General features: G+C 35.3%; 4 protein-coding genes across 4 annotated transcripts; 1 reads left to right on the top strand and 3 right to left on the bottom strand.

The window, feature by feature from the left end:
* Nucleotides 1-15,016: 15,016 nt before the first annotated feature.
* On the bottom strand, nt 15,017-20,658 carry LOC126965946 (basic juvenile hormone-suppressible protein 2-like). Its single transcript, XM_050809761.1, has 5 exons — nt 20,510-20,658; nt 18,798-18,931; nt 17,087-17,920; nt 16,393-16,565; nt 15,017-16,095 (listed from the first exon to the last, which is right to left on the bottom strand). Exons 1-5 carry the CDS (start codon nt 20,583-20,585, stop codon nt 15,099-15,101), a joined length of 2,214 nt encoding a protein of 737 aa, XP_050665718.1. The 5' UTR covers nt 20,586-20,658; the 3' UTR covers nt 15,017-15,098.
* A 7,890-nt stretch (nt 20,659-28,548) lies between these two features.
* LOC126966079 (uncharacterized) lies at nt 28,549-33,038 on the bottom strand. The gene is made up of 3 exons (XM_050809955.1): nt 32,204-33,038; nt 30,431-32,090; nt 28,549-29,932 (listed from the first exon to the last, which is right to left on the bottom strand). Exons 1-3 carry the CDS (start codon nt 33,036-33,038, stop codon nt 29,080-29,082), a joined length of 3,348 nt encoding a protein of 1,115 aa, XP_050665912.1. The 3' UTR covers nt 28,549-29,079.
* Nucleotides 33,039-34,046: 1,008 nt separating this feature from the next.
* On the bottom strand, nt 34,047-39,546 carry LOC126965943 (basic juvenile hormone-suppressible protein 2-like). The gene is made up of 5 exons (XM_050809757.1): nt 39,413-39,546; nt 38,103-38,236; nt 36,194-37,030; nt 35,585-35,760; nt 34,047-35,204 (listed from the first exon to the last, which is right to left on the bottom strand). Exons 1-5 carry the CDS (start codon nt 39,486-39,488, stop codon nt 34,184-34,186), a joined length of 2,244 nt encoding a protein of 747 aa, XP_050665714.1. The 5' UTR covers nt 39,489-39,546; the 3' UTR covers nt 34,047-34,183.
* Nucleotides 39,547-71,264: 31,718 nt separating this feature from the next.
* Nucleotides 71,265-143,082, top strand: LOC126965966 (synaptotagmin-15-like). Its single transcript, XM_050809811.1, has 12 exons — nt 71,265-71,414; nt 102,507-102,674; nt 106,481-106,669; nt 111,021-111,183; nt 111,858-111,994; nt 121,729-121,817; nt 125,131-125,255; nt 130,018-130,111; nt 133,324-133,491; nt 134,988-135,095; nt 136,760-136,973; nt 140,873-143,082. Exons 2-12 carry the CDS (start codon nt 102,527-102,529, stop codon nt 140,998-141,000), a joined length of 1,563 nt encoding a protein of 520 aa, XP_050665768.1. The 5' UTR covers nt 71,265-71,414; nt 102,507-102,526; the 3' UTR covers nt 141,001-143,082.
* The last annotated feature ends 1,097 nt before the right edge of the window (nt 143,083-144,179 follow it).

The raw sequence follows: 144,179 nt of genomic DNA, 5'->3' as shown, positions 1-144,179 counted from the left end.
ATGAATTCGAAATCCGAAAGTATTGAACCGGAACCACCCTAGTAAGAGTCTACAGTTCCAGCTATTGCGCTAGCATCGCTTGTGTCTAATGCTTTGAGTTTGAAATATTATATTTCTTTTATTTCCTAAAAGAGTTTCCATTCAATGTTAGTGTTACTTATACCGTCACTTTAGTAGTTATATCAATTCGATCGATCGAATCGAGAATATATAAATAATACAAGCTGATACCCGCGACTTCGTCCGCGTACACACATGACTAAGCACGTATTACTTATAAAATCTTTAATTCTTAAAACTTTATTAACTTTTAACTTTATTAACTATCTGATAGATAGTTATCAACTGTAAGTAATCTACCAACTATAGTTAGCTAAAATTAAGTTTATTTTTTACCTCCTGAGAAAGTTAGAAAGATTAAAAAATTCTAATCAGTTATTCATTTTAAGCTATTCTTTCAATTTGATTTCTGAACGACGGGGGATACATCAAAGGAAAAATGAAATTGTTGTTTTAATTTAATTCCCAGCATTTTCATATTTATTCACCTTTTAAACCTTCTCTCTCCAAATCGGTCCAATTGAGAACTTTTTAACCGACTTCAAAAAAGGAGGAGGTTCTCAATTCGTCGGTATGTTTTTTTTATGTTTGTTACCTCAGAACTTTCGACTGGGTCAACAGATTTTGATAATTCTCTGTTTATTTGAAAGCTGTGCGGTCCAATAAAGTTAAAATAAACAATAATAGTAACAGTTAATTAGATTAATGCAAGTATTTTTATACTTTTGAAGTCGGTTGTTTTTCTTTTTATTTTTTTTTTCTTCAAAACAGAAGTAAACTCTCAATTAGTTTATTAGGGTTTCAAACCTGAAGGGTAACCAACGGACACCTCTGCAGTCTGTCCGTCCCACTATCTGTCAGCGGACTGTATCTCATTATCCCCAATACTTAATCTAATATATAAAATTCTCATGTCGCGGTGTTTGTAGTTGAACTCCTTCGAAACGGCTTGACCGATTCTCATGCAAATTTGAGTGCATATTTGGTAGGTCTGCCTAGAATCAGACAACATCTATTTTTCATCCCCCTAAATGTTAAGGTTGGTCCAAATTTTTTTTTAATTTTTTTGACATTTTTTTTTTAAATTTGTTTGATTATGAGTCAGCATTAAAAATACATACAACTTCAAATTTTAACCAATCAACGATCAAGATTTGCTTTTGTATCGCGATTTTAATATCGGCAATACAACGTTTGCTGGGTCAGCTAGTAAACAATATTATTAAGACTTATGTAAAGTGATTAACATAATTAGTATTTTAAGTTTAGTTATTAATAAGTAATTGCCAACGCAACCCTAAATTTAATCTAGTAAATTAGCATCTAATTAATTTTTATAATGAGAGGTCATGTAAAGGTAATTTGACTATTATTGTTTGATTTTTATTACGTGTCAGAGTTTATCAGTGCCTTCTAAGAAAACAATGATCATACATACTATCAGTAAAGTTGAAGTGTATATAAAATAACAGCTTAGCAACATAACTAAATACATCTAAATATGTGCTCGATAGTCGGGCGAGAAAAGTAAAATTTACGTTTGGCTCAGTGGAAGGAGCGCTCGCACGGAACTCGAGAGGTCGCGGGTTCGAGCCCCGCACCATTCAAAAATTTTGTTTTTATGTTTAATTTGTGTAATTGATTCCAAAAAAATAATATTTGTAGATTTGCATATCCTAAGTCGATTTCCTAATATGTAAATCCAATATTTGGTTGAGCAGGTAAACAACTGTAAAGTAGATCCTGTAGATGAATATCAAGGTTTATCAATGATACGTCACTCGAACGGTTGGATCAGTGGCAAGAGGGCTCGCACGGTCGTGAGAGGTGGTTTGAGTCCCACATCGTTCATAAATTTTGATTTCCAATATTTGGTTGAGCAGGTAATCAACTGTAAAGTATATACTGTAGATGAATATCAAGATTTATCAATGATACGTCACTCGAACGGTTGGCTCAGTGGAAAGAGCGCTCGCACGTTCGTGAGAGGTCGCGGGTTTGAGTCCCGCATCGTTCGTAAATTTTAATTTGTGTAAATTTTACAATTTTACTTTCAATGATAAATAGCTTGTGTTCAGAGAATAACCGAAACTTGTTTGAAAATTGTTTTGAAATTTGTTTTAGCAGTGAGGTAGATATTTAATCTCAGACTAAATAATGATCTATGAATCACGAGGATATATATTTTATGTATTTTTTTTATGGAAAAAGAGGAAAAACGAGCGTACGGGTCACCTGGAGTTATGTGATCACCGCCGCCCATTCTCTTGCAACACCAGAGGAATTACAGGAGCGTTGCCGGCCTTTGAGGAAGTCGTAGGTACGCGCTTTTTTTTAAGGTACCCATGACGTATCATTCCGGAAACACCGCACAAGGAAGCTCATTCCACAGCTTTATAGTACGTGGAAGAATGCTCCTTGAGAACCGTTCACAAAGTTTTTTAGTTTTGTGCTATTTTGTTGATTTCGGGATAGCGGCCTTACGAGGTATTATGGTGTGGTGAGCTTAATATTCATTTATTAGAAAAATCGATTCCCAGCAGTCTATGTCAACTTCATATAATCAATTCAATATATTTCTGAACTTACTTGTCAGAGTAACCAGAACATCTAATAGCTGTATTGGTAATTAACAATTACAAATCTATTTGGCACTACAACTGCGCTCGGCACCTTGAGACATAAGATGTTAAGTCTCATTTGCCTAGTAATCTCACTAGCTACGGCACCCTTCACACCGAAACACAGTAATGCTTACACATTACTGCTTCATGGCAGAAATAGGCGCCGTTGTAAGTTTGGTTAATTGTGCTATTTTGTATTTAAATAAATTAAAACCTAGTTTGCAAACAGTTACTATGCAACCGCTGGGTATTCATTGGAGAAAACAACGCCTTTAGCAACTTTATAGTGAGAGATCATTATATAAAATAATTATATATGTTCCTCGTGTACCTATGTGAAAAAAAATCCAAATAAACAACCGTATTCAAAAATACTAATCCAAAACCACTGATACAATATGCACTAAGTATATCTATTGTTTTGGAATAGTTATTTTTGAAGTCGGTTATTATTTTCTTTACTTTTACTATTATTATTTTTAGTGAATCTAATGTACACCAACTAATTTATCTGAATATGTAAAGGAGTAAACTAAATTTTGAAATGCAGCAATGAACGTAAGCACATTGCAATTTGATTACAGACAGTTTGAAATTCTGCCGCACCCTTATGCACCATATTTCAAACAAGAAAAGAATCATCTAAATCGGCTTACCCAGTTGAAAATTCTGAGGTAACAAACATGAAAAAATACCGTTGAATTGAGAACCTCCTCCTTTTTTGAAGTCGGTTCCAATACGTTGAATAATACAAAATATCTGTTGCAAGGTCAACTTGAAATGTTATAATCTGGGAATCCGGAATAGTAAAAGACTGCAACTTTGATTATAATTATAAAGAATCCATTCTGAACAGGAAGTTGCTTGAGACTTTTTTCTGACATTCCATTTCCAATCACAAAAAATCGTGTCTCTTCTATAGCGTTAATGAGTCACTTCTTTTATAAAATGTTAAAGAATGAAAACAAAATTTTTATTTTTATATCGCGTTAGCCCTATAAATATTAACAACTGCTGATATTATATGGGACTTTTCTATAATTATACTTACCTTGATAATTGGTGTCATTGCACCATATCTTGCAATATTTTTTAAAGGTATTACGCATGGCGTGCTTCCTGACCGCTTGAAATATAGTAAAATTACCTACACTAATATTAAATTCGAGAAGCACTTCTTGTGTGAAAAATTATAGTATTATAGTTCGGTATTATCAATCCATATAATAAAAATAATTAAAAACTTTCATCAGGAGCTGTAATGCGGAGAAGCGTACTTCAGGGATCAATCCTAGGACCGTTGTCATACCTCTTCTATATTGAAGATTTACCATTTGTAACCTCGAAAATTTTGAGATTATTCATTTCGCTGACGACACTTCATTTAAATATGGTAAACGCTAGTTGGTATTACAAAATAAACTCCTTTTCATAAAACTGGCACTTTTGATTAATTATTCGAGAACTTTTAGTATTAACAGTTTTAAAAGGGATTTGATACAAAAAAATAAAATCAATATTATTTACTGATGTAAGAACACTTTTGTTTGGTAATTAAGTCAATTTTAATTTGTTTTATTTTGTTTTCTAGGAAATTACTCATTTTGACAAAAAAAGGTATCTTCAATTGACTTTCTCCTTTATTTATTAAAAATTACAAACTATTACATAAAAATTAATATTGAGTGTAGGTATCATCCACTGGCTGAAATATAACTGCTGCAATTCTTCGTGGCATATTATGGACGAGGTTTTTTTTGAGTTCTTGAGTAATTAAAAAAGTATTAGCAGATTTTAGATCTTGAATGTTCTGTGGGGCTGAGGTCGGTACTTCGTGCTGGCCAATCTAAATGTGAGATCCCGTCGTCACTTGAGGAAGCGTATTCGTCGCCCGCACGGTATGCTCGAGCATTATCGTCCATAAGCACAGCAACACTTTTTGTAACAACTAACGAATTGTTATGCTTTGAGCCACAATCTACAAAAACGAACCTAGTACTATTATCAGAAGTTATGCCAGCTCAAAAAATGTCAGAGCCCTCACCGTACGGCGTTATTTCTGCAAAATATACCTATGCATAACGCCTGGTCTTCATCAGACTATACAACCTTGCTCTATTCTACATCTGTCCACGTCGCACAAATTTGGTTAAATCTTAACCTTGCAATACGGTGCCCATAGGGTAATTTAGGATCCCTAGCTTGTGTACGACTCTGTATATCGACTTCTAGAAGTCTCCTCCTGCCAGTTCATACGCTAACACTCACATTTCTAACATCTTCAAGATTGTTTTTGATGTTATTTTAGGTAGACTTCTGTTTTCGTAAAGCTTGACTTACAATATATCGATCGATCCGAGCTCAGTGGATCGTTTTCTTTCTGATCCCACTCTTCTTTTCAAAGAATCGGTTTCTTGAAACCTAGCCCTGGCCCTCGGAACGACTTACACCAAACATTGACAAACGTTCCGACACAATATAACATTGAGTACAGCCACTTTGAAGAAGACTATCAGCGATAATTGTCTTCTCTGAAATAATATTACCGGTTGCAATTTGTCACAAAAAACCATTTTTTTAAATCAACATCAATTTATTAAAATCACAGAAAAACATATACATATATTATAGCACAATATACAGAAAACTGCGAGCAAACGCTCGGATCGAATACAATATATTTATGTAATTTTTAAATGTGGAATATTTTATTTTACTTTCCAGTACTTTTTTCATACGTAGACAATTGTTTCTAATTAATTGAATGCATAAAAAATCTGTTTTGTTTGAGATTTCCATACTTGTACTGAAAAGTTTAGGATGCTCGTGTTTTTTGCAAATGTGTTTATATGAAATTCTCCCTACCAAATGTAAAATAAAGGTTCAAGGAGTATCTTTTAAAACGGGGAACTATTAAAATTTGTATATTCTACTTCGTTTCTTGGAATGGCATTAGATGAAAACCTACAATGGGGTGTTCATATTGAGGCAATCTCATATAAAATGAGTGCTTCTACTTTCGCTATTAGAACAAGTATAAATCTTACTGATGTAAGCACTGTGAAATCGATCTATTTCTGTTATTTACATAGCATTATATCATATTGTGAAATCCTTACAAAATCCATTAGAAATCACTTTAAACACATACGGATTTTAACAGTAGCATCTTAATTCACTTATAATAATTTACTGGTATTTTATAAAAGGATGAACAGAATACATTTAAAATAATGATACACACTAAGAATACGAGAAATAAAACTAAAACCATTATTCCACAAACAAGACAATTATTTAATAAAATTCTAAATAATAATTACATGTCTAACTCCTTCTTAATTCAAATAATATATAAAGAATTGTCTTATTAAAAAAGTCTACTATACGATTAAAGAATATAATAGAGGACAAAGATGTATGTAAAATAGATGTTCCTGGTCCACCTCATAATAATTCTTGAAACGATGTTTCTAAAGCGCTTAGCTTAAGCCTTTTAGAATAAATTTTATTTGACAATGTCGATATATGTGAAAGTCAATGTGAATGGCAGGTGATCTTCTGGACCTCCTCTCAGTATCACGGGTACCACAGAGGTCTATTCTAGAACCGGTGCTCTTCCTTGTTTACATTAATGATCTAATTTACCTTGTCGAAAAAAGGAGTAGTATTGCTTGCAGAGGATACTTCACTCAAATTCAAAGTGAAAAGAAGCCTAGTTAGGTAAAACGAAGTAGTGTTCAGTGTTCTATCTAACATCGTGTTTCAGTGTGTGTGGTGTGTGGGCTTAGCGCCAACATTAGTTACGAATAGTTAGAAAAATTACCAGAGTATTTTTCACACAATCATGATTGCAAATAATACAAGTTCATAAACGGGTATGGAACAAAAATTTGTTAAAAATAACTGACTACCTAAGAACAATAAGGTTACATTCGTCAAAAAAAATTTGATTTACCCTAAAGTTACGCCTAAAGAAATCTTACTATAATAATTATATTTGTAAATTTTATTATAGTAGTATCTAAATCTTAATTTTTTTGTTTTCGATGGTCAGATATCCCTTTCGCAAGCTTATGGTTAGCGCGACCTCTGGCGTTCTAAAGCTAAAGTACGTTCTAGTTGCCATATTACGTGTTATTGCTATGAGCCGCTAGGATGCGCCACTTTCGCTTAGCATCAAAGTTTTGGTGCGAATCTACGGCTACACTACTTTACCGTCTACCGCCCTGATAAACCATTATTATTTATAGGGGAATGCCCGTTTTGGGCTATCAAATGCCCAGTAATTACTTTTATTTAAAAAAAATCATATTTATTCTTCTAAGTATTATAAAAATATTATCAAAAAAGATTGCTACACTTTTACACATAACATGAGTAACGCAACGATATCTATATATATAAAAATGAATTGCTTTTCGTTAGTCTCGCTAAAACTCGAGAACGGCTGGACCGATTTGGCTAATTTTGGTCTTGAATTATTTGTGGAAGTCCAGTGAAGGTTTAAAAGGTGAATAAATAGGAAAATGCTGCTAACTTAAATAAAAACAACAAACTTGTTTTTCCTTTGATGTGTCAATACATAATTTCTATGAGAGAATTTAATGACGCACGGTTTGACAGTTGTGCTGTGAAACAATTTCATTACTACAGCAGGGTGCATATTTTACGAAGTAATTTTTGATGTTATTGACAAATTCATATTAAAACATTATTTTATTTATTATATACAGAACAACGTCTGTCGGATCAGCTAGTTTTACAATATCAACTACAATTAGACGACATAATATTATTTGAATGCTACGAATCAGTGCTGCCAAGAAGTGATTTACTTGGTTTTACCCATTTTAATCCTATGATGCTTAATATGTGCGCTTTTTTCAGCCGTGAAGCAGTAATGTGAAAACATTACTGCGTTTCGGTCTGAAGGGTGCCGTAGCTAGTGAAATTACTGGGCAAATGAGACTTGACATCTAATGTCTCAAGGTGACGAGCGCAGTTGTAGTGCCGCTCAGAATTTTGGAGTTTTTCAAGAATCCTGAGCGGCACTGCACTCTAATGGGTAGGGCGTATAATTAGCTGAACGCCCTGCTCGTCTCGTCCCTTATTTTCATAAAAAAATATATTATATTAAAAATGAATGAAATAGATTAATTAAAATCGATATTTATTTATTCCATTTCTTTATCTTTTATTTGGCAACATATTTGTCAATATGTTATGTTTTTAAAGGGATAACCTTAACTTCTAGGTTTAATACACAAATAAAATTTGGAAAACAAAATTGTACGAACGATGCGGGACTCGAACCCACGACCTCCGGCGTTCCATGCCGCTTCTCTAACCAACTGAGCCAACCGTTCGAATAACGTGTCGCTATTAAATCTTGTATGCTTTGTTCAACTCTCAGGTTGTGGCTTCATCTACCTACAGGATCTACTTTACAGTTGATAACCTGCTCAACCCCAATATTAGGAAATTGACTTGAGATGTCGCTCTTGCTCATCTAAACAATATGTTATGTTTTTAAAGTGATAACCCTCACTTTTAGGATTAATACACAAATAAAATTTGCTGAGCTCACTCAGTTGGTTAGAGCACTGGCATGGAATGCCGTAGGTCGTGGGTTCGAGTCCCGCATTTTTCAAATTTTGTTTTTCAATTTTTATTTGTGTAACATCTTTGTCATTATAAAATGTCAACATACAAATAAACTTCGGTTTGTATTTTCGTGTGCGTTTTCAATTAGTTTATCTCTGTTAATGCTTTTTTTTACCCTTTTTTATTTTGTTATTTTTTTGTAGCCCTTAGATTCAATTCCTGGACGATGTGCTTATAATGTATGACCCCCAAAATAATGCGTAAGATAAGAAAAATGTATTTGCAATTCGATAAGTCATGTTATGAAAAGAAAAAATATTTTTTTCCTAAAAACCCATTCTTTTATAAAGCCAATTTCCTAACTATTTTCTTATTTATAGTTAATATTCTATTCCCCGTATACTTTTCTGTGTGTGCACTCGTAGCCGAAGTTAGTATGGCCGATGGGCATCCTCCTTTCCTCGGGAACTGTGGTTTCACTAGAGTTTTGATGTGCAAATGAAGAGGAGGTCAAAACCAAATTGGCTTCGACGAAGCTGGGCGTCATAAATAGAGCACGGCAATACTTCAAGCTGGCCCACATTCTAGCGCTCTACAAAGCGCAGGTCCGGCCACATAGCATAGGAGTTTAGCTCCATCTCTGGACTGGCGCACCCCAGTATCAGCTCGGTTCATTTGACCGCGTGCAATGCAGAGCAGCTCGAACTGTAAGGAATCCAGTGCCCTGTGAACGGCTGTATCACTTGGAGACGTCGTTTCATTGTGCGTCTTCAACCGCATTTATCACGAGGAGTGCTCCTACGAGCTGTTTTATCTGATCCCTGCCGCCGAATTCCACCTTCGCACGACACACCACAAGTTAGGATATCATCACCACCATCTGGATCTGTGGCTGTCCTCTACTGTGCGTTTTTCAAGGAGCTTTCTTCCACGTACTACAAAGCTGTGGGATGAGCTTCCTTGTGCGGTGTTTTCGGGACGATACGACATGCGTACCTTCAAAAAGAGTGCGTACGTTAAAGGCCGGAAACACTCCTGTGATTCCTCTGGTGTTGCAAGAGAATGTGGGCGGCGGTGATCACTTAACACCCGCACGGTCGTGTGTCCTCCTTTTTCCATAAAAAAAAACTGACGCTGAAGATTGCTTTCCGCCCTATGTTGTGCATTGGTAAATAACTGCCATAGATCGTGGGTAAACCTAGATAAAACCCCAGAGTAGGGATGGATACTTAAGTACTTTAATTAATAACCATTGCCATTTCGCGGTAGTGTGAACGTAGCATTACCTTCTACCGCCCTTTACTGCAACAAGCAAAGGCATTCATGATTTTTTTTATGGAATAGGAGGACAAACGAGCGTACGGGTCACCTGTTGTTAAGTGATCACCGCCACCCACATTCTCTTGCAACACCAGAGGAATCACAGGAGCGTTGCCGGCCTTTAATGAAGGTGTACGCACTTTTTTTGAAGGTACCCATGTCGAATCGTCCCGGAAACACCGCACAAGGAAGTTCATTCCAAAGCTTTGTAGAACATGGAAGAAAGCTCCTTGAAAACCGCACTGTGGAGGACCGCCACACATCCAGGTGGTGGGGATGATATTCTTACTTGTGACCTGTCGTGCAAAGGTGGAATTCGGCGGCAGGAATCAGGTTAAACAGCTCTTCAGAACACTCCCTGTGATAAATGCGGTAGAAGACACACAATGAAGCGACATCTCTACGCAACGCCAAGTGATCCAGCCGTTCACAGAGCACTGGGTCCCCGACAATTCGAGCTGATCTACGTTGCACGCGGTCAAATGGATCGAGCTGATATGATTTTATTTATGCTTCTATTAACGCGGGAAGTGATCAGCTACACTAGAGTTTAAGGAGACTTAGCAATAAACTAGGTGATAAAACAGATTTTTATGGCATGAAATGGCGTCATGCAACCCCAAGTAAATAAATTGTTTTTGATTAGTTAAACTTAATAATCAAAAATGAAGTGTGGAAATGAAAAATCTAATCTTGTTGCACAAATATTTATTGTGTTAAAACTACGAATAAGTATCAGTGTTAATTACAAAAGTTATGCACACCGCTCATTATCTTTCTAAAAAAATGAAAACGTCGCTTCATTGTGTGTCTTCTACCGCATTTATCACGGGGAGTGTTCTGAAGAGCTGTTTAACCTGATTCCTGCCCCCGAATTCCACCTTTGCACGACACGTCACAAGTTAGAATATCATCCCCACCACCTGGATGTGTGGCGGTCCTCCACAGTGCGGTTTTTAAAAAACTTTCTTCCACGTACTACAAAGCTGTGGAATGAATTGTGCGGTGTTTCCGGGACGATACGAAATGGGTACCTTCATAAAAAAAGTAAACCTCCTTAATGTCTATCAACGCTTCTGTAATTCCTCTGGTGTTGCAAGAGAATATGGGCGGCGGTAATTACTTAACGCCAGGTGACCTGTACGCTCATTTGTCCTCCTTTTTTATAAATAAACTTTAAGTGCGAATTCACCGGTCGAGTGTCACAGACAAAAATATAGGGTCGAGTTAGAGTTGTCTTTTTACAATTGCTACTTTCGTGGCTTTGTACACTTCATATTATTAGCATAGGTAAGCCACAAGAGTATTTCTATTTTCAATATGGAATGAAGCGCAATAATTATATATTATGAATATCATATTGATAAATAATATAATATCATATACATATTTTTACATTTCAAATAAAAAGAAGATGGTAATTGTATTCCCTTTTTTTTTGCGTGTTTTATATATTTCATACAACATTGTAATAGGGCCGAAACACATAACCGCGTTGCGGCACCGCGCCCCTGAAATCGGCAGTTTGCATTGCGGCGTTGCGGCATCGTGGAAAAGAGCGTTTTACTATCGTATGGTGGGGTAACCAGTTCTTCGTGATTTTTTATTATGAATGGATGTGTCTCTGGCATGGATCGTCGGAAAAAACTTATTGCTTGTTTGTTATTAAGAAGACATTACTCTGTTTTAAATATACGACACAGAAGATACTGATAAGGCTGAGCACTTCAACCAAAGATTTTGAAGTGTTATAGATATTTGATTGACTTGAAATTAAGTTGAGACATTATTTAAGATGTTTTCAAGAGATTTGCGAAATAATAGTTCTTTTGAAAGAATCATTGACTACCATTATAAGCAAGAAATTGAAAATGATACCATTTGAAACTCTTGCAGAATTTAAACTTCAACTTCATATTAATAATGTACTTGTGCATTATAAATATGGTTAATTTAATGACTTTCAAAAAACGAGGTAAACTAATTGTATCATAATATATGGCAACATTCATAATTAATAAGGAAGAACTGTGGATTTTGTAGGTGTACCTGTAGGCATGCTGCCCTGTACTTTTCCCGGGGCGTAAAAAGAATAGGGGAGTCCCAGGCCCATGGGTGTCGTAAGAGGCGACTAAGGGCTTTTTAGAAGTGGGAGAGTCACGCTGCCGTCTTTTGACGTCAGCAAAATCGGGCCAGACTCGTCCGGGTTAATTACCACACTCGCAAAGAATACCGGCGTGAAGTAGCGGCCTAATGCCGCTATGTTTCGCATAGGTTAGTGTCGAGGACCGGTGGCCATTCCCCCCCCCCCCGCCCTCCACCCGAATATGACAGCGGTACTAAAAAAGATTTTACCCCAGGAGGGTACCAGCTCTACCAGAGTTGGAGAATCCCTCCCAGGGCACTCAAGCTCGGGCTGCCCTTCGTATTCTGGGGAGGGCACAGAACCGCGCATGACCAAGGACAAACGAGGCAGTATCACCACGGCACCCCGCTCCACACTCAACGTGGACTTTTGCAATATCAGGGGAATTCACTCCAATTTAAACGCCGTCCACCACCACCTTGAGACGGCGCAGCCGGCCTTGTGTTTCCTTACTGAGACGCAGATATCTCGACCTAGCGATACGTCATATTTAACGTACCCCGGGTACAAAATTGAGCACAATTTTTTGCCTCATGCCGGGGTATGTGTGTACTTTAGGGAGGATATCTGCTGTCGCCGTCTCGGCAATTTTGAGGGAAGGGACCTGTCCACTCTCTGGCTCCGCGTAGATTTAGAGGACCGCGTCCGCATCTATGCGTGTGTCTACAGGTCCCATAGTGGTAACGCAGAAACCGATCATCTCATGGGCTGCGTTCAAGCGGCAATTGACGACGTACTTGCACAGATCCCCTCCGCTGAAATTGTAGTCTTGGGTGATTTCAACGGGCACAATGCCGAATGGCTTGGATCACGTACCACAGACTACGCAGGGCGATCTGTGCATAATTTTGCATTGGCGTATGGTCTGTCCCAATTGGTTGAGTCGCCAACGCGGCTCCCGGATGTGGATAGCCACATGCCGTCCTTAGTGCATCTTCTGCTGACTACACATCCCGATGGTTACCAGGTCTTTGTTGACGCCCCTCTCGGAACGTCCGACCATTGCCTGGTCAGGAGTGTAGTGCCTATCCGACGCCAACGTCGCAGACCACCAGCGACCCGCCGCGTTTGGCACTACAAGTCAGCAGATTGGGATAGGATGCGTTCCTTTTTTGCATCCTACCCTTGGGGCAGGGTTTGTTTCCCTTCGGATGATCCCAGTGCCTGCGCCGTTGCAGTAGCCGATGTGATATTACAGGGTATGGATATTTTTATACCAAACTCTCGATGCGTCATCAGCATCTGACTGCAAAAAACAGGCGTATCGAGCTTGGGTTGCGCGCAAAAAGGATCCGAACTGCATAGTTCTTTAGAGGAAATACAACCGTGCCTCCAGATTTTTTAAGTGGCAAATCGCCCGTGCAAAATCAAAACACGTCGTCAAAATCGGCGAGCAGCTTTCCAGTTACCCGACCGGAACACGCAAGTTCTGGTCGTTGTCGAAAGCTGCTCTTGGTAACTTCAGCCAGCCGTCCATGCCGCCGTTGCACATGAGGAATGACACCCTGGCCCATACGGCAAAAGAGAAAGCCGATCTCTTGTGCACTCTTTTCACCTCTAACTCGACTCTTGACGACAACGGAAAAACACCGCCGACCATCCCGCGGTGTCAGAGCTCTATGCCTGAAGTACAGTTCAGACAGAAAACTGTTAGGCGAGCTCTGTTTTCGTTGGACGTCAGGAAGTCGAGCGGGCCGGATGGCATTTCTCCAATCGTGCTTAGAACGTGTGCCCCTGAGTTGACGCCGGTGCTAACGCGTTTATTCCGGCACTCTTATTCTAAAGGCGTAGTCCCTGACTTATGGAAGTCTGCCCTTGTCCATCCGATCCAAAAAAAAGGAGACAGTTCGGATCCGGCAAACTACAGGCCTATTGCTATTACCTCCCTGCTCTCCAAAATCATGGACAGCATAATTAGCCGTCAGCTCTTGGTATACCTAGAGGGTCACCAGTTGATCAACGACCGACAATACGGGTTTGGCCATGGTCGGTCGGCAGGTGATCTTCTGGCACATATACCTGACACATAGATGGGCTGCGACTATTGAAAGCAAGGGGGAAGGCCTGGCAGTTAGCCTGGATATAGCGAAGGCCTTTGATCGTGTATGGTAATCCCGAAAGCTTGTGCAAGTGGACCTCCAGCTTCCTCACTGGGCGTTGTCGACGGATATTGCTCGAACCCGACACCCGTGAATGCTGGAGTGCCCCAAGGCAGTGTGCTGTCTCCCACGCTGTTTCTTCTGCATATCAATGATATGTTGGATACCTCCAACATTCATTGCTATGCAGACGACAGCACTGGTGATGCCATATACACGGGCCATGCAGGTCTCTCTCGGGAAATCGTCGACCAGTGCCGGGAGAAACTTGTGTCTTCTATCGAGTCCTCTCTTGAGAAGGTCGCGGAATGGGAAAATTGAACCTTGTCCAATTTAACCCCCAGAAGACTCAAGTTTGCGCGTTTACCACTAAAAAAACCCCATTTGTTGTATCACCGCTCTTCGACAACACTTCCCTCAAAGCCTCGCCTAGTATCAGAATAGTGGGTCTCGAAATCTCGAGCGATTGCCAATTTCGTGGTCATCTGGAAGGCAAAGCCAAATTGGCTTCAAAGAAACTGGGCGTCATTAATAGAGCACGGCAATACTTCAAGTCGGCCCACATACTAGCGCTCTACAAAGCGCAGGTCCGGCCACACATGGAGTATTGCTGTCATCTCTGGTCTGGCGCACCCCAGTATCAGCTCGATCTATTTGACCGCGTGCAACGCAGAGCAGCTCGAATTGTCGGGGACCCAGTGCTCTGTGAACGGCTGGATCACTTGGCGTTGCGTAGAGACGTCACTTCATTGTGTGTCTTCTACCGCATTTATCACGGGGAGTGTTCCGAAGAGCTGTTTAACCTGATTCCTGCCGCCGAATTCCACCTTCGCACGACACGCCACAAGTTAGGATATCATCCTCACCATCTGGATGTGTGGCGGTCCTCCACAGTGCGGTTTTCAAGGAGCTTTCTTCCACGTACTACAAAGCTGTGGAATGAGCTTCCTTGTGCGGTGTTTCAGGGACGATACGACATTCCTTCCGACCTTCAAAAAAAGCGCGTACACCTTCCTTAAAGGCCGGCAACGCCCCTGTGATTCCTCTGGTGTTGCAAGAGATTGTGGGCGGCGGTGATCACTTAACAACAGGTGACCCTTACGCTCGTTTGTCCTCCTATTCCAAAAAAAAAAAAAAAGGCATGAAATGAAAAGAAGGTGTTTGATAGCATTTTTTATTTCTAAGCTACAACTTATAATCTGTCAGCCATATAACATTATGATCATTTTTCGATATTTTCATTTAAACAGTGGTGTTGATGTCTACATCTCTTAAGTTGTAATTATCAATGGTCTGTGTCCTAGATGTTAAATCATAATTTTTAAGGACATAGCTGTCCCATCGCATTTTCATGTCGCAAACTTGAGCCTTGTGGAAGACTGTCACATCAACAAACTTCATGTTTGGTGTAAAGAACTTGGCTTCATCAATTGTACGATCGAAGGGGAAACCTAACGGCATCTTGTCAACCAGAGTTGATCTAAGTTCTACAAAACGATCACGTCTGTTTACATCAAAAATGGATACATCGACATTGTCAACTACTCTAAGAGGGGTGACAATTACGTACAAGAGCATGTTCATTCCACCAACACGACCCTTAGGAAGCAACAGCCTTGTAGGGAATCCTGTGTGGTAGTTAACGAGATCTTTGTACAAGTCTTTGACATCAGAGACTGTGGTAAGTTTGGTCCATAAATCTCTTGTCATCATACGATCTCTTACAAAGTTGTGCATGTCTTGTGAATTCCTGATGATTGTGTTCCTTCCGTTGTTTAGTTTGTAGTAGAATGTATCGAGTTCAACGAAGTTGACTCGGTTGAGGTTTAAGTCGATGAGACGACCAAGATGGTCTTCCTTGGGTCCCAAGAATACTCGAACAATACAATCGACGGTTTTGTCAGACATTATGTCAAAGCTAACTTTGAAAGGTTGGTGGTTAAGACGACGTTTGCGGACCAAGAAAGTCATGTCTGATTTGGACTTCTTAAATTCATCGTTGTTAAGGATAACAGCATTAGTCATATCCATTAAGTAATCATCAAAGTATGTTACAAGCTTGTCTACAACGACGTTGTCGATCTTGACTCCAGGGAAGTAAAGTTCTTCGCGAGTGTAGCTTGGCAGACGCAACTTGAAGAGGATGAACAAATAAGACAAACGCTTTTGCAGTTGGTAGAATACTGGGTCACGAAGAGCAGTCTGGTAGCTATCCAGTACGCTTGGCACCACGAAATAGCTGAAACAGAATACGTAGATACAAGAAAAGCATACCGAAATTGCAAAAAATAATTAAGTAGCTATGCAATCAAATAATTCGTTGAGTCGATTTCCTGAGTCTCGTTTCACAAAAAAATTTTACGTCGAGTGAATATTGCGACCAATGGTTGGCAGATAAATTTTAAAATCGAAGAGCAGATTCTGCGAAACAAATCATCATTTTTACTGTTGTAAGTACCACCAAATCATAAAGTATTGTCTCACATTTCCGGTAATATAATAACAAAAATTATTTAAAAGATGTGTGTCCACTTACTTTCCTGAGAATGCTGTGTTCAGGCCAACAACTGATTTTATCAAGATGAGCATGTAACGGTATGCTTCTACATTTTGCTTGCTGATATCGAGCCTATCGACGGTTCCGTAAATAAGTTTACCAAGGTGTTCAATATCTTCAGGCTTGACGAGATCGAAACGCTTGCCGTTGATCTGTAAAATATTATTAAATGTCGTAAAAAGTCACAAAACAAAGCCATTACAGTGGATTGAACATTAACTTGGCTCTCAACTTTGACCACATAGAATTCCCTTACATGGCAATTTGTCAGTTAAATTATTTCATAATTATGCATAGTTTAATTTTTTGCATCATACGCCAGATTTTTCTAAAATAATAATAATAAGTCAAAATATTAAAATCAGTCCATTCAAAGAAAGATTCGTCGGAACAAAATAACATAATGTTTTTTTTTATATAGAAACAGATTGGAATGAAGCAGATATTAAAAATAATTAGGAGAGTGCCTCAACATATAAGTAAAATACCACATTCAAACAGTGCTTTAGATTATTGTCCACAAACACACAAGCAAACAGATGAAAACTCAGTGTTATTGCGTCTGTGACATTAGTTTAACGTGAATTTTTGGTTTTATCATTGGTTTTTTTTTTAAATTGTTGTCTTAATTATTTATGACAAGACACGAAATGCTAACGATATTAGTCCTCACCTCAACGAAACCCTTGACGATGGCCTCATTTATGATCTTTTCATAGTTCTCCGCCAAATTGACCAAGTTCACGTCATTGTCGCGAGCAACCACGTAGTTGTTTAACCTCACGGGTAACTGTACACCATTGTGTAGGGTTAACCAAGGCCAGTATCCTTTCCTGATAGGCTTGTTCCATGAGAACGTGGTAATTTCACCCAAACCGTTTGACAAACGTTCTAAATAGTAACGGGCAAGAATCTGCTGATAGACGTATAAAGTATATTCCCATCTTCTGTTTGTGTTCTTGTTGATAATATCATCTCTCATCCAGAATGGAAAATCTACGTGGAAGTAATAGTAGTATGTATTTAAATCGATGTCCTCAGTGAAGTATCTGAGTCTGTCCTCGTCGTTTAAGTAAACTCTGGTATCGAAGACGTTCTCGTCGATGATATAGACGTCCTTGTCGGTTTTTCTGATGCCGTAGAAGTGTCCAACTTTTTCGTCAAGAAGGCCATTCCTCATCTTTAACATATATGCTCGTTGGATAACATCTGATCGTACGAAATAGTAAGGGTAAATTTCGTAGGGTGGTGGCAGAACAATACCCTTGCAATCATCACGGTGACGAACAGCTACGGTTAAGGCGTAAACGAACATTCCTTCGTTAACATTAAGCCGCATCCAGCATGCAGTCTTGACAAATGCGTCGAAGTCTTTGGCGAAATACAGCATATGGAAGAATGTGAGCACCTCCTTCATTTGGCGGTCTACATGGAGCGTGAAAACTTCACCTCGAGGTAGGAAACCAAACTTAATTTGGTTGAAGAATGTCTTGACTACATCTTGCTTCTAAAAATAAACAGACATTACATATTAATAAACTGATATTATGATTATTAAGAGATTTCATGAAATTTTATTAAAAGCTTAATTATTCTATTCACGAAGGTTCAGTATGAACACTATTGTTTATATTAATTAATAATTTTTAGTCTTAAGACTATGATAATGTCGTTGTAACGAATTATCAATGTATTAACACCAGTCATTGTCTTTGGCACAAAGTAACTAGCCACATAAAAAATTGCTTGCTGTAAGAAAAATGGGACAGACTAGACATCAGTCCTTGTCAGTGTGCTAAGTTTCAAATTAATCAGACGTTTTGAAGGGGTCGAAAATCACGTTCAAAGATTCGGTTACACATTACTTAGATTCAGTTCATGCTAAAGCGTTTTATAAGAATGAAATAGAGATATATCTTAAAAAAAAATCCAGTGTTCTGATGTTTGTTTCTAGTGAACTCCTAATCGAATGAACGGGTTTTAATGGGGATTATTTCATGTGTGCAGTTTAGTCCAACTTAAGAGATAGGATAGTTTTAATTTCGATTTCAGACCCATACTTATTTTTATTACTAATATTTGTCTTGTATGGACATATTTTCCATGAGAGAATTTAATGACGCACGGTTTGACAGTTCTGCTGTAAAATAATTTCATTATAACACTAGGGAGCATATTTTAGGAAATAATTATTGATGTTATGAAATATTATTGACAAATTCAAAAAGAACATTATTTTTTATGTATGTACAGAACAACGTTTGTCGGGTCAACCAGTAGATAGGGGTATATATCCTTTACTCTGATATATCAGAGTTTAAGGAAAATAACAGTCTTCTGCAATAGACTGCCGTCTGCTAGAAAAGAAACAATAATTAACTTACAGTATACAAATCGATGTTATCTTCAATTTTAAAGTTCCTGCCAATGTCTTCAATTTCCTTGTAAGTTACAGGTTCCAAAACATGGTTCAGTAGTTTGAGAATAAAGAACTGACGCTGTTTTAAGTCAGAAAAATCTGAAAGGTATATAATATAGTTACAATTTCATATTTTTAAAGTGATATTATTCACTTCTATGATAAATTAAATTTGTTACCAAAATTTATGACCGACACTGGACTAAAACGCGACCTCTCGTGTAAGGTCCGAGCGCTCTTACACTGAGCCAACCGTTCGAGTGGCGTATCGTTCGGAAATCTTGGTATGTCTTGTTCAACTCTCGGGTTGTGCAATACAATTTTAAAACATTATTATGACATGAGCCATATTATCATGCCTATTTTTTTATTTTTTTTTATTAAAAGAAACACAGTATTCATCATCACCATCATCAGCCGGAAGACGTCCACTGCTGGACTAAGGCCTCCCCCAAAGATTTCCACGACGATCGGTCCTGCGCTGCCCTCATCCAACGTATTCCGGCGACCTTGACCAGATCAGATCGTCGGTTCACCTTGTGGGGTTCACCAACACTGCGTCTATCCGTACGTGGTTGCCATTCGAGGACATTACTGCCCCAATAGCCTATCCGTCGAACTATATGCCTTGCCCACTGCCACTTCAGTTTCGCAATCATGTGGACTATGCGGTAACTATGGTTCTTCTACGGATCTCCTCACTTCCGATTCGATCTCGCAGGGAAACTCCGAGCATAGCCCAAACACAGTATTACCCTAAAGCAACTAAAAAAAACAGTGAAAGCGGATCCAAATTAGTAAAGCTATATCAGAAAAAATAGCAGGCACAAATCCACAGAGATACAAACAATAAATCCTTACGGCCTTACATATAAATTGGCATAAAGTTATAACTAAGCATAAACAAAGAAAAAATGTTTACAATTGACATTTTGCTGACGATTTACGACATACTCGTGTAACGTTTCCCGCGTTTATTTGCATGGCAGCTTGTCATTCGGAAAACTTTAGAATATCATTGTATTGACAGTGTTGTCAACGATATTGTAAACAATTGTTTGCATATTCTTTGTTTATCATCAGTTATAACTTTATACCAAGTTTATTTGTAAGGCAGTTAAAGTTATTAAGCATAGGTAGGTATGGATTGCTGGTCAAATCAGATTTTTTTTATTCATTCTGCAATTATTACCAGTATGTAAATTATTGAAGAAACAAAGAAACGAAGCCATTAATGAGACTCACAGAAATTATAATACAGTTTACAGATACAATTGAATTAATAGATATATACCTATTTAAACCAAACTAAATTTAACTAATTGCTAAATATGAATATAGACTGTTAGATTCTAATTAGAATAATAATAGTTCAGGTTGACGTGAATTAAATTTATGCCGTCGATGAATGCCATTCGTTATTTACTAAAGTGTGTAAGCATTACTGTGCTTCGGTCTTTAGGGCGCCGTAGCTAGTGAAATTACTGGGCAAATGAGACTTAACATGTTATGTCTCAAAGTAACGAGCGAAGTTGTAGTGCCGCTCAGAATTTTTGGGTCTTTCAGGAATCTTGAGCGGCACTGCATTGTAATGGGCATGGCTTATCAATTACCATCAGCTGAATGTCCATATCGTCAATTTTTTATAAAATATATACTAGATTAAAAATATCTTACTCAGTTTTAAGTCATCGGTCTCTGGCCGAGCGGAGGCCAGGGCGAGCCCTAACGCCAAACACACCAGAACCTTCATCTCGTCGGCTGGTGATACACTGCTGTCTCCCTGTCGCTATTATTTCAATATATACCCAAAGACTATGGAATGGGAGTGACCTAAACTTATTTGTTTTTATTTCGATAAGAAAAGGCACCTTCAACAACAATAAGTGCAATGCCTTTACGCTTATCTTTAATTTTGTTTTTTTATTGCAATAAACTTTCTTGATAGTGCATTTAATTATGCTGCTGTTGGCTTGGAGTCAGAGATACTGATAGAGCTTATCACTTTGATTTATTTGTAATAAGTAATGTCACAACGGTATCAAAGCTAGAGCAATCATTAATTTAAAATTTTTATAAATATTTGACGAAAATCCATCGGCCCTTCGCATTATTTGACGGCAACGTCTATTAAGCAATTTGTGCAAAACTTCATCTGAGTGTTCGATGCACACGTACACTGTGTTTTAGTGTTACTTCTCCTCTCAAATTTTTTTTGAGGTCTAAATTGCATTATCTTTTCTTATTGAAAAATGGATCTGCGTCGGGAATATGTTCATGCGATAATTTTTTATGACTTCAAATGTGGCCTTAAACCAGATGAGTCTTTTGATCCACTTCAAATGGCGTTTATAAATAAAGGAACCATCTACTGTCGTGGGATGAAGAAAGAAATGGTCGTTTTCTGACCGCTGTTAACGAGGAAAATGTGGCAGTAAAAAGATCAAAACAAATTTTATACAAAGAAATTAAGCACATATTGCAGATTGGATCGGGAAGCATTCACAAGATTCCATACAAGCACCTTCACGTGAAAAGGATAGTTTAGCGCTGGATGCCGCACAACCTAATCGAAGCTCAGAAACTGGCCCGTGTGGTATGGTGCCGTGAAATGTTCAATAACTTTAAAGCAGGCTAATAAAAAAGGCTAAAGCAATTTTGTCTCGACGCGTTTATGACATCGTAACAGGTGACGAATCCTGGATTTATCAATACGATCCCGCAACAAAGCGTCAGTTGACAATGTGAATGTTTCGAAATGAACGTGAAGTTAAGAGGAAAGTGAAAAAAGAAGAAATGAAGAAGAAGACGCCTACGAAAGTTAAGCGATCGAGAAGTAAAGTTAAAATTTTGATCGCTACTTTCTTCATTGTAACGGGCTATTTAGTGTCAATTCCATAACTAAATCAAAGCTACATTGTGTCTGAATGGAATACTACAGAATGCCTGCCAGAAGTTTTACTGACACGAGCGACTGGCGACTGAATACCGGAGTACGCGGGCTATTTATTATGAATTTCGGTTCGTCTGTTCGCCTGTCGAAAATCCGTTCTTCTCAGGTCTGAGGCAGTCTATTTTGAATGGGTGGTAGTTTTTGACGTTCAATACGTGATTCTGAATACAAATATTTGAATTTGAATTGCTTCACCACGACAACGTGCCGGTGCACTCAGCGCTCAAAATAAGAGAGATTTAAATAAAATTATTTTTAATCATGTAAAAAGTAGCGTAAGTTAAATTTATGTTAACTAATAATATAAAGAGGAAACATTTATATTTTTGTATATATGTTTGTTATGGTTTCACACAAAAACTACTGGACTATATTCAAAAATTCACCATCAAAAAACTGTATCTTCACTGAGTGATTATACAGTTTTTTGATGGTGAATTTTTTTTATTATTACATTTAAAAAAAATAGGGATCCCAAATAATAATTCAATAATAAAACCCAAGGTGAATAAATTCGTCGTAAGAAATCTGTCTTCGCGCACGCTGCGAAAACTATTGATGATAGAACAAAAAAATGTTCTACGGTACTATAGAACGTATCAATATCTGCAAAAAAGTCCACGATACTATATCTCCATCTACTGTAGTTATGCCACTATAGCTACTTCTTAAAATTTTTCAAAGTTGATATAAGTGCCGACAATAATCTAACCAAATATGGTTAATACTTTATACCGCTGTATTTATCCTTATCCCACTAAATGATATTTTATTAATAACCATTATAATAAAACCCTGAAAAATACTTTTTAAATTATTAAAATCGGACATTCGTTTCAAAAGATATAACCAATTTAAAAATGTCAATCTAAATAAAATAATGCAATAATAAAATAATAACTAAGTGGAATTAAACTTTTATGTTAACAAAAATAAATCCATAGTCCGACTTAGTAGACTTTCCACTACCACAAGATCGGTATCTAAGCGAGTGAAACTGCGGGGCATTGCTAGTACTTGATAAAGTTATCACTTTCCAATATATTCTTCTTACATCATACTACTTACATCATAAAATCAATAAACAAATTAATATTTTTATAATTATGTCAATTGGCAAAACAATGACAGCTTAGATAAATTTTTGACCATCTATTACTTCATAATTGTTTCAATTACCAAAACTTACTTTACAAATATAGAAATAAAGAATCTTATACCAAAACAGTAAAGCGAAGTGATTATTTATTTTTATTGTATATTCATTATTTTTAATAAAACATTAGTGTAATCAACTAATTTTTATCAGCGTTAGCTGTAGTAATAGTTGTAGTTATACAACTATTCACTAGTAGTGTCTACAATATATTTAGACTCTTAATCACAACGCAAGAGCCGAGTGAAGCGAGCCGCGGCAGCGGCTGGCTTGATAGCAATACAATCAGTTAACATCATTTTTTAAATGACAATAAGGGACGAGACGAGCAGGCCTTTTAGCTGAGGGTAATTGATGCGCCCTGCCCATTACAATGCAGTGCCGCTCAGGATTCTTGAAAAGCCCAAAAACTCTGAATGCCGCTGCAATTGCGCTCGTCACCTTGAGACATAAGATGTTAAGTCACATTTGTCCAGTAAATTCACTAGCTACGTTGCCCTTCAGATCGAAAGAAATAATGGTTACACATTACTGCTTCACGACAGAAATAGGCACCGTTGTGGTACCCATACTCTAGGATGCCGCTGTGCAAAGGAGTTTCCCATTGGTAAGATGCTTGATTACCATCCCATCAAAGAACTCTTCCAAGTTAGTTAAATAGACTAGTATTGGAGTAAGATAGAGCCACACTGTACTTGTTCTTCTTTTTGATAAGAGTGAGTACTAATGTGAGTACTTGCACATATGACATTCAATCTTAAGTTTCTTTCCCATGGTTTGAGACATAATAAGCAATGATGCCGCTTACCATCGGGTAGGTCATCTGCTAGTTCGTTACCTATCATATAAAAAAACATTCACAGCCGTTTCTTCTGGATCTACGCACTTAGTAAGTCTTGAGGTAGTCTATTTTGAATGGGTGGAAGTTTTTGACGTTAAATAAGTGATTTTAAATCCAATTTTGAACAAAAATTCGAATTTGAATTTGTAGTTCCAATTAGAATGGGAGGCTGCTTAGCACAGGATGCCGGCTAGATTATGAGTACAACAAAGGCGACTATTTCGTACCGTGAAGCAGAAATGTGTAAGCATTACTATGTTTCGGTCTGAAGGGCGCCGTAGCTAGTGAAATTACTGGAGAAATGAAACTAACATCTTCTGTCTCAAGGTGACGATCGCAATTGTAGTGCCGCTCTGAATTTTTGGGCTTTACAAGAATCCTGAGCGGCACTGCATTGTAATGGGTAGGGCGTATGAATTACCATCAGCTGAACGTCCTGCTCGTCTCGTCCCTTATTCATATTTTTTTATTCATTCATAAAAAAGACATTTCTTTGGTCTTAATCTTATAAATTCAATCTAATCAATAACAGAATACAGCTTATTTTGTAGTTATTTCCTATAACAACAAGTTTTGCAAGTGTGAATAAAGCGGCTTTCATTAAATATAAAAACCATGATATCTCATAAACCCCGCTAGCTAGCAAAGTCAAATAAAAACTGTAAATATACTAACGGCCATTTTCAATAACCTATCTATCCTTAGTTTTACTTACTAACAACGTAAAACAAATCTATCCTTTTACGCTTACTTACATTTCAATAACCTATGGACATAAAGCATTAGACTATAACTATACTGGACATCACTATGGATAGATAAGATCTTGTCATTATCGGCCGTTTTCAATAACGTATCTATCCTTTGTTTAACTTACTAGAGGTAGACAAAGCTATCTTTTTACGCTTATTTACATTTCAATAACCTATGGACATAAAGCGGTGGACTATAGCTATATTGGACATAACTATGAATAGATAAGATCTTGTCATTAAACGGTGACAGCAATTTACCCGTAACTAGAGTTATTGAAAACTTGTTGAAAACGGCCGTAAAACATTAAGGTTTAAAATGGCATATGTTTTATTAATGTACAACGAACTTTTTTTCAATAGCAACGCCCCATACAAAGTGGTTATTCTCCTTTGTAATATACAATTACAAATTCAATTCACTACTTAAAACACAGTCAAACTCAGTGGGGTCCACATATTGCCCAACTAGCAGATAGACTCAGCTCTGCGTCATATGCTGTTAGAAAGATTAGAGAATACACGAATGTTGCGACCGCTAGATTAGAGTACTTCAGTTATTTTCACAGCATCATGACGTACGGTATTTTACTATGGGGTCATGCTGCTGACATTGATATAGTGTTTGCTCTGCAAAAGAGAGCTTGGTTATAGACAGTTTCTCAAAGAAAACTTTAAAGAAATAAACATTATGACTGTTGTCAGTAAATTTATCATTTATTCATAAAAATCGTCACCTTTTTGCTCTTAATAGTGATTTTCATTATTATAACACTAGAAATAAGAGATTGATTTAAGGGTAAATTTATACACTTTTATAATAAAGTCCCAGCCACTGTTCAGGCATTATCTATAAATAAATTTAAATGTTTTACAAAAAAATGTCTTTGTTGTGAATCCTATTACTCAACAGCTGAATATCTAAGTGGCCGGACAGCCTCCGACTAGATTATGATTATTTTGTAGCGATAGAAATGACTGTACAATATTGTATATTTTTATTTTAAAGAGCGCAAAAAAAGAATGCTGGGAGAGTTTCTTGCGTCGCTTCTTCTCTCTCAGAGTGCCATTTGTTTCCGAAGCGGCAGTAGTATCTATTATATTAGAAATGACATCAAAGAGAGTTCTAAAGAATCAATTTTGTGAAAATAAATGCTTTTTATGCCTTTTAAAAGCCTATTTTCTCCTGGCTCGGGCCTTTTATTAATTAATAGCAAGATTTTACTTTAAACAAATTCTAATTGAGATAACTTTCATACATTTAGAAAGTTGGAAACGCCAAAAACGATCCAAGGAAAGATTAATTACATCTAAAGTTATAATTACGTTTAAAGAACTCATCAGGCCTAGCAAAACACTAGATTAAAGGATAATTTTTATTTTTATTTTCAGTCATAAAGTTAATTTAAGTATTATGACTGTTATCTTTTTATTGAGCAAAATTTTAATGAAAGAGGAGGACAAACAAGCGCACTTGGCACCTGAAAGTGAGTCTGTAAAGTGATCCCTTTCTCTCGTAACACCAGAGGAATCACAGGAGGAGGATTTTTGAAGGTACCTATAACTTATCGTCCTGGAAACACCGCACAAGGAAGCTCATTCCACTGTACCTGAAAGACAGTTCCTTGGACACCGCACTGTGGAAGAATGTCATAAATCCAGATGGTGGGGACTATATCCTGACTGTTAGCGAGACGTGCGAAGGTGGAATCAATCACGCCAAATAGCTCTTCGGAACACTCCCCGCGATAAATGCGGTAGAAGACACACAATGTAGCGACGTCTCTACGCAACGCCAAGTGATCTTGAAAGCTGAAAGTATTGCCGTGCTGTATTTACGATGCCCAGTTTCTTCGAACTCAATTTAGCTTTGCCGTCCAGATGATCGCGGAATTGGCAATCGGTCGAGATTTTGAGATCCTGTATTCTGATACTAGGCGTGCTAGGAGTGTGTGTGTTGACAAATGGATTCTTTTTGTGATAAACGTGCAAATTTCAGTCTTCTGGAGATTAAATTAGAATCCCGCGATTTTGTTCCATATAGGACTCGATAGATTTCTTCCGGCATTGGTCGATGATTTCCCCAGAGACCTGCATGTGTGCACTCGCTTCTACGGCATCATCAGTGCTGTCATCCGCATATAAATGCACGTTGAAGGTGTCCAACATATAATTGATATGCAAAAGAAACAGTGTACGAAATAGAACACAGCCTTGGGTCAGCTTTCAGCGTTCACGGGCTTTGGGTTTCGAGCTATAAACGTCAACTATGACCTGTATGCTGCGCGCAGTGTGGAAGCTGGTGGTCAATATAAATGCTTGGCTCTAGAATATTGATCTGAAAAGATATTAGATGTTTGGCGAAATCTGTCTAATCATATGTGATGCAAGAACTTTGTACACTTAAAGCACTGCCTGCACGGAGTAGTCTGAGATTTGTCACTATCAAAGTTTATATAGAGAAGAAGCACAGAAAAATCCAATTACATTGTAACAGGTAGAGCAAAATTAAAAAAACCACCATTTATGTTGATCTTAGCAATGTCATTTCTGAGTCCGGATTTCAGACAAATGTCGGACATGATGAAATTCAGTAGGAACTAAATCAAAACCTCTATTTCAGATATAGACTCTGAGGAGAAAAATTAAACCAAACTTATTTTTTTGGATAGTAAAATAAAATTATAAACTAATTACATATGTTAAAAGTGATGTATATCTAGGGCGTATACAAGGGCAGTTTAAATATAAGGTGACTAAAGTTGGTTCGGATGTAACACTTATGTTAAAATAATAATTCTTTAGTAGAAAAATCCATTGATGTGTTCTTCAGTGCGATTACCGAATCGATTAATAAAATTCAGTGTCTATGTTTGTGTCAAAATATTTTTTATTTTCTTTTGAATATAAATTTAGGTTCATCCACAGAGCAGAAGAAACAGCTACAACAAAAAAAATATTGGGTGACTTCCCAGTACTGTAATACAGTCTAGCTACTACCGACATAAGTGATAATTCTTAGCGTTAAAATAAGAAGCGTTTTTTTAGATTTTCAAACTAATACTAATAAATCATTGTATTTGTTGGATGCAATTACTAATAACGACAGTAATCACGTTCATCATGTTCACAAATATTGAATTCAAACTGTAAAGTTTGATACATCCAATATACGTTAATTTATATTTATACAGTTAATTATTTATAACTTTTTATGAATTAATTTATATTCTTTAAACACGACTGATATACTGAATGAAGCACGTTAAAAACTAATTTGCTATGTATATTACAGCCATTGTAAAATACTCTATTTGATTGAAAAGAAGGCCGTTGAGTTTCTTGTACGTTCTTCTCAAGAGCTCAACTTTTTCCGAACATAATGTGATGGTAGATTCAGTAATTTAAAAGAAATATTTATAGTGGCTATTCAAAAGCGCTTAATTTAAGCCTAATTTAATAAAGTTTATTTGACTTTGAAACATATTAAGATGGCGATTATTTGTAATTTAAAACTAATAATAATAGTTTTTATATTTACATCATTTCAGGCAGTTAGGAAGCGTAGCACAAAATTTAACCGCAGCTTACTTCATAAAATAATTACATTTTATATATCTCGGCATTGTATTAGCACAGGTAATTGAATTTCCTTTTTGTGAAGTAAGGAAGGAAGTGAAGGAAGGAGGTAATTGAAAAACAGTATTCTTAAAGTACAGTACTGACTAAATGACATAAGAAATGCAATCGTGGTACAATGTAGCATACACATTACAACATTTTTGAAGTGAGAACTTCTTTAGCGGCGTTGAGCACTTTTCTTGGGATGGGTATAATATGTTAAACTCGCGTCAGTAAACGTGAGCTGTAAGAAATTCGTAAGACAGTCGATTTTTCCGAGAGATAAACTTTCTCATATAAAATAATTGTAATAATTCTGAAGAGTTTATTTTCTATTGAATATAAATTGTCATTATTGTGTACGATAGCGCAATAAATGAATAGTGTAAATGTTAGTACTTTTGTAGCACGTATTCTACTCCTACGACTTCTCGATGACTACCCCTGGCTGAGCTAGGGATGCTATGATATTTGTTTGAAGCGAAGTAAGAATGAAAGATTGAGTCAAAGATGAAAGGTTGAATTTACTACTAATTAAAAGAAATACTTTACAAAATGTAGAATGAAATGAGCGTCTATACAAAGCAAAAATAAAGCAAGCGGAAAGCTGTGAGCGCGAGGTAAATAAATGTGCAGAATGCGTGGCGCGGGCGATCGCCTCTGGTATTTATGCGACGCGCGGGGCGCGGGCGCGGGAGGCCTAGCTGTGGCGGCGGGCGCAGGGCCCGCGGTGTGCGGCGGGAGCGCGGGCGCGGGGACGCGCACGCGATGCAGCCGGTTCGCAGCTCGCACCACCCGTGACGTAGGCTGTCGTCATAGATCGTACGATGTGGCGTGATGTCGTGTGGTCCAAGAACATAAGCGGCGGTGCGGAAGTAAGTAGCGGATTTGGCCGCTACAAGTACTCCCCCACTGAGACCGTGACTACGGGTGATAGTAGTCGGGAAACTTGACTCTTCGTCCACTTCTTGTAGTTCTGATGTGTTCTTCTTCCGTAGTTTCCTTTTGTGTAGGTACAGTCTGTGTTTGTGTGTCTTTTCCTGATAAGTTGTCATCTGCGATATATGCTGGTTTGAGACGGTCGATCGTTACTGTTGACGTCTTACCCTGGACTTCTATGTCAAATGACTTGGAGCCCCGACGTAGTACCTTGTAGGGTCCGGTGTACGGGGCTTGTAGCGGCCGTTTTACAGGACCCTGGCGCAGGAACACGTGAGTGGAGTGCTGTAGGTCTTTGGGCACGTAGAATGTACGTTGTCCGTGCCATGACGTAGATGTTGGTGACAGCTTAGTGATGTGCTGTTTCAGTCTGCTGGCGAAGTCGGTAACGTCGATGTGGTCGTCCCGTATGGGCTGAAGGAACTGTCCAGGTAAGCGGAGTGGCTCGCCGTAGACTAATTCCGCGGTAGACGCCTGCAGGTCATCTTTGCACGCGCTGCGTATGCCCAGCAGCACGAGAGGTAATGCCTCCGTCCATTGAGCACTGGTGTGGCAGGTTATAGCGGCCTTGAGCTGACGGTGTAGCCTCTCTACGAGGCCATTTGCTGCGGGATGATAAGCTGTTGTGGTGCGGTGGTCGGCGCCTACCAGCGCGGCGACCCTCTTGAACAGCTGGCTGTCAAACTGGCGGCCGCGGTCGGTTATGATGCTCTCGGGGCAACCGAACCGCGCAATCCACCCAGTTACGAAGGCGGCAGCGCAGGATTCTGCAGTGATGTCCTGCAAGGGCATGGCCTCCGGCCATCGAGTGAAGCGGTCGATCATGGTGAGGCAGTACCTGTGACCAACAGAAGAAGGTAAGGGACCTATTATGTCCATATGGACCTGACGGAAGCGAGCTGAAGGCATTGTGAACTTTGCTAATGGAGCTGATGTGTGGCGAGATATTTTACTGCGCTGACATTGTTGACACTCTTTGGCCCATTGTCGACAGTCCTTCTTAATACCCGGCCAAACGAAGCGTTGTGCTACCAATTGCGCTGTGGCTTTTGCTCCGGGATGACTTAGACTATGTAACGTGTTGAATACCTGACGTCGGAAAGCTGAAGTAACAAAAGGTCTGGTGTATTGAGTAGAAGTGTCGCAGAATACCTGAATATCAGAGTTCTCTAGCATGACCTTTTCTAATTTTAGGCCTGACCCACTTACGAGTAAGTTTTGAAGTTCAGCATCAGAATCCTGGGCACGGGCGAGGGACTGGTAATCTAGGGGCGTTGTCATCTCTTCAACCCGAGACATGCTGTCAGCTACTGTGTTGTCCCTCCCAGGGATATACCTGATATCAGTGCTGAATTGACTGATGAAGTCCAAGTACCGGAACTGACGAGGTGAGCAGCTGTCACGTTGAGTGCTGAATGCAAACGTAATGGGCTTGTGGTCAGTGTAGATGGTGAATGTCCTCGCTTCAACCATGTATCTGAAATAACGAATCGCTTCATAAATCGCCAATAATTCCCTGTCGTAAGGGCTGTACTTTTTTTGGGAAGGGCTGAGTTTTCTGGAGAAAAAAGCGAGGGGTTGCCAGGTGTTTCCCTTACTTTGCTGCAGTACAGCTCCAATAGCGTGGTCCGAAGCGTCAGTCTGTATCGCCAGCTCTGCTGTGGTATCTGGATGTGCTAGGAGTGTGGCATGGGAAAGACTAGACTTACATCTTTTAAATGCTTCTAGCAGCTCTAGAGTCATGTTGACTGGGTGTGATCCTTTGGTTTTCGGTCCAGCTAGTAAGGCATTAAGCGGTGCTTGTATTGCTGCTGCTCCAGGAATGAATCTTCGGTAGAAGTTGATGACTCCTAGGAATCGCCTCAACTCCTTTACCGTCTTGGGTGGCGGGTAGTCTTGAACTGCCTGGACCTTCTCCTCCAAAGGTTTAACGCCTGCTGCGGACACTGTGAAGCCAAGAAAAGTTACTTCATCCTTACCAAATACACATTTCGCTGTGTTTATCAGTATGCCGTAATCTGTCAAACGTTGAAATAGCTGGCGAAGGTGTTGCTGGTGCTGTAATGGAGATTCAGAGAAGATTAGGATGTCATCAATGTACCCAAAACAGAAGTCTAGGTCTCTAAGTGCTTCATCCATAAAACGTTGGAAAGATTGTGCAGCATTACGAAGTCCGAATGTCATGTAAGGGAATTCAAATAATCCGAAAGGCGTGGTAATGGCAGTCTTAGGAATATCGTCAGCATGGACTGGGATCTGATTATATGCTTTAACGAGGTCCACCGTAGAAAAGACTTTTTTGCCTGCCAGCTGGTGCGCAAAGTCCTGGATGTGCCGCACAGGGTATCGGTCTGGAATAGTGCGAGCGTTCAATGCTCTGTAATCCCCACAAGGTCTCCAGCCGTCGTTTTTCTTACGTGCTAGGTGCAGTGCTGAGGACCAGGGGCTCTCTGATCTCCGAGCTGTACCATTTTGTACCATCTCTTCCAACTCCTTTTTGGCAATGGTGAGTCTCTCCGGATCTAACCGACGAGGGCGGCAAAATACTGGTGGGCCAGGCGTCGTCCTAATATGGTGAACCGTGTTGTGTTTTGGTTCACTTGGCTTACCAGCTGGGCGTGTAATGTTCGGAAACTCTCGTACAATGTCGTTATACAACGAGTCCCCTGGCGATGTTGTACGTACTGATGAGATGTCCTCCTTGTGGTGCTGGCGTGGTACGGCGACGGACAGTGACGTTACCCCATCGACCAGGCGGTGATTGCGGCAGTCGACGAGCAGGTTATAAAAGCTAAGGAAGTCGACGCCAATGATTGGTTTGGAGACGTCTGCCACCACGAAGCGCCAACTGAATACGCGGCGCAACCCTAGGTTGAGTTGTAAGTGAACGTACCCAAATGTTGATATCACCGTACCGTTTGCTGCAAAGAGCTCGTACTGCGTCTTCGTGCGATGTTCTTGAATGCGAGAACGTGGATAAACGCATAAGTCAGACCCTGTGTCGATAAGGTATTGTACTTTTGTGTTAAGGTCGGTGATAAAAAGGCGGCCTGATGATGTAGGGCAGACGTGTTCGGCCACTAGTGGCTGCCCTTGGCATTTCCCGAACGAAATGTGCAGGGCTTGACACACTTCTTTGCGTTCGAGCCAAATTGGAAATGATACCAGCATTGTGTATCGTCTTCTGGTTGCTGTCGGTATCGGGAATTAGAGCGGGATCGTGACGTGCGGTATTCGTTCCTAAAGTCATTGGAGCGGGATCGAGACTGCCGTTGCTGGCTCTGCATTAGTGACTCCACCTGCCGTGTCAGTTCTGTTACTTTGTTACACATAATTTCAAAAGCAGTACCTGGCTGTTCAGTTGCTGATCTGGCTACCTGAGCGACTGCGGGCGGTGCTATGTCATGAATGTGGTCCGCCAGATCTGCCACGGTTTCGAGGGCGCTGTCCTTCTGTAATGCGACAATTGTTTGTAAATTATTTGGCAATCGACTCGACCAAATAGTTCGTATAAGCTCTTCTGGTATTGTCTTCCCTGCTAAGCTTTGTAAATGACGCAAAAATTGAGATGGCTTTCTATCACCAAGGTCTTCATGCATCAACAACTGTTTAATTTTACGTTCTCTAGACGTTGTGAGGCGCTTGATAAGTTCCGACTTTAATTTCTCGTATTTGTCTGTAGCCGGCGGGGAAATAATGATATCTTTGACTTCTGCTGCGTACTGATGGTCTAATTGGCTAATGACATAATAAAACTTGGTGGAGTCACTTGTAACATTAGACAAAATGAACTGACCTTCAATTTGGGCAAACCATACAGCCGGTTCCTCGGGCCAAAAGGGTGGTATCCGTACGCCCACTCGAAATACGTCACTGTTATTTCCGCCGTCACTTGTACTTGGACCACCGCCTAATCCCTTTTGTTGTTGTTCTGCGCCAGTCATCGTGTCACTTGTCGGATGGGTCACCACTGTAGCACGTATTCTACTCCTACGACTTCTCGATGACTACCCCTGGCTGAGCTAGGGATGCTATGATATTTGTTTGAAGCGAAGTAAGAATGAAAGATTGAGTCAAAGATGAAAGGTTGAATTTACTACTAATTAAAAGAAATACTTTACAAAATGTAGAATGAAATGAGCGTCTATACAAAGCAAAAATAAAGCAAGCGGAAAGCTGTGAGCGCGAGGTAAATAAATGTGCAGAATGCGTGGCGCGGGCGATCGCCTCTGGTATTTATGCGACGCGCGGGGCGCGGGCGCGGGAGGCCTAGCTGTGGCGGCGGGCGCAGGGCCCGCGGTGTGCGGCGGGAGCGCGGGCGCGGGGACGCGCACGCGATGCAGCCGGTTCGCAGCTCGCACCACCCGTGACGTAGGCTGTCGTCATAGATCGTACGATGTGGCGTGATGTCGTGTGGTCCAAGAACATAAGCGGCGGTGCGGAAGTAAGTAGCGGATTTGGCCGCTACACTTTTATTAATCCCTTACCATTCCGAAATATTCAAAAATGCACAACGTTAATGTTCAAGTTTTCACTTCTGGCGGTACTTTATATTATTTTTTTTAAAGCCAAAGTAATATATTTTCAGTCCTGGTCAGTTGGTTTTCTCTAAAAATTATTATTAATAAATGTTCATTTTTTGGCATGACATTTTGTTTGGGAGATGTAGATTTCTGTAAAACTTGGGGCGAATGTATGTTTGTTTGTTACTTTTTCACGCCTAAACCATTGAACCGATTTTGATAAAATTTGCCGATTTTTGATAGTACAGAAATAGATTAGAAAAATAAATGGAGGGGTTGGAAAAGGGTTATGGCAGTTTGTATAGAAATTTGTGACAACTTCACTCTATAGCAAAATATGTGTCCATTTTGTAATGTTCTTATAACTATGTCTAAAGAAATGACTTTCTTACATAAGAGTGGTTGATGTGGAAAAATAAAAAAGGGAAAGCAAAATAAATAGTTTACTTTATATACATATACATACATATAATTTGACATTTTCTATTTCATTAAGACAATTAAATATAAGCTTAAGCAATTCGTTTTTTTACTTCAATCGGATACAGATCATTAAAAGTAGTTTCTTAGATATCAAAGATGTTCATATCTCTGTCTACTTTTGTTTTGATATCAACATCGATGTTGTAATCTTTAACAGTGTCCTCATCAACCATGTCGTAGTTTCTGAGCACATACTTGTCCCATCTGGTCTTCATGTCACACACCTGAGTTTTGTGGAAGATGATCACATCAACGAATTTCATGTTCGGGGTGAAGAACTTTCCAGTGTCAATAGTACGATCCAATGGGTAACCGAGAGGCATCTTATCAAGAAGCACTGTTGATCTGAAGTCAATCAAGTCTCTACGAGTGGTATCAAGAACATTGATATCTACGTTGTCCACAAGTCTCAAAGGCGTAACAATTACGTATAGAAGCATCTTCATACCACCAACTTTACCTTTAGGCAGGACCAACCTTGCTGGGTACCCTGTGTGATAGTTTTTAATATCCTTAATGGAAATATCCTTCAGGTCGGCGACTGTATCAATCTTCTTCCACAAGTCATGTGTTGATATTCTATCACGGACTATGTTGTGCATGTCTACTGAATCTCTGACAATTGTGTTCTTTCCAGAGTTCAACTTGTACAGGAATGTATCCAATTCCACAAAGTTAACTCGGTTCAAATTCAAGTCTAATAAGCGGCCCATATGGTCTTCTTTCGGACCTAAGAACACTCGAACTACACAGTCTACTGTTTTGTCAGACATAATATCTATCGTCATTTTGAATGGTTGATGGTTCATACGACGTTTGCGTACCAAGAATTTCATATCAGGCGTGCCCTTCTTCAATTCCTCGTCATTTAGAGTGACAGCATTTGTAATGTCCATTAAGTGATAGTCAAAGAAGGTAACTAGCTTGTCTACGACAACATTGTCAATCTTCACTCCAGGGAAGTACAGCTCCTCGCGAGTGTAACTTGGGAGGCGCATCTTGAAAAGCAACATCATGTAGCAAAGACGTTTCTGGATCTGGTAGAAGACTGGGTCACGTAAGGCTGTCTGGTAGGAGTCCAGAATGGATGGTGCTACGAAGTACCTATTAATAAAAAATTAATATAAATAACGAGATATATCAAGATATTAGATAGTTATTCCAAGGTTTTAATCTTTTTAAATATTTTGTAGTCAAAGGTAATTTGATACCTTTATTCTTCTAAGTTGCTGCGCTCATAACGAAGATGTTCAACTATACTATATATTGACACACAATTATGCAAATTATGTTGCCCCGAACTAGGCAGAGCCTGTAATAATAATATCGTCACAATATCTCATAAGACAGCCTGTTGGATACTGTTGTAGATACTATTTGATTTCGCCTACGTAAAAGTATGATAATAAACGATAATGACTTCTATTCTACTATGGGTTGTGATATGGTCTATGGATATGCAAATTTTTTGAAAAATAACATACTTGTCTGATGTCACAGTGTTAAGACCAACTGTAGCTTTCATCATGATGAGCAAGTAGCGGTAAGCGTCAATACGGTTCTTGGTGACAGAGTCATTCTTGTCCACAGTGCCGTAAATGAGTTTACCCAGCGTTTCAATGTCTTCTGGCTTGGTGAGCTCTAGACGCAGACCATTGATCTGAAAATATTTAGTGATATATTATATAAATAACTTAATGACTATGAAAAGCGGAATAAACATAATAGATTTATTTTTTGTCTCCTTGTATAATCCTGCTTAAAATTGGCTAGAACAGCTACACTTCCTTATTTAATTAAAAAGTTATTGAAATACTTTTTTATTCATTATCTTTAAAGGGCAGATATGTCACATTTCGATCGATGACTTATGAAAGATCACAAAAAGTAGTTGGACGGCACAAGACCAGGCCATTAGACTGGATGTTAGACGCCCTATGCTGAACTGAATTGAATCAGTGAACCCCCTCTTAATTTATCTCATTATCGTCTACTGATAACTATTATAAGAAGTATTCCCCAATTTTTAACTAGTTTACTAAATTATTGTTTTTTTTTAAATATATATCCCACATTAAGCTAGATTTACGTACCTCAATATGTCCTTTGATGATAGCGTCATTAATAATTTTCTCATACTCTTGCGCCAATAAGTCAACACCGTTATGTTTTTTAGTGTCAAACACAAAGTTGTTAAATCTTGGGGGGATCTCGAGTCCATTGTGAGTCTGCAGCCATGGCCAAAATCCTTTCCTGATTGGTTTGTTCCATGAGAAGATTGTGATATCTCCGAAACCATTGGAGAGACGTTCCAGATAGTAACGGGCTAAAATTTGTTGATAGACGTACAGAGTTAGCTCCCAGCGTCTGTCCATTAACTTGTTGGTAATGACGTCATCACGCATCCAGAATGGATAATCAATATGGAAGTAATAGTAGTATGTGTTTAGGTCAATGTCTTCTGTAAAGTATCTGAGCCGGTCTTCGTCGTTCAGTTTCACGCGGATATCGTAAACGTTTTCATCTATTATGTACACGTCTTTTTCTGCCTTCTTGATGCCATAGAAGTCACAAAGTTTCCTGTCGAGAAGACCCTTCTTCATCTTGAGTAAGTAGGCGTTCTTAATGACATCAGCACGGACGTAATAGTATGGGTAAATTTCATATGGGGGAGGAAGAACAATCCCTTTGCAGTCTTCTCTGTGGCGCACGGCTACAGACAGAACGTACACGAACATACCCTCGTTAATGTTCATACGCATCCAGCATGCGGTCTTCAGGAATGTGGTGAAGTCCTTGGCATAGTACAGCATGTGGAATAATGTCACTGTCTCCTTCAGTTGACGATCAACGTGAATAGTAAACACCTCACCTCGGGGTAAGAAACCATCCTTCAAATGGCTGACGAATGTTTTCACAACCTCTTGTTTCTGCAAAATAAATATATCATATATATATATGAATTTACCAGTGGAAAACTCCTTCGTACAGGTGCCGGCTAAATTATGGGTAACGGCGCCTATTTCTGCCGTGAAGCAGTAATGTGAAAGCATATGTGTTTCGGTCTGATGGGCGCCGTAGCTAGCGAAATTACTGGGGCAATGAGACTTAACATCTTATTTCTCACCGAATTTTTGGGTCTTATAAGAATCCTGATCAACACTGCATTGTAATGGGCAGGGCGTATTAATTACCATCAGCTGAACGTCCTGCTCGTCTCGTCCCTTATTGTTATAAAAAAAATATAAATTGAAAAAAAAATACATATTGGTTACGGAGATTAATTTAAGATTTTGTGCACTTCAATTGGTTTATGTGGTATTAAGGTTATGAGAAGTTCTCTTTTAATTAATATCAATGATTATATCCTTACTTAAAATTCTCAAACTTTCAGTACTAGTTAATTAATTTATGAATTCAATGGATAATTTATAGTTTCAATATTTTATAGTTTAATTTTCTGGGAAGCAAATGGAGCACGTGGGTTAAAATTCCTTTGGTGCTTCACAATAGCGTGGACGTTTCTGATTAGCAACTTTTTTAACGTGTAACTCTTAGAACGTTAGAAAATTACAGAACTACCAATGAACTGAATCAATGAACGCTCAAATAAAAAATCTACTCCATTCCATTACCAGTGGGAGGCTCCATTGCACAGGATGCCGGCTATATTATGTGTACCACAACGGCGTCTATTCCTGCCGTGAAGCAGTAATGTGTAAGCATTACTGTGTTTCGGTCTGTAGGGCGCCGTAGCTAGTGAAATTACTGGGCAAATGAGGTTTGATATCTTATGTCTCAAGGTGATAAGTGCAGTAGTAGTGCTTCTCAGAAATTTTGGGTTTTATCAATAACCCTGAGCGGCACTGCATTGTAATGGGCAGGGCGTATCAATAACCATCAGCTGAACGTCCTGCTGGTCTCGTCCCTGATTTTCATAAAAAATGTACTATTTTTCTGATATTTTAACGCATACCGGACGTATTAATAATAACAACTTACTGTGTAAAGTTGAACATTTTCATGTATCTTAAAGTTCTTGCCGATGTCTTCAATGTCCTTATACATGACGGGTTGGAGGATGTTGTTAAGTAACTTGAGGATGAAGAGCTGCTTTTGTTTCACGTCCATGTTGACTGCAAATATCATATTATATTTTATACTTGCTCTTAGCCGCGACTTCGACCGCGTTGAATAGTTACTTTGGGCAATTTATTTTTTAGGTTACTTTTCAAATATTACACATACAAACTGCTCTTTCCGCTGCTAGCAGTCTATTAAATAGTATTTTCCTGCGAACTATAATTTCCTATTTCATCCCCATGGTCGTACAAATGTTTATAAATGATTTCTTATCAAATGCCTAAATACAAAGTTTTATGGTTTTATCTTGCCATCCCCCAATTCAACCCCTCCATTTATTTTTTGCAATAAAAGGTAGCCTTTGTCCTTTTTCAAGCTCAAGCCAACTGTACTACATTTTATCAATATCGGTTGGATGGTTTAGGCGTGAATACGTAACAAACAAACTCACATTCACCTCTAACTTTACAGAAATCTATATATCCTGTAGTGTAAAAAAATTTCATGTCAAAAAATGAACATTTATTAATATTCGTTTTAGAAAACGAACACGATTGTTTCTATCAAGGCATATTTTATTCGAGGATTTGTTAATTTAAGATCCACTAGTAGTACATTCTACAATATTATGAAAAGTCGTGTTCCTACAAATACAGGTGAACATAGTGCATAGAAAAATACAAAAAAAAATAGTTTGTTGTAAAAAAAATTGTATTCTTATTTCCCTTATTTCCTAATATATACATCCCAACCTTTTTTATGGAAAAAACAAACGAGCGTACGGGTCACCTGGTGCTAAGTGATCACCGCCGCCCACATTCTCTTGCAACACACGCTTTTTTTGACGGTACCCATGTCGTATTGTTCCGGGAACACCGCACAAGGAAGCTCATTCCACAACCTTGTAGCTTCTGTACTTTTCGAGTTATCTGTGTTTCTAACGAGTCCATGCCTACTAGCAACGGGGACTGGGTTCGATCTCCGCAGGGAACTGTTCAATTAATAAATTCCTCTGCAGCAATATACTTTTATTTACAAAAGCTATGAAACAAATATATGTTTGATTAATAATAAAATAATATTGGCGATGACGACTGTTGGGCATCAAATACAATATATTTAAATATTGAATAACTCCTAGCTATGTCTTTCTATTCTCTCTATTCCGAGCTTGTTTTTAAATTATAATCATTTCAATTGTAAAGTTAAATAAAATCAAATATGCTTACCAATTGTAGTGTCATCGATGTCCGGCCGGGCCGAAGCCAGGGCGAGAAGCCCCAAGAAACACAGAATCACCCTCATTGCAGATCAGGTGCTGAACTGTGCTCATCTCTCCAAGATCCTCACTATTTATACCAAAGGTCTGAAGGGGATTGACCTCATACTAATGAAGATGTTTTTATTTCATACGAGATAGTTACAATGTAGTGCAGTTTATCTTAATTCATATTAAATTGCAATAAATATGGCGTTAATTTGTTTATCGTTGTTTTCAATGCGTAAGAAAAATAATCAGTGCAGAAGAATTAAAAATATAAGCAGCTCCTACGAGAGTGTCATTTGTAGGTACCAATTGAATTTGTTGATAATTTCATTTTGCCGTTTCCAATAATAAAACCCACCCGTGATTTTCTTATTGGAATACTTAATGAGGGATTATATCCCTCGAACAACTGTTATGTCTCGACGGTACTAGCAACAGATTTAAAAAGCTTTTTTTAATGAGACGAGCAGAATGTTCATCTGATTGTACGCCTTGCCCAATACAATGCAGTGCCGCTCAGGATTATTGAAAACCCCAAAAACTCTGAGAGGCACTACAACTGCGCTTGTCACCTTGAGACATAAGATGTCAAGTCTTATTTGCCCAGTCATTTCAGTAGGCAAACCTTCATGACTGAATAGGCACTTAGAATATGTCGAGTTTCTCGCTTTATAAGGTCTGCAATGCTCTTTTGATTCCTCTCGTATTGCGGAGAGTATTATTATTAGGTCGATAAACGATCGAGATCTGACTTCATCATCATCATCATGAACAAAAATCTCCAGCAAAGATTGCCATAACGATCGTTCCTGCGCTCCCTCATCCATACAACTCCGGCGATCTGACAAGTATCGTTGGTCCATCTTGTGGGGGGCCTACCAACACTACGTCTTCCGGAACGTGGTCGCGATTCGAGGAATTTACTGCCCCAATGGCCAGCTATGTGCCCTGCCCACTGCCACTTCAGTTTCACAACCATCTGGGCTACGGAGGTGACTTTGGACAGAATTGAGACGGAACTGGCAGAAATGAAGAGATCGAATAGGAATATATTTGAAACTCCGAGCACAGCCCTCTCCATTGCCCGCGGGGCGACAATGAGCTTCCTTATCTGATCTGACTTATCAAACAAAAAATACACAATTTTTTTTTTTATCGCCAAATGCATCATATATTGAAAACCGAAACATTGTCTTAATATTGAGATGAAACTGTCCAATATTTCAGTGCAAAAGATCTAAGATCTACTTCAGTAAACTTGTACACAACTGCTCTGTTTACTCTACTCATATATCTAAATTAGGTATGAAAATGCAATTGTTTGCAGTTAACGTGCAGAGGTAGTGCAGTAGTGAAATAGTAATTCATTTATTACAGCACGCTCGGAAAATAACTGAAACATCCTTTCTGACTAGTATACCGATATATAAAAAAACCCCATTTGTCGTATCACCGCTCTTAAAGCCTAGCCTAGAATCGGAATACTGGGTGTCGAAACCTCGAGCGATTGCCAATTCCGTGGCCATCTGGTGGGCAAAGCCAAATTGGCTTCGAAGAAGCTGGGCGTCATTAATAGAGGACGGCAATACTCTAAGCCGGCCCACATTCTAACGCTCTACAAAGCGCAGGTCCGGCCACGTATGGAGTATTGCTGTCATCTCTGGTCTGGCGCACCCAAGTATCAGCTCGATCCATTTGCCGCGTGCAATGCAGAGCAGCTCGAATTGTCAGGGTCCCAGTGCTCTGTGAACGTGTGGATCACTTGGCGTTGCGTAGAGACGTTGCTTCATTTTGTGTCTTCTATCGCATTTATCACGGGTAGTGTTCCGAAGAGCTATTTCACCTGATTCCTGCCGCAGTATTCCACATTCACACGACACAGTGCGGTTTTCAAGGAGCTTTCTTCCACGTACTACAAAGCTGTGGAATCAGCTTCCGTGTGCGGTGTTTCCGGGACTATACATGGGTCCCTTAAAAAAAGCGCGTACAACCTCTTTAAAGACCGGCAACGCTCCTGATTGAACTGATCACTTAATACCAGGTGACCCGTACGCTCGTTTGTCCTCCTTTTCCATAAAAAAAAGCTGCGAATTTTATTAATGTAAAAATAGTAAGCTTTTGTCAAGATCTGTCGATAGTATACAAAAAAACAAAAAGATCAACTCCCACTTTAAAATAGAGGGTGTTATAGTAATAAATACATATAATATCGGCCTATACTACTCATATAGCGATATCAAAATTAATAGTTTGTGTACAGTTAGAAAATTCATCTCAATAGCAATCTGTTGAAATCCATCAATTTTGTTGGCATTTGGGAACATTTGGAGACATTAATTATGTTTATGTAAATATATTGTAATAAATAATGTCATTAATCGCATACCAACAGAATATTGATACATTGCGAGAGATAATTTTAATATCAAAATTCACATTGTAATCTATATATTTAGATTAAATCATCATCAAGTGCTGTCTGTTTGTTATGACAAAGTAAATTATAGTTCAAATCGACTAAAAACACGCTTTTAAAAGAGGAACACAATTTGTTATTTTTTTTAAGTGAGAACCCTCACCATTCTGGGATTATTTACACAAATTAAACAAAATTTATGAACGATACAAGATTTATCAACGTTTCGTCACACGAATGGTTGGCTCAGTCGAAAGAGAGCGAGCGGTCACGGGTTCGAGACCCGCATCGTTCATAAATTTTGATTTAAAATTTAATTTGTGTTAGAAGAAAATAATTCAAGAAGATTGCGTGCGTACAAAGTACCATGCAAGAAGTGAAACTTCTTTGGCAAACTAATAACTAAATCTCGTTTATATATTTTTTAATAATCTGTTCTCTAAATAAAATGTTTTTGTCAATATTAGTATACATATAATAATATTTTTTTTCTTAAAATTTTGCTGTTGTAATTAAGATGTTCTATGTATCGGGCAGGTATAGCGCGCGGCCGCGATTAAGTAGGATACAACGCTAGTAGAGAAGATGTTCTTCTTACTAGCGGCACTATGTGCTTTTTACTACGTTCGCCCTTTCTCTCTCCCTCTTCTTGGACATAAACGTCCCTCATTCTCGCGTCACTTTATTGCGTTTCATCCGTAAAAATTCGACCCTCATGTGCGAAAAGAAGTTTCATTTCAAAAATTAAATTCGTCGTTCCATATCTTAGTGCTAAGGAATACTTAGCGATACATAAATCTACTAAGGAGAGTTCTTTCCCAGAGTCATCACTTTTGTTTTCCTTAGCTAAGGACTCTTTTAAATTTTGATTTCCTAATATATTTAATTTCAGAATTTTCAAGAATCCTGAGCGGCACTGCATTTTAATGGGCAGGGCCTATCAATTACCATCAGCTGAACGTCCTGCTCGTCTCGTCCCTTATTTTCATAAAAAAATACTATTTCACACCTACTGAACTAGGCATTTCGAGAAAAATTACTTGGAGTGTATCTACGTAATCACGTAGACAGTCTGTCTACGTTGTTATAAGTTTATTAGATTGCGTCCAAGTAATTTGACTAAATTAAACTTGCTTATCAATTTAATAATGAGCAAAGTTTTAAGCTCGATAACAAAAATAATTTAATTTTAAGAAATACATTTTTTTTAATTCAGTAGGTACAGTAATACAGTACTTTTAATAAAAAAATAACAACAGAATTAATGACACATTTACTGGATCAGAGAAAACTAAGATTATGTTTCATGAAAGGTACAGGAAGAGCCTACAGTTCTATACAGGCTATAGTAGTACAAATTAAAACCGATGTATTGGTAGAATATTTATTATGCTTTATCCATTAGCTGCTATTTTTTAAAGAAAAGGAGGACAAAAGAGCGTAACTTGGTGTTAAGAGATCACCACCGCCCACATTCTCTTGCAACACCAGACGAATCACAGGAGCGTTGCCGGCCTTTAAGGAAGATACACGTTATCTTTTTGAAGGTACCAATGTCGTATCGTCCCGGAAACACCGCACAAGGAAGTTTATTCCACAACTTTGTAATACGTGGAAGAAAGCTCCTTGAAAACACAGTGTTGATGACCGACAAACATCCTGACGGTGGGGATGATATTTTTATTTGTGGAGTGACGTGCAAAGCTGGAATTCGGTGGCAGGAATCAGGTGCAGAAGATGAAAACGCAATGAAACGATGTCTATACGCAACGCCGAGAGATCCAGCGTTCAAAGAGCAATGGGTCCCCGACAATTCGAGCTGCTCTGCGTTGCATGCGGTCAAATGGATCGAGCTGATACTGTGGCTGGACTTGCGCTTTGTAGAGCGCTAGAATGGTCGGCTTGAAATATTGCCGTGCTCTATTTATGACGCCCAGTTGCTAAACTTTTTTGAATTACATTTTAAATCGGTTAAGATATTCCGATTTTTTTTACTGATTCTATAAAATATAATGTTATAAGGACAAGTGTAAGTGACACAATCAATAAAAATTCGATTGTTAACTTCTGACCTTAATATGTTTATATAAATTGTTATGATAACAGACATTTATGTTTATATTTTGAAAAAATAACTACATTGTATGCTGACTTTATTTATTGATATATCAGAGGTCTTTCTCATGATATAAATAATGCTTTTTTTTGGACCTAATACCACACAGTTTTATTTTTATGAAAATGAGGGATGAGACGAACAGGACGTTCAGCTGATGGTAATTGATACGTCCTGCCCATTACAATGCAATGCCGCTCAGGATTCTTGAAAAACCCAAAAATTTCTGAGCGGCACTACAACTGCGCTCGTCACCTTGAGACATAAGATGTTACATCTCATTTGCCCAGTAATGTTACTAGCTACGGCGCCCTTTAGACTGAAACTCAGTAATACACACTGCTTCACTGTAATAGGCACCGTTGTGGTACCCATAATCTAGCCGGCATCCTGTGCAAAGGAGCCTCCCACTGGTCAAGTTGTCTGTCAGTTTGACAGTTCTGCTGTGAAACGATTTCATTATAACAACAGGGAGCATATTTTACGGAATAATTCTTGATGTTATGAAATATTATTGACAAATTAAAAAAATATTAATATTTATATTTCTAAACATTATATAATGTTGATTTTCTATAAATAATTCTGCTAAATTTTTTTCTTACTTAATGTTCCTAAATACAATCTCTTAGTCCGATTTAAACTGGCATCACCCGAACGGACGTTATACAGCTCAGCGTGACAGTTCAGTTTAATTCAATACCCACAAAACAAAGTGCTTAGCTTGTTTATAGTAGATTGTCAACCGAGGGTCGAAATAATCAATTCCCGAGGTATTTAGACGCCCGAGCGCAGCAAGGGCGGCTATAGTCCGAGTAGGAATTGATTCGTTTACCCGTGTTAAACACTTTACTTTTCATTTCGAATATGAGGAATATAAAAGTAGTTGTTTATCTAAACTATTATTTATAAAACTTTTTGTTTATAAAACTAATATATAATAATATTACTAGTGCCTATTTAAAATTAGTTGTCAAATTAGGATAATTTATGTCGACTTTTTAAATTTTAAATATGGAATTCACCGCGTAATTGTTGCGGCTTATCCCGCTCAAAGAAGTTTACGCTATGTTCACACTGGCTGTTTAGAAAGTCACATGACCGAAGCATATTTTATAATTATTTTGTTTTTACATAAGGTGACAACAGTTTTATTTTCAAAGTTCATTCCGGCCCTTAGGTGGGAAGTAATTTGTATGAGTTTTTCCCTCTCTATGCAGGGAAGCAGCATTTTCCACCCAATAATCAGATCAAAACATTACTTTCCGAGTATGAGAAATGAAAAAGAAGTTTTCACTTCAAAATTATCAATGTAATGTCTACAGTTATTTTAATAGTGACAACATCAAATTGTAAGCTATAGGTTCTATTAAACATCTATTAGACGAAGCTAACAGAGGCATGCAATATCAAATGGAAATATCAGACAGTTATATTCTGAACATAACCAAACACTACAATATCGATATATTTTGCGTACATTGCTGGTTACAGCTGACACTGCGGTTACAACTGCCAACACTAAAGTCCAATGTAAAGGATGTACGCGAATTGTTCAATGTGTAAAATGTATCTTGTAATAACGTGGTGGTACGTCAACCCTGAAAGCTCTCAAACGTCGATATATTGCGAGCTCGAATATTGAACATGAGTTGCCGATACTAATCATATTATGGCCTCGATATCAAACTATTGCATGAATAATATGCAACGAAATTCATGTTTTATTATAACTTTGAGTACATCGTTATCTTTACTAATATATTAGATCATTTATACGTCTAGACATAGATTAAGGATTGGTCTCCGCTGCTCGCCCACTAGATACAGCAGGCGTAGTCGCTGAGTGAGGTAACTAATACTGCACCCAAGCTGTGACGTTGACATGCCACATATTCTGTTAAACTTTGCTTATAATTGAAATTAAATGCCGGGTTGCGTAGAAAAACTTTGTGAAAATCATACTACAAGAAATCAGAAAGACACTGCGATCACATATCATCTGTAAGTATTTTAAATTTTATTCATTTCAATGTAAAATAACACGAAGCGTTTGTAACAAAATTTGAAAGATGCCATTGAGTGTCAAGATGCCACGCATACAAGCATCTAATTGTTGCCGTAATAAAAAAGCTAATATTCTTAGGTAGTGCGGAATCTAGTTGGAGCGCAGCGGAAACCAATACTTAATCTTAGCGTCTAGATAGACTATGACAGCTGTGAAAACGTCGAAAAGAAATGACTTTAGAACTAACCTCGATTTTGAGCAATTTACGCACACTAACACAAAGTGTCAAAAAAGTGTCACAAATCATGAGTGTAAGACGAAGCTTGTCACGCACACCAATTTTCTAACTAACTTTTTCGAGGGTAGGTGTGAAAAAAGTTAACACTGTTTTTAAAGAGCTCCGTATTTTCAATCATCTTAAAATTAAAAAATAGTAATTTTATACCATTATTTTAGTAGATTTAGTGTTAAGTGTGATAAATGTGATAAATAGTACCCACCAGACAGTACTTATTCTCCTAGTGAAAGTCAATTAAGTTCACTTCTTTAATATCCCTTTGTTCCGATCACTACGTATCACCAATCATCATGGATGCATTAAAAGACTCGCTCAACGCCATGGCTGAAATGTTCGAACAGAAGATGAGCGAGTTCCAGCAGGGCCTAGATAATGGACCCATTACAAACACATCCTTGGCTGCAGAGTTTAACAGCTTCAAGACCTTTGTGCTCTCTGCCATGAATACTTTGCAGAGACAGGTGGAGTTCCTTGGTATAGAGGTTGATCGTCTGGAGATGCGTAGAAGGCGCAAAATGCTACTAGTGCTCGGAGTCAGCGAAGATAAGTCGGAAGATGTTACTTCACGTGTTTGTAAAGTAGTAGGGGAACATCTTTGTGTGACTGGATTCTCTGTTGCTTCCATCAAGTCATCCCATCGCTTAGGACGTCCTTCCGAAAAGAAACCTCGTCCTGTAGTGGTAAAGTTTGCGGATGTAGCATTGCGGGATAAGGTTTGGTTCTCCAAAACTGGATTTAAGGGCAGTGGTTTAAGTAAGTAAGTATATCTTTATTTGGAACAAACACTACAAATACACGTGAACATTTACAAAATATAATAACAAATAATATGAAAAAACTTATCTTAAAAATTACTATAATATGCCTAATCTAAGTAAAACTAACATACATTAAAAAACTAAAGTAAGGCTTATTCTATATAAACATAATAAGGTGGTATTTGCAGTGTTATGTCCCAAAAAGGTTTGCTACTCAGCATATTAGTTGGGTATCACCCAACACTGATTTTCAGTAGCTACCTTCAATAAGCCGGCCGTCGCGATAACAGCCACAAGTGTTTCCATTATTAAATACAATAATTATGTAATAAATAAAAAATAAATAAATGATAGTACTCAAAACATAAGGTAAAAAATAATATTATAGTAGACGGCTAGATCGTAACAGTTATTAATTAGATATATATTGATTATATAATATATAAAATTTTCGTGTCCCGGTGTTTCTTACCAAATTCCTCCGAAACGGCTGCACCAATTTGTATATTTTGTGTGCATACCGGTTTTTTTATATTTTTTATTTTATATGCCCAATATATAAATATATATACACATACATATATAAACATATATATCCATATATACATATACACATTAAATATATTCATTCAAACTATGAAAGAGATTTGCAGCGTGATTTTTTTTTTTAAACTACATATTAAGATTTATTTTGAGAGAGGCCCAACTGAAGTGTAAACAAATACGTTTTATATTTATTTCTAAAGGTATAAACACTATTTATATTACGAAGGGGAGGAGGTAAGTCATTCCATATTTTAGAATAATTATAACAAAAGCCTCCTTCGAATGCCGCTGACCGGTGTGGTGGTACACAGAGCAGGTAAGGAGAAGCTCTAGTGTGATACTTGCAAGTGTCAGCAGACCATCGTAACTTGGTATAAAGATATTGTGGAATTTTGTATTTTATAACCCCAAAAAGAAGAGTAGCGAAATGCAATTGTCGCCGATATTCCATTTTTAGCATTTTAGCATTATTTAGATATGGTGAGACATGTTCACGAGGAGGGATTTTAAAACAATATCTAGCGCAGGCATTTTGTACCCGCTGAATAAGGTTTTTAGTTCTTGCTAAGAGCCTGTGACTTATAACTGCATCGGCATAATTGAATTTAGATGTAATATATAATTGTATATCGTCAGCATATAGGTGGAACTTACAATGCCTAATACTTTCTACAATGTCTGCGCAGTAAAGTGCAAAAATTATAGGGCCTAGGATGGAACCTTGTGGAACAACTCGATTGACAGGAGTAAATTCAGAAAAACATTTCGTGCCATCAGATGATGTAAGCTCCACAGTCTGCTTACGATATTCTAAGTAACTTAGAAACCATTTAAGAGTGTCCAAGCTAAAGCCATAAAATTTTAACTTAGATATTAATAAATATCTATTTATAGTTTCAAAGGCACGCGAGAAGTCTAGTAAGACCAAAATTGTACCCGCCCCCTTATCTTGTGCATCAATATATTATCCAATACTTCCATTAAAGCAGTTGTTGTGCTATACCGTTTCCGGAAACCCGATTGCAATTTTGGTAGTATGTTATTTATCTCTAAATATTCTGTGAGTTGAGCATAAACAATTTTTTCTAATATTTTCGATAGGCACGGTAATATACTTCGTCGTAACTCTTTCATTAAATTAATATTTTCTTTTTTTGGTAGGGGCTTCACCAAAGCTGTTTGCCAACTTGTAGGGAATACACCAGATAATATGGATGTATTCATTATGCTAGTGATGACGGGTAAAGCGTGGGGTAACAATATTTGGAGCATATCAAGTGAAATACCATCAAGACCAACAGCGTTAGAATGTAACGAACGTATTATTTTTAAAACAGATATTTCGTTCGTGGGCTTTAAAGAAAATACACTACGGTTATACCTATTATTCTCATAATAATAAAGAGTCGAAAGCGGTACATATTGGCTTCCAGGTACATTCACAAAATGTGAATTTATTAAATCGGGATCCCTAAGGTGCTCAGGAAGATCATTGTAATTTTTTTGATTCACATTAACATGCCTTCGCACATGTTTCCATAGAACTTCCGATTTATGTAAATTCGAATTTATATAAGTGTCAAAATATACCGCTTTTTCCCTGTCAATTGCGGCCGTAACTTCAGACTTGAGGTCTTTATTATAATTTTTAGACACCTACGATTTGTTTATTCTAGCCCTTATTTGTGCTTCATCTCTGCGTCTCAAGTCACGTTATGTACTTTTGTATTCGAACAAACAAGATCAAGTAAAGTTGCAGTATCCCCAGTCAAATGTGTTGGTTCATTAATATGTTGTTTCAAGTTATGAATTGTTAGAAAATTATCTAAGCCCTTGCTACTTGTTTCCTGAGAGTTTAAGTAATTTATGTTAAAATCTCCTACTAATAATATATAGTCATAATATGGGAGCGAACCTATCGTTTCAGTAAGTGAGTCGAGAAATATTGCTGTGTTAGTCCACTGTGGGCGATAAGCAGTGCCAATTGCAATAATTTTGGTTCCTACTTTTATTCTTAGCCACATCTGCTCAATTAATGACGGAGTGGGACAATCAATATAGCGGACTGTTATTCCCTTCTTAATGTAAAAGCCTACACCGCCACCTCGCGACCTTAAATTATTAGGTATTCGAGCAATATGGCGTAAGCGGTATCCGGGTATACGAGGAGCTTTACTTTCTTCTCCCTGATATAGCCATGTTTCGTTTAATGCGACTATATCTACATCATGTCGTGTTATTAGAACAATTATTTCATCATGGTGTGTTCCTAGAGATCCCGGGTTAAAAAATCCAACTTTAAATTTCTTTTGTTTAGCCATTAAATAAAGATAAAATATTTAAAAAATTATAAATATGTATATTATATATTGTTGTAGTATATAAAACAGAAAACTATATCATACAATAAATAAAATATAAAACCTCTTTCCGTACTACTATTAATAATAAAATATCACGATAGATTAATATTACTAATAAGGTAAGATAAGCTATGACTAAAGTCTGAATTCGACTAGTTCTGTTATTTTTATATAGCAATGATTTGATGCAAAAATTCTTTTTGTAATTATTCAACATTGCGCTTAAATTAGCATAAGAAACAATTGAGGCCTTTACGTGAAGCAATACCATAACTGAGATACCCCCCGAGGACATAACACACACAACTATCGCAATTTTATGAAATACACAAAATATATTTGTTAAGAACATAACGTTATCGTGAACAGCTACATTGTAATGAAAATACGCTTGAAGTATTAAGTTTTTACAAATTGTCATAGCAGAAAAGAAACAATTTAAATGATATTTAATCCAACAGAACTCGCGCCAAAAATTTTATTGAGATCAATTTCGCTACGAATACGATAAGCCGGTGCACCTGCTTCACGACGCATATATATTTGTCCACCTCGGGTCCACACATAACGCCAACCCTGTCGGCGTCCTTCCTCTTTTGCCTTATGGAATAACTGTCGATTGAAATAAGTCAGACGTTCATTTATATATATACGGGTAGGTATACCATCTGTGATGCCCGACGTATCGATGTTCCGCCGCACGCGTGCTGACTGAAGGACGTCGTCGCGCAGTGCCCGCCTGGACAGTCAGACGACCACGGGCCTCGGGCGCGGCTTATCATTATCACCGCCTGTTGACGTTAAATGACGACGCGGGCCCGCGCGTTCGGCGCTCACAATGTCTTGTACATCAAGCGTGGTCCCTATTTTCTTCGCGACGAGTTGGCACAAATGAATAATACTTTCTCCTTGATGTTCAGGCAATCCAGAAATTTGAATATCATTCATCATGCTCTCCTGCTCTCTAACGTTCAAGTCAGCTTTTAATTGTGTGATAATATCTTTCATTTGTGTACACTCATTTTCTAGTGTACGTTCCGACACTCGCTGCTCGAGTGTTGTCATACGCACCTCGACTCGATCGATTCTGTTATTGAACTCACCCATCGTTGTATTTAATTTCGACATTTCTTGGCGATGAGAGGACATCTCAAGTCTAAGGAGTCTGATTTCGTCGGCCAGAGTATCGCAGGGGCTGGTTGCAACAACATTCTCCTTATTTATCACTTGCCGACCGTTGTTACTTAGCGATTCAGTAGCTATGGAGTGTTTATTGCCATCAGTATAACCACTTTCTTTGCATTCATTGCAGAACCACTTTGAGATACGGGAGTTAGGGCTAATATTTGTACAAGCCCGATGGTATACTGAGGTACATTTGCAACATTTAATAGAATCCGATGAGGAAAGAAATTTGCCACACGAATAACATTTGTTGGTTTTACTTGCCATCTTTGTTTACAATACTTGGTGCAAGTACCCTCAATAAATTTTTGATATTCGTTTCTTTTATTCGAATATTGTAAAAAACACTGATATATTTGAAGATAATACTTATATATCACTTAAGTAATGTATCTATAAACTAACACATATATTTTTCATAAACTATAATCAACTATTTCCAATTTAATAAGGTATAAAACATAGCAAAATTCACTAGCACTTGTCACTCCTAACTGTTTAACTGTGTCAGAGTTTTTAACAAAGAGTCGTCAAACATATTTATGGAGGGAAGGCAGAGATTCGGCATAAACAAGTGCTGGACAAGGGATGGATGCATCCATATTATAGCCCCAGATGGTTCACATCACCGAGCTAAGTGGAAAGCTGACCTACACAGCATACCACAGACATCTAAACAGACATCTAAGCCTCTGACTCAGGGTACTGCCAGACTCACCTCCAGGTCCAAAAGAACGGTCAAAAATAAGTAATAGGTATCATTAATCTGTAAGTATTTTAAGGTAATGTAACCTTTAAATAACTTGTACAATTCATAGGTTTAGTTAACTGTAAGCTTTTTGTAACTTCTAATTACCCATATCACTACCACAAAGCATAAGCTATCCTAGTATGAATCTTTATGTTATGTATATGAATTAAACTATTTTTTATTTAGTATTTATAACTTATTACAAAATTTCATTACCATCCTGTGTTGATAATTAAGATAATATATAAAGAATGCATATACCTAACTTGTAATGCACCACATTGTAACATTTTTGTTATAGTTTAATAGTTTGGTAACAAGCCTGCAGTATTCATTTACCTCCTGTTCTGTTTTTTAATACCAAAAATAAAATCAAACATCATATTACTATTAAATGCTATTTATTAGACATTTTAAATAAACAATTTTCCATAAAATTTGATAATTTGATATTACTAAATGCAGCTTATATTTCAAACATTTTCAATTGTTACACAGTATAAATGTCATACTACATAATTATTAGATTTATATTGCCTATGCTATTTCTCTCCTGTGTATAATATATTTAATAAACTGTAGTTTTAGTGTAATAAATCAAATTCCGTTGTTGACACTAGAAAATGAAAACTGTAGTTGTTACATAATAGGTACCTATTAAATTACCATTGTTATTTGTGTAGACTGTAGTGTCTTGTGTGACTGGCAGATGTACGAGACAACTGTCATCTAATGACAGCTGTGACATTTGACATACTAGCCGCAGACTAAATAACTGCTTTAGATACAAGGCTTTTGGTCATCACTGCGCTGGCATTTATGGATTATTAGAATTAGATTATAGAATTACATGATTAGTAAGCTAAGTTATTGAAGCTGTAAGATAGCGCCACTTATTATTTTATTATGTATTTTTCTCACCCTTAACCTTGACCTATGGGTCAAGGTATTAAAAATATTATGTTTTAATTACTGCATCATGTTTTCACCGTAAATAAAATTTGTACAGCATAAAAATGGAGTACTCAGATGGAGGCGCGCAATCTTTATTTCATTTTTTTATTATTTACATGAAAATTACAAGTCTATCTCAAAACAGCTTCATAGATATAGTTTATATTATTTTTATTCTTTTAATTTGTATATGTACTTCATTTTTATTATTGTAATTTTTTTTCTTTAGTCACTTAGTTTTTAGTCCTCTAAGTTATCTATTTAATACCTACCTATGTTTTTTGAGTTGTGAAGAAAGTTTTCAAAGTGTATGTTGCTCTCAGTAATCACTTCCCCGACACACAGAAAAACTTTAATATAGTTCACCTCAATGCACAAAGCATTCCTGCACATTATCTTGACCTTCAGGCGTCGTTTGATTCTAGCAATGTTCATGCCGTACTTATTTCTGAGTCGTGGCTTAAGCCTAGGCTCCCTTCTTCCTCTAACTACCTTCCAGACTACCACCTCCTTCACAAAGACCGTGTGGGTAGAGTTGGTGGTGGCGTTGCAATCTATCTTCGATCTCACCTTCCGTTTTCAATCATAAGTTCTTTCAGTGATTCCTTGTCACAGAATGAAGTTGAGTATCTTCTTGTTGAAGTTATCCTTTCACATACAAAAATCCTTCTTGGAGTATTCTACAGTCCTTCACTTAATGTCGATTATTTCTCTTCCTTTGATCATATCCTCGAGAAATTTGTACCACTATATGATCACTTGATTTTGATGGGTGATTTTAATACCTGTCTTCTTAAAGATGACCATCGTTCAAAAAAGCTTTTGTCCGTTACTGATTTCTACAATCTCCATATCCTTCCTCTTACAGCCACCCACTTCTTTCCTCACTCCATTCCGTCTCTTCTTGACCTCATCATAGTCTCTAAGCCCGAGTTTGTAAACTCGCATGGGCAATGCTCTGCGGATGCTTTTTCCTTCCATGATCTCATTTTTCTCTCCTATAAAGTACGCCCCCCTAAACGTAAACCCCAAATACTGATGCAGCGGAATTTTTCTGGGATGGATATGCAACGTCTTTCTATATAGACGCACAAACTATTGATTGGGATGTCATTTTTAATTCTAATAGTATCAATGATAAAGTTGATATTTTTAATTCTTTGCTAATACAGCTGTATGATAAGCATGCGCCAGTTAAACCCGTGAAGATAAAGCATTTACCTGCTCCTTGGCTTACTGATGATATTTAAAAACTGCAAACTTCTAAAAATCGAGCTAAATCTATTTATAAGCAGAATAACTCTGATCTTAACCGGGAAAAGTATATAAGATTAAGGAATCGTTGCAATACAATGTGCAGAGACGCGCAGCGACGCCATATCTACTCGTCTGTTGAGAACGGCGAAACCAGTAAAGTTTGGAAATTCCTAAGAACGCTAGGAGTTGGGAAGCAACAACGTACAGTTTCCAATAATCTAAATATTGAACAACTTAATCAACATTTCTCTCAAAATTCATCTTTTCTTGACAATAACACTAAAGCTCAAACGCTTAAATCCCTATCCTTAATCCCAACCCCTGATTTTCCACCGTTCAACTTCTCTCCCTTCACTGATTCTGACGTTAAAAAAACATTTTGTCTGTTACATCTAAGGTGGTTGGTAGTGATTGCATTAGTCGTAATATGATCCTTCCTATCATAGATATCCTAGTTCCTACAATCTCCCATATTCTTAATTTTTCTATAACGTCTGGCCAATTTCCTGTAGCCTGGAAAGACGCTAATGTTATTCCAATACCTTAAATTTCTAAACCACATAATCTTTCTGACTACCGCCCCATATCTATACTACCTTTTCTTTCCAAGGTTCTTGAACGCTTAGTCCATTAACAATTCTCTATATTTATTAATAAGCACAGTGTTCTTAACCCTCTCCAATCTGGTTTTCGTCCAGGACATAGTACAACTACTGCACTTATAAAAATTACCGATTATATCCGATCTGGCATGGATAAGCAACAGCTCACAATACTTACACTACTCGACTTCAGTAATGCCTTCTGCACTGTTGACTTTGATATTTTGCTGAGCATGTTGAGTTCCATTAACGTATCTCCAACAGTGATAGCTGTTTCTATTATTTATTACAGTGACAGGTTTCGAAGCTATTTACGTGGGCGTCGCCAAAGGACTAACATTGATGATAACACTTCAACTTGATCTAACCTTTCCGCTGGAGTTCCACAAGGCGGTATACTATCTCCTCTTCTTTTTGCAATTTTTATTAACTCTTTAACTAAAAATTTGACTTCCTGGTATCTATGTAGGTATGCAGACGATCTCCAGATATACTCACAATCTTCTCTCGAGGGTCTGCCTTTAGCCATTAAAAACACTAACAAAGACTTAACTACAATCATGGAATGGAGTACTGCCCATGGACTAAAAGTGAATCCGTCGAAAACTCAATGTATTATTGTTGGTAGCTCACAACTAACCCATAAAATTGAGTGGGGTAATCTACCTCCCATTTCTGTAGGTGGAACTCTTATTCCTTTTAGCTGCTCTGTTAAGAGCTTGGGCGTATTCATTGATCGATTGATTTGTCTTGGCACCATCAATTAAAAGAAGTTAGTAGGAAGCTCTATGCTGCCTCTCAGTCATTAAAAAAACTCCAAAATTTTCTTCCTATTCCCACGAAAACTTTACTCGCTCAATCCCTTCTTCTGTCCATTCTTGACTACGCTGACATTTCATATGTCGACTTAACCGAACTCCAGTTGGATAAGCTTGAACGATTGCAGAACATGTGTATTCGTTTTATATTTGGATTACGTAAGTATGACCACGTGTCTGAATTTCGCAAAAAGCTCAAATGGCTCCCTATCCACTTGCGTAGAAATTCCCATATACTTATACATTTCTATCGTGTCCTATTTGATCCTAAAACTCCTATATATCTCAAGGAAAAATTTTCCGCATTAAGTTCTCACCAACTATATCTTCGGTCCGTCCATAATCTCTTGCTTTGTACACCTGTTCATAAAACTTCCTTTTTCAACAATTCATTTGCTGTGCAAGCTGTTAACCTATGGAATTCTCTTCCCTCTGAAATCAGAAAGGCTCAAACTCTCCAATCTTTCAAAACAATGCTCCATAATTATTATTTATTACTGTGACTATTTGAATACTAGTTCTTTTCTTGGAATTATTTACTGTATGTTTAAATTATATGCATATCAATAACACCACCTTCTGTTATCTTTTCAACTATAACTGATTCATTATAGGTTGCCTGGTAGAAATCGCTCTTAAGCGATAAGGCCGCCTATTGCTTTTTGTAGTCTCGATTTTTGTTATGTTTCATTATTTTGTGGTATGCAATAAAGATATATTTCATTTCATTTCATTTTCATTTCATAATGTATTAAACCTGGCCTGTATTTATCGGATATCTTACAGTAACAGACTATTATTTAAGATTACTAGATCAAAGACGTAAAGCTTGTAAGGTTATAAGAGGGTAATATCTCGATCTACTGACTGATCTGATTTTTAGACACCAAAAGAGTGAATTTAAAGACAAGTGGTCGAAAATAATAGAGTATATTACATATTGTTTAAAATAGGTGGCAAATGTTTATTAATAAAGTTTATTTTTTATCAATTATATTATATTATACTCAATGAGAATTTTATTTTGAGTTTTATTAAAAAAAGTGTCATGAATACTAGGATTTTATTTTTAAATCGACCAATCCACTCTGCGTGTTTGTTTGATGTATGGACTATGACGTCATTGCTAGCACTAACAAAACGGGCCAAAATGGTAGGCGCTTAAAGTATCCGTCGATGTGTCATCGTTTTCACTTAGAACAGTTTTTAATAATATTTAAAGATTTATATTTTTTATCATATAGTTATGTATCTATCAAGAAAAATTCAAAAAAGTATATATGGGTACACTATTTAGACCTGGGTCGATAATTTTTAAAACCAAAAAAAAATGATAGCAAGATGAAACCCATTGGAAATATTTAAACATGAAAAAAAAGGATAATATAACACGGAATCATTATTCTTTTTACATTTATAAATAGATTTGATTAAATATATCTCATATTTTTGCTGCTACGAAATAATAGGTATGAATTCTCTATGAAATATCTTTCAATGGGCTAAATTTTCCGAACATTTACCACACTAATGCATTTTCCTTTTCACACCATCTAAAAGGAGAGATTTCGTCAAACAAAAATCCCTACGACTTATTGAAAAAGCTGATATTTTGACTATTTTTTTTGACTTTGAATATTTATGTCAAAATAAGGTGAAACAAATTCGTGGAAAAAATTTTTTTTGAAAAGGTAAAAATATCAAACCAAAAACTTGAATTGAAAATTTCACATAAATTTTGTGTTTACGTAAAAAAAGCGTGAAAAAAAAGTTGTAAATCTTATTACTACCTACAACTTTGCTCATAAACTTTTTTCCATAGGACTGGTAGTTTCGCCGGAAATCGAGATAAACTGTTTTTAACCTAGGCATAGCCTGTACTATGCAAGACAACGATATATTTAATACAATATACCTACTTAAACATACATAAATACAAATAAACATCCATGACTTGGAAATAAACATTCATATTCATCATATAAATGATTGCATCTAGTGTGATAAAACGCGAGCTCGACTTTTGCATTGGGCTGTCTTCACTTAAGCTCAGCATAATTTTAGCTGTCAAATGACTTTAAAACGAAATCAAAGATCATGCTAAGCATACACCCAACTAAGTTTCAACTCAGGATTCTTGTAAAACCCAAAAATTCTGAGCGGCACTACAATTGCGGTCGTCACCTTGAGACATAAGATGTTAAGATTCATTTGCCCAGTAATTTCACTAGCTACGGCGCCTTTCAGACCGAAACACAGTAATGCTTACACATTACCGCTTCAGGGCTGACATAGGCGCCGTTGTGGTACCCATAATCTAGGCGGCATCCTGTACAAAACAGCCTCCCACTGGTAAAAGCCTGGACGTAAGTAAAGCCTAGTATAGTTCTCCGCCTAAATTTCGATCTTGAGGCAACATAATCAACTTTTCATTTGAACACAAAAATATTCGTATAGCCCTTAGCTATGTTCCTTCTACAATAACAGAAGATTTGTTCTATTTTCTTGACCTTATTCAAAATAATAATGAGTTTCTTTCGGCTTAATGTTTAATCGCAACTGTAGATTCCAATTACGCCATTTGTGAGTCTGGAATTGGCTTAATTTCTGCAAAATCTAATTTTCCTGATTAAATTTTAATGTAAATTTTTTGTTAGAATAATTTTGTTGGTGATTGGGCAAAGGGGCTCCTTATACCTGTACAAAAGTTATGTAAGTCAGCTTTTACACTTAAAGATGGAAAGATTATAAGTTTTGATGTAAAAGCTAATCATCAAAACTAATAACCAGATTTGCTATTTTTACATACTTCAGATTTTAAATGTCCAATACATTGAAGATAGATTGAAGCGTCAATATTTGAAGTGAAGTATCAATATTTAATATTTGTAAGCGACAAGTTACAATTTTTCAATTTGTTTTATTGATTTAAAATTACTTTCTTATCTTAATATAATATATATTTCTTTTGTGCGTCTGTTGTAACTGAACTCCTCCTAAACGGCTGGACTGATTTAAATGAAACTTTCTGTGTGTCTTCAGGTGGATTCGAGAATGGTTTAGATTCACAAATGAACTACCTCTTAAATGGCTGGATCGATTTTGATGATTTTTTGTGTGTTGCAGTGAATTTGAGATTGGTTTAGATTCTAAATTCCGTCCATATAACATAATTCTCCTGCTCATGTGTATGTTAGTAGAACTCCTCCTAATGGCTGCACTGATTTTTCAAATTTAAGACTTATGTACACTAGTAACTTTATAAAAATAGTTACTAGTTATAGATGTTTACTAAAACAAAGTTTTAAAGACATACGCTATAAATAAGTAAAGGTATTATGCGAGCAATTATTTAGTTATACTAATAACCTACAATTAAATAGGTAGTATTACTTAAAAATTAAAAGATAATAATCCCCGAAGATAGGACCGAACAAGCACCGTAAGTAGCGTCCGTTCACAAGTGTTAAAAAATCATATTTACAAAAATCGCTTGTTTATTTAACCAATAAAGCCCCTATCCTTACAGAGTGACCTTTTGCGATCGAGGCTTGACTTAAATTTAAGTATTTAAATTAATATAAACATAAATCTTAGAGCTACTAGTAACAATCTATACCTACTATACTAGATTATTACTATACTAATTACTATTACTAGAACATACAACAACTACTCTAATTTTAAAATCGTTCAGTGAGCAAGCAAACAAGTAAATCCTATGCGAAAGTTCATTTAAATTTCGTAAAGCGACTGTAAAAGGCGTGTCTCGCATAAGATTGCTTCTTGCTCGCGGAATTACGAGCAGCTGCTGTCACCTTCGCCTTGTAGCGCGTCCATCCGGTACCCACAGACCTATTCGCTCCAGTATGGCTGGATGACTCACCATACCATGCAAAATTTTCCATAAGATAATATAATACACTGGCCTTCAAAAGTAAGTATCACACTTTTAAAATTGGGATATGTTTTAAGTTCACAAGATATACTTTCGAAATAAAAAGGACTCCAAAGAGAATTTAATTTTGTACATAAAAACTTTATAGTCTGTAACCTTCTTTTAAGAATTGGCTGAAAAAAAACTTCAAAAACAAAACCATTCCTTTTTCAAAGTGGACGTTTCCGAATTACAATTTTACCATTCACATTTTTCTTTCTGTTTTAAATTTTTTTCAAGATCGATGGGTCTTGTTTTAAAAATTTATGCTAAAAAGCACATAACATTTATTTATCATGCCTCTTTCAGTTGAAGAATGTGCTAGGATCATGGCTTTTCTGGAACTAGGCATCAGTATGCGTCGCACTGCAAGAATGGTGGGTGTGACGGTACGAACGGTCCAGAAGGTAAAGCGAAGGTACGAAGAGACTGGACACCATCTGAGGAGACCTTGTAATGGCAGACCCAGGTGTACCAGTGCCCGAGAAGATCGTTATATTATTTCCACTGTGTTAAGAAATCGCCACCAAAATGCAGTTGAAGTCCAGCGACAGCTACTTCAGACCCGTAGGGACTACATTAGTGACAGTACATTGAGAAAAGACTTGCTGAAGCAAATTTGAAACCCCGAAGACCAGCGAGTGGCCCAAAACTCGAGAGACAGCATCGAGTAGCGAGACTGCGATACGCCCGTGAACACATGCAGTGGGATGAAGAAGAATGGTCAAGAATTTTGTTTGCAGATGAGTCTTGATTCTCCCTTTATACTTCTGATGGAAGGCGAAGTGTTTACAGGTGACCTGGTGAGCGATACCTTCAAGCCTGCATATAAGAAAAAGTCCAATACGGTGGAGGCAGTGTACATGTATGGGCTGGCATATCTTCTGAAGGTCGCACAGAGCTAGTAGCCATAGAAAATGGTACCCTCACTGGGCAAAGATATGCTCAAGAGATTCTCAATGAGTATGCAGGGCCGAATTTAGCAAATATGGGTGATGGATCGATGCTGATGCATGATAATGCCCGGCCACACACGGCTCATATCGTACAAGAGTATATTCAGGAGGTCGGTATCATTGTGATGGCTTGGCCATCAAGAAGTCCTGATCTCAACCCGATTGAACACGCCTGGGATGAGCTTGGGAGGCTAGTCAGAAATCGCAGACCACCACCTACTACCCTCAGGGTACTAAAGCAGGCCCTGGTAGAAGAATGGGAGAATATTCCCCAACATCGGCTCCGAAACCTAGTGTTCAGTATGCCAAACCGGCTCCAAGCTGTAATCAGAGCTCGAGGAGGCAATACCAGTTATTAAAAATTAAATAACATGTAATACATTCTAGTTGAATTTTTTTACACTTAACTAAAAATGTCTATTTTAATTGTTTTATCTTTTTTAAGTTAAAAATGTTACTAATGTATAATTTTAGTTTCTAATAATTGAAGCCTATAAAATTTGCAACAAAACGTTTTTTAATCTTAAATCTCTACCTTCTATAGTTAAGAAAAAAAATTAATTTGAAAAGTGTGATACTTTTGCAGGCCAGTGTAATTGACGACGGAAATCCTTATGACATGATCACAATGAAATTAATGAAGCCATTAATAACAGAATTATTTAATTCCACCTTGCAAAGTGATTGAGAGCCTTACAATATCATCAACGTTGACGAACCTTCAAATGTTTGTTACATTTTATCGATTACAATTTCTCTTCATAAAGGTGCTGACCGATATTACAGGGTTTTATATAACATGATATAAAGCGAGCATTCGAGAAGTACGTGGAAACCAAAACTAACGAAGAAGGAGCTGTTTATTGTTCGGTGTGCTCCGCCTGCTGTCTTTTTTTAACCGACTTGGAAAAAGGAGGAGGTTCTCAATTCGTCCGTATGTTTTTTTATGTTTGTTACCACAGAACTTTCGACTAAGTGAACCGATTTTGATAATTTTCATTTGAAAGCTGGTGCTTCCCGTGTGGGAAGTCAAAGGAATGCAATGTCAAGACGGTGTCAGCCACGGTAGGTTTGTTACTAAATACATACATAGCTATAGGTGAGATGTGCTTGAGTCGCACGCGCGCGACGTGAGGAGGCGGGAGCAGGGCCACGGCGGCAGGACACCGATTCCAAAAATTACAATAATCGTAACTAGAATTAGATTAATTAATTAGATTGTACAAAGATACACCATTATTTTTATACTTTTTACTGCATATTATTATGTCTATTATTGCGGAATAGTGTTTTTGAAGCCGGTTGTTTTATTTTTTTGGCGAATCGCTTTGAGTGTAAGAAGACTTGGTACTACCTTACGACGAATATTGCAGGCTAAGAAAATTTCTTCTTCATGCACGCAATCCTTGGAACGGTCTTCCTTCTGCGATACTTCCATGTATGATCTTACCGGGCCGTAAAAGAGCAACTGAGGATTCTGATATAACAACAAAAAAATTTTGAACAAATGAAATACAATAGCGAATAATTAATTAAACAATCTAATTTAACTAACACCTCGTACTAATGAGCTAATAAAAGTGATCAATTGAAATCTAATAATTATTCTTCTGTTTCGATGTAGCAGACAATTTAAAAACGCTTCAATTTAGAGTCAATTTCATAGCAACAAATCCCATCCATGATATATTCCTGCCGAATTCCAACTACGCAGAACACGCCACTAGCTTAAATATTATCATCAAGACCGTTTGGATGCCTTCAAAGTACAGTTCAGGGAAGTTTCTGACATGTACAACCTATCCAATGACTTTTTTTGTGCAGTGTTTCCAGGACCTTATGTCATGAACACTTTAAAAAAAAGAGCGTATACTACAAGTCCAGCAATGCTCCTGTGATTCCTCTGGTGTTGCAAGAGAATGAGGGCAGCTCGTTTGTCCTCCTATTCCGTAAAAATAGCTGGTATTGGAAACACTGCTCAAGAAAGTTCATTCCACACATCTAGAAGCTGTGTTTTTTTTTTGTTTGTAACGTGTGGTTTAATGGTCGATCAAACATGGAAGCTAATTTATTAATCACATCAGTATGTTAATAAACATCAGCATTTTTATGAAACTAATGTGAAATTAATGCTAGAAGTAGATGGGAACTTTACTCGACTGTAAATATTGTTACCAATAGGGATGTCTATGTATACTTAAAGAATAAACTCAGTACTCCAGAGATACATAAAATATTCTTATCATGTTTTTGACAATAGTTTGAAAGCATAGCTGAACTTAGCCCCTCGTGAATATAGTAGCATAAAATATATATCTTTTGAATATTTTATTTAAGCCATTACGTATTTTTTCGTATCGAAAATTGCAGATTGAAAAACCTATATCTGAAATGGCGTAAATAAAGGTAAAAATATTAAAGTGGTAATTTATATACGTTGTTTGGCTCTCCTGGGAGGGGAACACCTATGAAGTTTGCGTCAACAATATGGTGATGTAAATGTATATAATATAATAGAACTTACTATACACTTCCATTAACTATACAAAGCCCAAAAAAATCCATGGTGGGTGTACCGAACCCGGTTCTACAGCGTCTGAAGTAAACACTTTTCCCCTCCATTACGAGTATTGTTGACGGAGCTGTCGAAATTATTTATGTCTTGAAGTTTGACAACTCTCGTTATGTACGTCGAAGCGTTGCTGCGTGACAATATCTTAATTATTATAATTATTATCTACTAAGTTCAGTCAGTAAAATGACATCCATAACATTTTAAAATTACATGAAATAGTCCATTGATTAGGTAAGGTTCTTTCGATATCATTTTAATGTTTTTGATATCTTTAATAGTAACGGAGTAATCCTATGTTAGACTTAAAGACAGACACTTAAAGATTACATCCTGTATACAGGAGATAGTCGTCTCTATACCCTTATGATATTCTAATAACCTTCATATTCTAATAACCTTTAGATTCTATGGAAAGTACCTATGTCGCGTCAATCTGGAAAGATTACGCCCAAACTAAGTAAGTTAAATAAAATATTAACTTATGTTCAGTATGTTACGAACTTATCTTTGGCAATTTTATAAAAATAAACAATTAATCTTAACTATAATCTTTATTTTTCCAGCCTGTTCTATGCTTGATATGCCAGAGGCGATATCAAATTGTTGTCATTAAGGATTTCGAAGGATGAAGCTGCGTAGGTCTCGAGGTTACTATGTCTTGAGTGAAATCTTGGGTTACTCTTCGATATTGGGCATTTTACCTAAAAAATGTAATAAATCGAGACAGCAATTTAATGACCTTTTATTCCTCTTCCTTCCTTTTCTTTATTTAATGTTTCTTCTTACTCTTCTGAGAAAACCCTCTTATGTCGTTTATTTAGCATCCCATAGCATTGGGGGCTAGTCTTAACCGCAGTAGCCATTTCATATTGTCAAATAAAACCTTCATGAATAAATTCATTTATTCATAATTTCATGCGCACACAAATTATCGATTATAGAAAAAAAATTGTATTTACCAATTAAGAATTCCTTCATGTCCGTGTCCTAAGTCAAACAATGCTCAAAGTCGCATTTATTCTAGATTCTAGAGAAATCTTTTACGTATAAATCAATTATTTATTGAATTTTTGAGACATAATACTGACAGCTTTTTAATTAAGTCTTCCCGCGGAATTGATATTATTTTTCTTGATATTGAATATTTGAAGCGATATTAATTATTTTCTTCTGAAACGATCATTCTAGGAACTGAAAAGGGTCTGTCGTGATTGAAAATTACATCAAACAGCTATAGATTATACTCTATTTTATGTGATTGAGATACTTTTTAATTAAAAAAAAAATATGATAAAAATTGACGTGACGAGCAAGACTCTCATCTCTATATAATCATAGTATTGTAAATATAGTTATGAGATTTGTTTTGTTTGAATATGTTGTCAATTAATAACTAAACCTAACACAGATTGAACAGATGATATTGTAATTTGTGGCGTGTCATGCGAAAGTGGAATTTAGCGGTAGGAATAATGTCAAACAGCTTCGAAACATTCCCCGTGATAAATGTGGTACAAGACACACAATGAAGTGATATGATGACTGGATCCCAGACAATTTAAGCAGTTGCATTGAAATGCACGCGGTCAACTGGATCGAGCTGATACTGGGGTGCGCCAGTCTAAAGCTTCAGTTGGGTCCACATATTTCCCATCTAGCAGATAGACTCAGCTCTGCGGCATATGCCGTTAGAAAGATTAGAGAGTACATGAATGTTGCGACCTCTAAATTAGTGTACTTCAGTTATTTTCTCAGCATCATGGCGTACGGTATTTTACTATGGGGTCATGCTGCTGACATTGATATAGTGTTTGCTCTGCAAAAGAGAGCTGTTCGTGCTATATATCAGCTTGCTTACAGACAGTCTCTCAAAGAAAAATTTTAAGAAATAAATATTATGACTGTTCATTGTCAGTACATTTATAAAAATTTAATATACGTTCACAAAAATCGTCACCTTTTTGCTCTTAGTAGTGATTTTCAATATTATAGCACTAGAAATAAGGGATTGCTTGTAACTAATCCTAGTAGGCTTCACAAGATACATAATAGCTTTAAGGGTAAATGTATATACTTTTATAATAAAGTCCCAGCCACTGTTCAGGCATTATCTATAAATAAATTTAGATGTTTTTAAAAAAAATGGCTGTGTCGTAAATCCTATTACTCCACAGCTGAATATCTTAAGTAGTTATATAAGTTTTTGGACAACCTAGGACTAGATTATGATTACTTTTTAGCAATAACAATGACAGTACGATATTCTTTATTATACTAAAAAAAGAAACCCGTGTGAGTTTCTTGCGTCGCTCCATCTCTTTCAGAGCACCATTTGCTTCATCATCATAACATCAAAAAGAATTCTAAATGAATCAATTTTGAGAAAATAAATGCCTTTTTTTGCCTTTTTAAAGATGACAGAATACTCCATATGTGGCTGGATCAGTGTTTTGTAGAGCGCTAGAATGCGCGGGTTTCCAGGACGATACGACAATTCAATAAAATCGTATACACCATTCTTAAAGGACGGCAACGCATTTGTGATTCTGATGATCCGTACACTCGGTGTCCTCGTGTTCCGAAAAAAAAAAGAAAAGTATTTTGTAATTGTAATCACCATAATTACCAATCATCCGATTGGCTTGTTGGAATAAATTTTAAACAATAAAAAGCATGCTCCTCTTAAGAGTTGCTCACAAGAATAAATAAATATAAAGAAGCATTCGTTGCAGGGTATGTATTTATAAATTCTTTAGCATCGTTGTGATTTGGAAGTTGATGAATCGAAAAAACGACAGTAAAAGGAGACAGACACATAAACTCACAAGATTTAACGTGGGAGAAAATGAGATAGGAAGCTTTGTGTACAGTGCTTTGGTACCAGGCGATCATAGTTGAAGAAGAGAATGTCATATGTATGACACGAGTATACCTTAATATATTATGACGTCAGGCGCACGACGTATACGTAAACGTACTATACATATACTACCAGGAGAACATAAAAATGGTAGTGATAGTAATGTCATTCATAGCGGTTGAAATCATGTGTCATCCTAGCAACGTGTACCAGGACTTCATGCGCAGCTTAGATTCATGCACAATACATTTCACTTCTGACATGTGTACTTTGTACGCACGCATTTTTTTATTTAATTGATCATGATCTGAGGGTATTTTAAAATATCTTGAAATGCAATAATTACTTTTTATTCTGAATATGCATTTATTAAGTAGGTTCTTAATAAAAGCTTAAGTTTCATACGTGCTCACATAAATCTACTTAATCTAAAACAATAAGTCAATACTGAAAGTTTTTTGTAATTTATGTTTCGGAACAAGGCAATTAAAGTCATTCGAAGTATTAAATGGAAAAGTTTTCAAGAATTCCTTTAAGAAACTTTAGTTTTGCTGAGGGAATAGAACACATTGTGATTGTTGATTAATTTAACTCATTTAATTGTCTTAGATTAGCATAGAATTTTTTGTAAGAGCTTCCAGGTCGCCCGGCAGTTTTTACAAAAAGTAGCCTGCAGATGTTAAGTGCGTTACTTTGGGTATATTTTTGAAATTGACCTGGAGAACTAAAAGCCACATGACCATATTGTAAGAGCGATTGTTATTTAAACACACATTATTTTTGTAACCACTGTATTTAATTTGAAATGCTTCAACTTGCTGTGAATTCATCGGTAAGGATCTGATCAAATGGTCTATAGACACAGACTAGATGGGGCACACTAAAAGTCTTGCACTTCTAGCTAATCGGAACTATTTGAATTTCGAATGTTATATTTTTTGAAACGTTGCAACCTTCTTAGTAATAAAAAAAACAATTGGCGGGAATTGTTGTTTATCACTTGTAATTGTTTTTTATCACACATCAAAGTTCTTCGTATGCAACGAAAATGGAATTAAGTCGAAAAGATTTAAGAGCGATGATTTTACTGATTTTAAAAGTTCTCTCTCTCTCCGCAAGACTGTCCCGCTCGTCTTCAAAATGCTTTTGGGTGAGAAGTACCTTTCTTGAGCAACGTGTGGCGATGGTTTGCTGAATTTGACAGAGGTCAAATTTATTTACAACACGAAAAAAACAGCAATCTTGTGAATGGATGTTTGAAAATGAGAACAGGCCAACAAAAGTGAGGCAAGCGAGAAACGCTTTTAAAAAAATTTCGCATTTTTCTTCTCAGCTACCCATCTGCACAATTCCACTTGAAGGTCAAAAGAGTGTTAATGCCGAGTGGTATTCTACCATTTGTTTACCCAGGGTGTTTACTTTAATCAATTTTAGCTTCCGAAAAAGTACAACTCGTCACCCATCCTGCACATAGCCCCGACTTAGCACCCTGTGATTTCTGTATTTTCCCCAAAATCAAAGATTTGATGAGAGCTTTCACTTTTACCAATTCCGAAGAGGCAGTCTCTACGTACGATTGAACGCTATCAGCGTTCAATCGTACGTAGAGAACATGCCTTCAGATCTGTGGTCCTACTGTTTTAAAAAATGGTTCGATCGCATGAAAAAATGTAAAAAATGTAAAAGAGAGTATCTAGAAAAGCAATAAACATAAAATTTTGGTTAACATGTTTTTTTAAGTTACGCAAGAATTTTAGTGTGACCTACGTAATATAAAATATTATAATACAAACGTGCAACGCCGAGCAGCTCGAATTGTCCGGGACCCAGGGCTCTGTAAACAGATGGATCACTTGGCGTTGTTCCTGCCGCCGAATTCCACCTTCGCACGACACGCCACAAGTTAGAATATCATCCCCACCATCTGGATGGGTCCTCTACAGTGCGGTTTTAAAGGAGCTTTCTTGCACGTACTACAAAGCTGTGAAATCAGCTTCCTTGTGCGGTGTTTCCGGGACGATATGACATGGGTACCTTCAAGACAGCGCGTACACCTTCCTTAAAGGCCGGCAACCCTACTGTGATTCCTCTGGTATTGCGAGAGACTGTGGGCGGCGGTGATCACTTAAGGCGAAGAGTAAGCAGAAAACACGCAAACATGGTGCTTTTAGACAAGTTTTGTGGTGAACGTATAGCATTTCGAGCTATGAACACTACTTAATCCTGTTACACATATCCTTAAGTCTTATTTGTAGGTTGCTAATGCTTGCTGTTGGTTATAGTTAACACTGCCGAGCCTTTTTGAACTACCACTTTTCTTTGAAGTTAAACAAGTTTTTTGGCATGGCGTGACGCATTTTTTTGGTACTTCTCTCAGAAAAGTTATACTTATAGCTTGTACTTTTTTGTGTAGGTTCATTTATTCAGATTAATAGTGAATAACGAGGATTGTAGGCATATAAACTGTTTTACACCCAAGAATTTTGAAAATATTGGCTTTGTTACATAGATGGCGGGCCGGCAGCCGTGTACTCATATCGCTCAAGGTCGCTGGCATTCAATGTCGCCTTAACACCAGGTGACCCGTACGCTCGTTTGCCCGCCTTTTTCATAAAAAAAACCTCGGTGACAATTCGAATAGCTCGTTGAAAGAAATATTTTGTCTTGTAAAGAAAATGTATGTGACTTAAATTTTATTCATGCTAATTATTTTAGATTAAGTTTAACTAGTCTATTAATACCACAGCAAACAAGTTACAAAATCCAATAAATTAACAATTTTTAATGATTTTATGATGATCTTAAGTATCATTCACAAAATGTAAAAGTTTAATAAGTGTATTACTCTGCCTTTATAAAGAATATTTCAAAGACAACGAAGATCCTTAGAATTATGAAAGTAACCCTCTATTTACCTTTAAAAACTAGTAAGTTCATTGAGTTGATTAAATTATATTATCTATTCAGCAATAACTATTAGCACAAAGCAGGCTGTACGTAGGTCTCACTAAAAGTTTTGCGTAACTTAAAAAACAAAATGTTGTAACCAAAATTTTGTAAATTGCTTTTCAAAATACTGTCCTTTATATTTCAAACATTTTTTCATGCGATCAAACCTATTTTTAAAACAGGAGGACATCAGATCTGAAGGCATGTTTTCTACGTGCTGATCGAACGCTATCACTGCCTCTTCGGAATTGGCAAAAGTGAAACCTCAATCAAATCTTTGATTTTGGGGAATGGCTATGTACAGGATGGGTCACGAGTTGTACTTTTTCGGATGCTAAAAATGACTTAGTTTTGTTGGCCGTGTGTAAAGAAGCGTTGTCATAATGTAGGAGAACGCGGCTTACTGGTCGTTTTTCGCGAATTTTTTTTATCACCCAGGGTAAACAAATGTTTTGATTGATTTTGACCTTCAAGTGGAATTGTTCAGACGGGACCCGCAGCTGAGAAAAAATGCGATCTTTTTTTTACCAACGTTTCTGGCTTGTCTTTTCGTTTTGTTGACTTGTTCTCATTTCACACCCATTCACTAGATTGCTGTTTTTTTTCGGGTTCAAAAAAATAAATCCACGTTTCGTCTCCTGTGACAATGTCATAAACAGCTAATGCTGATGTCCGTGGTCGTACTTCATTAGCATCTGTGAGCACCATTCCACGCGAGCCCGCTTCTGCTCCGCTGTCAGTTCATGAGGGATTCGACGACAACAAAGTTTCCGAACTTTCAATTCTTCGCATAAAATTTTCTGAATTTGGCTCATACCAATCCCCAATAGTCCTCGAATTGTCTCATAGGTAAACTGCAGGTTTTCTTCAAGTAGCCGCTTAACAGTAGCAACATTATTTTCATTGACGGCAGTTGAAGGCCGCCCGTCACGAAACTCGTCATGTAAAGAAAAGCGACCTCTCTCAAATTCAGCAAACCATCGCCTCACGGTGCTCAAGAAAGGTGCTTCTCACCCAAAAGCATTTTGAAGACGAGTGACATAGTCTTGCGGATAGACAGAGATCTTTTAAAATCATAAAAAATCATCGCTCTAAAATCTTTTCGACTTGATTCCATTTTCGTTGCGTACGTAGAACTTTGATGTGTGATAAAACAATTGTTTTTTTATTACTAAGAAGGTTGCAACGTTTCAAAAAATATAAAATTCGAAATTCAAATAGTTCCGATTAGCTAGAAGTGCAAAACTTTTAGTGTGCCCCATGTATAAGTCGTCATACCAAATGGTGCCTTGATGGCAGACGTCCTGATGAAATGTCCCTAGTAGCTTAGACATGGGGAACGGTGCTGTAATGTATGATGTGTCTTGCGTCGATACTCTGCATGCTTCTCATGTCCAAGCTACTTCACTTGGAACTAGGACAGCAGCTCCGATTTTCGAAGACAGCAAACCTCTCAAATATGTCGATCTCAGTCAGCCAGTGGCTTGGAGACAAAGAACTATCTACGGGTCTATATAGGGTCTATTGGACAAGCTAATGCTTGGGTTTCCAGGTCTAAAGATAATTTATTCTCATTAAAAACATATAAACTTACAATATTTATAAATAATAATCTATGAATCGTCCGTATGATAAACATAGGTATAAAACTGTGTGTTCACTAGACAAAGGAAGTGTCATCTGTAATACATTTGGTTAAACGGAGCTTGAATAAATTAAAAGTGCCTGCATCTTTGTTATCCGAAGATAGGCTATTGTACAGTTTAGTACCTTCATATGTAATTGTTTTCAGTCCATAATTGGTCCTTGGGTTTGGTAGTATGAAGTGATCATTATTAGGTCTATTTTGTATTTGTTTCTATTTTGCACATGTTAATTCTGAATGTATCTGTTTGTCTATAATTTTATCTTAATTAGTATTAATGTGTATTTGTGTAACCGTAATATATTCATGAATTTAGTTTCTTTATCAACTTTTTCTGTAGGTGTTAGAAACGGATAATAGAAAAATGTTTTAATTAGTTTGTTTTATATTACTTGTAATTAACTCTTTACTTTAATTTAGCGGCAAGAATTGGTTGTTACTTCAGCCAATGGATCAGCTAGCTATCCCATGCAGAAATGCCGCCAGTATCTTTGGTACAGTGATCATTTCACTTCATGTAATCATTCGTGTTATTATTAAAAAAAAACTTACTTCTTATATTGTTATTGTAGAAGGATTTTCATGCATAAAATAATATTAAATATAAATAATTCATCGGTGTAATAAATGCCAACGTATGAAATTCTACTGCTAATACACACACTGCTTCTTTATCCTAGAAAACCAGTAAAACACTAATAATTTTACAAATTACATTAAAGTTTACGTAGTCTGTACATGCAGCAACTTGGTTGATAGCACATGCGCAGTTTACAAAGGAACTTATGGTTTCATGCCGCCCAGTATTCAACAAGGATCGTTGAGCTCCAGGTGTTTCTCTGGCAAAGGGGAATAACTCGTACGTGACTGTATATTAACAGCGGAGTGTTTTATGTAAGCATAAGAGTAGCGAGCATGTTAATGTGTCCCTAAACTGTAACTTAGTGTGTACGTGTCTTTATCTTGGAGGGTAAGTAAATTCACCTGTAGCTTTGATATTGTTTGATTAAATTATGACGTGCATGACACAAAAGTTGCCTCCCATTTCCCTTGCTAAGTGTTTACAGCTTTTAACATAATTAAATTATAAATTAACTAGTTGTGTTACTTTGTAGCTTGAAATATTAATAGTTAAGTTATTATGGAAGCGTTAAAATTATTATACAGGATGTACAATATAAAAATCCTGTCACAAAAACATTTTAATTGCTTTTGTTATCTGGCGTATTTTATTAAATGTAGTGGTATTATCTGTTCTGTTATATTCATAATATATTTATGGTAAGATAACGAACTAATACTTTTTCATAAATAGCATTTAATTAAATACACCTAATATGTAACGACAACGGACGAGACGAGCAGGACGTGCAGCTGATGGTAATTAGTACGCCCTGCCCATTACAATGCGGTGCCGCTCACGATTCTTGAAAAACCCTACAAATTCTGAGCGGCACTACCATAGCGCTCGTCACCTTGAGACATAAGATGTTGAGTCTCATTTGCCCAGTAATTTCGCTAGCTACGGCGCTCTTCAGACTGAACCACAGTAATTATTGTACATTACTGCTTCACGTGCGTTAGGAAAATATCATTAGGAGAAAAAACCTCAATATTATGATAAACGATAAAGATTTGATCTAATACGAAATATGGAAAAGACCTTCATTACATATCACACTTTTAATAATTACAAGGATGACTTACTTAAAGGATTACTTTATTGTCGTTTTGTTTGCCTATCCATTTCTCAAGAATGCGTATAGATCTATGAAATCAACGATAAATAAAACATGGAGAATTTCATCCTTTATAACATGAAAAACATTCTTGGTATAATCATGTTACAAGTTTGTCGAAGTTTGAACATGACTACTTCCACTGCGTAACTGCTTGTGATGCCAGGTCGACCTATTATAGTTAATGAATCATTTTATTTGTTAAACGTAAATACTAATTGTAACAGTTATCGAAAAAATCATTCATGAAGCATCCTTACACAAACAATGAATACAAGCTCTAACGGTTGATGCATCCAATATACAATAATTTATATTTATACTTTATTAGTTTTTCTGAAATAATTCATATTCTACACGATTACATATATTGGATGCAGCACCTTACAAACTGTTTTATTATGTATATTACAGCCATTGTAAAATACCCTATTTGATTGAACAGAGTGCCCGCTGAGTTTCTTGTATGTTCTTCTCACGAGCTCAACTGTTTATAAACATATGGTAAATTTAGTAATAAAAAAAATATATTGACGATTTTAAAACGCTTAGTTTAAGCCTAATTGAATAAAGTTTATTTGACTTTGACCAATCTTCCCACGTCACAAGTCATTGTGCTATTTAATTGCTTTTTTATATAATATACTTTTCATATCTATTTAAAAGTGTCTGCTGGAAAAGATATTTCTTTAATGAAGTAAATATGCTTGTTATCATCGTTCAGAAATTCAACGACCGTTAAGTCTGTATTGCTCGATTCGGATTCAATTTGTGAATCTCAGCAGTAAATAATTCGCTTAGTAAAGTATTATTAATGTAGTAATGAGTCAGGGTTAACGCCATAAAGTGAGCCCCTATCTACGTCCGACATATCTTCATCGTGTTCAATGTTCACAAACACACAACACTACACATCCTTTGTTTAAGGCACTTGTCCACCGCGGGCGACGAACGAGAAGCGATTTTAGCTTGAAACTGGAAACGAGTTAGTCCCAATTTCACCTACCACTCAGTTTTACGTAAACGAGTTCAAATCGTGTTATTATTTCCTACTATATTTAATTAATAGATATGAATTTAATACTAGCATGTGAGGTATTGGTAGGTCAACATAAACGGAATATATAAACAAACAGGTAGTTGCAATACGTTCACACGTGAACTAGTTTATATTTAATTAAACCACATTTAGTCCATCAAAGCGTTACCGGTGTGTTAAGCGGTAATTTAATATAATATTGTCATGAAGGAAGCAAATAAGGTTACTCGCTACCCAGTAGTTAGCTCAACTAAGCAACCACCCCAAATATTTCTTTTAAATGACTGAATTTACCATATGTTCGTAAGAAGTTGAGCTCGTGAGAAGAACATACAAGAAACTCAACGGCCACTCTTTTCAATCAAATAGAGTATTTTAGCTGTATTTTTTACTGTAATACATATACATCAAATAAGTTTGTAAGGTACCTACTGCATCCAATATATGAGTAGTATTTAAATAATATAAATTAAGTCATAAAAAGTAATAAATAATTTACTGTATTAATATAAATAATTATCGTATATTAGATGCATAAACCCTTAGAGCTTGTCGTGATTACTGTCAAAATTAGTAATTATATCCAACAAATACAATGATTTATTAACTAGGTATATAACAGGTCGACCTGGCACTAGAAGCAGTAGTTTCGATCTCTGTACGAAATATTTTAAGATTTTAAATGAAAAAGGGGAAATCGAACTCGACACCTGCCTGTTCCCACTCTATTAAAACTCCAGGAAAACAAGTTAATGAAATTACTAGCCGCAGTAGTTATCTTAAATTACCTAGCACATATCCCATAAAATGGATATTAAAACAGCGCAAGGCTTTTAAATAGAAAATAAATACATATACATACATAGAATAAATAATTATTTATGCAACTGTTATGTAATAAGGGGTATTAAAACACAAATGTGAGTTTATTGGTGATAATAGTATCATATGCGTGTTTTTAATACCTAAATATCAACAGTTGCACATAAGACTTTATCTACGCCCATGATATGAATCCTCTTTAAAAGATTCTGACGCAGTTAGCTTACTGCTAACATTAAAAAAAGCCAATCCTAGTAAGCATTACATCATCCAAACGAGTGTTGTAATGTTGTACTGAATTTCATTACAACACTTGTTTGGATGATGTAATGGTTATTTAATATTGGGTGTTTTAATGTTGGCATTATGCTAACTGTTTAAGAATCTTTAATAGAGGATTTACAGCATGGGTGTAGATATTAGTTATTTATGCAAATGTTGTGTAATAAGGGGTATTAAAACACGAATGTGGATTTATCTCACAAGGCGAAGCCGAGTGTGACAATAGTATCACATGAGTGTTTTAATACCTAATTATCAATAGTTGCATACAAAACTTTATCTACACCCATAATATGAATCCTCTAAAAGATTCTGAAACAGTTAGCTTACTGCTAATATTAAAACAGCCAGTCCTAGTAGTAACCTAATATCATCCATTATTGATTATATACAAATAAACTATGTATTAATGAAAGAATTATTTATTTTAGTAGTAATCTACATTTTGTATAGTGCAATAATAAAAATTCATTTGAATATTATGTTCTTTTGGAAATTAATCGCTCATTTTTGTAAACAAAACAATAAAAATATCGAAGAAAATGGCGGGGATTCGAATAACATACTTTTTTTTACGGCGCGCGTCGTTCTGGTGGTGTAGAACGCGCGTAAACCAAAATGTTCTTTTGTTGAAATTTATACAGATGCCATGCATCGAGCTATAAGAATGTGGCTGTCTGTTAAAACTGTTTGAGCATGAAGGGAATGAAAAAAAAAATAGGAGTGTTGTTATGAAATTCAGTACAACATTACAACACTCTTTTGGGTGATGTAATAGTTATTAGAACATTGGGTGTTTTAATGTTGGCAATAAGCTAACTGTTTCAGAATCTTTAATAGAGGATTTATAGCATGGGTGTAGATAAATATACTTACTTTACACCAGCCTGTACCCACGATATAATGAAACAACGTTGAAGGCTTTTGAGAAAAGCTTACACTTTTTTGACGACCCATATAGCCCAGTGTTTAATGACCCTGACCCTTTACTGAGGTCCAGGGTTCAAATCCCGGTAGGTGTAATCATTTATATGATGAATATAGTATGAGTATATGAATATATAATATATGGATGTTTATATGTATGTTTAAGTAAGTATATTGTATTAAATCACCCATAGTACCGGCTATGCCTAGTTTGGGGCAAGATAATTTGTACAGGGGTGTGTCAATATATTATATTTACCAGTGCGAGGCTCCTTAGCACAGGACGCCGGCTCGATTATAGGTAACACAACGACGACTATTTCTGCTGTGAAGCAGTAATGTGAAGCTGTGAAGCTGTGCTTCGGTCTGAAGGCCGCCGTAGCTAGTGTTACTACTGGGCAAATGAGATTTAACACCTTATGTCTCAAGGTGACGAGCGCAGTTGTAGTGCCGCTCTGAATTTTTGGGTATATCAATAATCCTGAGCGGCCCTGCATTGTAATTGGCAGGGCGTATCAATTACCATCAGCTGAACGTCCTGCGCGTCTCGTCCCTTAATTTCATAAAAAATTTCATAAAAAAATACTAATGCCGCTATGACGTCAAGAAAAAACATTTATGGTAATTCTTAAAATTGTTATCACCTCACAAGGCTATGCAAGTAAGTTTTGTTCATAATATCGTTCCGTGTGGAAAACAAACATTAGATCCTAACAAATTTCGCTCATATCCTCTTTTGAATCTAATAACACCTTTTAGTACTTTCCTGAGCAGTTTTTGTTTGAACCTGCAACTATTTACGCGTCTTTATAGAACAGTTCCTTTGTTAAGGCTTAAGCCGGAAGGTTTATATGTGAATATTACAGAGTGAAGCAAAATTAACCAACGTATATTCAAAATTATCGTTACAGTTCCTTATTTATTTATTTATTAGCATCACCAACACAATAATCACTAACTAATTACATTAAATATAATTCTAAATAAGTCTAAGTGTTATTGCACTTACAGGCAACGACGACATGCAAGTAAAACTTACATAATTTTTGAATTTTAACAACATAAGAACTAATACTAAGATACAATATAATACAATTATTTAATAAGATACAATACAATTATAAATAAATACGAACAAAACTTATTTTACTTAAATACCGCAGAACTAAAATATTACATAAAATGAATAATTTTTGTTGAGTCTTATCTCCATTAGAAAAATTGAAACTCTTATCAACTTGTCTAACAAGCAAGATTGTTTTTCACGCTTAGAGTTTATATAAACATTTGAATGAAAATAATTGCTTCTCAATTAACACAGTCAGAACCCTTTGATGGTAAGTGTAAAGTACAACTCGGGCGAATCAACATGACACCTTGCTGAAATTTTATTTGTAAGTACAGTTGCAAAAATATTTTTGTTTCCATTTCACATCCTCGTTAGAAAGCGAATAATATTTTAATATTATTAAATAGATTTATTGGTTTTAGGTAGTAACTTGTAGTTTAAATGGAAATAAAACAAAAATAAATACACTTTCATCAATTTCTACTTACTACTTCTACTTAGTCTGGCTTCAAATCCTGTGACAATTAAAAATAAACAAAATATTACATTTGAATTTGCAATCTGTAATTTTTATATGATTGTTCATTAAGTTTTCTCTTTTTGGCGACAATACGTTCACGTGACATTTATTAGAATAGAGTGGGGTGATAAAGAGAACCGAATCGATGCCTAATGCAATTAGCATTACACAAAGTAGGCATGGAGTTAAATATAATTTTTTAAATTCTCCATACGCTTAGTATTAGGTAAATGTTTGTGTACCGGGCTATTAACAGATACAGTGAGACTTCCTCTGTTTGTGACAGAAAAAGATCTGGCCGTCCACGTAGTGTTCGTACGAAAAAGGTAGTCAAAACAGTAAGGGAAAGAATTCGAAGATATCCTGTCCGTAAGCAAAATATTTTATCTCATGAGATGAAGTAGCACCTAGAACCGTGTCGCGTATTTTAAAATATGACTTCGGACTTGCAGCCTATAAGAGACGTACTGGTAATTAATTCTTAACTGATAATTTAAGAGAGAAAAGGGTGGTAAAATCGAAACAACTACTGAAGCGGTACGCAAAGGGAGGTCACAGAAAATTTTGTTTATGGATGAATTTTTTTATAAAATTGAACATTTTAACAAATGAAATGACCGTATTCTATACCGAAGCTTCCTAGTCTTACTTATTATCTTATTAGTCAACAGAGTGCAACGTGGGCACTTTCCGACTTCAGTGATGGTTTTGTGGTGTATTAGCTATGAAGGAGTGAATGAGCCATAATTTGTTTAAAAGGTATCAAAACATCGGCACAAGTGTATCAAGATACCATTCTTGAGGAGGTAGTGAAAGTGGTGAAGGTAGTTTTAAGTTAACAACACCATGTTTAATAACCAAGAATAGTCATTCCAGCAAGATTCGGCGCCGGGCCATAAAGTTCGGTCTACGCAGTCTTGGTTGGAAACGAACGTTTCGGACTTCATCAGAGCTGAAGACTGGTCGTCGTCTAGTCCCGATCTTAATCCGCTGAATTATGATTTAAAGTCAGTTTTAGAGAGTACGGCTTGCTCTAAAAACCATGATAATTTGAAGTCCCTAAAACAATCCGTACGATTGGCAATGAAGTATCATCCCATGGAAAGAGTGCGTACTTCTATTAATAACTGGCCTCAACATTTAAAGGACTTCAAATAAGTTTTTTATATTTTAAATTGTTTTATAATTATGTATTAAACTAACACACTATACAAGTTATAAATGATATTTGCAATAGACATTTTTTTTCTTTGTTTCAGTATTTACGGAAAGACTAGATATTATTTCAGGGATACTTACTCAAACTATTTAACCTAACAAAAGATTTACAAACTTGACTTATGTATGTACCCATAAAACTAATTGTACCCATAATAGAAACAGCCTGTGCCTAGTTTTGAGTTCCTCAATAATGTGTGGAAAGTGTGTTAATTGGATTAATGAATAATTCGTTAAGCAAATATTTTTTTAACAATTTTACTCTTTGCCGTGTTATTTTTGCACCCATTTTTAAATCACGCTTTTCAAGTTAATCCGGCTCAATTTTAACTGGTTACAAAGAAAATGTACACAAACTTTCAGCGATGAAAAGCTCTGTGTATAGCTTGATTTCCTGGCGTTATCTACAGATGTCTCTTTGTACAGTAGAAATGTCATTTCAATGAGTGCCAAGGGATTAGCTGAGATTATATAATAGATAAGAGATATCTGAACAGCAGCTGTTACTTCGACATTTACCGGCCGTTGGATTTTAGCGTCAATGTGTCAATTTACGAACTAAGATATTTTAATTCTTCACCTTCATTTTCTTGGACACTTTTTATATCATAATTGTTGAAAAATAATACATGTTTTATTATAAAATTTCAGGAGTTCCTTGGAATCTTTATTTTTTATTAAACTTTTGTAACATAATGGGATACTTACTCTCTCGCATAACGAGAAAGATTTAAATGAAAAAAAAAATCAGAAGTCTGATAAGTTATAAGAATGACAATACTGAAGATGAGAATCCGACCAGTCATTTTTTTTTGTTGAAATAGATATCATTTGATTATTATTTTGAGAATTTTTGTAGTTAAATCTTACATAAAAAATCTCTACAATGAATAATTATTGAGTAGCAATGATTTGGACATAAAGATTAGATTTACCAAATTGGTACGAAAAACTTTTTAAGTTAAGTAACCACTTTTTGAACGTAAATATTGTCACTGGGAAATTGTGACGGAGGCCGAATATTTTTCAATATATATTAAATTAAATAATGATATTAAATTAATCAAATACACAAATAAAATTTGAAAACAAAATTGAATGCGTGCGATGAGATTAAGCCACAACCTGAGTGTTGAACTAGGCATACAAGATTTATCAACGATACTTCACTCTAACGGTTGGCTCAGTTGGAAGAGCGCTCGCACGGAACGCGAGCGGTCGCCGGTTCGAATCTCGCATCGTTCATAAATTTTGTTTTCAAATTTTATTTGTGTAATTAATCCCAGAAGTGAGGGTCATTACTTTCAAAAATAACAAATTGTTTTTGAATGAAATAAACTATTTAAAAATTCAATAAATGATATAATTCTTTGTGTGCATTAATAAAACACGATTATCGCTATTAAGTAAGTACCTACAGCAAAAAACCCGAACTTTTCGGTTGGTCAGATGTTTTTATTGGGTTCAAACCACATTCGGCCCATCACTAGTTTTAATTAATAAATAAGTCAACTCAGTATTTATTACAATTTTAAGTTTTTTATTATCTACGGAGTACAAAACTACATGCTTTTTGTTTTTCTTTATCGTTTGCATTGTTGCTTTTGTGCTGATATCTTTAAATAAAAGTTAGTTGTAATGGTCCTCGTAAGTGGGTGTTAATCGTTATTTTTATAATTAATCTACCAATGTTAGTTAGTAAAGTATTATTTTCAAAATACAAATGTTATCTGTTTATTTCTCTGTGGGATTTAATTAAATTAAGTCTTTTAAAGTATAATAATAGTTGTATATAGGTCAGCTATGAATATTCTCTAAATAATCTTTCTTTATATGAAAATAAGGGACGAGACGAGCAGGACGTTCAGCTGATAGTATTTGATACGCCCTGCTCATAACAATTCTGAAAAAAACCCAAAATTCTGAGAGGCACTACAATTGCGCTCGTCACCTTGATAAATAAGATGTTAAGGCCCTCTTTCACCACATTCAAGTAAACTATCAAGTAAGCTAATCACTGAGTAAAGTCAATAGTAACATATCATGCGAATTTCACGACCTTAAAGTAACACTAATCTCAAGATTAACTGTCCCGTAACTAACTTGCCACATCTTCTGCCAATTAGCACGGTTACTTGACAGTTACATGATATTATGTGCCTACTATTATTATCATTTGTTGTTTTGTGCATCTTTTCACAGGTAGCATAAAAATAAATTATTAGATATTATGGATTTATTCGATTTGATTGATCATCAATTGATCGAGTTAGATTATTCTACCATGGAACAAATACCAAGTATGCGTATAGTTAAATTCCAAGATATCACCATATTTCTATTTAATAATAACAAAATATCCCTCTCGTGTAAAGTATGCACTTCTCTCTCTTTTAATTTTATCAACACACACAAGTAACCACTAAATGACAAAAACTGTATTATACTATTTCCAGATGCTTACTAGTTTCAAAAGCAAACAAACATCTGGCGCTAAACAGTGAAATGAACGCTCAACATTCAACAAAATCATAAATGACAATCTGCAATGACGTTTGACAAGTGATATTTGACGTAAAATTGAACGAATATGACGTGTGATAGATTCATTACTCACTTAACCAATCAGTAGTTACTCAAGACATAATTTTCGCTTGTGAAATTGGCAAAAGATACTCATAACATGTAGCTTCCAATTAACGTTAATTGAGAAGTTACTAATCACAGCTTTACCAGTAATTTCACTAGCTACGGCGCCCGTCATACCGAAACACAATAGTGCTAACATATTACTGCTTCACGACATAAATAGGCGCCGTTGTGGCACCCATAATCTAGCCGTCATCCTGTGCAAAGGAGCCTCCCACTGGTAGAATCATATAAGAATCGGAAGTTTGAAATATGAAACCATATAATTATTAAAACAAAGTTAAATTATAGACATCACAGTAACTACTACAAACAGACACAGGACCATTATTCACATAAACAATACCCTCATTTGTAATTTGCGCTTTTCAAACAACTGAATGGTAATTTAGTTCTGATAAAGTTCATTGATTGAACGGAAACATTGTGTGTCACCGTCCCAAACCAATTCAAACAAAGTTTCAGTTTGAATGAAGAACTTAAGCAAATAAAACATAATATAAAGTTATTAGAATTTGGTCAATACTTTCTAACGGCTGTTCCCAATATTCAGTTTTATTATTTACTTGAGATAACAATCTTGACTATCGTTGACTTTTCTGTCCCAATAAAATTATCGAAGGTAACTCACCTTATCCGTACACGCTGTCTGTCAATGGAAGGACGTATAGCTTATCAGCGATATAAGTTTGTATGGAAATTGCAATTCACGCGTGCAAAAAATATAAAATATCTTAACGAATATTTAATTTAATACACCTCTTATGCAAACCTTAAATATCAATTAGATTATAATATTTGTATGTAATAAAACTTAGTATTATAAACAAGTTACTTACTGTAATTATCAACGACGTCTGCCCACTTGGATTTTTTTGTGCTGGACGAAGCTATCCCGCTCAAAGTTACGCGTGGCGAGTGTAGGTACTCTTACTTGTACTCTTCGGTACATTTGCCTTGGCACCGATTTCAAAAATATTAATAGATGGTACATGCAAATAATATTATTTGATTAATATTAAAGGTATATAACGCATAAAAGGTGTATGAAATTAAATCTTCATTAAGATTTTTTATACTTTTTAGTTTTTGAAGTGGCTTTCTTTAAACGTATTTTTTTTACACGATCTTTATTAACTTCACCTTTATGTATGTTTGTTCGTAACCGATTCATTTGGGCGCGATTTTAACCCTCTTTAAACGCCTAGATGTCGTTCAAACTTCGTAGATTTATCAAGGACCGATGAAAGTACATTAGTTTGATAAAATTATTCGATTTTTCCAATTTGCAAATTAAGATTTAATTTATTCAATTTTCATCTTAATAAGGCAGGAATTGGTGTTAATTTTAAATTTTTAAAATAAGATTTCCATTTTTTAGTTCAGTTTTCTATAAAAACGGTGTTTTTCGTTTATTTAGCTACTATTTATTTATAGTGTGTGTAATAGGTGGTTCTGTAAACTGCAGTAGGTTTTTTCTCGATTACATTCAGTAAACTATACATAATATTTTGTTGTTTTATTTTGTCATATATTAAATAGTCCTTTTAAGTAGCTATCGATAGGCCTACGAAAGCCTTAAATAATTACCTTTAATAATATAGATTCCAATAAACAGGTCCAACAAACAACAAAACCATCCTGTATAATACAAAGTAAGTACTTTTTAAATACTATGCTCGTTCCGAACAGCCGTTTGACCTAGTTCCTCACGCCCAATTCCACTTCACACCACACGCCACAAACTTAATTATTATCCTCATATTCAGTATGTGCGGCGTTCCTCCACAGTACAGTTCTCAAGGAACTTTCTACCACATTCGACCACACTTGAACAATTCTACCAAACATTGTACAAAATTCTACAAGCATGAAATTCCTGCCCGGTATTTCGAGGACGATATGGGACTTTTAAAAAATGCTGTATGGTGGTATTTTAGAATTCGCTTCAATTCAGCCCGTACGCAAATAGAAAACATGGATGAAGTGGATTGTCTTAGTAATACTGTGCACAGAGTCCGCCTGAAAACGTGTTCTGAAAAGGTCTTGAAACATCTTGTTAGCTAATGAACGAATGCAAAAACACAGTTACAATTACAAGCATTTTTATTCTTTGAAAAGTGTTTTATTTAAAAAACATGCTATCCTAGCTTTATTAAGTTCGGACGTACTTTTCTAGATGCACGTAACGTAGGTACGTAACTTAAATAAGTAGATTACTTCTTAATATTTGTACCTACTGAATTTGATATATTATGTTGAAGTAGGTATTATAAGTATGTAGTTACTATTTTTTATTGAAGACTACCTTTTTGAGTCAAAATTAATTATTTGTGTTTGTTTTATGTGGGAAAACTTAGTTTATTTTATTTATATTGTAATTGCAATGAAAGGTGTAAATGTTGATTTAAAAGAGTGGCAATGAGTTTCTTGCTACTTCTTCTCATTAGCTCAACCCTTTACGAAGTAGCGGTATATTTTGTAAGAAAAGTCTTTTTTTGACATTCATAAGTGTCATTTCTGTGACCTACGTTAGTAAAGTGATTTTTATTTGATTTCATAACTTCTTTTTAAAATTTTATCTATTTTACATGGACTCGTTGAAATTATTTTAAAACAATACATTATAGTGTTGTCTTACTAGAAATAGTCCGTAGACAATCTAAAATATGGTGCCCTAGTTTTCTAGTACTGAGTGAAGCTAGTTTTATTTATATCTGTATCAGAATAAATAAATCGCTAAAATTACGAAGAGAATGATATTTTGTGTAGGTCATGTTGTTTGTTTCTTGTTATGAAATATGATGCATATATACCTAGGTAACACTGAAAATGTTTAGAAAATGAGAAAGGGCTTAATGTAGAAAGTTGCCAATACTTTTATTGTTTTTCGGAGTAATCTCCCTTCCTATCTACACATCGTCACATTCGATGGAACCACTGAGAAAAGCAGTGGGCCCATTCTTCCTTAGGGGTCTCTCCTATGGCATTTTCGTACGCTTTTACCGCATCTTCGGGGCTCGTAAAGCGAATACCTCAAATTTTATCTTTAGTTCTTGGGAATAAATAAAAGTCGCAGGGCGCCAGGTCAGGACTGTATGGCGTATGACTCATTATCTCGACACTTGCCACAGCCAAATATTCAACAGTCCGTTTTGCGGAGTGCGCTGAAGCATTGTCGTGGTGAAGGAGGATCCTGCTTCGATGGCGCTGCTGTCGTGATCATTGAGTTTCCTACGTCCACGCTTAAACTTGTTAAACCAATAATTGTAAATAGTGGCACGAGATGGGGCTTCATAAAGAAATACTTATCGCAGCCTTTGTTGGTGAGTAAGCCCACAATCAAAGTCATAATAAATCATTGACCGAAAATTTTCTCGCGTTAAAAGAACCTAATTTTCACGTATAACAAGAGTTTTAAATTTGCCGCCAATTCACAAAAACAAATGACAAATGAATGCAATATACTACATTACGTTACCAAAGAGTTCTAAAATTGAAATTCAAAATGAGTTTTAATTAGCAATGTTTCTAACTGGCCAGTTCTAAACATTTTCATTGTTACCCATGTAGTACATGAATATACATTATTAATACCAAACAAGGGAAAATAGGCGTTTAGTTTCTTTTAGGCTTAGTTCTGCAGCATGTGCGGTTAAAAAAGTTAGACAGTTAACTGACACAGATACGGCGCGATTATTTTACTTTAGTTGTTTTCATAGTATTATGTGTTATGGTGTATTGTTATGGGGCAGTGCAACCGATATTAATATCATATTTGTGTCTACCTACGTCCAAAATAATCATTAAGAGAAAAATTTATAGCAATAAACATTTTAACTGCTGCATCTCAATATACATTCTTGATAATGTTCTAAATGTTCATAAGCACATTAAGGAATTTGTTAGAAACTGTCAGAATTATAATGTTAACACGAGGAACAAACATAAACTTGTTATACTACTACTCGGTAAGATGTATACGCTTTTACAATATGATCCCAGAAAATGTACAAAATAGATGTGTTACGAAATTTAAAAGAATTGTGATAAACGTTTGCGTGGGAAAGGTTATTATAACATAAATGATTTTCTTAATGATACCACTTCTTCCAGAGGTAACCAGACTGGGAATAAAGCAGACACCCTCAGGCTCTTTGATTTTAAATGTTTATTGTACGATATTAAATTTTAATCCATATTTTATAAAAAGAAGCCCGCTGAGTTTCTTGCGCCCGTTCTTCTCAGGTCTGAGGCAGTATATTTTGAATGGGTGGTAGTTTTTGACGTTCAATAAGTGATTTTGAATCCTTTTTGAATAAAAATATTTGAATTTGAATACAACTTTAACTACAAATTTTTTGGTGTTTGATTTTTTTTATTGTTGCAGTGAAAACTTATTTTTGTACGTTGGGCATTTTTGCTTCTACGGTTTGAATGATTTTTTTTATTGTTGCAGTGAAAACTTATTTTTGTACGTTGGGCATTTTTGCTTCTACGGCTTCTTTGCCCGTCACATACATCCCCATTTTCATATAATAACATGATACTGATCTTTTTCCATTACAGCCCAAGAAAAAAGAGGCAAATTGAAAAAGATAAATTGGTTATTAATGCGCAAACGAATCTTATTAATAATTATATAACTTTAGGCCATTTTATGGAAATACTACGTTAATTAATATACCTATGTACAAAAGTTATACATCTTGCCTATTTTGGCAGATTGTATTTATCACACCACTAACGTTAAGATATAAAAGGTGTAGTAAAACCCGTGGTGTAAAGACGAGGAAAGAAACATTTTCCGTCTATAGTAATTCGTTATCTAAACTATCGAGAATGTCGAGATCATGAGAATAGAAATTGACACATCACTTATATCAATTACCAACAGGGTGAAGTAAAACACTTGGTGTGACGACGAAGAAAAAAAATTACTCGTATTCACACTGGTGTGACCACGAGTCGGGAATGCTTTTTTCGCAATGTGCGTTTTTTATTAAAGAATGACACTGGTTTATGGGGATGTTTGTTTCCGAGACTTGGACGTTTATAAGTATTTATGTATGTTTAAGTAAGTATATTGTATTAAATATACCGTTGTCTTGTAACCATAGCTATGCCTAGTTTGGGGCAAGATAATTTGTGTAAAAGTGTGAATTATTTATATAGTTATTATTATAAGCTCATACATACTATATTATATTATGCGAAAGGACTCTTTCGCCGACCTGCATATCATAATATGAATATTCCCCATCGGACGCTTAAAGGTAGATCATTCTATTATAAATATGGAGCAAGTGTAATTTAGCATGATATATTAGAACATCAATAATAATAAGCTACCCGCTATTCATGTGGAATCTATTCCGACACAAATCGAATGATATTTGAACGTAGGCGAATTTTCCAATAACTAAATCTACGTCAGATATGGTGATGTTTTGACAAGTTTTGATAAATAGGTAGCAACCGAACAAATATTATGCTCTGTTTACATTATTCCTTATACATTCCAGTCCATTCCTTATGCGCTCAGAGAGCTCAGTTGCAAAAGCATCGTTAAGCCTCTTTTTTCCTTTCTTTCGCTAATTGTATAAATTTCTCACTCAAATCCTCTCTTTTCTTTTCTTCTTCTAACAGTATTAATAGAACAGTTTTAAAACAATTTCTAAACTTCTTTCTTGAAAGCAGTGGCACTTCACTGTTATCGATCGTACACCTTTTGAATGACAGGAATAATGTGGATGATATGATCCAGTCCAGCGGTGAACTCGCTGGATTACTCTACTGGAATAATGTGAACAGAGCATTAATGATCGTTACGCAATTTAGCCTTTAAATAAATAAATGTATACCAATGCATTTATTTATATACCATTTTTATGTTACTACGGTTTTTGTTTGCTCAAATTTATCAATTGCACGTACTATGAGTTCTGTGAATAAGTAGTAATTGTATACGTGCATAATTGGGACCATACCATTACATACTATAGAAAAGACGTATTTCTTAGGAAAAGTACGTCTCATGGCAATTCTAATAGGCACAAACACGGTGAGGATTAATGGTTCTGTTAAGGAGTTCCCACACTTACCTGATGCCTTTATCACCAGATCAGTTCGCTGTTTTCATTCCCTTTAAATTTGCTTCGTTGGATTCCCTTAACTATCTGTTTAAAACTTTTGGTGGCCATTTTTGCATACAGATGCTTAATTTACTGTCGTGAAAACCAAAAACGAGCTATTATATAGGGCTTAGATGATTTATGCGTCTAGATAGTCATGATTTAAGATGTAGGATTTTAATGTCCTAAGATGGAGGGCTTAAAATCTTAGGAGTTCCCTCATGATGGGATCATCAGCTCAAATTGGAGGAGGTGATAAAGAACATGCACTCAATGTTATGACGATACGTCACTCGAATGGTTAGCTCAGTTGAGAGAGCATTCGCACTGAACGCGAGAGATCGTGGGTTCTAGTCCCGCATCGTTCATAAAATGTTGTATTCAAATTTGATTTGAACTTGCACTCAAATTGAAAATTGTCTCGGTTTTTGAAGTTCATTTATTTTTTTATGAACCACCAACAGAAGAAAAACATGTGATACGATAACATAAATCATGGTTAATCTGAGGTGCTAAAGATACATATAACATTTATTATCATACATATAAATACAAGTTGTACAAAAGGTTAAAATTTATATAAAAATAGTAGTTTAAGAAAAGCCTAAAAACGCTTTTGATTAACAAACGAACTAAAAAAAAAGAAAACAAATTTAAAATTTTCATCCATCGTCGATAAGGCAGGTAGCCTTATCGACGATGGATGAAAATTATATAAACTAGTAAAAATTTTTTTTGAAAATTGAAAAATGGATTAATTTTATCAAATTAATGTAATGTCCTTAGTCTTCAATAAATCTACGAAGTTTGAACGAAATCTGGCCGTTTAAAGTGAGTCAAAATCGCGCCCAAATGAGTCGGTTACAAACAATCATTACATACAGGTGAAGCTAATATAAAGCGTGTAATAAGCAAGGTGTAAACAAAGTTAATATGTAAATGTTTATTTTATAATCTATCTGACATCTACTGCTACAGAATCGAGTGTTTTAATTTATTTTTAAATTTTAAACTGAATCTTTTATTACATCGTCTCAAACTATTTCGTCTGTGTGTTGCATGTCGCGTGACGGTCAGGCGGCGTCTATAGTTCGCAGCAGCTGACCGTGTAGTGTATAGACTATTACTCATTTGTGCCAGTGCTCCACGCTATTTTTTTGTTTTTGTCGGTGTTTAATGCAAATTACCGTGGTTTCACAAAACCACACAATCCGTTTTTCTTATTTTGTCGCTGAATAGGTCAATAGACTTATCATATCTAACGATATTTTCATTGTACGTTCGCTGAAAATGATATAATAATATTTCCCGAATGGATTTAATAATAAAATAACTTTCCTAGTTTCAACAATCGTGTCAGCTGTATATTTTTGAGCCCACGCTTAGTCTTCAATATTATCTGATTCATTTTTGATTTCAGAAACGACCCACGCAGCATTATTGCAGAGTTTATGATTACCATTTCTGGGAAGGCACTCGTATTTTTAGTAACGAAATTGAAATCCGAACGGAACTAAAGTAACAAGTCATTTTTCGTATCACCTACAGATTTTAGCTTACCTTAAAGATACTGGATAATTTACTTTGAAGGTGAATTACTAGTAATGAAAATCTTTCTGAAGTAAATTACTATTACTACCTAAAATATCTATACACTATTGCACGCCTCGAACACGAAGCGGCGAGGTTGTGCTTTATAACCGACCTGTCAAGGTCACACGATTTCCACTCTTTAAACTGCATTTTTTTTTCTATTACTCTTACACATTATAAAAAGCACGTCAATATAAAGCTGAGATTTTTTAAGTTGTCGAATACGTATTAATATAAAAAATAGATCATTAAAAAAAATATCGTGGACGTCCAATTAGTCAGTGGTTTAAAAAAACGGAATTAGGGATATCTCGAGAACAACTTGACGAAACGACTTAATTTCTTTTTTCACAATTTTCAGAATTATGCAAAGAAGGTTCCTTTCGAAAATCAACACTGTCGGCCTTCTGTTTTTTTTTTTTTAAAAACGCAGGTGATTCGATTTATTCGAAATTTAACTTTTAAAAAAATTATAGCATGAGCGTTCGATGCGGCACTTTTGGATTTTCAATTTTTTTTTAACATTAACAGTAACCAAACCAATTAAAAGGCAGTTAATTTAATTGGTACCATCGAAATAGCTTGGTGAATCCGGAAGGTCTATAATAGGAAGGGAATAACTTATTACTAGCCTCGCATATAAGAATTTTTTAACAAGGGTAGTTAAAACTCTTAGAAAACTTTAAGTTTCTCCTTAACTTTTACGTAAATACCGGCATAGCACTTTGGTTCCCTATTAGCTTTCCACTACAAATAGTTTTCCACAATTAGAACTATTATTGCTGTTGAGATTTCTGATATTACTAAAACAGGAAATATAAACGGGTCTCCTCTGTACGCCCATCCGTCTGTTTGTACGTCTGTCTGTCCTTGAGCTCTATCTTAATATAGTAAGACTACTGAAATTTTTACAGATTGCTACTGTAGAATAATTGAAACCAGAATTGAAATATTCTACGCGTAAGCAAAATGCAAACAAAGAATTTTTTTTTAGAATTTTTAACGTACATGGAAGTATACCTTGTAAGATAGTACGTAGCCCTTCTGCTATGTGTCCAGGTCACACTTGAACGGTATTCTAAGTTATAAGACTCAATAAAACAGTAAAAATAAAGTAAACTAATTTCTAAATTAACTTTCCCTAAGCCATAAATACAGCATTTAGATTTCTTTTATACAATACTAGGTGATGCCCGCGACTTCGTCCGCGTAGATAAAGGGTTTTTAATAGTACTAATAATCAAGTTTGGTATTGAAGAATATCTTATGTTCTATTCCAGTTCCGGTTCAGGTTTTTGCTCCCGTTCCCAACATGGTATATGAATCTTATTTCGAGGAAGATTGCTATAGTAAACTAAACCTACTATTTGTATAGTTATAATAATAATAAAAATAAGTATAACAATAATAATAATAAAAATAAGTTAAAGCCAATCGACGTGAATTTCAGTTTTTCATAAATCCCGTGGGAACCATGGATTTCTCCGATATTAAAAGTAGCCTCTGTCAAGCATTTCCCACGCTCTAGTCTATCGCTGTTCCCAATTTCATCAAAATCGATTCTGTAGCTCCAACGTAAAAGCATAACAAACAAACTTCATTTTAAATTTAATATATTAGCTTTTAATTACAATTATAAGTAATATTAGTAGCGATAACAAATATGTAACTGATTGATATCTGTACATATAAGATATTTGAGAAAAATAAATAAATGAAATTTATTTCTATTTATAATAATCTCATATTTCATCGTAATTTAATTTAGTCTAATTACTTCCGCCACCCGCTTATCTTAAATCCCACGTTAGTTGATATAAACAAAGGTTGCCACTATTAATTAATGTTTGTGATGCTAAATATCTTTATTGCAAATTTATGTAGATTTTCATTAGGGTTGCAAACCGGTGTTGAATGTATTAAAACATAATTTTTGTCGGTTTGGGAATGTTATTGCGGGTATTGTATAATTATAGTGACATTATTTTATTTTATAGTTTATATTTAATCCTTTCTCTATAAAATTGCCGTTCTGCAGTACAGGCCATTTCAAATCAAAATAATTTTTGTTTGGTTAAGAATTCTAATTTCATATTAATTTTATTTTAGAAACATGGAATTCTTTTTCCAAAAGTAGTCATTTGTTTATTGATTAGTGTTACATTTTCATCGCATTTAAATCTTTTTCGTCGTCATGGATACGTCAAAAATTCGAGTAATTATGTAATATGAGTACCGTCGTGGCAGCAACACGGCACAAGCGGCACGCAACATCAACGACGTTTACGGAGCTAACACTACAAACCAACGCACCACCTGTTATTGATTTGCTCGCTTCCGTTCTGGAATTTTCGACCTGAAGAATGAACCTCGCGGTCGTCCGAAGACTGGTCGACAATCACGAATTAAAGGCGATTGTGGAAGCTGATGATACACAATCTATGGCTGAATAAGCAACAGCTTTCGACGTTAGCATCAAAACAATATTGGTCCATTTGCGTCAAATTGGCAAGGTAAAAAAGCTTGACAAATGGGTGCCCCACGAACTCAATGATCGCCAGCGCGAAGTATGCGTCGAGACGTGCCTTGCACTGCTCAAGAGACACACAAATGAAGGAATTTTGAACCGCATTATTACCTGCGATGAAAAATGGATTCTATATGATAACCGCAAGCGCTCGGCAAGTTGGCTGGATCCTGGTTCAGCACCGAAACAATGCCCTAAATGAAAACTTACCCATAGAACAGTAATGGTCACTGTTTGGTGGTCTAGCGCCGGTGTGATTCATCACAGCTTCTTAACAAACGGGGTGAGCATTACTGCATATGTGTACTGTGAAGAACTGAACACAATGATGGAGAAGCTAGCATCTCCAACCAGCATTGGTCAATCGCTCGTCTCCGCTGCTCCTGCTCGAGAACGCGCGACCTCATACTGCACAGCAGACGGTCTCCAAGTTGCAAGAACTGCGGGCCTACCATGAACTCTTATTTCGATTCAATTGACAACCTAAAATGAACTGCTTTGCTATTTCGTACCACGACGTGATTAGAGCTATCTAATTAGCTTGACGGATTTAGAAAAGGAAAATTTTATTAATGAAAGATGAGATGAGAATACTTTATTGGACTTTTTTGTAAGACAAAATACTGAAAATAAATACCAAAAATGAAAATACTAAGGACTAGGCAGTAAGGGCCCGGGCTATAACCTGTTTGCAAGAACGAATTTAAAAAAATGTACTCTGTGGTCCTGTCAAATCAAACATCAATGGAGGTGCGTTCATATCGTTATTTTTACGAAAACACCTAAGCATTTATTTAATTTGTAATTAAAAGAACTATATTTATTTATATTACTATTATTTAATAAGCACAAAAAAGGGTTTAATGGTTTATAATTTGACGCTATCAAGCGCAATTTTAAAATGTGTTTTTGTATTTTCTACGCAAAAAAACTGCTAAAATCATATCATTTTAGGTTTCGAAACGCAACGCATATGGTTTGAGTAAGAGAGATAAACTAGTACAACGGCTGTAGAGCGTCATCTCTTTCTCACACCGCGGACCACAGACAAATTTATTTCGTTCATTCTTCATAAGCGATCCAAGCACCATTCAGTAAAAGGCACTTCATGATACGAATTTTAGAATATTATACAGTTTAGGTACCTAAACTGTATCACTAGATGCGGGAAAATAATTGAATACCCGAGAGGCAGTACAATATGCCTTTGAAGATTTTTTTTTGTTTTGTTCTCTTGCAACACCAGAGGAACACAAGAGCGTTGCCGGCCTTTAAGGAAGGTGTACGCGCTTTTTTTGAAGGTACCTATGTCGTATCGTCCCGGAAACACCGCACAAGGAAGCTCATTCCACAGCTTTGACTACAAAGCAAAGCAGGAGCTTTCTTGCACGTACTAACGTGGAATAAAGCTCCTTGAAAACCGCACTGTGGAGGACCGCCACACATCCAGATGGTGAGGATGATATCCTAACTTGTGGCGTGTCGTGCGAAGGTGGAATTCGGCGGCAGGAATCAGGTTAAACAGCTCTTCGGAACACTCCCCGTGATAAATGCGGTAGAAGACACACAATGAAGCGACGTCTCTACGCAACGCCAAGTGATCCAGCCGTGTCACGTGTCAGCCAAGTCACAGAGCACTGGGTCCCCGAAAATTCGAGCTGCTCTGCGTTGCACGCGGTCAAATGGATCGAGCTGATACTGGAGTGTGCCAGACCAGAGATGACAGCAATACTCCATGTGTGGCCGGACCTGCGCTTTGTAGAGCGCTAGAATGTGGGCCGGCTTGAAGTATTGCCGTGCTCTATTGATTACGCCCAGCTTCTTCGAAGACAATTTGGCTTTGCCCTCCAGATGGCCACGGAATTGGCAATCGCTCGAGATTTCGAGACCCAGTATTCCGATACTAGGCGAGGCTTTAAGCGAAGTGTTGTCGAAGAGCGGTGATACGACAAATGGGGTTTTTTTAAGTGGTAAACGCGCAAACTTGGAGGTCCACTTGCATTAGCTCTCGGGAAGCCCAAATGATGGAAGTTTTGAGAGGAGCGCGTTGTGCCATACACGATCAAAGGCCTTCGCTATATCCAGGCTAACTGCCAGGCCTTCCCCCTTGCTTTCAATAGCCGCCGCCCATCTATGTGTTAGGTATACCTGCCGACCGACCATGGCGAAAGCCGTATTGTCGGTCGTTGATCAACTGGTGACCCTCTAGGTATAACAAAAGCTGGCAGCTAATTATGCTCTCCATGATTTTGGAGAGCAGGGAGGTAATAGCAATAGGCCTGTAGTTTGCCGGATCCGAACTGTCTCCTTTTTTTTGGATCGGATGGACAAGGACTGACTTCCATGAGTCAGGGACTACGCCTTTTGAATAAAAGTGCCGGAAAAATACATGAACAAAAATCATTTTAATTTTTTCATACAAAACGGCAATTTAATAGGTAAAGGCCTATAAAATGACGGAGCAAGGCCGTCATACATGTCGGACATGGTCCTCATGGTTGTCCATTGATGTGGGCGTTGATCACGATAGCAAGTTAAACACAGTCTTATAAACACACGGTTTTATGTTTACTAACAAACGTAATGAAAGCTACACTTCACAAAGCCTTATAATTATGTAAAAAGAACGGTATTCTTGGTGTTCCTGGTATTTGCTTGCGACACAACCGCCTCGTTCGATAGTTCTTCCCTAACTGACTGCTCTCTTGCCCTCACTCGCACCGCACGCCGATTACAGCCCGGGCTAAAAAAAATTAATTAACAGGGCTTACATCTTCAATCAAACTTTAACCTAGTGTACAGTTTGGAAAATCCGATTGTGCACTTTCTTTCTGTGCAATTTATCTATTAAACCATTTTTGTAGCTAATATTATCATATTATATCTATCTTTTGGGGTTGGATTATTCTATTCTATACTTAGAAAAACAGATATTGAAGTAGTTTTTTGGTGACGCGAACTCACGAGATTTCACTCATCCAAATAGAGCCTTTACTAGATATATTTATTTTTATAATTATTTATTCATCGCCTGCACCATGATCATGTCAGTCACGCGAACCCATAAGATTTAAAGGCGTTTACAAAACGGCTAAAGAAGTTTACACTTCAAAAATCAAAATAACAACTTAGAGTTGTAAACAATAAAAGCCTTCTATAATGTGTCAGCTGGTAGTCTGTAGTAGTTCCTCGAGTATCATTGGTGTTGAGACACCAGTCATAATTTATATTCAAAAATATTACCCATTGTAATCTTACCCACAATTGGTGATGTACAAGAAATTAAGATTTTATTTCTACCCCTCACCCATTCTACCCATATTTCTCCCTTCACTATTCTAACATAAAATTTATTAAATTTACTCAAATTACACCTTAGAGTGTACTTAATTCAATAATAAAAATAGTAGAGATATATTAAGTAGGCGAACATAGAATCACCTTTTTTAAGTCGGTTAGAAAAGAAACAGACTTTTATTTTCAATAATACATAACGTTGAAGTTTTCACTGAATCCATTAAATTTCACTTATAAGATATACACAGCACTAATGTTACACAAGACGTCAGCTGTATAGCTACAGATATACTGCTATAAGCATTACATTGAAACGACCAAACAAGATTTTACCCATCCAAAATGTACCTTAACTAGATATATTTATACTTATTTTTATAATTATTTATTTATCGCCTGCGCCAGCCATGATCATGTGGGTAAGATTTCCCGTATCAAAAAGTGCCCAACTCAAAATTTCTTCTAAGTTATAAATAATAAAAACCAGCTTTAATTGATATAATCTTTTCGTTTATTTTAATATTTTCTTCGGGAGCTTTTCTCATGGAAAGTCCGTGAAAATAACATTTATTTTGAATTTCAAATGAAATGAAGATTTTTCATTTTTGTTTGGGAGCTATTAACAATAGCTGACATTGTCTTAGCCAATTAAGGAATAAAAAATGTTATTACAGATTGTATATTGCCTTATGGTATTACATGAATGCGGAACATAGTTTAGACGGCACATATTCTTTTCCTCATTTCTATAGCGCTTTTATTGTCTTTATCTTACGGACCGGACGTGGAATTCAATTACTGACCATCTTCCTAATCCCATTTTCCTTTATCTGTTAAATATTATTTATATACGACCAGTCACCCGTGTCTTTATCTGTGTTAACATGGCAAACTGACGTATGGAATTTAATTAAAAAGGCATTTATTTTCTCAAAAATTGATTCCTTTAGAATTCTTTTTGATGTCATGTCTAACACTATCGCGGTTTCGGAAACAAATGGCGCTCTGAGAGAGCAGAAGCGGCGCAAGAAACTCTCCCAGCTTTTTTTACGCTCTTTTTAATAAAATATACAATATTGTACTGTTATTGCTATTGGTATAAGTTAATAATAAACTAGTCCCAGGCTGTCGGATCACTTAGATATTCAGCTGTGGAGTACGACAGGATTTACGACACAGCCATTTAAAAAAAAAACATTTGAATTATAGCTGATAATGTCTGAACAGTGGCTGGGCCTTTATTATAAAAGTGTATACATTTACACTAACAGATATTATGTATCTTATGAAGGCTATTAGAATTAGTTACAAGCAATCCCTTATTTCTAGTGTTAAGATAATGAAAATCATTATTTAGAGCAAAACGATGATTTTGTGGTGAATTTGCTTACAATTAATGAGTTTCATTATTTTTGCAGGGAAACATATCCAAATTACTAAATAAAAAATGTTACGTACCTGAGTAACGCTTTTCAACACAAACAATATGTTGAGTGTCCCATCAAAACAGCCTAAAAATATGGTTAAAGTTGTATCTACAATAGTATATTTTAAGAGAAAAGCTGTTTTTTATACTACAATTTGTAGTTATTTTTTATACCACTAATTATATTTTGTTTATACATACATATATACCTAGTCTTGCCATAAATACTGAAACAAAGATAGAAAAAAAAATCTATTGCAAATGACATTTATTCATTTTACAGTGTGTTAGCTTAATACATAAATATAAAACAATTTAAAATATTAAAAGCTTATTCGAAGTGGTCTCCATTGGCTGCAATACAGTCCTTTTTAAACGTTAGTTTAAGATAAAATGTTTTGCTTTCGGACAGGATTTATTCAAATTCCTTCCCTTACTGCTTTGACCAACTTTTTCGTACGAACACTACGTGGACGGCCAGATCTTTTTCTGTCACACAGGAGGTCTTAGTGTCTTTTAATAGCCCGGTACATAAATATTTTAATAATACCAAGAGTATGGAGAGTTTTAAAAAATTACATTTGGCTATACCTACATTGTGTAATGCAATCACAGTGATTCGGTTCTCTTTATCACGCCACTCCGTTTTAATATCGCAAAGTATTGTACAATGTAATGGCGCCGAAATGAGACAACTCTCATATAAAAATTAAAGTGATGCAACAAACATACTCAAACGGTAAAAAGTCAATACCTTGCACAAGTAAGTCAGAGAAGGAAATGTTAATTAATCCATAACAAAAGTTATTGAGTACAGAAGCATCATCCACACACACCGTAAATAAGTAAAGGTATTTTGCGAGCATTAAGCGATTTTAAAAAAATTACTTTTAAGAATCTGAAACAGATCATCCTGCCATATATTGCTTGTTAATCATTTTAATGATAATATTCATCAATTCGTCCTGTGACTATGTATTGTTAAATCAGGTTTTAATGTTATAAGTTAAGTTAAGATACCAATCATTCATCACTTTAAAATAATACTGCTAATAATAATACACAAAACAAAACTTGTTTTTTTATGATTTTCCTATCAAAAGCATTTCTGTTAATAGTATTGCTATAAATGAAAGAAAGGCAGTATTTATATTTAAACAATGAGATATTTTTTAATAATTCTTATCCCGTTGAATTCGTCTGTTTAAAGCAATGAAATCCTGCCCTACCATTACCCTAAAGTATATAATAGTAACCCTTCCGTCCAAAAGTAATAACCGATCATTTATTATTGAACCGGATGTTTCCCAGATAAATGGACAAAAGAGAAATACATACTTCCATTGTACACAAAAAGGCGATAAAGAAAACGTAAGAAAAACAGACACTTGGGTTTTTCAGCAAATGGAATTCCGTTTCATAGACGTGGCTCAAGCGTCTATCTTTCTTTAGTGTTAAATCCCTATATATTCGTCGCAAAATGCATGACGTTTGTTCTTATACAAAAACACACTAATAACTAATTTGGGAATTCTATTTCAAAATAACAGCGATGATCAAAACAACAAATATATATATTTTTTTATTTTTCTTTTTTTTATTTATCTAAGCTCAAATAAATATAATATATACTAAGATACCAAAATCCAACTATGATAATATTTATTCAAACAAAACAAATTTTATAACTAATACATTTACAATACAACGATTACATTAAAATAAAACTATCATTACGGGGAGGCGTACCAAGAATACTGGCAGCATTTCCACGTTGGATAGTTAGGCTGATCCGCTGACCGAAATAGCTGCCAGCGCTTGGGTTTCCAGTAGCCTTATTGAGGCATGATGGCGTCGTGTGCTATAGCTACAAGGGAACGATGGCTGCTCCCTGCGCTAACTCGTGAACGGGTACTGCTTGTGGTGCCAGGTCGACCTGTTTTAGTTAATAAATTATTATATTTGTTGGATGCGATTACTAATTATGACAGTAATCACGACCATCATGTTCACGAAGCAACCTCACACTCTAAAATACTCTATTTGATTGAAAAGAATGGCCGTTGAGTTTCTTGTATGTTCTCCTCACGAGCTCAACTTCTTACAACAATTCAGGAATTTAAAAGAAATATTTGTAGTGACGATTCAAAAGCGCTTAGTTTATTTATTGACACACCAACAGCATTACATACAAAAAATTAAAAATAATTATGGTCTAATAGGTTTATTATCTGGTATGAATGCCAGTTACTGGTGCATACACCAGGCGCATTGCAAGACATTAATTTAAATACAAAATACAGTTCGACCTACAAATTTAACATGGATTTTAAGCAAATTACTAACAATAATAGATACAATATTACGAAGAAATAGTTTGTTTGAATATCAACTAACATATTATAATTATTTACGAACAGAAATGTGTGGTTAGTATTTTTTTCAGACTTGTCACTGTATCATGAAAAATATCAAAATCTTTTATGGACTCGGAAAATCGATAGTTTAATTCTATTTGAATAAAGTTTATTTGACTTTGACGTCAGCCTGGATTTGTTACTAATAATAAGGTCACCTATGAGGCTTGGACTGAATTTTTATATGAATAATAGTACCATGAAATTTTCATATGCTTCCTTCATATATTCGCTTCCCACATTTGATAAATATCTTATAAAATGCCACGACTAATATATGCGTACGTCGCATTCTTAAACGCAATTCACTTGTGAATTCTTTTTAATAAGATATTTAATATTCCAACTTTTATGTAATATTTCTTTATAATAATTCTTCGATACGGTAGACATGTAGGTGTTTTAGGCAGACTAGGTTCGATTCATCATAGGAAGAAAAAATTGCCAATTAAATAAATTTTATATATTTCGTTTTATTGGTATTTATCATTAGGTTATTAGTGCTAAACCAGTATATGATGTCAGATAGAATATCCTTTACTTGATCATAATATTATATAAATTGTTTTTTTTTTTCACTTTAAATATCAGTGAAGTATCATTCGCAAACAATTCTACCTTATGTTTTTTTGTATAGGTTAGAAAGATCATTTATGTAGATAAGGAAGTGGAACGGTGCAAGAATAGACCCTTGTGGTACCCCCCATAATGAAAGGAGTCCCAGGAGATCTCTTGCCGTTCACGTCAACCCTCTGAATTCTATTATTTAAATATGCAATAGTGACGTAGCTTCCTGATAAGATAGTCAAACTACAGAACTTTACAATCGGATCACTTACTAACAGTTAAATAATATAATTTATATCAGTTTTGATAATATTATGATCATAAATCTACATTTGGTATCTGTTGTATAACAAGAAAGTGAAAACTTCTTGGCAATGGAATGTTAGTTTCTTATAATAATTCGTTAATGTCACTTATCTATCTTCTATATCTATCTATCTATCTATATATATATAAAAGAGAATGTATGTTTGTATGTTCCCTAATAACTCCTAAACTATTCGACCGATCTCGCTGAAATCTTTTGTAATAGATTCGTTGAAGCTCAAGGAAGGTTTACATATATAGTTTGTCGTGTCACAATCCCACCCACTCATTCTCACTCGAACCGTTTATTGACAGAACAACGTCTGTCGGGTCAGCTAGTATTAGATATAGTATTTGATAAATAAAAAGCTAAACACATTTTCACACACACACACACAACCTAAATCTAAACTAATATTATAATAATATATAAATATCGGAAACATTTGTGTCTTTGTATGTATGTTTGTAATGTTTTCACACAGAAACTACAGGACCGATTTCTAAAATCACTGAGTGACTACGGCTATATTACATTTAAAAAAAAAGGGATCCCTAATAAAAATGCAACAATGTAACCCAAGGTGTGAAAAAAATAGTCATCAAAAATCTGTAATCAGTTAATATCGTATAATATCTACAAAAAAGTCCGCAATTACATATTTCCAACTAGTGTTTATAGGTCACTATATCTGCTTTTTTACATTTTAAGAGTTGATAAAAGTGACGACAATAATTAAACCACATTTATTATTCGTACTTTTGTATTAATCCTAAAAAATAAAGAGATTTTTTAAAGACCCTTTTAATACCTGTAATATACTATTTAAATTATTAAAATCGGACATTCCGTTCAAAAGGTATAACGAATTTAAAAATTTCAATCTAAAGAAAATATTGCATTTCTGTTATCAAAAACAAAAATTTTAGTCCCACTTAGTAGACTTTCCACTACCTATAGATCAGTATCTACGCGAATGAAACCGCGAGACAATGCTAGTTATATATAAAATTGATATTGTTGTCATATAATATAAATCTTAAAAGATGTTTATATTTGTTTTATTTGACATTTTATATTGAATAACTGGCAAGAGACTGATCCCTATGTCAAAGGCTATCATAGTTTGGTGTCGAGGGTAATTTTAGCTAAATTGTATTTTCTTTTTGCAACAAATAAAGACTTATTATTCTATATTTTGACTCTCTACCCATGGACTGCATTAAAACCTCGTATTAAATTCCAAGACAGGTGAATTATTATAACATTTTGTAGATAAATGTAGCTCGTTATCGCGAAAACGGACTGGCTCAGCTCTTGATGATGGATATATTAACGAGAAGCCTTCAATGACCGTTTTTATTTCGGGTTTTCTCTGAACTGCGTTGGAAGGAGCCAATCACTTGAAAGGCAATTGAAAATTGTCCTTGAATAGCTTATTGGGTTCATTAAAGCATTCAATCTCAAAATGAGTTTTTCGGAACGAAATGAGTTGATAATCCTACGGGCGAACAAATTGGCAGCTTTATTTTAATTTATTTACTTCCAATTTTGTATAAATATTAACGTGTTTAACACAGATTAAAGATTGGTTTCCACTACGCTCCAACTAGATACCGCACTACCTAAGAAAGGTTTTTTATTACGACAACTATTAGATGCTTGTGTGCGTGGCATCTTGACACTCAATGGCATCTTTCAAATTTTGTAACATACGCTTCCTGTTATTGAGTGTCTTTTTTATTTCTTGTAATATTATTTTTACAATCTTTTAATGCGCAACTCGGCATTTTAGTTTCAATTATAAGCAAAGTTTAACAGAACATGTGGCACGTATACAACACACATTGTTCGAGACTGGCTCTAGTAGTAATTAGTTGCCGCACTTTGCGACTATGCCTGTGGTATCAGCGGAGACCAATCCTTAATCTAAGGGAAAAGGAACCATGACAGTATTTGCGTTCTTCTTCTTAATGTCAGCAATAAAATTAACTGTCGGGTGATTTGACGAAAAGGGTTGCAAATAAGGCAGTAGGGCTTAGTAGGGTAGTAATTAATGATAATTATATAAGTGTGAGTAGTAAATGCCTTGTTTGAATTTAATGCCTTAGTTTTGTTCCGTACTGTTTTATGGCTATGCTTATTCTGTTTATTTGATTATATTAATTATTGAATGCCTATAGAAAATAAATATAACTTAGAATGTGGTGTACGTATTGCTATCTATGAACAGTAATTCGCCCTGTAACGCTATAAAATAATAATCTATAACTCTATAATATTATATAATCTTCATAATACGTCATTTCCGTATCCCGTATAACGCGAGCATTCCTTCATATAGCGTGGGGATTTCCCACATATATATATAATATATCTGTAGTGTGATATTTATAATTAATTGTAGTGGATAATTAGCTTCGCGTACCTTTGTACGTACTATGTCCATTGTTTTATTACAAAAGTAAATTATTTTATTAAATTTGTGTATTTAAATTGTGAACCTAAATAAAATAGTAAAACTATTATTCGAATTGTGATTAATTATTATTAATAGATCTAAAAAACGTAGTATACTGGAATACCCCTATAACACGTATTTGTACAAGGCAACACCACTCTAATGCGTTATAGGGGAGATTAATATATTTCGTTTCCATTATTTCAATGAATAAGTTAAACTCTTAATTTGTACTTACATTTCTTAGATTGATTTTTATAGCGGTTCTGTTTTTCAGGTGTTATTAGGAAGTATTTTTTCTAATTTTAATGTTCAACATAATTGTCCAATAGTTTAGAACAACTAATTGTAACATAAGATTAAGAAAATTGTATTGTATATGATATGGGGTGCTTTAATAAATAAATAAATGTAATTGTAGACTTTATTTCACGTACAACATACCTTATAAATAAACTAGAGGAAGGGGTTCCATGGGTGGTGATGTTATGACATGGGTACTTTCCTAAAAGCCCGTCCAAGCCACATTCAATCTTGTGATTTATATAGTATTGCAGGATAATATGGGCGACGATGATAATATATAAAAATACATCAGGTAATTACACTCGATTGTCATCCTGTTATATAAAAAAAGGAATTACAAATTTAGTATTACCTCTCCTTACTTAGTTTCCCACCGAACTATTTCAAAAATATTGACACAAAATACCTTTTTTATGACCAAAGTAAAAAGATATTTGTATCAAACGGGGAATCGTTTCTTTATGTTAATATTTTGTGTTTAGTATTTTTGTTGCGTCACTTTGCATATATTTTAATTGAAATGATTTGTAAAACAATTAAAATGTACATCTTGACTTAAAAGAGTGGCAATGAGTTTCTTGCTACTTCTTCTCATTAGCTCAACCCTTTACGAAGTAGCGTTGAAATCAATAGAAACAATATTTTTATTTTTTTTGACATTCATAAGTGTCATTTCCGTGACCTTCACGAATATATAATAATATAATAATCGTGTTTTTGAATTTGAATTTGAATAATGCAATGCAACATTTTTGTCTACAGGTTTCGACTGATGGTTAGAGATGTTAAACTTGTCCCCTTCGGTTTATCGCAAAGCAGAAGACGGTGAAAGAACAGTGACCAGCAAGAAGGTCTACTCCCGGAGACCTTGGTATGCTCCGCCCATTGACCCCATAGACGTATTGAAAGAAGACCTTCGCTATAATTCAGGTAATATAAAATACACAACTAATAATAATATAAAATAATAAAATAAGAATAGAGTAGATGAAGTTTAGTTCAGTGGTGCTGATTGGTTGTTTATAACACCGAGTAGGGATGAATACATAAATAAAAGGCATTTATTTTTTCAAAATTGATTCCTTAAGAATTCTTTTTCATGTAATATCTAACACTACCCACTGCTTCGGAAACAAATGGTGCTCTGAGAGAGAAGGAGCGACGCAGGAAACTCACACGGCATTCTTTTTTTAGTATAATAAAGAATATCGTACTTTCATTGTTATTGCTAAAAAATAATCATAATCTAGTCCTCGGTTTTCCAATCACTCAGTAATTCAGCTGTGGGGTAGTAGGACTTACGACAGAGCCATTTTTTAATAAAACATTTAAATTTATTTATAGATAATGCCTGAGCAGTGGCTGGGACTTTCTACCTACTAGAATTAGTTACAAGCAATCCCTTATTTCTAGTGTTATAAAATATCATTATTTAGAAATAAAAATCACTATTTAGAGCGAAGAGATAATTTATTGTTTGTAAATTATATTATTTTTTAAAATTCCACATTCGTGCACGCGCATCTCAAGTGCCTAGTTAGCCTCAGGCATAATCCGCCTTTGTGTTTATGGGCGGCTGGATTGTTTACTTTCCATCGGTTAAGTCGCTTGCCATGCCCTGTATAAAAAATACCTGGGTACATAAAAAATTATTATGAACTAACAACTAAAACCAATAATATATTATTTGCGAAGAAAAGAATATATTATATTAATCGGATAACTATAATTAATGACGAACCAATGAATCGAGTTTATAACGAATACAACCTAGGCTTACTTAACCTAAATCAACTTCTCACTAACATAAGATGGTGGCGTGCAGTCATTTACATCATACATTGCGTAGAGACGTCGCTTAGTTGTATGTCTTCTACCGAATTTATCACGGGGAGTGTTCCGAAGCGATGCTTCAGCTGATCTCTGCCGCTGAATTCCACCTTCGCATGACACGCCACAAATTAGGATATCATCCCCATCATCTGGAAGTATGGCAAGCCTCCACAGTGCTGTTTTCAAGGAGCTTTCTTCCACGTACTACAAAGCTGTGGAATGAGCTTCCTTGTGCGGTGTTTCTGGGACTGTACGACATGGGTAACTTCAAAAAAAGCACGTTCACCATCCTTAAAGGCAGGCATCGCTCCTATAATTCCTATGGTGTTTCAAGAGAATGTGGTCGTTTGTCCTCCTTTTCCTTTAAAAAAAAACGTAAAAAGTACTGATTGGCAATGGAATGAATCGGTTCGACCGCACACGGTACTATAGCTAAGATTAATTTCAGTACTTATTCAATACTTTACAAATAAATAAGAACCTTTCCTTATTCCAAACAATTAATTAGAGTACGCTTTCTAATAGCAGAATGGTAAATAGTAGATTGTGTATCAAGGGGATAAAGCAGTGACTTATGTCACAGGTGCATCTTGAGCGTAACGAAGGACTCATCAGGGATTTCAGAATCCTGTGTGCAACGAGGGATTTAAGCACACCAAAGAATAATACTGCTTTATCCCCGAGGAACATACTCTACTTTCTTTACAACGGCCTGAAAATAAGATCAAGTTTATAAGAAATATTTATTCAAAATAGTATTGATATTAAGTTAAAAGTACAGGTTTATATTCAAAACATTAGTCCAATTATTGAAACTCGATACCTTTATTATTTTTATTGAAATAACTTAAATGTCGATTCGAGAGAAAATTTTTGTTTGCATTTGTAAAATTGTAGTGTTTTTAAGGATATAGATAGGAGGATTTTTGAGTATACGATGTCGACTCAACATCAATATTTTTCCCTTATTTAAAGCAGGTCTCAATCTACATTTTCGTTTATTTGTGTTAATTTGTACAAGTGCAAATTAATAAGGTCCCTAGAGCCCGAATAAAATTCAGTACAGATTTATGTAACTGTTTTTAGAGGCTTTGAATGACCTACTGCAAGTCGATATTACTAGTTGCAGAATATATTATTTTTGAGCATGTGGTACGAAAATAGATCCCTACTAATATTATAAATGTGAGTGTAAGTTTGTTTGTTACGGTATTTCGCCGGAGCTACTGAACAGATTTGGTACGTCGATAGACTAGAGCTTGAGAAAGGACATAGGCTACATTATATCCCAGAAAAATCCATAGTTCCCGCGGGATTTATGAAAAACTGTAATTCACTGCGATAAGCTAAAACTATACCAATAGTAGGTTTAGTTTGTCATAGCAATCTTCCTCGATATAAAATTAATATAATATTTTGGGAACGGGAGTGAAAACGGGAACCGGAACTGGAATAGGACATTAGATAATCTTCAATTCCAAACTTGCTTATTATTTTTAAGAACCCTTTATCTACGCGGGAAAAGTCGCGGGCTTCAGCTAGTATTACATAAGTCCACAAGCCAGTCGCGATTATTTACCAGCAACAAATTCGATTCAATAGTCAGTACAAAGTAAACGAAGGCGTCAAAGTTCTCTCTGAGGAGACGTTTGAGATAATAGCTTGAACTTTTGGCACAGTCCTGAATGAATAAACTTTCTCTAACTTTACTTTTCTCTCTTAAAATGTCTTTAATCATCTGCGATCGGAGATTCAACGATTATTTATTATGTTTTTAATGAAAATAAGGGACGACATATGCAGGACGCCCTGCCCATTACAATGCAGTGCCGCTCAGGATTCTTGCAAAACCCAAAAATTCTGAGCGGCACTACAATAATTGCGATCGTCACCTTGAGACGTAAGATTTTAAGTCTCATTTGCCCAGTAATTTCACTAGCTACGGCGCCCTTCAGACCGAAACAAAGTAATGATTACATATTACTGCTTCTCGGCAGGAATAGAAGTAGTGATACGAAGTTATATTTAGTGTGTAAAATATGCTCTATTTAAGAAAAGTAGCACTTTTGTTTCGATTTTATTAATTGGATATTAAAGGAATATTTTATTACTTTTAAAAAATTAGTTAAGAGCGAAGGAATAATTTACTATTCAACTTTGGACCAACGTAAAGTATATATTTAGTTTTACTACCTTCCGTGAACCCACACACGCCATAAAATATTTTATTTACCTTACCTTCGTTTCGTTTCAACACAAGACGGAAATATAAGGAAACTGGTGACAGAGCCGATATTAAGCTCTCACGGGAATAATTTGTACCGCCTTAGTGACCTTTTGCGATGAATACTTCATGCTTTATAAAATAACTAGCAATGCACCGTGGTTTCACTCACGTAGATACCTATCTCGTGGTTGTGTAAAGTCTACTAAGTCGGACTATAGATTACATTTTTAACTTAAAAGTTTTATTTCACTTATTATTATTGCATTAGTTTCTTTTCTTTAAATTCGTTATATTTTTTTAATGGAATGTTCAATTTTACTAATTGAAAAAGTATTGTAACGGTCCTTAATAAAATATCACTTAATTGGATAAACGTTTGTACGGAGGTATTAATAATATGGTTTTATTATTCTCAGGACTTGTATCAACTATTAAACTGTTAAAAGGTGCCGCACTAATATCCGTTCTTTTATGTTTTTCCGGGGTTGAAATTCAATATAACTAATGCTAAGCATTTGAGAAAATTGCTTAAGGTAATAAAAGAACTTGGGTTCCAAATATCGTTTTCATATATTATTTCTCTAAGTTAGCTTTAAATTGTATGTTTTTGATTAAAAAGCCCTGCGAGTAACAAAGAGATATTCATGAATTTAATAGAATTTAACATATTATACAGAGTACGACTCAGAAGACAAGGGTGATCCTGGTGAAGAGTATTATGGAGGTGTAGGCGAAGATCCTATCTTGCCAGTTGAAGTGGAGACTTTGGGACAGCTAGACTCATCAACCACGAATCCGAGATACGAACAAGCGTCTACTGGTGCTATTGCTGACTTCTCAATAGCAAATTCTGTAAATTTAAGAGGTGAGTTAACTTAAACTACTATAAAATTTATAAGGCCAAAAGATTTAGCAGCAGTTACTAATGAAATGTGAATGATGAATGGAAATGATCATGAAGAGGATTCAAACTGTCATACTAGACTGAACCGATTTATAGAGCGATTATGAATGAAAATTATGAATAGTTGACCTAGGAATGTACTAAAAAGAGGCAAGACTGTAGAAATAAAAAAAAATGTGACAGTAAGGGACGAGAATAGCAGGACGTTCAGCTGATGGTAATTAATACGCCTGCCGATTACAATGCAGTGCCGCTTAGGATTCATGAAAAACCCAAAAATTCTGAGCGGCACTACAATTGCGCCCCTCACCTTGAGACATACGATGTTAAGTCTCATTTGCCTAGATATTTCACTAGCTCCGTAGCAAAACACAGTAATACTTACAAATTACTGCTTCTCGGCAGAAATAGGCGCTGTTAGTTAGGTGGTACCCATAATCTAGTCGGCATCCTGTGCAAAGGAGCCATATAAAAATGGTAAATATGAATGTTATAATTCCTTGCGTGATGCTAATACATAAATTTCATTTCATTTCATTTCATTTCATTTCATTTCATTTCATTTCATTTCATTTCATTTCATTTCATTTCATTTCATTTCATTTCATTTCATTTCATTTCATTTCATTTCATTTCATTTCATTTCATTTCATTTCATTTCATTTCATTTCATTTCATTTCATTTCATTTCATTTCATTTCATTTCATTTCATTTCATTTCATTTCATTTCATTTCATTTCATTTCATTTCATTTCATTTCATTTCATTTCATTTCATTTCATTTCATTTCATTTCATTTCATTTCATTTCATTTCATTTCACTTCATTTCATTTCATTTCATTTCATTTCATTTCATTTCATTTCACTTCATTTCATTTCATTTCATTTCATTTCATTTCATTTCATTTCATTTCATTTCATTTCATTTCATTTCATTATATGCCCACCTGTGACTACACCAGGAAGATGACCTGTTTAACACAGTACCTTTTAAATTAAATTTCAATGGGCCAGACCATAGTCTAATCCCTTCCTCTCTCTGAAATCTATCAGGGCCGTAGTTCAGTGAGACTTTAAACCGCTTTTAGTTTTTAACACGGTTCATATGTTGGATGAGACAACTTACAAACTAATTTGTTATTTATATTACGAGTACAATAGTTGTGATATACATATATTATATGCCTCGCGTAGAGGCGACATACGTGTCGAATTATTGATTGAAGACGATTTTCAACGTTATTTACACTTAAGAACGCTCATAAAATTTGAATGTTCCTGATGCAAAATTTTATTTTTTGTTCAATAATATTTAAAAGAATACCCGCTGTCTGTCTGACTCTCAATCCTAGGGAATTTATACAATTGTGTCTGCTACTTTTGCCTTCACAATAAATGATATACCTAGAAATAATCTTCTTTTATACCTTAAAGAAATTCGTGACAAATTACGTATCCAATCTATCTATCTTCTAACTCGTTTATTGTGATTTATAGCTTTTTGTGCTCTATTGAGTTGTTTCTAAAATAAAACACTGCACACTATTATTATTAGTATTTCTTAAAGATTTATTATACCTCATATGAAAATGCAATGCTTTGATATAACTGACACAATAAGATCATTTATACGTCTAGATCTATCTATCTATAGTCTACTATGACAGCTGTGAAAACGTCGAAAAAAAATAGACTTTAGAACTAACCTCTATTTTCAGCAATTCTCGCACACTAACATAAAGTGTCATACAAATCGCGACTGTAAGACGTAGCTTGTCACGCACACTAAACTAATATTCCTATCTGTTTTACTCGGTCGTCTAACAGCAAGAGACTCAATCTATATGTATAAATTATCTAAGCTGGCACATCTAAAACACAATTTATCGCGAGACTCTTGTTTATATCCAGAAAATATATTAGTTAAACTAATTAGATAGTGCTAAAGACTAAAATGATTTTCAGTATATTATAATGTTATAATAAAATCAATATTATACACAGATATTATACATAAGTGGCCTTATAAATAAACTTGGTTTAAAGTTATAACTGAGATTATTCTTATGTTTTTGGTTTATACGAAGAATATTAAAAATGTTGACTTTATCGCTGACAACACTGTCAATACAATGATAATTCTGAGGTTTTTCAGATGTCAGGTAAGCTTGCAAACAAACACGGGAAACGTTTAACGTCCAAAGAAGCAATGTCTATTTGTAAACATTTTGCGTATTCTTAGTTTATTCTCAGGTATAACTTTATAACGAGTTTATTTGTAATCCCGCTGGAGTCTATCTATTTATGTTCTTTAATGTTTTTCCATACCGAATTATACATGCCATTTTGAAAGGTATTTTATATATTATTTCTGATACAATAATGACCATACTTTATATTACAAGTAAAATAAATGTAATATTATAAAAGGTTGGGCTAAAAGATTCTTTACATTTTATATGAAAACTCAAGACATTTTTTTTAATGTTTATTAACATGTTTTTACATTTCCAAATCGACAGTGCGTCAGGTCACTATATTTTCAGATACATCAAAACTGAGAGTGCCGTACTATTCCGTCACCAAGCTCTGACCCTTATTTTGTCTATAAGATGGTCTTATAGCTTGTCTTACTAGCATTTTGGTGATGGTAATTGATACACCCTGTCCATTACAATGCAGTTCAGACCGAAACACTACTTGTGGTACCCATAATCTAACCAGCATCCTATGCTAAGGAGCCTCCCACTGGTAAAAGCTAGCTTTCAGACACATTCACTCAAATCATTCTAATTATAAGCAATCATTGATAGAACGCTGCCCGAGCGCGAACGTACCGCTCGCCGATCAGACAGCGCTGATTCGCATAAGTTATAATTGGTTCTTGCAGAGAACAGTGTACCTAGATTTTTTCAAATGGATCAAAAATGGTTTGTGGTCTATTCCAAATTCTTCAGCAATGTCGTGACTGCAGGTTTGCAAATTATCTTTGACAACGAAATTCCCTAATGGAGAATGCTTAAACCAACTTGGTGCTACCCTGACTGACACCGTATTTTATCCATAAATATCTCTTTTTTTTTTGTGGTTTGAGTTGCCTTTTTTATATTTTTATGATAAAACTTTCAAATGTATCGTATTTCTTCATTTTAATCACTCGTTTTGACGGAATGGAAAAAAATAAAAATAACTCGAAACAATCAACCATTCAGATTAAATAGTACAGCCTAAGAGATTTTATTACAAGATTATAAGTTCTTTATGTGAAAAGAATTTTCCTCGATGTATGATGAAAGTTTGATAAAGTTTTCCTTCATAAAACTTTGACGGCTCTACAGGTGAGTAATAAAAATGAGAGTAATATATTGGTATCACACAGTAATTTGTTGTAAATTGTTTCATTAGGAATTATTCTGTTTTAATACAAGTCGTAAAACGTTCATAACAGTGTCATATTTTTGCAAACATTATGACCCGTTTCCTATCAGCCATAATAAAGGCTGTGCTCCAATATTTTTGCCATATATATTAATGACCTCATAATTCTTCCACCTCTTGGGATTGAACATGAATTGAATGTTATAAAATTGAAGTTAAAATGTGTTTAAATACTGAATTGTACTTGTTTTCCCTACTAATATTGTAAACGTGAATGTAAGTTTGTTACGATTTCACGCCTAAACTACCGAACCGATTTTGATAAAATTTAATACGGATATACAAGAGCTTGAAAAAGGACATAGGCTACATTTTATTGCAAAAAATAAATGGATAGGTAGAAATACGGGCTGGCTGTATGTATGGAGATTGTCATGATCGAAGATAAAACCATGAAACTTTGTATTTAGGTAAACTTTTTATTATTGAGCTGTATCGTAGAAGAGCGCTGCCAGCAACAGAAAGAGCAGTTTGTATGTGAATTATTTGAAAATTTATTGACGTAGGCGTTACTTTGCGGAAATCCATAATTATCTAAATGTTTTGAGTTTTCTTGAATGTTAATTCCGCCAAGAGAGAACGCCGGCAGTTAGGGGTATTTTGCTTTTATTTTTTCGCAATGTCTATGAAAAATATAAATGTAATGAAAAAATTAATTTTCTTCTCATATTCTGTAGATATATAATTATTTTTTGTAAAAATATAATCTTTATATAAACCGTCATGTAATGGTTTCAACTATGCGCTATCTTTGCGATTTCTTAAGATAGCAACAACATTTTTATTTAGTACAACACTCACTATTTCAGAAGAGACATATTCATGTATCAAAATTGTTATTTAATCTTTATTATGTTTTTTTTTGGACGCAGAAGCCGTTTTGGTAGCTTTGGGTGGAGCAAGTGCTGCACTTGTGTTGCTCATCGTGATGGCAGGAGTATTCTGCGCCCGTCGTCGTAAGAATAGCCCCTCTCCGGTCCCCTCACCCCCGATTCTTGTCTACCCTGCACACGAGATCACAGCGCCGTGTTATCTGTAAGTAATATAATTTTATAAACACCTCGAGCCTATATAAAGTTATATTAAGTTGTTTTAAAGTCAAAGTCAAATAAACTAAGCGCTTTTGAATAGCCACTATAAATATTTCTTTTAAATTACTCAATCTACCATTTGATCAGAAAATGTTGATCTCGTGAGAAGAACATACAAGATAATCAACGGCCACTCTATTCAATCAAATAGTCATAGCTTGTTTTTAGTTTTTTATAACTACTATTTATTCAAGTTCCCAATTCTCATTAGGTCACAAGAACTATCGTAGTAATAATATGTTACCTCATAAATAATTTACCAGTGGGAGGCTCCTTTGCTCAGGATGCCGGCTAGATTATGGGTATCACAACGGCACCTATTTCTGCCGTGAAGCAGTAATATGTAAGCATTACTGTGTTTCTGTCTGAAAGGCACCGTAGCTAGTGAAATTACTGGGCAAATGAGACTAAACATATTATGTCTCAAGGTGACGAGCGCAGTTGTAGTGCCATTCAGAATTATTGGGGTTTTTCAAGAATTCTGAGCGGCACTGCATTGTAATGGGCAGGGCCTATCAATTACCATCGTCTGAACGTCCTGCTCGTCTCGTCCCTTATTTTCATAAAAAAAGCACGCATACTGCTTCTGTGATTCATTAAAGCCAATTCATTTGTCAGGACCAAGGAAGTGAACTTCTCTCTGCCAACCCTTCGTTCATCATCACTCGGTGAGCTTCGAGACGGAAGCGTATCAAGTCTTACAAGTGACGTATTGTGTCCACCAACACCCACACAGTACCGATCTAACTCTTTCAGTAAGTCTTTTATATCTATATAACTGTCTGTTTCCGACTTTGTATTATATATAGGAGCTCCTTTGCACCGGATGCCGGCTAGATTATGAGTACCACAACGGCGCCTATTTCTGCCGTGAAGCAGTAATGTGTAAACATTATTGTGTTTCGTTCTGAAAGGCGCCGTAGCTAGTGAAATTAATGGGCAAATGAGACTTGACAAATTATGTCTCAAGGTGACGAGCGCAGTTGTAGTGCCGCTCAAAATATTTGGGGATTTTCAAGAATCCTAAACGAAATTGCATTGTAATGGGCAGGGTGGTTTAATTACCATAAACTGAAGTTCCTGCTCGTCTCATCCCTTATTTTCATAAAAGAATGTATATATTAAATAACACGAAAAGATCTGAATTCTTTGGTAAGTCTTCTTCTTCTTCTTCGGCGTTACACTCTTGTCAGAGTGGTCGTGGTCGTCACGTCGAGGTTAGTGGCCTGTTTCACAATGCGACGCCACTCGTCGCGAACTGCCGCTCTTCTCGTGCATTCATGCAGAGTACCGTCGACAGCTTGCCTCACTTGGTCCGTCCACCTCTTCGGGGACCTGCCTCGTGGTCTAGTGCCCTCGACTTTACCCTGCACTATTAAGCGTTTTATGGAGTCGCTTCCACGTCGCGATACATGCCCGAAGAAAGTGAGAATGCGAGCTTGTACGGTAGTAGACAGTCTCTGTTTGATGCCGAGCTCCCGAAGAATGGACTCATTGGTTCGGAATTCCGTCCACGATATACCGAGCATTTTTCTCCAGCACCGCATCTCAAGAGCATTGATCTTTTCCTTCTCACTTTCTCGTAGGGATGGACCCTACGAGTCTCAGCAGCGTAGAGGAATATGGGGTTGAAATTGGTAAGTCTAGGTAACACGAATAAATCTGTAAAGCTATTGAAAAACGATTATTGTTTTACCAAACACAAGGCACGACCGTGCCTGTTTCTACCTTGAAGGAGTAATTTTCAAGCCTTATAATGTTAAATAAGTGGGCTGATGAAATTAAACATTCTATTACTGAAAGTGACTTTCAAACGGGATGCAGCTAAGTATCACAGTTTAACTGTGTTGTAAAACTGATGTAGATTAATAATAAGTTCTTATAGAATATTTTTTAATTAAATAATAGGCGATAAGAAATCTTGATTACTGTACTAGTAGTTTTGTGACTTTTTGAAGTTATACTTCTTTAGGCGCGTTATAAAAAAATGATGAGAGTGAAATTTAAAGAAGTAACAGGGTGAAGTTGGTTCCTAAAATAAAAAGCCCGTACTGCTGTATTCAAGATTTTTACAATATTGTTCTTTCTACAAACAGAATAGCACAAGGAATAAATAATTTTAAGGATTTTTGCTTTCTTATGCCAAAGAAGTATAACTTCTTGCGTGCATACACACAGACACATTTTTTACGGAATAATATTAATAATAAATATCTAATTCAAGATAAAATATATTGTGCTCTTTAATTCGTAGAAACCATACTATCTAAATGATTGTCTTCACCATTAACTATTGTAATCTTAGAACATTGATTGCTAGTAAACGAAGACCCAAAAATGTAGTGGCTATTACGAAATTATTACTTCGCTCTGAAGCCACTGAAACCCTTTCCATTAAGCAATCGACAGATTGAATGACTGTTATTGTGAAAATTTTTCATTTATTTCCAAGCTAATATTTCCGTAACGAAACAAAGTTTATTTAAATTGAAATCTTATATTTTCTTTACATAATAAATAAAATACTGTTTTTTATGAATTGTCAATAATATTTCATAACATCAAGAATTATTTCGTAAATTATGCTCCCTGTTGTTATAATGAAATTGTTTCACAGCAGAACTGCCAAACCGAGCGTCAATAAATTCTCTCATAGAATATGCACACACAAAATATTGGGAATAAAAATAATTATGGATCCCAAATCCAATTAAAACTATCCTATCTCTCAAGTTGGACTAAACTGCATTCCATGAAGAAAACCCGATTAAAATCCGTTCATTAGTTTAGGAGTTAACTGGTAACAAACATCAGGACATTGTATTTATATATATTATGATGACATAATTGCATCATTTATTCTCTTTTTGCATTAAATTCATCAAAATGCATTGAAGAATTATTTGAAATAATTGAATTAAGCTTTTGTCTTGGTAAAGAAAACTTCTGACTGCGCTTTTAGAATTGTTGAAGATAATTGCATTACTATGAAAAGTACTGATTATTCTATTCATGCAAACTTTTAAGGCACACCTTTGACTTCTATAACTGCTTGAAATAATTACAAGCACGCATTCAACCAGCCTTCTGCACGCAAGAGCTGCTCAAATAATTAATCGAATCGTCGCCCAAACAACTTAAAAACACGTATTTAAGTGCAGAATTTTTCGTATTTCTCTGTAAACCTTTTTGCCATTTGTATCTAACAACAGAAATTAATGTTTGTATTTGTTATTTTAGGGCATATTTTTCTCGTCTTTAGAGCATCGTTAAGACAATTTTTCAATAATATTTATTTAGATTTTAAAATGTTTAATACCATAAAACTTAAAACTTAAATACGCTCTTACAAATAAACTTGGTATAAAGCTATACCTGAGAATTAACCAAGAATATGCAAAATGTTGACTATATCGCTGACAACACTGTCAATACAATGATAATTCTGAAGTTTTCCGAATGTCAGACAGCCTTGCAAATAAACGCGGGAAACGATAGACCATGGCGAAAGCCGTACTGCCGGTCGATGATCAACAGGTGACCCTCAAGGTATACCAAGAGCTGGCGGTTAATTATGCTCTCCATGATTTTGGAGAGCAAGGAGGTAATAGCCATAGGCCTGTAGTTAGCGGATCCAAGCTGTCTCCGATTTTGGATCGGATGGACAAGGGCTGACTTCCATGAGTCAGGGATGAGTTGAATAAGAGTGCTGGAATAAACGCGCTAGCACCGGCGTCAACTCAGGGGCACACGTTCTGAGCACGATTATAGAAATGCCATCCGACCCGCTCGACTTCCTGACGTCCAATGAAAACAGAGCTCGCCGAACAGTTTTCTGTCTGAACTGTACTTCAGGCATGGAGCTCTGAAACCGCGGGATGGTCGGCGGTGTTTTTCAGTTGTCGTCAAGAGTAGAGTTGGAGGCAAAAATAGTGCACAGGAGATCGGATTTCTCTTTTGCCGTATGGGCCAGGGTGTCTTTTCGAATTCATTTAATTTGATAAGACTTAAAGGTGATTGATCATATTATATGGGCCCAGTTTGTGTCAGACAATAATATATTTTATAATTTAAGTTACATTTTTACATTTAATTTGGGACTAAAATAAAGTATCCCGAGTTTTTTTTTGCATTTTAAATGAAATAACTTTATATTATTGAAATAATAATAAATTTGACTCCATCTTTTATTCGTACCAATGTTTTAATCGATTGGATCGTTGTTAATCGAATCATAATCGATTAAGAGCTATCATATTCATAGTACCTACATTTAAGAAAAATCGTTTTTTTTTTGGCAAATATCTCGTAATCCAATCAAAATCGAATCTTAACAACTTGTCATATTATCAAAGAGGATGTAAATACTTATATTATGGTGGATCTGTGCTCTGTGCCCGTAGTTTCAGTGTCAGTTTTGGGTACCAAATACAATACAATCAAATCGTAATTCACAACAGTATGATTATATGAATTTATTTTCATTACCATCCCGTTGTTTTGTATTACAGTGTGTGTTTCATATAAAATTGTGCACCTACGCGACCTGGGACTATATGTATATGCTACTTTTTAGGTGTTTGAGGCTTGACTCTTAAGTCTTTTGCGTTTTGAGTAGTTATTTTCATTTACTTTAATTAATGCTCGTTCCAAGTATTGAGCTGCATGAGGAGAATCTAAAGAAAGTTATTTAAACGTAAACCTAATCTTCATTGGGCAGTGGAATTTATTTAAAAGAGCACAATCTTCTTCATAATTTTTAAAATAGCAAAACCTTAGCCTCTATGAAGTGGAAGTGGGCGGGCCATATTTGTCGGAGGTCTGATGGAAGATGGGACAAATGGGAATGTTGGGAGACAACAAGCAAGATGGACGGATGATTTGGTGCGAGCGGCTGGGAAGGACTATATGCGGAAAACTGAGGACCGCACAAAATGGTCTAAAATGGACGAGACCTTTACTCAGTATTGGGTGAATCGAGGTTGAAGAAAAGAAATAATTCAATTTTTTAATCTTTCATGAGATGTGCGGAACCATAAGTACAATAAGCAACGTAGTATGCAATTTAATAATATTTGTGTCAGTAAAACCTAACATCTAATCTAGTGCTATTTCGCTTTTATTATTTAACTAGCTGACCTGACAGACGTTGTTCTGTTCATAATAAAAAAAAAACTCTTGCGGATAGAATTTTGGAAAATCCGTTCTTAGCTGACCGCTACTCGGTGAAAAGAATATTCCTACCAAATATCAAGTCTTTAGCTCTAGTGGTTCCAGAGATAATATCGTGATGAGTGACTATATACGTGGAAATATCTTATATATATAATATATAGATTGAACTTCGGAAATGGTTGTCTTGATTCAAACCACAAACTTTCAAGAATTGGCCTTAAGATTTGAATGGTCAGGGCGAATGCAAGACGGATCGGAAATTAAAGATTTGCGGGTCAACTCGACATGCAAAATTTTCATTAAGTAGTTGCTGCAGATCTGAAGAATTGCTATTATCATTGCTGCATTTATCTCTTGACATCGATCAAGTTTTTTGTCCATGTTGTCCATGAAGTATAATTGTAAAAATTTAAGCTGTGCATCTTCGAGAGGTTGCAGTGATCCAATACGATGGTGAATCTATCCTTATACCTACAATATCAAAAGCAAAACCCGTATTACTGATTTATAAACACTTTTTTTAGAATTAGCATACACAATAATACGCATAGGAATAAGTATAGAACGTATGTTATTCTTCCACTGTATTGTGTGTAAGTATATAAATAAATAAATACGTTGAATGTCAGATTAAATCCTCGTTCTTAGATGTCTGCCCAAATGAGGTCATTTGGAAACAAACATTGTATTTTTGAGTGTTTTCTAGAAAATGGCAGCACAATTCTTGCAAACAAAACAACGTCCATCGGCCCAATGCGAAAGCTAGTATGCAAGCAGTACTACAGTACAGTATAAGTACTGCAATCATATTGAAACGCTGCCGATTCAAATCAGTACTTCATAAATTTCTTCTTGTGCGTCGAAAATTTTCTATAAGTTGTTGATCTCTGAGGTTTTACTGGACGATTTCGTATTGCCAGCCGATCTGTTTTACGGGCTGCTACGCTTTGCTCTTGTGATTCATAGCACCACGTCGATCCATACTAACGCCGTTATTTTCTTCAGTCCTTTCATTCGCAATGTTTCGAATCCTAGTTGCATTACGTCTTTGTTAGGAATAATTTGATCGTCTTAGTCGTGACATTGTTAATGATAATATCGGCACAAAAAGCTAATAGTCACTCACACACTCGAAACAAACCTTGTTTTATATATATAGATTCATATATATATATAGATTCGTTCAAGCAATTCTAGTTTCTTAAAATTTCTTTAGACAAAAATTATCATTCTAAAAATTTCATCTCATTCCGTTAAATAATGCTCTCGCTGTGAATTAATTAACAAAAAACAAACAAGTTGCGGTCCACGATAAGCAAGCACTTAGTCTTGGTATAATCCTTTTTCATGGCGGATTACGTTGAAGCAAAGGCCTTTTGACGCAACATTTTGTCCGATAAATAAGACTTTTTTACTCTGAACGGGATATATTTCTTGTTAATATAAAACTTATCATTTAGTATCAAAGTTTTTGCTCGCGACTTTTAACGCTATAAATCATATTTTGCTTTCCAGTAACTCTACGCATACCCTCGATTTGAGATTATTCCTCTAGCTGCCACAACTGTATCGGCATAATCGGCGTCGATATATCGAACGACGCTCAGTTCCATGGTCAAGAAAGAAAGAGAAAGAGAAAGCCAAATTGACCTCTTAAAAGCTTTATGTACTCTGTGGGGCGAGACAGTACTTCACTGTAAGCCACCACCTGCAAGAATATTTGGCGCAAATTCGGCCTCACATGGTATTATTTCACCTCTGGGCGGGCGCTCCCCAGTACCAGCTTCTTCTATTTGACCGCATAAAACGAAAAGTGGCTCAAATCATCGACAATCAAGAACGAAAATCTTCGATCGTCTTGATTCTTTTGCGTTTCGTAGATATGTTCTCCTCCGCATCCTCCACCGCATTTGTCACGGGGAGTGCTTGGAGGAGTTGTTCGGGTTGTATCAGCAGCCAAATTCCACCACACGCACATCACGTCAAAATGCGAAGTTCCACCCACATCATAATGATGTCTTGCATTCCACAACCTCTGCGCTTTGCGAGAAACTTTCTTCTGTAGTAAGGCGTGGACAAGGAGTTATTTTGGAAACAGTGCATCATCATCATCACCCGGAAGACGTCTACTTCTGGACAAAGGTCTCCCCCAAAAATATCCACGACGACCGGTACTGCGCTGTCCTCATCCAACGTCATCGATCCATCTTGTGGGGGGCCTACCAACACTGCGTCTTTCGGTGCGTGGTCGCCATTCGAGGACTTTACTGCCCCAACGGCAATCTGTCCATCACACTATGTGCCCTGCCCATTGCCACTTATCAATCGGAAACAGTGCGCTGCGTAGAAATGTAGTGTTTCACATCTTTCGGTTTCTGTTTTATATGTATGTAGTATAAAACTATAAGCACGAAGTAAAAACTATCACTACCAGGATAATAATATTAGCAGGACTTTCGCGTTGGGTAGCTAGGCTGATCCAAGTGAACCTATGAACCACTGGCCTGTCCTCGATGTTAGGTTTGTTCATCAATAATATTTATATCTATTTTCTCTGCTCTAGTTCTTAGATATGTCTGTTTATCGTGATTTAGTTCGCTTCACATAAATATTTATAAAGCAACATTTGAATTACTTTGAAATTCCCAGCAATTAATTATCAACATTCTCCATAAACTGACATTTCTAAACTCGAATACTCGTTACTGCGGTGTACATTAGGTGGTGCTACTAAACGTTATTAATTACAAGAACATTTTATCAACACTGAAGATCAGTAGGGCCATCTTAAAGGTTTCGAGACCTTATTGCTAGCAATACTAACTACAACGAGTTTGTATACGATTAATAAATCTAATAATAATTATACAGTGATATATTTTACCTTATAGCTACTGTCCCAAGTTTTTATATATTATAATTAGTATTTAATAAAGCAGTTATTGTGTTTTTTCTAAGAAATCCCGATGCAAGTGAAACATTTCTTTCACAAAATAATATCTGTACAGATTTGAGTGGATTATGCTTTACTTATTCATATAACATAAAATAAAAATATAATGTAATATAAATAAAAACCAATATGAGGTTAGAGGCTCGAACTTACTCTCCCTCATAAATCTGGCGCCGTAGAATACTCAGCCAAACTGCCTTGAAAGCAGTAGTTGAAATTAGTGAATCAATTTTGCAAAATTGCTATATGCGATAGATGGATGAAAAAAGTTTGAGGCGATGTAATAAAAGTTTCACTCTTGAAATTCATAAATATTGAGATGTATTTAGGCTTCCGAAACCAAAGGTAATCAACGGAAACTTTATTACTCTTGTCCTTCAGTAATAGTTAGACAGCTGAGATTTTGACGGAATTTCAATTGATATTAATTAGCATTAATCTTATATATAAAATTCTCGTGTCACAATGTTAGTTACCTTACTCCTCCGAAACGGGTTTACTGATTATTACCTAATTTTATATGCATATTTATAGGTCTGAGAATCGGCTACTATGTATTCTTCATCCCCCTAAATGTAAAGGGTGATCCACCCCTAAATTTGTTATTTATTTATTTGGACGTATTTTTTTTGTTTTTATTTTTTTATGATATAGCATTAAGAAATACATACAACCCTCTACGATCAACCCCTGTTTTTGTATCGCGATTTTTATATTATTCTGGTCCAACTGTATCCGCTATAGGGTTGCAAGATGGCAATGGATCAATACTTACAATAATTGTAGTACGATAAATTTGATAGGTCTAAGAATCGGTTGCATATACTTTTTAAACCCCAAAATTTTTTTTATTACTTCATATAGCAATACAACGTATTCTGGGTCAGCTAGTATTCTTATAAATTTCAAAACGACTGCGACGCAAATTAAAAAAAAAATACAAAAGTGATTAAAAAGTAAACAGTGCTATCACTCGCACGATGGGATGGGAAGTACGGCTCGCACTTTTTTATATTTTGTTGTTAAAGTAGTAGGATATGTATGTATGTATTAATATCAAAAGCTTCTTAGTAATTTCAAAGTATTTCTTCTATCCTTGATTTGACTTAAAAATAATTACTGTTTTCTAATTTGACCGCTGCAGAGATAAAGTGGGTAATTGGACAACTTAATTTAAGGTCAGCGAAGCTTGAATTAGATCTCAAAGCAAGATTTGACTTAACCTTTGATATCAACGGTTGAAAGAATTAGAGACAAGTCTAAATGTTCAGTCGTAGCATTTGGGAAGTTTTAGTCCATATAACTGTGAAGTACCATGAAGAAGTCCAAAGATATAGGAATAGGAGTACAGTCGTATTCAATAACCACAAAACAAAGTGCTTGGCGCTAAATTAGAAGTTTTCGTACGGCATTTCTATGGCAAACTTTGAAGAAACTCTGAAAGAATCAATATCATAAAATAACTACTACGTGGGACAAATTAAATCCAAGGCATGAAAATATTTTCAGTTTTTTCGTAATCTAGCTCTCTTAGGTATAAATAACTGATTTTCTTTCTATACGTATATAAACAATAGACAAACATACCTGAGGTTCCAAGGAGAGATGGTCTGCTGGGGGCCCCCGCTAATCCTCTAGGAACTCCATGGCGTAGGTGCTAAAGTGTTTGTCGGCTCGGCGTTTGGCGAATAAATGCGTTACACAGAGTACTTTGATGCGATGCGAATATACCGGTGCCCACTGATGAATGATTTATTAACCGGCGCAAGAGTCAATTGGCAGTAGATCAGCGAATCAGATAATAATGCATACATTGTTTATAGGTATCTCGGTAAATATGCACTATAGTTTGCCATAAAAAAATTACAATAAAGAGAATAGACAATTGCGGCGCTAACAAAGTATATGCTTATTTTATTTAAAAAACTAAGCTAGACCTAGCTAATATTTCATTAAGTGAAAACCGGCCATCCGATTTAGTACACAATTTCACTGGTTATATTTTTTTCGGTAGCACCCTTTTTTTGTTAAATGAATGCAGCACTAGTTATTCTTTCCTTCCTCAGTTGGTTCTTCATCAAACACCAAAATATTTAATTCTGGTATAAGTCAATCTGCTATTTTAAAATTACAAACAAAATTAAAGGGTTTGTTATATTTTTTGTATATATGACGGTATATTTACTATATTTTATTTATTATAATAATGTGTTATAAAGTTAGGTAATAAATATCAAACAGAAATTAATTAATTAACTGCTTAACTTATACCTATTTACTGAAGGCATTAATATATTATCCGATAAGCTAACTGGTGAACATTTATTTTAAACATAATATTAAAATTGATTATTTTTCCAGCCAACACTACGGAGATCGGGGTGTTAGACCCTGCTCTTTATAAATCTGATTGCCACGTGGAAGATTATCTATGGCCTGAAGGACACGTGGTAAGAAATATTTACTTTAAATAACTTTGAGAATATTCTGTTAACTAAAAAAATTTTCTTGCTATGTTGGTATATACAAAAAATATGTTTAGAGTGAAAATATTTGTGATATACCTATAGATAACGCTATGTGTTTTAAATGATTTCACTTCATAAAACAAACTAAAGGGGTGGATCCAAGGTATTCTTAAAAAAATCATCAGCATTTTATAAAATTACTTTATTTTTTAGAAACTTTATGAAACAACTTTTTAGATATTATATTTAAACTATCTATCTAAAGATAAATTGTTGTACAACTTAATATATTTTTAAATAAATTTATAGCTATTTTTACATAAAATTGGTTTTATTGGCTTATGGTGTGGATTTATAGATTCTGCATGGCGGGGCAAACACAATAACTTCTGAAGATCTTTCTGAAGATATAAATTTTTTACTTCAATCTATTTTATTTCCTTGAATCCGCTTTAATTACGATCATTTGCGGTCCTTCATCAGAGTTCGCGATGACATGTCTTTCAGTGAGTGAGTATTCACCGTGTAATACTCGTGAGTCTCAGGAATGAATGAATATATTTTAATATCTTTTTATTGTGTGGGTAGCCATGGAATGTAAATGGCAGTACATTTTTGTTAAGTTATAATTTAATTTATAAATAGAGTTTGAAGACAGCAGCTATACTAAATTGTGCCTGGTCAACGTCGCTAATACAGTCCACTATTGTTGCTTTTGATAATTCAAAGTCAAAGTCAAATAAACTTTATTCAATTTGCGCTTAAATTAAGCGCTTTTATATCGTCACTTTAAATTTTTTTTTATATATTACTAAATCTACCATATGTTCGGAAAAAGTAGCGTGTGAGAAGAACATATAAGAAACTCAACGGCTACTCTTTTCAATCAATAGAGTATTTTACAATGTCTGTAATATACAAAACAAATTAGTTGATAAGATGCTGCATCCAATATGTGAATCAAGCCGGAACAAGTAGACAGACAGAGAGACAGACAAAATTTCTTAAAATTTTTATTTTGTTGTATGTACCATATATATTCATATACATGTAGTAAATAACGGTTATTTAAATATTACAAACAGACACTCCAATTTTATTTATATGCATAGATTTATTTTTCATCTAACAACATATTTAGATTTTCTATTATTACTTTACCTTTCATTATTTAATATAAGACTAATTATATATTGTTAAAGAAACCTGTACTTGTAGGAATACATCTGTGTACTGAATGGTTTTGAGTTTTAAGAACTGATATTTACATCCGGTGTTTGTAGACCTTAAAAAAATTAAGATATTTAAATTTTCCTTAGCAGGTGTAGAGAAAATGCTGTAAATTAATGTAGAAATAAAAATATAGTACACAGTAACATGTCTCTGCAATAACTTTTCAACTATTCAATTAACGCCGAATTATTTAATCCTGATATAATTAAATTCACCATGGCTCATGAACATAAGTAAACTATATATTATATAATTAATCCCCATAGAATAAGAGCTAATGCCTGTAATTACCAAGTACGTAACACGTTGTAATTAAACTAATTATTGTCATCAACATCAAAGTTGCTGGATTTGGCGCGCCTAGCCTTCAGAGTGTTTCAAACATAGAATTACAATTTATACGTTTGTAGAATGTATTTCATTATTTATGAACAAAACATTAAAAATCCTTTTTTTATAAATATTTTTTCTGGTCTTCTGTATTCATATTCTCTATACTTGAATAAGTGTCAATAATACTTTAATAAAATTCCAATTATTTGTATATTTTTACAATTACAAAATTATATCTTTATATACAAAATATAGCATAAATAGGTGACCCGACAGACGCTGTGCTGCCAATAGAAATGATTAGGATTAATATCGTATTTGTGCAAACGGCTTTTACATTACCGCTTTATTATTGCCAATTTTGAAAATATTAAAATGGATATAGTATGTTTTTTTATAAGAGATGTTGCGCCAATGTTGACTTTTCTTTAGATCTATATAAGACACACAATTCCACCAAACATTGTTTTGTTATATCTCAAAGGGTTTAGACAGCGTTTCCGTTCAAATCTCCCAGACTGCTTATTTTTTCTGACATCTCTAAGAAAAATCGTTAATATATACAAAAATATATACAAATCTTAACAAATCCTATATTAAAACCTTCCTCGAGAACCACGCTATCCACTGGTGAAAACAGCATGAAGATAGGTGCAGTAGTTTTGAAGTTTATCGCGAACATACAGACAGACAGACGCAGCGGAGGACTTTGCTTTATAATATGGAGTGGTAATTAAAGTTATACAAAAATATTATCTTTATATTTCAAAGATATGTAAATCTGCAGGAAAACATTTCCTATAAATTTCTGCTGGTGTCTTATCGTTAAGGCCACTATAACATCCCTCACGAAACCCCAGTGGGTATGTGTCAAAGCTTAACTGCGATCAAATATATAGATTTTTCTTTTAAGATTAGCTATAAGATTAGCCACTGTGAAGCGTGGCTGGGATTTGTTATTTTTTTTATATTTGTATCTTTTTTAGTTTCAAACACATAGTTTGGTCGGAACCTTTTCAGTTTAGCCGTAGTATAATAAAAGGCTGATCATGTAAAATAATTTGTTTATGAAGTGCTTAATGTATGCTTTGCATTAATCTAACCAGGAGTCAATGAGGAACCCTCGCAGGCTTCCTGCACTGGGTCTGCAAACTCAAAGTTCGCTTGGCAAAAATAGGCTTCAGTGAATCCGGTCGTATGTATGTAGTTGCAGGCAGAGGACTTGTATCTACTTAGGATACTATGCCTCTTAAAGACCTGAAGAATGTGATTTAGATACAAAATTAGAACTCCGAATATGCAACCTCATCACAATGGGCATATACATCGCTAGGGTGTTAGTCCAAGCACATGTAATAATAATAAAACCTATTTATTTCCCATCAACTATTAAATTACATTCTTACAGTTATATTACAGTTATCATCTATAATTACATCCATTATAATAAATATTACTTATTAATATTGCCTTCATCATTATTCTTGAGTATAGGCCTCCTCCATTTTGTTCCATGCCTCTCTGTCCATTGCTATCTTTTATGTCTTCTTTCCACCTTTTCCTAGGACGTCCATTTCTCCTTTTTTATATTGACTCTTCCCACAGAGTTGCCTCTGAGGACCATCATTTGTTTTACATCTTGCTATATGTCCAGCACATATAGGGCGCCAATTTTTCAGTGCTTATTACCCAACAACAATAATAATAATAAGTGTTTATTGTGTGACAGGGTCGAGTGTGGTTCACGTTGAAGTATGAATCTGAAACAGAGACGCTCCAAGTGCACATCATCAAGATAAAGCATCTGCCGTCTCGTACTCCGGCTCTCGCCAACGCTTGCGATCCTTACATCAAGTAAGTTCAATGCTATACATAACCGGGCTGTTTCTTTCATTTTCAAACGATGGGAGACTAGGAGGACAAACTTAAGTGCTCATCACTTAACTTAAACTTGACGAATGACCGCTCCTCTCTCTAGCAACTACACCACAGTGTTGCAGGCTTTATATTTACGTACTTTTTTAAAGTACTTTATGTTTCAGGTTTGCCTACAAATAATCCTGAAATATTTCGGACACATTGCTCCCTGAAGCGAAGCACAGCACTATCAGTTTGAGCACCCTCAAAAACCATGAAAATGATGACGCAAAAATTGTCAATTTCATGCTGCCACCATCTAGGATTTACATTTGTGTTACACACATGTGCCCGCGGGATTTGTGAAAAACTGAAAGTCACGATTATGAGTACTACTATACTACCTACTATAGAGTTTACTATACCAATAGTAGGTTAAGTTTGCCATAGCAATCTGCCTCGAAATAATATTCATATAATATGTTGGGAGAGAAAATAGGTACTGGAACTGGAATAGGTCATGAGATAATCTTCAATTCAATTGCTAATTAATTTTAAAAATTCTTTATCTACGCGAACGAAGTCGTGGGCATCAGCTAGTACAATATATGTCCTATGCTGACAAACCTCACTTATTTCCCCTGGTTCAACTAAAGACCTTGAGTGGCCTCAATATACATTTTCATTATGAGTATGTCTTAATGTGAAAGGAATTCTAAATTACAATCCCAGCCTTTGACAAATCACAAGTCTCAGAGGAGTTGGCACGCTAAGTTTATTGTTTTAAGATGTATAGGATACTGAATATATTAATGGTCTGTGATGTTGAAAATACAATTTCTACTTACAGATCTGAATTATTTAGTAAATACAGAGAAGACTACACAGTATATTAATATATATTAGATCTAATGTTTGCGCTTTAGCCTGACAGCAATAGGTTTTTAGGTCCAAACGTTGAAGTTTTTGGGTTTCGCATATAAATTCCGGATACTTTAGTGTGTCAGTATAGGTACAAGTAGGTGGGTACCTAATAATATAATAGTTTAGGTATTGCACACACGCGAGGTAAAACTTACTGGATGGGTGTTCAATAGAAGTTTTGTTGTAGAATAACTGAACGAAATTATCTTTAGCTCTAGTATTATAATATATCAAAAACTACCACCCATTCAAAATAGACTGCCTCAGACCTGAGAAGAACGGGCGCAAGAAACTCAGCTGGCTTTTTTTTTAATAAAAATATGGATTACAATGTAATATCGTACAATAAACATTATAATTAAAAAGTCTCAGGGTATCCGCTCCATTCCCAGTCCGTGGTAATTAAGAAAATCATTTATGTTATCATAACTATTTTCTATTTCTGGGATTATATTTTAAGAGCATATAAATCGCCCAATGGAAGACTTTGTAACTCTACTTAAACGAGTAGTAGGCATAACAATTTTACGTTTGTTCCCCGTGTTAGCATTATGATTGTCACAGTTTCTAGCAAATTCCCGAATGTGCTTATGAACATATAGAACATTATCAAGAATGTAAGATGCAATATCAAATGTCCCTAAAGTTACCGATAAATTGAAACCTACACACTCTGATTTCAATTTATCGTAAGTTGACGACCTGCTGAGGATAATAATTAAAAAGATCACTATTACTTTTAGTTATGTTGACTTTTTAAAAAATATATTTATAAATATTTAATTTGACCCCTATAATTTATTACCTACTGCGACTATAAATTTGCATTTATAGATCCGTACCTCAAAAGGAAAAAGCCTTTTGGGATCACTTTGTTGTCGGTCCATCTATCTGTCTGATCCTTTAACTCAGGAAAGCGTGGAGATATTGAGTTACAATATACTCAAGTCTACAGTCTCACTACAGTGAAGCTGCGAAGAGATCAAAGTTCTAAGTTGACGTAAAAAATATACGGCAAGAATCATTAAGAACATAATCCAGGGAATCAAAATTTATAGATTCTAGCTTTTATCCGCACTTCGTGTGCGTGCAATAGTTACTTTGGGCAGCATTTTTTATTGTTCAATATATATATTATATACTACAAACTGCTGTGGTTAATTCATTGTTATAATCTACCAACTATAGAACTTTCATCCCCTTTTCTTATCTCCACACAGGTCAAAATTTTAAAAACGCTAGAACAAATATTTAAAAGTTTCGTAGTGTTATCTTCGATAATGACGAACATTCATACAAACATCCACCCCCTATTTCAACCCCGCCAAGCTTTTTAATTACGATACAAAGCATGTTTTTTCACAAGCTCTTGTCTATCACTGCTATAAATTTCATCCAAATCGGTTCAGTGGATTAGGTGTGAAAGTATAACAAACAAACTTATTTTCACATTTATAATATTAGTAAGGATTTTCCGTTGCCTAAAACTATGAAATTTGGCAAGCAATACCATGTTTAAAAAAATTCGAACCTCGTCTGTGGGCGAGTCCGACTTCCATTTGTCAGTTTTGTTTTGGATGATCACCCTAACTCAATTTACCGTTCATTTAAAAATATAAAACCTCATCCGATAATTTGGCGCGACTATACATAAGGGTTGTAGGTTAGGAATTCTTGTCTGTGTTTAGGGATTGTGGTTAATTTGCTCAAACAAAACAAACTCTCAAGTATTCTGTTACAATGAAGTCAATAATGTAAATTTTGAATGAAGTTAGTAGTAGTTTTCAAGAACTTATCCAGCACCCCAAAGAATTTTAAAGGTCAAAGTTTAACATGCAAGGAAGCTAAAGGAAAATTCGAGCTTTTCGACTGCACTGTGAAATTTTATTCGCTGTGTCTGGAATAAAATTTGAAGTATCGTATTCGTTGGTGCTTTTAAGAAGCCTTTTCGTATCTGTATCTTTTGGATATCTTTTTAAGCATATTGCGTGGATATTTAGATTTGCCAAAGTGAAAGCTCTTTCTAATTCTTGATAATGTTATGTATGTACATAAGTGAATTTGCTACAAACTGTCATAACCATATATTATAAACACCAGGAACAGACATAAACTTATAATGCCTACCACTCGGCTTAGTCGAGTTAGTAAGAGGTAGATGCGATTAATATGCATTTACAAAAAGATCCCAGAAAATGTTAAAAAAAATGTTTAAAGAAATTCCAAAGAATTGTTAAATAGTAGTTAAAAAAAACTGAAAAAACACGCTTTTTATAGAAAACCATGCTAAAAAATTTAAATTTATTTTGAAATTTATAATTAACATCAATTCCTGCCTTACAGACGATTGATGAAAATTATATAAATTAACAAAAATCTTATTTTGCAAATTGAAAAATGGAATAATTTTATCAAATTAATGTATTGTCGTCGGTATTCGTTAAATCTACGAAGTTTAAACTAAATCTGGCCGTTTAAAGTGGGTCAAAATGAGTCGGTTACAAACAAACATTCAGGTAAAGCTAATAAGTGTGTAACGTTTGTGTAGTAAAGGTGACATAAATGAATTTCTTAATGATACCACCGATGGGAATGGAGAGACCGCCCTCAGGCTATTAAATAATAAGTTTTATTGCCTGATATTACTTTGCAATCATATTTTTTATAGATAAAAAAGAAACCCGCTGAATTTGTTACGCCCGTTCTTCTCAGGTCTGTGGAATACTTTTCAAAAAGTGTGGTAGTTTTTGACTTTGAATAAGTGATGTCACATCCTATTTTGAATAAAAATATGTGAAAATTTAATAGCATTTCATCAATCATTGTTTACGTTTTTTTCAACAAGTCAATAAGGATTCAAAATAGCAGGTGACAGGATTCTGTATTACGATTAGAGGCAATTAGAGGGATCATCTAGTCATTCGTTATATTTTCAATTAGTTTTGAACTGGTTTCGCCGACCGACCCGAAACGGGTTTCGTAATTTTTGACTTAACTAACATGCGACCCGAAGTTGACTAGTGTTCATTTTAAAATCTTAAAATAACATTACGAAAAGTAGACACAGAATAATAAGAAAAAAAAAATTTTTCCAAATCTTGGAACCATCAGATCAATATTTATAAAAAATCCGGAGGGGTGAAAATTGGCCGGAAACGAGTATTTGAAAACTATGAAAATTCGCGGGACATACATGGCGTGCGTCGGGAAGCCCTACAAATGTTCTCCTCTGGACATCCGCTCTATATCATCCACTATATTCAGGACATCTGTATATATACATTAATTTGAGGTGTACAACATTTTTTTTTCAGTAATCCAGTGAGTATATTTAAGTAATATTAAGTTTTAAACACTTCTGAATGAAAATAAATCAAAACTTCTGTTTTCTTGACACAGCAATTGCCAATTATGTTCTAATTGTCACAAATATCATTTTTATTTCTTTGCTTAGTAATGTTCATGTTAGCAAGTTCGGAATTGAAGATTATCTGATGTCCTATTCCAGTTCCGGTTCCCGTTTCCGCTTACTTTCCCAACATATTATATGAATCTTATTTCGAAGTAGATTGCTATGGCAAACTAAACCTACTATTGGCATAGATAAGCTCATTGACGTGAATTTCAGTAGTGAAATCTCGCGGGAGCCTTGAATTTTTCGGGATAAAATGTAGCCTTTGTCCTTTCCCAAGCTCTAGTCTATCACTGTAATCAAAATCAGTTCAGCTTCAGCGTAAAAGCATAACAAACAAACTTACATTCACATTTATAATATTAGTAGAGATTAGATAAAGTATACATGCCATACAAGTATTGGTATTTATTTTTGTAACAGGATCCAATTGATGCCAGATGAACGAAGAGTTCTACAAACGAAGCCAAAGAAGAAGACGTGTAACCCCTTCTACGATGAGACCTTCGTATATCAAGTAAGTTAAGTATACACTTTAAAGTAACTGACTTAAGACCTCATCGTCCATAAACAAAGTATACTACCGTTATAGATGAACCCTGTGTGAAAGTGAAATAGCTATCATTACGTAAAAACCTAGGTGTGAGAAAGAGACATAATAGATGAATACCATGAAACCGTTTTGAAACAATTTAGTGTCCATTAGTCTCCTGTCAAATTGGACCGCGTTTTAATTTTAGTATTTTGATCGTTATTGTTCAGTGTTTTAACGGATATTATTTAAAAAGTAGAATGTTGTTGTGTTCTGTATTACATTGTGTTGTTAGATAAAGCAAAAATCCAACTAAAGAAACATTTCACAGGTAAATACTACTTCTTCAATACTACTTTCATGATGCTTATTTTTGTAGAATATATTCGCTAAAATACTTAATATTAAATAATATATACGCAGTATATGCTCTATTTTCTTAAGATTATAATCATTTAAGAATATATGTTTTAGATAATAAAATATTTTATACGTGAATATGACGCCGTTTATCAATATTTTGTCATAGGGATTGACCAAAAGCAAAATACTACACACCACTAAATCACTAACACATCTGTAAAACTAGCACACATGAACATTTTAAATTTAGTCTTGCCGTAATGAGGAGAGTGTTTGTCTCAACGCTAGTATACTAAGTTTGTGGATACTTCAGTCTTTTCAGTTAACGATCAATGTCAAAATAACAGTTTATTACTGACTGTAAATGCATGTTTTATGATACTTATAGCGGATACAGGTGTTATCTTTGATATTTTTGTCTGAATTTGTGAACTAAATCTTACTTAATGGTCACATTGCAATGCGAAGTCTCCTGTGGCCTCTCGTCTACATATAATGAAATTCCGTGTCTGCTCATTAAAAATTTTTCTTTGTAAGTATTAAAGCGAGGCCAAAAAAAGAACTCTAGAAAATTCTGTTTTTTTTTGTGCATGCTTTTCTCAGATACGCCTAAACCAATTTTAATGCAATTTTCACTGATGTTTTGTGACTGGCTCCTTGTTAAATTTAGTGTAGCTTCATTCCTATCAGTTCAGATACAAACAAGTTCAATTTATTGGTCATAATAATGTGATAACGATAACTATAACTATCAGCCTATTGAAACTCTCTAAGAAAAAAGCGATTCACGCGATTGTATGAAACGTGCAGTCATTGATAGATTGACAGATGACGGCTATAATTTTGTAAAAAACGGAGATAACCGCAATCCAAAACGTTTCAAGCAACTGTTCGCTTTCAAACTTAGCCAGATTATACTTCGTCGCCAATCAATTTAGTTTACATGCAATCATATCAAATGATTCCATGTTTCATAGTAAACTAAATTTTTACTTAGGCAGTCCCGCCGCTTCTTTTATTTATTTAGGCAAACTCTACGGCATTTCTATTTTACAAATATTGCCTTTTACAAAGTTTGACAGGTAAAATTATAATAAGATAAGAACGCTGGTAAATAAATGGTAATTATACGATAAAAGAAGAAGAAGTCCTGAACAATGTGTGCTTGTGATACATGATTATAAAATAGATATGCGTATAGTGTGTATTAATATGTGTTCCGAATATGAGAGAGTGTTGTGAGTTGTGAGTAGTGTGTAGTGTTCAGTCTAATTGGCATCGTTCTCAGCTTTGGACATGTGCTCGATCACTGAGTTAATAAATTTATTATTATTATTATTTAAAAAAATGTAAATAACTATAAATTTATTTTCGTATAAATTTACTATCCTGTGCAGAACTGAATGTCTGCCATAGTTAGTAGGCGGCTGGCCGCATCGAATAATAATTTCATGTCTGTTACTTTCCGTGTATCTGCAAGTGTAAGTATACCAAAATATATAAGTCTATCCTCGTACATAAATACTCTTACACAGTATTTACATTCTCTTTGACAACTATTATCCTACCAGTGACGCATTGTTATCGAACGTGACAATAACCAGTCGAGCGTAGTCAGCAATATAGAGTAACTCTCTGAAAACTCATTCCTCAAAGGAGTTTGTGACGTTTTCAGGTCAACGTTAATGGGTTATTACTTAGAACTCCAATAATGTTATGTCGTTTGAGTTCAAATAGTTCCGTTATATACTTTTATTTTTAAATACAATGTAGCTATTGTTACTTATACATTTTTACTTCATTAATAGTTTAATACGACACAGTTGAAAATTAAAATGGTTATTGATTATCATTATTTTTTCTGCAACTGCCTGTCACTTCTGCTTATCGGTTTAACCGATTTTGACGAAAGTCTGTGTATATTTGAGAGAGTCAAACAATTTTTTTTTTTGATGTAACCTTTTTAGTGTTTGGAGCCAATCCGATAAAAATATCCCAAGAGATAGTATTACAAGTTTATCCATATTATTTAAATAGATATGAAAAGAATTTTTCAGCAACTATCAACATGAAAGTATAATGGCTCTGTGAATGGCTGGATGACTCGGCGTTGCTAGAGAAGTCGCTTTTTGTGTGTCTTCTACTTCATTTATGTGCATTACGGGGTTGCGGTGATCACTTAACATCAGGTGACACAAGCTCATTTGTCCTCCTCTTCCATAAAAAAAATAGTATATGAAATCAGCTATTGAAAGTCGAAAACTACCAACTCAGAAATGAATGCCTCAGACGTTAGAATACCAGAGCAAGAAACTCAGCTGATTCTTTTTTTTTAATTTCGATAGAATAAACGACCGTTTTCAATAACGTATCTCTAGTTACGGATACATTGCTGTCACCGTTTAATGACAAGATCATATCCATAGTTATGTCTAATATAGTTAGAGTCCAATGCTTTATGTCGATAGGTTATTGAAATGTAAGTAAGCGTAAAATAATAGATTTGTCTACCTCTAGTAACTTAGACTAAGGATAGATAGGTTATTAAAACGGCCGTAAATTTATAATTTAGCCTCACAGCGGTCACTCCATTCCCAATATGTTGTATCATTAGTCTTAGTCTGTAAGACACAAGTACGAAATTCCCGTACGCTGGTAGGAACATATCGAATTTCATAACTATTGAGAAAATTCAACGTGACATTCATAACAATAAATTACTCAAAAATTAATTCGATGAATAACATTATAGGTAGATCAGCTTAATGAAAATAATATTTTATTGAAAATAATAACTTACTAGGTAAAATTGTTTTTTTTTTATTTTTCTATAGATACCGCCGGGTAAGTTGGAAAGTCTTACACTGAAGTTGTCAGTGATCGACACTGGTCGTGTTGGAAGAAACCAGCCTCTCATTGGACACATTATCTTACCACTCAGTGAACTAGAAGGTGTGGCACCTGATGAAGAACCTCAACTTTACAAAATGGACATTGAAAAGGTTAATAAGGTTAACTTTTATTAATGAAATCTTAAGAAAAATTTAGATATTTTAACTGTTAAAATTTAATCCCTGCATTAAGGTTATGTTCGTTGTATATCATCTATATCCAATCAAATCAAAATCCCTTCATGTAGGTCACGGAAATGACTTATGAATGTCATATTTTTTTTCTTATTGAAAACACCACGACGTCTTTCGTAAAGGGTTGAGCTGATGAGAGAAGTGGCAAGAAACTCATTGCCACTCTTTTAAATCAATATTTACATTTTCAGCGTTTTACAAATCATTTCAATTACAATATATGCAACATTAATTGATGCAACAAAAATACTCAAACGTCAAATAATCAATGTATTACACGAATAAGTAAAAACAGTAAATGTAAATGAATACAAGACAAAAGTTATTGAGTACAGTAGCTGTATCATCCACCATGTAAATAAATAAAGTTAATGTGCGAGCATTTTATAAGCGATTATAAAAAAATATATAACTTCTAAGAATCTGAAGCAATCAATCAATCCCGGTAACAGGATCATCCTGCAACAACAAGTAGCGCTTTTTCACGAGCATGACGCATGGGCCAGCCATCGCCTCCCTCGCCTATCTGTAGACAATTTGACTGTTTAAATGTAAAGTGCAAAATGTATCTTATATTATGACAAATTTGTAATATGAGCGTCAATCACGTTAATTGTATTTATTCGTCACTTAAAAAAACAATTATTATCCATATAATCCACAGGATATCAAAATTATTTAACATCGCGTCTTGTACTTTAAATCCAATGCTACGCTCCTAACCTCTGATATGCCAACACGTCCCACGCGCCCGCAGAAGCCACCTGCCGAGTTGCTTAGGCGCCAAACCCGACACCGGCCACTTGAGATATACTACTTTACCCACTTGTGTGTACAATAGTCGAGGTATCATTATACGGTTTTTGTTACGGGTTGCTATATAAACAAACTTGGTTATTGTAAACAAAAAATGTAATTTATGATAGATTCGTGCTGTGATATCGCCGCTCTTTCAGAGTTAAGACTAGCGCAAGAATTAAGACAAGAGGAAGCTCTAGAATCCTTCGCTTCGCTCTGGATTCAAACAATTCAAGTCGTACTGAATATATTATTTTGATATCTTTTCACACAATCTATTATTCATTTGAGTTTTATATATTCGTATTTTCATATTAGGAAAATATTGGGATTGAGCAGGTATCAACTGTAAAGTATATCTTGTAGATGAAGCCACAACCTGAGAGTTGAACAAGACATACCAAGATTTATGAACGATACCTCACTCGAACGGTTGGCTCAGTGGAATAGCGCTCGCACGGAACGGGAGAGGTCACGAGTTCGAGTCCCGCATCGTTCATAAATTTTGTTTGTAAATTAAATTTGTGTAAATAATCCCAGAAGTGTGAGTTATATCTTCAAAATATTACAAATGTATCGTTAAAATGTTTTTTTGTGTTTTTTTTCTGAAACAGGAGATTCAAGAGCCTACCTCTGACTTGGGAGAAGTTCAAGTATCGTTACTCTATAACGAGAACCTTCATCGACTCACGGTCACTGTCATAGAAGTAAGAGGACTCAAGGTAATTATGAGATTTTTTGAACATGGAATTAAAAACCTTAAAAAATATAATATAATAACCAAAGATTCCGAGGATACTGGCAGCGTTCCCCCTTTGAATAGCTAGACTAATTCTTTGTCCGAGCTAGCCGAGCCAGCTCTTCGGTCTTCTGTGATGTTGACTAACCATTTTACTTTTTCCTTTAAAAGCCTTAGCTAGCCTTAGCCTTAGCCTAGCGTTAGGATCCCACGGACCAAGGGTCTCGACACCGAATGGGACAAAATCATATTCGGAGCCTAGACCCCTGTATTTGCATGCTTTAGCTTTTTCAGCCGCTTCACAAGTCGCACCAGCTCTGTTGTTGGTTCCATGTAGATGCATCCCATACCAGAACCCAGCCCCATCTTCCATGGAAAATTGAGTTTGTCTGAAACCAATTTAAATATAACCCAATTTGTTATTTTCTGGTTTTACATATATTTTCATTAGTGAAAGTCAATAAAAATCTATTTTTTTTTCAAACTTTGAACCTTGCATTATTTCTCTCGAAGACTTAGATTAGGTTATTGTTAGTTAGGTATATGATTAGCCCCTCTCTCTGCTTTAGGTAATTGGTAAAATTATTAAAATAGTTCAAATGAACGTAAAGCACTGAAAATTCTCATTGCTCGTTTGAAAGCTATGTTATGCATTATGTAAAATTTCTGCAAATAAATTTCTAACTTATCTACTAACATTATTATACATTTTTGGATGCGCAGTTCCTATTACTAAAACATTTGAGGATGCAAGTTTTCCTTAGAATTCCGTTCAATTATTTTTTTGTTCGTTACGAACGGACACACATGGGGAGATTATATTTATTTTTAGTCATTGCTTACGCTATGTTCAAGATGTCAAAGCCCCGACGCCCGATGACTTTTCAGTATGGCTTACATAAATAAATTCATTACCTCCTAACAAATTATTCTATTCTTATAGTAGAGTTCTTTTTTTCTCCTTTACAGAAATGTTAAATTGATTCATTTCGAATTTAATTCATCTGAATATTTTTGTAAATGTTTGTCCGGGTCTGTTTTGTTACTCATGCTTGTAAACTCGGTATACACACGTGTCATATTGCACCATACCTGAACTTATTTTGTACTTATAACTTAATATGAATAATAGTATGATGATAGAATATTATAATTAAATTAAAAAATACCTAATATATAAAATTCTCGTGTCCCGGTGTTTGTACCAAACTCCTCTGAAACCCCTTATCCGATTTATATGATATTTTGTGTGTATATCGGGTAGGTCTGATAATCGCCTAACATCTATTTTTCATACCGCTAAATATAAATTTTTTATTTTTTTTTGAAAACTTTTTTATTTTAAAATGCATACAACTTCAAATTTTCACTCATCTATGATGAACGCCTATTTATGTATCGCGATTTTTACATCATTCTATTCCATCCATAGATTGTTAGGGTTGCAAGATGGCAGTCGAATACAATAATTGTAGTACGATATATTTGGTAGGTCTTAGAATCGGTCATCTTCTATTATTATAACCCACAAATTTTAATAATTATTTGATTTTTTATTACTTTGTCAGCTTTTAATATATAATAATGAATAGTTATTTGACTAACAAATATATGCCACCTCGGATCCATTCTGTTTTATTGATTTAGCTCGATCCAACAAGCAAACGAGAGATGGTAGCACGGGTGACGCAAGAGAGAGCATGTCGTGGCGTAAGAGCTAGAAGGACTGCTGCTGTGGAGGTGTCAGAAGAGGGCAACGCGCTGATATCAGAGTGTTTCCACTTTAGATTACGTGCTGACGAACTTCACACCACCAGTGTCACTGTACAAGCTCTGCAACCACACTCCGTATATGCCAAAGGTAAGAGTTGAACCTAAACGTTTTTTTTTTATGAAAATAAAGGACGCGACGAGCAGGACGTTCAGCTGATGATAATTGATACGCCCTGCCCATTAAAATGCAGTGCCGCTCAAGATCCTTGAAAAACCAAAAATTCTGAGCGGCAATACAATTGCGCTCGTCATCTTGAGACATAAGATGTTAAGTCTCATTTGCCCAGTAATTTTACTAGCTAGGACGTCCTTCAGACCGAAACACAGTAATGTTTACACATTACTGCTTCACGGCAGAAATAGGTGCCGTTGTGATACCCATAATTTAGCCGGCATCCTGTGCAAAGGAGCCTCCCACTGGTAAGGTGGTACGTGATACCATATAGCCACATGTTTCAATTAGGAACACTAAGGCTAGCTACACGCATTCGTTTTTTGATATGTTTTCTAAATGCAAGCACGGAAAATGACCTAATAACGAAACAAACTCTCCGAATCACTTTACCAGTGGGAGGCTCCGTTGCACTGGATGCCTACTAGATTATGGTCCCAACGGCGCCTATTTCTGCCGTGAAGCAGTAATGTGTAAGCATTACTGTGTTTCGGTCTGAAAGGCGCCGTAGCTAGTGAAATTACTGGGCAATTAAGACTTAACATCTTATATCTCAAGGTGACGAGCGCAATTGTAGTGCCGCTCATAATTTTTGGATTTTTCAAGAATCCTGAGCGGCACTGCATTGTAATGGGCACGGCGTATCAATTACCATCAGATGAATGTCCTGCTCGTCTCGTCCCTTATTGCCATAAAAAAATTCACTAACCAGGTTCTTAAGGTACATTTGACAATGTCAGAAACACACAGATCCAAATGTGACATTATTTATATTATAATAAAAAAAAAATTTACATATTTTAAATTTAGAATAACTCTATGTTATAATGATCTTAAACTACTTATAGTCATTGTCTATGAGAAAACGGTAATCTTTGTTCCTGGGCGAAAGAGACTTATCTTATGTCCCAAAGTGACAGCAGTGACCGCTTTAGAATTTTGGAAATGAAAACTTCTTTAGCGGCGTAGAGCACTTTTCTTAGGATCGGTAAAAAATGTTAAACTCGCGTCAGGACACGTGACCTGATCGAAAATTCGTAAGAAAGTTGGTGAAATTATAGATGAAAGATTTATACTTCAAGCTAATTATAGTTCGACTATTTGAACTCAATGGTCATACGGTTGTTAGACCACTGGTTGAATCATTGTGGATGCGAAAAACACCGCGAGTTCGGGGGTTCGAACTCAGACGTGAAAATATTTTTACACTTATATCATGGATGAAAATTGATTTTTCCGAGAGGTGAACTTTTATATGTAAAATAATAGTAATAGATCTGAAGTGTACATTTTTTAATTAATATAAATCTTCATTTTTGTGTACGATAGCGCAATAAGTGAATATTCTACTTAACCACATAAATGTTAGTACTTTTATACTAATAAATTAAGCAGTTCGTGCGAAATTATTCCCTCACCATTCCAAAATATTTAAGAATGCACAACGTTAATGTTCAAGTTTTCACTTCTGCCGGCACTCCCGGGGTGTACCCGATTTTTTTTAATCCTGAGCGACACTACGTTGTTATGGACAGGGCGTGTCACTTATTCGTCACTTTTTCTCATAAATAAAAAACATTAATTATTAATATGATTAATTATCTCTTTCAACATATATTTATAGTTTAACTAGTGAGCCTTGACATTTCTAAACGTATACAGTCCGGATATACATGTTTATCGCGGTCAGAAGGCTTTAGCTGTAATTATGTTTACATCCTACGCTTACAACCTTAAATACGAAATTGAATAGATTATATAAATTTGATGGATAACTCTCCCAATGCTTAATACCTCTATACATTCAATCAGATAATACTAAGTGATACACGACTAAGAAGGTATTATAGCTTAGCTATTCAAGTGAAAACTTCTTTTGCCTTATTGTGACTTGAACTTCATCCTGACTAGCATTAAATAACTTATAAAGTTTTTGAGCGAATAAAGTTTATTTGATTTTGAATTTGAAATAATTCGAAACGTGATGTACGGTGTGTACGAAAGTGACATTAAAGAACCTCTTTTGTGTACAGCCTGTGACATATTAGGTTACAATACTTATTTTACCATAAGCAACTCGAGTCAGTTGTTGGAAAAGAAAACACATACCTACTTAGTCTGAATAATAATTGGTAAAATAACTACTAGACTTCATACCAATAATAAAATAGTATTTTATGCAACAGTTGAATAAAGAGGGTCAAAAACCGCGAGGGGCGAGGATTGCGATGCATGCGACCGCAATGAATGAAGCCACGAGTGTTGTGTGACCTAGATATACAACGTGTCGCATACAATATTTTTTCTACTACTTGGTAGTTTAATTAAGTTTTCGAGTTACATTATAGTTCTGTAAACAATGCTTTTTTAGGCCATAGAGTATAGACTTTTTCAAAGACTCAATAAAGTATGTTCTTAAATTAGTGATCGTGGGTGTTTAAATGACAGATAAAAGTAGAGGAGTAGGAAAAATTACATTCTCTAACTAATAAATTCCTGAAACTTCATTTGTCTCTCTCGGAGTTAAGTTTAGAGTGAACATATTTATATATTTCATACATTGAACCCTATATTCTCAACGATCTTGTATCTTTATTCACCTTCTCTTGTGTGTATGTATTGATAAAAAAATATTTATTCTAAAGCACACTGTTATAACAGTGTGCTGTATATAGCACATTTAACGTTTTAACTGTTACGTACCCATCATGTGCCCAAAATATCAGGTTATCTTTATGAGTTAGAAAATCTATCTTAATATATATAAATCTCGTGTCACAATGTTTGTCCTCAATGGACTCCTAAACTAATGAACGGATTTAAATGGGAATTACTTCATGGAGTGCAGTTTGCTCCAACTTGAGAGATAGGATAGTTTTTATTTCGATTTGGGACTCATAATTATTTTTATTTTCAATATTTGTTTTGTATGGACATATTTTCTTTGAGAGAATTTATTGACGCACGGTTTGACAGTTCTGCTGTGAAACAATTTCATTATAACAACAGGCCGGAGCATATTTTACGAAATAATTCTTGATGTTTTTAAATATTATTGACAATTTCCTATAAAACAGTATTTACAGAACAACGTCTGTCGGGGCAGCTAGTGTAATTTATATATATACAAAGGAAAGGTTGTCGGTATGAGAATCCCCTCATATACTGAAGTTAGTTACAGTTCAAGTTTTATGCTAAGTTTTTCTCAAACACAAACACTATTTTAGTATATCTATATGTGTGTGGAATTATTTTATTAATATTGAATTAAATTCCATATAAGTAGATTTTAATTCATAATTTATTGAACTTAATAACGGTTAATCTTCTTTACTACTTAATTTAATATACAACAGAATATAACAGTTTTTCTTTGAATAACGCGAGTGCTATACATTTAAATAAACACTTATTAAAGGATTTAGTAGTCCCCCTGAAAACGTGACCTAGAAAGGTCTTGAAACATCGGATTAACAAAAGAATGTAACTTTTACGAAAAATCTACTATAAAAACACAGTTATATCTACACGCATCTTAATCCTTTAAAAAGTGTTTTATTTAAATAAAACAGGAAATAATCTGCTTAAAGAACAGAAATTGAAAACATAACAATAAATTTTTAAAAATTCTAAATTTGTACCAACAATTAAAGTTATATAATTATTATAAATTAAAGGTATACTTACTTTGATTGCTAGCCAAAGGGAAGGCTTTATGACAACACGGCCTGTTGAGTCAATATCGCTATCGTAATACATACATACTTCAAATATTTATTAAGTAAGCTGAATTGATTGATATATCTTTATTGCAGATCGTCTTCTGGGAAAATTTGTACTAGGGTCATATATGTTTGCAAGAGGTCGAGCCTTACAACATTGGAACTCTGCAATCGGTAATCCTATGGAACAAATAAAACAATGGCATCCGCTCACAAACTAAGCCGACTTAAGCCAAATGAACACGGATCAGACAGATACTTATGATAATATATTCATTAGATAGATCCTTACGTCCTTGATAGTCTTACTTTCAAGAACTGTGTTTGACATATTTTTTGGATATTTAAACAGTTGCGTTGCATTGCATCTAAAGTGAGATATTTTTTTGATTCATTATTATATAATATATCAATCATAATATTTTCATGTTGAATTCTCATAAATCTCAAATATTATGTTTTAAGTATGAAATTGCCATTTTGTACCGCAAAGTTCTTTGGATTGTTTTATTGGAATTTAAAATAAATATTTGCTCTGGGGATCTGGATTCCACAAGAGTTGTAACGCTTTTCCGAGCCGGGTGAGGTCTAGCATCGTCATGGAACAATAATGATGAAGATCAGTTGAGGAGTGGGTGCTGTCTAACTGCGAATGGGAGTTATTGCTAGACCGGATCTGAGGAAGCTGTAGTAAATTATACCATAAAGTGACCACCAAACGTAAACCCCTTCATTTACATGCCGGCTCGACATGGTGAGATATGTAATGTACATTACCTCAAAATGCGATATACCACCCGCATCGGGTTGAAGACTGGCATTCCAAGACCGCGCGTTTCGCGAGAAATTTCTTGCCTCGCACAGCCACTTTGTGGAATCAATTACCAGCTGCTGTTTTCCCGAATCATTATAACCTAGGGATCTCCAATAAAAGAGCATACTCCTTAACGGCCGACAACGCATTTCTTGACACTTGTTGTTGCGGATGTCCATCGGCGGTTGCCTCACCTCTCCCTATCCCGTGAGCCTCTTGCCCGTTTGCCCCCTCTTATATATAAAAAGACAAGTTTTAAGGCGTGCTTCTCTCTGTAGGTTAAATCATGGGGCCCCGATTTTATATTACCGATTTGGTGCAAATGTCAGGTCAGCGTTGCAGATATGAAAAGTTTCAAATTCATTCAATTCAATTATTAACATTGATAGCTCGTTTTCCTCGGGTTCATTCTTTAATCTCTCTATAGAAGACATTAAATTTAAAATCTCACTGTGCCTTTATTAGGCCTACTAACTCCAAATACAGCATTGAATTATAATTGTTAATGCTGATATTCACGCCGAAATGCGCATGAAGAAATTACTCTAGTTTTTAAATTATGTATTCATTTACTTTCAAAGCCGAATAAAAGAACAATTGAAAGTAAATAAATTTGTTGATATTTTTTTAAATCTACAGTATTAGGGCCGTCAAGTGAACTAATGTTTAACTTAGGAATCTCTCGTCTAAGGAGGTTTCATTAAACACCAAAATGGCAATTTCGTACTTAAACACCGGTTATAAGTTTACAGCATTTAAAGTCTATGCAATGCATTTGCATGTAATGAACATTGTAAATATTATTTAAGGCTTAATTTTTTTTGTGAATCTTGAAGGATTGGTCTCCGCTGCACAATAACTAGATACCGCACTACCTAAGAACAATAGTTTCTTTATTGCGACAACTATTAGATGCTTACGTGCGTGGCACCTTGACACCCAATGGCGTCTTTGAAATTTTGTTACAAATGCCTCGTGTTATTTTATTTGAAATTAATTAAAAACAAAATACATACTGATGATATGTGATCCCAGTGTCTTTCTTATTTCTTGTAGTATTCTTTTTACTAAGTTTTACTACTCAACCCGGTCTTTAAGTTTCAATTTATAGCAAAGTTTAACAGAACATGTGGCATGTCAACGTCACACAATGTTCGATACTGGCTCGAGTACGCTCATTTGACCGTAGTATTTGTTGCCGCACTTTTCGACTACGCCTGCGGTATCTAGTTGGAGCGTATCGGAGACCAATCCTTAATCTAAGGATATCACATTAAATTAGCTAGTAATGTAGTTTGTCAAAATTATTGAAAAGTATTATATTTTCGGAACATTTTGATTATTGCTATAATGTAAATTTTAAATTATATCCTCAAATATTTAAATACTAATATTGATTGTTTTTTTCATATATTTCTTATATTGCAACATAAGTTAAAAAATTACTTAAAGTTTTGTATGACTAGAATAATTATCGCCTTAAATATTCCTGAACAAAATTTTCCAGATTATATATTTAATCAAACATTTACAAATTATATTAACTGTGTAGCTATTTTACCAAAATATATAATGTATGTTAATATTATGCCACAATACAATCAAATAAATATGTATTGCCAAATTGGCAAATTATTCTTTTATTTCTACCTCACTCCTAAGTTTTTTTTTGCGAAGTTCAAAATAAAGACCATCAGTTCAAACCAAAATGAAATTAAAGAACAAACAATTTTCAATATAGTTGATTACAAGAAAACCATTAGGTTTATGGGCAAAAAAGATCTTTATGTAGGTTGGAACTCAGGCCTCCTTTTTATCATTTTTTTAAACAAATAGCTTATGCAGTTCAAGTTGTTGGAAAATTCTAATAAGATCTGGAGTATGATTGCAAATTAGTTAAACCGACATCAATAAATCGAGGTTGGCAACTCGTGTGTTCTTTCTTTCAAATCTCATGTCCACCTACAGTCAAAAAAGAGAGTTTGGTGGTAAGCTCATAACTTCAATGAAAACTGTTGTTTGGATTTATACCACACTTAGAACGACATTTTCTCTCAATTCCCTGTGACCAATGGAAACGCGCAATCGTAGTGTAGGTACGGATTTAAACTTAATTTATAATCGGAAGTATGCGTTACCTTTACATAGATACTTACCACTTACAATCCTTTTCCCCTAATATTGGTATAAAAGAGATTATTACCTAAGCCGCGACCTCGATTTAATATTACTGTACGACTTTATAGAACTCCTTTATTGCACAATTTACAACAAGTAGTAACAAGTAAGAAGTATGTGAGTAAGTTATCAAAGCAAATACTAAAACTTTGTATACATAAGGCGGTTTTAAATCAAGTAGGTATACAGAAAGCACCACGATGAACACAAATAGCTGCAGGTGTCTTTGATAAATAAAATATTTACCAAGACATTCCTAGGCGAACACGTTTAAATGGTTCTAAAGACAAAATACAATAAATATTATCTTGTGATGGAGCTAGAAGGTGGATATCGAAACTCTATAATAAAAAGAAATACGTAATACATAATAATATGGATTGTCTATTATATTATGAGTAACATGTG

Source organism: Leptidea sinapis, chromosome 9 (assembly GCF_905404315.1).
Source record: "Leptidea sinapis chromosome 9, ilLepSina1.1, whole genome shotgun sequence".
In the NCBI taxonomy this organism is placed as follows: Eukaryota; Metazoa; Arthropoda; class Insecta; order Lepidoptera; family Pieridae; genus Leptidea; species Leptidea sinapis.
The sequence above is the reverse complement of the archived record's forward strand: the minus strand, read 5'-3'. Positions and strand labels throughout refer to the sequence as shown.

Excerpts from the sequence above, each read along its gene's own strand:
- LOC126965946 (XM_050809761.1), bottom strand. The coding sequence starts at position 20,585 with ATGAAGGTTCTGGTGTGTTTGGCGTTAGGGCTCGCCCTGGCCTCCGCT. Across the intron at positions 18,932-20,509 it reads GACCGATGACTTAAAACTGA|ATTTTTCTGACTTAAAACAG; the intron begins GTAAGATATTTT and ends TATACCTTTCAG. Across the intron at positions 16,096-16,392 it reads AACACAGCATTCTCAGGAAA|CTATTTCGTGGTGCCAAGCG; the intron begins GTAAGTGGACAC and ends ATTCTGTTTCAG.
- LOC126966079 (XM_050809955.1), bottom strand. The coding sequence starts at position 33,038 with ATGACTGGCGCAGAACAACAACAAAAGGGATTAGGCGGTGGTCCAAGT. Across the intron at positions 32,091-32,203 it reads TGTCAAGCCCTGCACATTTC|GGTCTGACTTATGCGTTTAT; the intron begins GTTCGGGAAATG and ends TTATCGACACAG. Across the intron at positions 29,933-30,430 it reads CAATTCAGCACTGATATCAG|GTACTGCCTCACCATGATCG; the intron begins GTATATCCCTGG and ends TGTTGGTCACAG.
- LOC126965943 (XM_050809757.1), bottom strand. The coding sequence starts at position 39,488 with ATGAGGGTGATTCTGTGTTTCTTGGGGCTTCTCGCCCTGGCTTCGGCC. Across the intron at positions 38,237-39,412 it reads CATCGATGACACTACAATTG|TCAACATGGACGTGAAACAA; the intron begins GTAAGCATATTT and ends TGATATTTGCAG. Across the intron at positions 37,031-38,102 it reads AAAATGTTCAACTTTACACA|AAACAAGAGGTTGTGAAAAC; the intron begins GTAAGTTGTTAT and ends TTTATTTTGCAG.
- LOC126965966 (XM_050809811.1), top strand. The coding sequence starts at position 102,527 with ATGTTAAACTTGTCCCCTTCGGTTTATCGCAAAGCAGAAGACGGTGAA. Across the intron at positions 111,995-121,728 it reads GTACCGATCTAACTCTTTCA|CCAACACTACGGAGATCGGG; the intron begins GTAAGTCTTTTA and ends TTATTTTTCCAG. Across the intron at positions 121,818-125,130 it reads TATGGCCTGAAGGACACGTG|GGTCGAGTGTGGTTCACGTT; the intron begins GTAAGAAATATT and ends ATTGTGTGACAG.